Here is a 101,659-nt window from a genome sequence, read left to right on the forward strand (position 1 = left end):
AAAATCCCCGAGCCCCGGTCCGTTCGCAGCTACATGCGGAACCCGCGACCTCTGCAGATGGCAGGAACAGGACCCCATTTCCTGCAACACAACATCCTCCCGGGGCTCACGGTTCCATTACCGATCCCTCCGGAGCTCACGGTTCCATTGCCGATCCCTCCCGGAGCTCACGGTCCCGTTGCCGATCCCTCCCGGGGCTCACGGTTCCATTGCCGATCCCTCCCGGGGCTCACGGTTCCATTGCCGATCCCTCCCGGGGCTCACGGTTCCATTGCCGGTCCCTCCCGGAGCTCACGGTTCCATTGCCGATCCCTCCGGAGCTCACGGTTCCATTGCCGGTCCCTCCCGGAGCTCACGGTTCCATTGCCGATCCCTCCCGGAGCTCACGGTTCCATTGCCGGTCCCTCCCGGAGCTCACGGTTCCATTGCCGATCCCTCCCGGAGCTCACGGTTCCATTGCCGATCCCTCCCGGGGCTCACGGTTCCATTGCCGATCCCTCCCGGGGCTCACAGTTCCACTGTCGTTCCCTCCCGGTGTCGCTTTCCAGCAGCCCCGTGGCTCTGCCGGGCCGGGCCCTCCATCGGCGGCTCCTCTCGGCGGAGCTCCAGGGCGGGAGGTGGGAGCCACAAGCGCTTTGTGTGTTTTTTTGGTTTTTTTTGGTTGGTTGGTTGGTTTTTTTAACCTTTTCTGTATTTGTTTTCGGTGTTTTCCCCCTTTTTGCTACGTGCGGTCTTCAGAGGATTTTTTGTGTTGGTTTTCCCTTTCCGGGTTTCCCCCGCGGGTGTTTGGGGCTGTGCGGGGCCACAGATGCAGGTCCAACACATGCCTCTTGTAAAGATGGGAACTTAAAACCATCTCTCCCCTCTCCTGTGGAAATAGTCCACTTCTGCCCTCGCACGGGCATACATGCTAAAGCTGTCAAGTATTTTGAGTTTCCTGGTCTGTTCCCCCCTCCTGTTGTAAAAAAGCTAAATATTCATTATTCTAGAATTTCAAACTGTTTTAATTGACCTCTCCTCATTTACAGTTTCCCCAAAAATATCAGAAAGCTCAGTCATTCTCCTTGCTCAAAGTCTGCAAATGTGAAACAGCTGGTTCCAGCACAAGAGAACTGGGGCTGAGTGAGAGATCTGGCTTATCTTCTTACCCACACAGATTTTAGATCACACCTCCCTCTGATAGATACAGTCTCATCACAGAAGCACCAGTGTGAAGGAACAATCAGGGTGGCTTTAGGCTCCTAAATTCAGGAGATGCCTTACACTTGAGTGCGCTAATTGGACACCTTTCTATAAAGAATTAGTGTTTAAAATATATTTGTCCCTCCCCCCATCCCAAGGCATTTCTTAACAAGCACAACGGAGAAATGCAGAGAGACCTTATGTTGTTTGCTCCAGCCATGGCATGGCTGGAGGCTGCCACAGTCCTGACACAGGACTGGAAAATGGCTCAGTCTGGCACTGCAACATGGACAAATCACCACGCTAATAGAAAAAAGTTTCAACCTGAACTTCCAACAGACATGCAAGAAGATGCCAGCCTTGCATCTAAGGCAAAGCTGATGATCCAGATGATCCACGGCTCACTAACTGATGCTTGTGGACTCAGAGGCCCAATTACAACATGAACAAAGCCAAGGCACTTACTGTTCACACTGAGCACACCTACACCTGCACTAACAAGGGATTACTTTCAGGCTAGGCAATATACTAATTATCTGGTTTATCTCTAATCAAAAAAATGTAGTTTGCCAGCTTGGCAAGGTCAAGCTTTGTTTCTGTTTCACAGGCCCTTAAGGAGGTATACACAGTTTAATTTTCATAGAATAGGGGGACAAAAAGGCAGTACCCTGAATGTAGAATGATGCTGAAAATGATGCTCAGTCTTCAGGAAAACATATTCTTACATCTAAATTCTTTTCAGAAGTACAGAAGAAAAAGCTGATGTATTTCACCTGACCAAAAAAAAAAAAAAAAAAAGCCAGTTGCCCTTATTTGAGAAACAGGTTATGAAATGAGAAAGATTTTTCTAAAAAAGTAAAAGAAAAAAATGCATCAAAACAAGGACTGAAACTCCAAGATTTCAGTATGTATTTGTGGGGTACAGACTTTATGTGCAGAGGGTTCACAGTTATACCAACTACAGGCACAGGGAGTACAATAGTCAAGGCCAGAGCTGAAAGCTTAGAGAACTGAAACAGTAGTACCTGTAGGAGCAGGGACAAAAAGAATACCCAGCCTGATCCACTACCTAAGCCAGATTTTTCAGGTCCTGGAACTTAAGTTCTTGTTTGAATTAACTCTCTCTTGCTGATGCAGCTGCCCTTCAGTCTGTAGCTTTAATAACTCTGCTAAAACCTAAGCTTGAATTATTTCTTTCCTGTCAAGAGACTTAATTGCTTTATGAATTTACCAAGCTTCTAATCTTATACATTTTCTCTTAGAGCTTGACATGCCCTATTAGCCAGTTTCTGTTCCCTTTCTAACTAATTTAGCCTGATCAAGTTATCCTATGACAGAATCAAAAGCTACACAGCAACCATATGAAATGTTGAATGGAATTCAGAGATCCATAAGAACACAGAAGCCAAAATAACATTAGTTTAAGTACAAAGTGCATTTGCAAAGCAGACAGTAATCCTTTCCCTATTCCCTAACAGCATCAGAGGAAGCAGAAGTCAGTTCCACACAAGTTTGGTGTTTTTCACCCTACTGTAAATTTACAGCTGATGAGAATCTTCACCAGAGAAGTGAAATGCTGACTTGGCTCAGCCTCAGCTGTCACAAGAAGGTGGTATAAATAATACTAAGAGCATTGTCCTGTGCAGCACACTGCTGCCCCACTACTATCTGCTTCACAAAGAATAATAAAGATGGCACAAGAATCTCAAATAGTGAAATTAAGTTGGCTGAGACTTCAACAGAAAAATGAATCAGTACAAGAACAAGCACTTTCCACCAACAGAAAATGGGTCTTCATCAGATTAAAGTTTTATCTTTTTTTTTCTTTTTTTCCTGAAAGTTTATATTACACTGCATGTGTCAGAAATAATACCTTACTCATTGGTAGTTTTGGGAGCTATCCAGAGGATGGAACAATGCTGAGACCATTGCTGCAGAGTCCCAGGAGAGATGTACAGATCATACCCACAATGGCACAGGTCAAAGACTGAGCTCTCTTATTTTCTCCCTCACCCACTGACACCCTTCAGCCAGAAGCAGCTCACAGATGATGCTGCACCAGCCACGTTCCATAATCACCTCTAACAGATCTCCCCCCTGCAAAACTTGGCAACACAGACCACTGTGCTGGACAAGTTCTGGGTAGAGAATAATCAATCATCTCCAAATACTCTTAACACAAATCTCACAATGTCAGCTTCTACGTTACCACTAAGAATGATTGTGGTAATCGAAACTGCCTTTGCCAAAAGAACAAAGTTCTTTCCAACCATTTCTCCTTTATTCCTAGCAACGTCATGTAAAGAAAGCAGGATTTACACCACGTGAAGAACCTCTCATGGCCTACTGCTGGCATTTCCTTAACAAAAAGTTGCTGCACAAATTCATTAAATCCAAACAAATGAGCCCCTCTGATCATATCTTAGACATACCAACATGCTACACATTCCACAAAACTTCATCCCCTGAATGACCTTGGTGGTCACAGGGAATCACTGAAAATTCATTCTATGTGGGTCACTATTTTGCCATTTATTACTTGGGAAATAACACAGAAATTCAAGGTAAGAATAATTTTTACTACAGGAAACTACTTATGAGTGCAATTTACCTAGAACTATACCCACAGCATGTTGTATTTTATGGGGTTTGGGACTCACAGGCAGTTAGGACTGAGGCAGAAGAAACATGCCCTGACTCCCATCTACAATATCCTAAAGCAACAGCAGCTTCTTTCATAGGCTAAAGGACAGAGTTACATGCCAGTAATTCTGCACAAAGCACCCACAATGCCAATGCAATAAACAGAAATTCTTGTTCACTCCTAAAGAGGCTGCAAGCACTTTTGTCTGGGGGGACCAAGAAAATTTACCACCTGTGCCAAAGCTACAGAATGGCCTCTGCAAAAAATCAATGGCTTGAGATGAAAATACCTAAAACCCAACTTTAACACAAAACTCCACTCAGAACCTTTTTAATCCTGCTATTTAATGCACTAGATATTACAACTTAAATTTTTTTTTTAAAAAGGCATGAACACATTAAAAGTAACATCTGCAGTCAGTTGCCAGACCAGTCAGGGCTGGATCAAATTTCTATGCTTGCCTTATGGGTTAGATACATACAAGACTGCAGTGACTTCAGAAAATTCAGTGCATATCTCATTTCATGAACACAGGAAGAACACACACAGAGGGCTGCTACATTTAACCCCTTTATAAAAGGAAAAGCAGAATAAATGCACCTGGAGAGTGGGCACCTAGACTGACTCTCTTCAGGGCCTCCACAAGACTTGAGTGGCGTTTCATGGCATTTATCCATTTTACCCAAAACAACTGTTGCACATGTGGGGAAACCATCACACACTACGGCAGTAAGACTGGGCAAGAAGCAATATTTGCATGAAGTAGAGATTTACTACTATGATAACACTGGACCCCAAAGCCAGGTCACACACAAGAGGGAAACACATCAGGAAACATTTCTTTGAAAATAAGAGACCAGAGAGAGAGAACCTGGCTGCAGGTAAACATAAAACCCTACAATAAAGGCCTGTGGCTGAATGCACGGAAGTAATGCCATGTTTTCTGGTACAGGTGAAAATTCTCCAAGTTTCTCAAAGGAAATCTCCTCCCCCATCAGAACTCTAGCTCCATAATTGAGAGCAATGCACTTGCAAGTTTATTTGGAAAACAGAAAGCTCAGCATTGCTCAAAATCAAGACAATACTTTCAGGCCAGCAAAATTCATCTTATATCATGCCTGTCCATTCAACTAACTATTTTTGCAACTTTTAAACAAGAAAACTAATAGCAGCTGAAAAACTCTCAACTCAGCATCTGTATGAATAACCAGACAGCTCTTTATGGAGTGGTGGAAGGAGAATGAAAGTTTTCTACCAAAACTGAAATGATGACCCATTTGCAGGGATGCTTTTTTTAAAAATAATTTCTTTTCAAGGAGAATTGAAGTTACTGCAATATTCATATTATCCTCCACCAACCCTGACTCTCTCAATCCAAGTAAGAAGTGAGGGAGATAGGGACAGTTTGTGAAGCTCAGCAGTTAGTGGGTGAGACACGGGGTACAGTCCTGAGGGACCATTTCTTTTGGTAGTGCACGAAGTCTTTCACATGTTGGTGCTCATTCTGGATTGGCTGTTAGCTGGAGTGAGCTCCCCTTGGCTACCTTCCCTCGGAGGAGACTGCAACAAGACCAAACCACATCATAGTTAGTGATGTGTAAATATTCTGCAGCCTGTTCCCCCAGAGACAAAATAAGGCACTGGTGAAGCACAGCAGGATGGCAGCAGGGGGAGAGCACACCCCCAGATTAATTAATGATGGCTTTGTATTAACAACTTTTATAGCTCACAAAACTTCTCCTAAAAAAGTCAAACCAGAACTTTTAAGCCATTCTTATTTACTGTGTACAAGGTGCTGTTGATCCCAGACAGTGAATCCTATCTGGCATTTAGTAATCACAGGGACTAATATACGATAGAAATTAACACATTCTGTGCAGATGGCCTATCCTCCCTAAAGGATCCTTTTCAAACTGCATTCCAGAAGGAATACTCCTATCAATCAATGTGTTTTTTACTTCCTCTGCTGAAAAAATTGCTTCAAACAATCTTCACTGAGAAGGTAAAAGATACGTCTGTCAAGGACTGAACCAAAGAATTATTCAGAATTAACCCAACAATATAAACTTCAAAGGAGATTCCGAGCTGTAAAAGCAGGCTAATGTACTGGCTAGAAACACCTGTTCCTTATGTATTTGGTACTTACTATTGTAAGAATTTGTCCAATCAGGAACATGATAGATCCATTCCCTTCCAGAATCTTCAATTCACCAACTTTCACAGTTTTAGTTTAAAAAAAAATTAAAATCTTAACACTGCCTTTAAGCGCCTGTTTGGCACGCCCATACCTTGACATGTATCTGGTTGCGCAGGACTGCGGCTCGCAGGATCATTGCTTTGGCACGGCGCTGAAATTCTTTGCCCATTAGTAAAGACTTCTCAAAAGTTGTGCTGCGCTGATCTACATCTCGAGCATACAGAATCTGTAACCAACACAGAGAACTGTACATGGGAGCTGTGCCAGGGTTCCACAGCAGGAAAACAACTGAGGCATTATGGAGCCCGAGGTCACACACAGCTCATCCCTACTGAACGCACCAGGCCCAAGAGATTAACGCACCTTCCAAGTGTCTCAGGAATGGAGAATTTCTATGCTTAGTAAACCTGTTCAGTCTCTAAATGCCCTCACCTTACTGTGCGAGTCTATTCGGGCATTGATCAGTCCCTCCAAGATCAGCTGAGTGAGTTCATCTTCCAGAGCAGCCACTGTGGTGTTAAAAGCAGTGGCCATCTTGCGCATGTCTGCCGACACATAGGGGCTGAAGTACTAAGGAGAAGAAAATACTTAGTTGCCAAGAGCACTCCACCCTCTAAGAAACTAGGGGAAAAGCAATTGCAAAGAGATGGCCTAGCTCCCTGTTTATCCACCTCTGGGATGACAGGAACAATTACCTGGATAAGGGCACGATTTCGAATCTGGGTATAAAGTGTCCTGACATGAGGTGCAAGGTACATATCTAGAAGCAGGTTGTCCTATGCAAAACAATAAATCACATCAGAACATGAGAAGCAATCTAGAAAAATATATTATTCCTGTGTTATTTATGCGTATATACTTAAACCTTAAGAATATTACACTACAGCAAGACAATACAATAAAACAAGAATGAATAAAATAATTAGGAATAAGTTTTAAATGTTTATAATTTCTCTCTACTAATAAATTACTCCCAATTTCCATGCGCCACATCAGGAGACACAGAAGGGCTGAACATTTAGTATCTGCTTTGGACAATCACTGCTTCTCACAAAAGGCTAGGCAAAGGGAACTTTTAGGGTCTGCTCTGCACTGCTCTCCTACAACTCACCTTCATCTCATCCAGCATCTTCAGGCATGAAGCATATTTAGATTCATAAAACTTGAAGATGATGTCACGAACCTGTGGCTCCAGCTCCAAAAACAATTTGAAGGAGCTACAGATAAAGATGGCAGTGATCAGACATTGGAACCCACCACTTCAATACCCCATAACTCCATCACTCCCAAGTTGTAAGGTTAAAAACTCTCACTATCATCTGAAGATTGCAATTTACCCTCTAACAGACCAGACACCCCATTTTCAGCAGGGCTGGGAGCCTGGAACACAGAGAGATAGTGCACAGCATCAGAGCTGTGATGAAGGAAGATAAAAGACTTTTGACAAACCAAGTAGTAGAAGTGTTTGTCCACACAAAACAAAATAATGAATGTGAATAGGTCAAAATCAGGATACATCACCAGCAAACAAATGCCATACTGTAGTCTGTGCTGGCAGTTTTGTGTCCCTTTTCAAAGTACAGCCATCATTAAGTACAGCATGCCATAGATAAGTCAAACATGCCAATTTCTCAGAGAAACAACTTATTGTGAGCGTGGTAAATTTTAGGGATGTATACTTTTACTCAGCACACTCCCAATTCTCCATCACAGATGTTTAAACCTTGGGATCTCGCCCTACATATCAACCCACAAAAAAGGGTAACAACCCCTTTTCCACAGCAATTTAAGATTACAGCTTCTGTACATCTACCTCACAGGAATTCAGTGTCATTGCAATTCAATCTATGACACACAAATACCCACTTTCTTCCAAAGACCGTAATTCTCTTAATCTTCTGCATGTCATAGTTAGATTACACTCCAAGGTGTACTAAGTATTACTAAATTGTTTTAATGATTAACATACACCAGAAAAAGGGACAACACAAAGGCAAATGATCCTAACAGCCGCCTTTGACAGAGGGCTGTGTCCCTCAATTTAATATCTGATATGAACTACTGACAGAGACAGACAACAGATGCAGATGCTGGATTTAACCTGGGTTGGAACTGCTTCACTGTATCAAGCATCCTGGGTTGGAAACTTATACTAAGAACATTTTCAGCTGTGATTAACCATTGTGTTTTAGACAGTGAAACACCACTTAATGCTAAATCCAAACTAAAGCTCAGTGATTCTTTCTCTCCTGTATGAGAAATACTCCTGCCAGAATGCACTCTTAACAAAAGTCCCATGTTCCAAAAGATGTCCAGTACATACAAACAGCACTCAAGGCACCACTCACCTACTGGAGATAACATTTCGTTGCAGTTCCTGACGGTCAAATGTAGCAAGGGCACAGAGCCCACCATACACAGCCACATTGCTGGGAGATAACAGCTACAGACAGAGGGAGAGACAGAGAGTGAGCTTCACTGACTACCAAAATGGTGTAAGGGTGGCATTGAGTCTTCTACCCCAGGCCCTTCCTCCATGCAGTGACAAGATTAGTCTTTATCAAATGCAGTGGAAGCACTCAGGCTGCTCTCACCCACCATGTGTGGGGTGACAGGGCCAGAGAAGTAACACTGCTAAGAGAGCAGACACGTATTTCAGGAGGTTTTGGCTGATTGAGCAACATGGAATTATAAATCTCACAAGATTTATAAGAGTGATCTCACACATAAGAGTGATCTCATAAGATCACTCTTATGTGATCTAGAGTAGAACATTTAGAGAAGCCAAGAACAGAGACCTAAAACAAACAAACAAAACCAAAAAAAACCCCCAAAACAACCCAACAAAACAACACAACCCAACAAAAACAAACCCACAAAACAAAACCAACCAATCAGCACAATTCACAGCACCACCAAACTATACAGGAATGCTGCAAGAATAACTACAGTATCTGAATTATACAACCTAACACTTAGAAGAACTATATCCCCTCCAAGACTTGCACACAGCTCCCTCTTGATCCTCACCTCAGGGAAATCACAATGATCAAATGATGCCAACAAGAAGCACTTTGCTGCCTGTTTGTACTTCCGGGCAGCTAGTTCAGCCAAGCCTAGGAACCAGAAAAAGTTAGTCTTTTTTTATGACAATATACAAATTAGGGAAAATTGAAAAATCTGGGGAGTAGGAAAGGCGCCACATGGTTGCTAGTGCCTTCACTATTGAAGTAAAACAAGATCCTCAGGCTGTATCACGCATCCTTTGAACTACATTGACTCACACAGGTATCCTCTCTGAAGAAACTCAGGGAGAAGAAAGAGATGGCAAAAACCAGCAGTTCTATCTCACCAGCTTCATTAAATTTTGCATGTCTGGTGTGGAAATACAAAGTCTGTCAAATACGAGAGAAAAAATAAACCCAAGAGCCCTACGGACAGCTAACAGGTAGAAAGACAGGCAAACCATAGAGGAAGTTGAAGGACTCACTCACCTGCTGCACATTTCAGTTTGGTGAGAATTGCTTGTGTCTGGCTATCTCTTTCTCCTCTTTGCTAAAGCATAAAATAAAGCAATAGTGAGCAAGCAGTATGAAAGCTGTATTGCTTCCAACTGTCCCCAGGATATCTCACCCTGATAATTAACTTGCCAATCTCAATGGCAAGTTAACTTAATCTTATTCGTCTTGGGAAATATGGCAAAACTGAGGACAGACACCCCATTTTCGGAAAATGCATCCGTTTTTACCGTGAGTCAGATTTTGTACACATGTATCATGAGAGAAGTCATAAAGGGGGAAAGGAAAAAAATCACTTTACAGATTTTGAAAACAGAAAACAAAGGGAAAATGTATGCAATTTAAAGAGCAGGAGCTTACTTCTGCAATTTCTGGTGTAGACTCAGCCTTGCTTACGTAGCTCAGAACGTGAGACCAATTCTGGAGGTAGACACTGACCTGCAGAGAGCCAGAAACAGTGTGGGGCAGCCATGGATAAATAGTGCTCCTCAGATAAGCCACATGATTGTAGACACAAGAACCAAGTATGGGGGGCAATTTGCAGCAGGTATCACAAAGACACCAGGTACCTTTGCCTACAAATCCTCCTACCTTGATAACATTGAGACACATGTTGATGACATGTTTAGCACTGGTGCAGTAATCTCGGGCTCGTGAGTAACACTTCAGAGCATTGCTGAGGTCTCCACAGTCCAGGTAGTGATCACCTAAATCATCGTGGCCTCTCCTGGAGGATGGGAATTAAAACATCAATGAACTGGATGCTCAGAAAGGGACAAAGTCAGTTTTTTCTAAACATGTAAGTCAACACACTGACCTAAGGGCATATCCCATGTTAAATGCATGGAGGAGCAGAACGCTCTTCCTTGCTCCAGCAGAGCCTTCTGCATCTCACCTGATACTTTCCTTGATAGAGTTCCCTTTGTAATTTTTCAGGTCTGTATCAAGTTTCTCCAGTTTAAGAAGAGCTTTTTTGCGTGTAGCTTCAACCCAAGCTGTGTCAAGAGGAGGGGGTTCAATTCCACTCTCAGGGACAGCATCAGGTGTATTTTGCAGTTCTCTGAAAGGAAAATATTTGAATGAGGCTACTAGGCTGAAAACATTTCAAAACAGAGGTCTGCTAAGTGCCTGGCACTGTTACCCTAACAAACAGTACTGCATCCACAAAAAGACCAAAGATAAAATAACGGTAGTGGGGAAAAAAGAAACATATTGCTAAAATCTTCAGTGCAAACAATAACACAAACATCATCGATGTTTATGACCACTTCACAAAATTATCCTAATGATCGTAGGATGAACATACTGTCACACACATGGTAAAGACTCCCCATTCAAAAGAGACAAGAAATCATGAAATAAGCAGAGCAAGAAAAATAATGCAAAGACGGGAAGCGTGGATGGGTAAGCAAGATGTCAAAGGTTATCCTTAACAGCAAACCTGTTTTTAGAGGGGGAAGAAAGGAAAAAAACAAACCAAAAGAAGGCAAAGAGTTAGATTACATTTTAACTTATGAAAACAAAAGCATCTAGAACAGGTCTCCATAAAGAACCTCAGGAAAAACAAATACGTTCATTAATATTTGAGGCAGTTGAAAGGACTAAATTCACCTCAATATCTACCTGCAGCTTTTTAAAGCACAAAGATTTCAGAATGAGATAATGCCTTCTGTGCTCTATCTTTCAAAAAAGCATGAACACACATTTCACTGCTATTGAATTCTAAGGACAAAGACAATTTGTGTAAGGTACATGCTGGTATTACATGCAAAGTCCTCCACTGCGGCACATCACTCAACTGTCAGGAAAGCTCCCCAGGTTCCCATGGCCTCTTAGTACCTCGTGGCCTCAGACAGCTTTCTGTGGATTTCTTCATACACATCAACATTGAAAGTTCTCTGGACAAATGACAGAGCCATCTTGAGAGCTTCCACCCGCAGCTGTGGGCAGTGATCAGCAATGAACTGCAGCCGCTCGATTCGCATCAGCCCGCTGTAGCTGGACGCATACTGCTCCAAATCCTGCCAACAAAACCTGGCCTCAGAAGGTGAAAATGGACACACCAATTCAGGCTACTACACTGTCACCTGCACAGGTTCTCCTGCAGACCTGACCCTCTCAAGGAGGGTAACACCCCTCAAAAATCACTAAGATTAATCCATGTCTGCTTTCTTTAAACACTAGTAATTCCCTCAGAAATATGCTCTACACTACAATTTACCTTTTTAAAATTTCAGTTGTGATGCTTTTGGTTAAGACTAATCACCTTTAAGCTTTTTCAGAAGGGATTTTTTTCAAAATTCTTGAAGGAAGTGACTACACACAAAAAATATGCCCAACAGCCCTCAAGCAGTACATACCAGTGTGGGGTTCTCCACCACATAGTTGATATCAGGTGAATTTTGCTGATCTTCTTGTGGATCTACGTCAATCTGCATGGGCTCCACTGCACCCTAAAATAGCAAAACGCGGTCAAAAGTAGCTTATATTTGAGCAGGAAATAACTATGTTATTTGATCTATTAAGGACTTTCTTAAATACATGTTAAATTTTAAAAATGAAAAAGCACTCCTCAGTCTTTTGATATCCTTGGGATTTTTCTCTAGCAACACCAACAGTCAGCATGATGCTTGGTCTAACATGCTGCAAGCAAGCAGCATGGCTTAGCATTCACACAGAGCAATTTATTTGGGTTGGTAATGTATCACGCAAAAAAGTGAAGGGGTCAACAAATCTGATTCTACAAAGTATCTGAGCATTCATATGCATATGCATTCCATTTCCCTTCCTTGAGCAAGAGCAGGTGTTAACACTCAGCTCAAGAAGATCCAGAAGGCAAAATGTACCAAAAACTCACCACAACTTTTCAAAATTGTTTTAATGCTTAGAAGTAAGATCTTTTGGGGGAGAAAGAGGCAAAAACTGTTACATTTCTTTGGAGTATTAAAAATCATAAAGAACAGAACGCAGAATGACAATTTCAGAGTTTCCAACATAGCAAGGAACAATTTGTCTGCACTGCAGAGACCTGCCATTAGTTGAACTATCTTACTGTAGTTTTCAAGTCCAACTGCTCAGACAGAGCCTCTTATGGAGAAACAACAGAATTTTATTCTCCCAGTATATCCTGCACTTCTTTGAGCCAGAAGGACCCACACCAAAGCAGTGACTTCAGCACAGCTGCACTGTTACAGCCACTGCATGTATTCCAGGTAAGACCAGCTTACTATCCCATTCCACAAACTAACTGGTCTGCTGGCACAAAATTCTTTGTCCTCTCCTAGTGCTGAACAGTCCTGTTGCAAATTATCCATTTAAAGTGAAGAAAACTTAGCTGAATGTCTTCTTACACAATGCTGATTTTACACGTTATATAAGCTTGACTTAGTGTAAATTGCAAAAGTGGATCTCACAAAAGACAGACATGCCAATCACCTTGTCCCCATACACATCTGATCATTTCCATATTTTTACTGATTTTACAGTCTGTTAAGAAATCAAAGACTGAGGGTTTGGTATTTTTTTTTCGACTGGGTTGATTGTTTGGGGTTTTTTGTGAGCAGAAACAGGGCATATCCAGACTTCCTATCTAAAAATTACACTCACCCACAGTCTGGGGGTCTCATTCTTTCACAAACTGGTATATATCAAACCCGTATCTCAACACTGAAATCTCCCAAAACCGGAAGCAAAAGCAAGTGAAGCACAAAAATGTTTGTTTCCTAGTTTAACAACTTTTCCATGAAGAAAAGGGAGGGCACAAAGGAAATTTTGATTGCATCGATCGCCCCTCAGACAAACTATGCATAAAACCAGGTAAGTCACCATATGCTGAGACCATTACTTTTTCCACTTTCTACTTTCTGTCTTTTCTTACATCCCAAACACTAAGTGCCAAGGTTAGTTTGTTTAGGCTGCGTTTGCCAACCACAGTAAAAACTCAATTACACACTCCTTAGAAAGCAGCATTACAAAGGTAACTGTAATTCCAGCTGGTGGAACAGAACAATTTGTGCCTTGCTATGCTGAGAGGCTGCACTCTGCATTCCTCACTTAACTCCCAGACACGGAAAAAACACAAGTGGGCTGGAAATCCCAGCAGGACAAGCAAACTCAAAACATTTTCAAGCTCTTTGATTCAAGCTCAAAGATGCAAGGTTGCCTTAAAAACTACTCACAAAGTAAATAACATAACAACCACTCCCCAAGATTTCCTGAGCTCCAATGAGTACTCTGTTGAGGGTATCTCACCAGGCCTCAGACAAGCAGAAAAACTGGTGTCTGAGCTGAAGTCTTCAGCTGCACTCGGCAGGAATTGATCAGTTGCTGGAGGGTGTGCAGTACAGATATGCCACTAATCCAGGAGCTGAGTTGGATGCTGCACTGTCCCTCGTCCTCTCCTCACGTCCCAAAGCCCCGCGCCCTGACACAGAATTGTTACTGCTAAAACTTGCATAGGATAGCTTTCGCAGGTACCTAGTGTCACCGACCCACTCGGCGCTCCTGGAGCTCTCCCCTGCACTGCAGACTCTCAGTTCCTCCTCACTAGGCCATCTCACTGTACCCTCCGCCCCTACGCCAGCGCTGCCTACAGCAGGGACAACGCGGCAGATAAACACGGAGCCACCGCAGCGGCGGGGGACGCCAGGGGTGCCGGAGGAAGCTCGGCTGAGCATTGCTCCTCGCGAGCCGCGGCGGAAGCGACAAAGACCCGATAGAAGAGGAGCGAGGGCCCATGGCCAGCCGAGAGCCGCTGCCTTCCCGTGGAGTTCAGGGAGAAGGCCGCACGGCGCCCCCAGAGGCCTCGGTGGAGCGGGGGCCCCAGACCCGCCGTGGGAGGGACGCGGAGGGCGGCGGAGCGCGGCGAGGCCCGGCGGGCCGGGCCGGCGGGAGAGAGCTGCCCCATACCTGCAGGTTGAAGACCTGGACGGGCAGCGGCATCCTCCCTCACGCCGCCGCTTCCGGCCGCCCGCCTCTCACGCTCCGCTTCCGCTTCCGCTTCCGGGCCGCGCGTCGCAGCCAGGCCGCGGCCGACAGGTGAAGCTCTTAAAGGGGCCGCGGCCCCGCTCGGCCCCGCGGCGGCGGCGGCGCGACGACGTCCGGGCGCTCCCTCCGCGGGGCCGCCGCCACCTCGCAGAGTGTGGGGCCATGAGGTGGCCGTGCTCTGCCGCGGGGGCCCGCGGGGCTGCAACATGAACGGTCCTTGCCTGGGGCTGCGCAGGGCCGGGGTCCTCCTGTCCCTGGGCGCCGCCGCCCTCCTGCTGTTGCTGCTGCCGCGGGGGCAGCGCCCCGCCGTGCCCCGCCCGCCGCCCGCCGCCGGGCCCAGCGCGGCCCCGCCGCACCGCGCGGGCCCCGAGGGCTCTGCCGGAGCGCCGGGCGGCGGAGGCCTCGCGGGTAGCCCGCAGCTTGCGCGGAGGGGCCGCCTCGGGGCTGCCGGCAGCTCGGCCAGGGAGAGCCTAGAGCTGAAGGACATCTTTATTGCGGTGAAGACTACGAGGAAATACCATAAGAGCCGTCTGGACTTGCTCCTCCAAACGTGGATCTCCCAGGCGAGGGGACAGGTGAGAGCCTCCCCAGCCAGGAGCCTGGGCCCCGCGCTTTCCAGGGCAGCTGCTGCACTCTCAAGGAGTTTTTTCTTACTTGCGTTAAAAGCGACTTTCTTTGTAAGACTGTGGAAGGTCGTCTTATATAAACGGTTGGTATGAACGTGCTTCCAAGAGAGTTTGTTGATGATTAAGCCAATTACCTGCAGTATGGGATCGGTTGTCCAAGCAGACGTAGTTTGCTGATTTTTGTATGACTGTGGATAGTGCTTTCATGATACTGAAAGATTCCTGGTGATGATGCATCTGAGCTGACATTTTGGACTAAGTAGTTCAGCCGCCTAAATTTTCCTGAAGAACATAAAACTTGTTCCCTTGTTTCAGAATTTCAGTCCATTCAAGTATATTACTGGGATTTTGTCCAGCAGTTGGAACAGGACCGTTTTAACCAGCTGCCACTTCCCACCCTGACTTGCATTCTTTCTTCTTAAACTGCTTGAGAGCTGTGGATGATTCCTAGCCAGACAGAGGAGGTAGTACCAAAAAAGACCAAAATTCTTTCTATCTGGAAATCAGTTGTCTCTACCCTGAGACAAAGAGGGTAAAATACAGCCTGCTTTATTGAAATGACACTTGACACTCTTCTGGTTTGTAATGAAAAAACGTAACAAATGAGGCAGGAGTTGAAGTTGGTGGAGGTCTCTGCGCCCCTACTCCCTCTCCCATTCCAGTGGGTACTGTGAAACAAGCTACCAAGACAGGCGAAACATTCTGAATTCTGACTGAAAATGAGAAAATTTAAAATTAGAATCCGAATTTCTTAAATGTGGACACACTGTTTTTGTCTCCTACAGACATTTATATTCACAGACTGGGAGGATCGAGAGCTACGCCTGAAAGCAGGTGAGCTGTGTAGCAGCATAGGTGCATACTGTCTATTATAACTGAATTTTGTTTCTTTCATACTTTCTATAGAAGTCCGTGCTGTACAAGCAATTAAGGAAGTTAAGATGGAGAAAATAGATAAAATTTCTCTGTAATTGCCAACTGGACAAGGTGCCTGGAACTTCCAGAATACCAGGTTCATCTTTGCACCCCCTTTTTTCTTGTTAGAAAGCTTATGTTTATGTGGTTCTAAGTTATAGTAGGTATTTCCTTTGTGCACATGTCATTACACTGTTTATATACGCTCACTTGTCTTTATGCACTCAACAATATTATGACCTCTGCAGCTTACATGCCAGATGGATAACCTGTGAGCCCTGCCTGTCTTGCAGTTTCTTCTCCATGCATGCACCATGTGTACCTCAGATGTACAGTATTAGTGCCAAATGTGCTCTTCTTTTGTAGTCTTTTTTTGACTACACATGCTTCTCAAACCCAAAAGGGCTGATCTTTATTTTTCTAGGGGATCATATGATCAACACCAACTGTTCCGCTGTCCATACCCGGCAAGCTCTCTGCTGCAAGATGTCTGTGGAATATGATAAATTCCTGGAATCTGGGCAAAAGTAAGTGAAACACATTGTTCTGATTGACTTTGTTTCTTCCAGTTCTGTGCTTACAGGAAACTTGAATAACCATGTCTGTTCCAGTAAGGAATGCAGTATTAGCTAAAATGTAGGGATGAGTGCAGGAAAGGGAGCACAGCATGCAGTATTTATAAACAAGCATCATCTGGGAGGTGGAAAGGATTATAAATCTAAGGGGGTTATTAATTTCAGCCTCTTCACAGATTTAGCATATGTAGGTGCTTTCATCTTTCCTATCCTGTAATTTGGGACAATAAGAAATACTTTCTGCTCCAAGCCTGAAAGACTGTGACTCAGTTGTAAACCTATAACTCATTTCTTTGTCCCTATGACTTCTTGCTTTGTTTTGTTTGAAGATGGTTTTGCCATGTGGATGATGACAACTATGTGAACCCTCGGACTCTCCTACATCTCCTGTCTGCCTTCTCACACAGCCAGGATGTCTACGTGGGGCGACCGAGTCTGGACCATCCTATCGAAGCAGCTGACCATGTCCAAAGTGATGGATCAGTAAGCAAACTTTTTCAGTTTGTCTGAGAGACATACCAATCTTCTAAGCCTTTAAAACCTTGACAATTCGTAAGATTCCCCATAAACCCAAGTGATTTCATCTGCAAGAAGTGAACCTGGTGATGGTCATTTTTAGAGGCAGGATGCCAGGTTAAATGCACCTTCACTCTGATGTTGTATGCATAGGTATGCACAATGGAGTTTGTCTCCTGGATGGCTGTTTCTGTTCCTTTACTCATGTATGCCATGATCTCCCTCACACTGAGCTCAGTAGGGCCTCCTCACCTTGACTCTTACTTTTCCTTTGATGGCTTTGGGGGCAGTGTTCCTTGTTTTAATGCTTGGGAGTTTGGTTGGAAGTGCAAGGGGTTTTTTATTTATTTTGAGTGCAGTACACACACATCGTCATCACCTTGAACCAACCTCAGATGGGTAACCAAAGCTTTCTGGATAAAACAAAGCATTCCAAATACAAAGTGGTTACTAGGTTTCCAAGAGCCAGAAGCAAGCATATCTCCATCACAAGATACATGTGCTAAGGAAAAAGTCCTAACCAGGTCACCTGCACTTGCAGGTGTCTTTAAAGATATATCAATCCACTGGCCAGAAAGTCAGTTTTAAAGCAGCTTGTTAGGGAAGACTTTGCACAACAAAATAGTCTCCTTGGACATGGAGGCAACATATATATGGACCACCCTTGACATCCTCAGTAACACTGAGCTGGCTATGACCCTTGGTTAAAATGAGCAGGAGACAGATGGAATTGGGTAGAAGCGGGACTATCATTTTCCATTTAATGTGTGCTACCTCCCTTATGCTAATTTGATGGTTTACCTGCTGTCTGTTTCAAGTGTGTCATTTGAGAGAACAGCTAGCTGCACTTTGAGCAGCCTAAACAAATAGAGATTCACCCGTAGCCTTGTTCTGACTCAGATGTAGTGACGTGATATCAAATAGAACGTTGAGTTCCCTTCCCTGCCCAGCCAAATGCAAAAAGCTGATTATTGGTAACTGTTGTGTGTTTTTCCTTTTTGCTCTTCAGAAGACAACCGTGAAATTCTGGTTTGCCACAGGTGGAGCTGGGTTCTGTATCAGCCGAGGTCTTGCCCTGAAGATGAGTCCCTGGGCCAGGTAAGCACTGTTTCTAGCTGAGCTCCATCAATACATAGTTGGGAGGCTTTAAAACACATTTTAGCTTGTCTCCTATGCTCTCTGTCACAGCCTGGGCAATTTCATTAGTACTGCAGAAAGAGTGCGCCTTCCCGATGACTGCACTATTGGCTACATCATTGAAGGGCTGCTGGAGGTAAAGCTGCTACACAGCCCATTGTTCCATTCCCACCTGGAAAATCTGCAGAGACTGCAAGGCGAGTCTGTGCTGCAGCAGGTAGGGCTATGCCTCATGTCCTGTTCTTATAATAACACCTGTCTGATCAGGAAGAATACTCTGCGTAGACTTAGCGCTCTTCAGCAAAGAAGGATATCTACAGCCTCACTCAGAGCTGTGTCCTTCTTAGGTCCTTCATTTAGGTAAAAGGCACAGTTTCACCCTAGCCAACTAGGTCATGTAGCTGTCCCCTCCTTTGGGGACACATTCTGCTACATGAAGCCTAAATAGCGTGTTCCCCATCTCCTTCTGAATCCTGACTTTTGCATGTAGCAGTATTAGAAAGTGGAGAAGTTTGCTAAATAGTCTTCCTGCTTTTGCCTAACAAAGTTTGTCTTAATTCATGCTGTTCAAAAAGGCAGCTACAGTAAGTACTTCTTCAATAGCTAAGACCTAATTAAATGTTTGATCATTTTTAAGAATAATTTGTCTGAATCTCAAGGAACTTATAGTCGCATCCAAAAAATCAAGTTGTTTTTTAATTGTTGTGATACATTTTACCTCCCAGGCAGCAGATGGAGCCACAAGGCCATCCAGCAGTGTTGCCTGCATCACACTGCTTGGCACCATAAGTAAACAGGAGTATGGTTTTGCCCCTGCATGGTTATATTTTTTTTTGGCAGTTGTGTTAGGCAGCAGAAGTGTGTGCCTGGGGCCAAATTCCACCATGATGTAATCTTTTTAATGCTATTGAATCTGACTGTAGCATTAATATATTGTTTCACTGGTGATCACTGATTCCATGAGATGAAGACAGCTAACACAAAACCTGGGAAATGTACAGTTACAAAGAAAACATAAGTCTTCTTGTACCTGACACCTTAAAAATTCCTAATGCAGTGCTTGTGTGGAGGAACAGCCCTCATCTGGTGTTCCAAAGATCTAAATTTTGTTCCAGATTTGAAATAGGACAATCCTTTCCATGCCACTTACCATGCAAATATTTATATTTTCCCCCTGTGCTAAAATATTGCTATTGCAGACTTCAGGCATCTGGTGAGGATGAATGTGTCATTTAGTGAAGGTACAGACAGTAGCAGGATTAATGTCCTTACAAAGCTTACAAGTGAAACTCGTCATTCAGGCCAATGCAACTTCAGATCTTCTGTGTATTCTCCCACGTTACCCTTAGTGCCATTCAGTGCCAGCATTGCTTATTGTCAGAACTAACTGCTGTCCTCCAAATGTGATCCATGTTCAGATTAGACAGCATCTTTGGAGACTTTCTTGGTACCTCATTAATTACCCTGCTGTTTATACTCTGGTTTTCTGCATTAGTGTTAAAAATACTGAATACTTATGAATACTTATTTGTTTTGACAGGTAACCCTGAGTTACGGTGACCCTGAGAACAAGCACAATGTTGTGAGTGTGGGAGGAGTGTTCGGCCTTCAGCAAGATCCAACCCGGTTAGTGTTCACTTCTAAAACAAGATCTCTCTGCCTTGTTCATGTTTGTCACCTGTAAGATGATCAGGTCCACTAATGGGGTTATTTTCTCATGTCAGCTCTTGTTACTGTGCCAAAAGCAGGTAGACCCACCCTCTGCTCCATCAGACTGCTGCACATTCAATGCTAGTATGTTCCATGTATGGTGAATTCCAATCTAATGCTGTCTTTTTTTTTTTTTTTTTTAATATAGATTTAAATCTGTCCATTGTCTGCTTTATCCTGACACTATCTGGTGCCCTGCTAAGAAGATGTCGTAATTCTTGACCAGCCACTGACACCTGTGTTTTAGCTAGTTTGCTTAAGGAGTTGTGGAGTTTTTTGGTGGTTTTTTTCTTCTGGGAGACAACCAGTGGTATCTACAAAGGAGGCAGACAAACTCTGTTTAGAAAAGCAAAAAGGTGTGGTTTGTTCAGCTGCTGCTTTGGGCATTCCAGGAAGAATATTTGCTCTTTTGTTAGTGGCTCTTCATAAGATGACCACAGTCCTGTGTATAAGTCACTTTACACTTTCATCTGATGTCATGTGAACCTGTGCTTGGGCACATCTGAGGCAAATGCAGTACTGGGAGTGAGAGTGTTCTTACTACCATAAGGAGTTTTTAGAAACCACTGTTTTGAAGCTGGAGTGCTAGAGGAGACTGTAGTCCCCATGGTGACAAGAGAGGGGAAGTTTTCACTCATCTTTCTTGGGAACAGAATTACTTAAGAGCTTGTGGCCTGCCAGATTAAAACTCCAGTGGACCAGAATACAGAAATCCTGGAATCACTAGGGTAAACAAGTCTTGAAAGCCTTTGTCATGAGAAAACCCTGTGTGAGGGTAAGTTTACTCAGGACTGGATAAGTTGCTTACAATGTACATTCTCCCCTGTCATCCATGTGTACCTCCTGTGGAGGTAATTGTCATACCTGGCTCACATGCCAGCTGAATTGCAATGGTTGATGTTTATGATCTATTCCCTTAATATTTGATATTGAAGAAATATTTGCCTGACAAGATGGTAATTGTTCCTCCCACTTGGCCGGTAGTTGGTCACATGAGCTGGAGAAGCTTGTGCTGGCAAAACACACCCTGTTTCTGAAGCAGTGTGAGGGAGGAGGAATGCTAGATAGCTGCAATGCACCGAGGAGGGCTTTGATGGTGTCATTTGAGGACCTTTAATTGTATGACCATTAGCTGGTTACTCCAGCTTCTTCAGATAATCTTTTAATTACCATAAAATAAGATGAGTGTTCGGTTTTACTCCTTAATGTTTCAACAAATAGTTCATGCAGTCACTAAAAGGAGATTGCACACTCACAAGCAGAAATTCAGTGCTCTAGCAGTGTCTGCTGCTTTTTAAAGAAAGTAAACTTAGTTTTGAAAGTGGAAGGAATGCAGCTCAATACGTTTACTTTTTTGTTAGCCCAGACTTTGGCCATGTGCAAACCCTACCTGACCTGAAGAATACCATTAAAAATACCTTTGCGAAATCACTGTTTACTCTTATAAAAAATACTTGCTGGTTTAGTGCTAGAGTTCGAGGCAAAATTAAGGGAAGAATAATGGAAAGCCATTGTATGATCTGGAGCTGTGATTGCTGACTTGATTGTGGACCTAGCAGAAGTTTCAGGTTTCTAAACGGCTGTGCTCAGCCGTGCTGTGGGCTTCAGCTAGTTACTTAACTTCCTGGCAAATGCCTGTAGTGTATTCAAGTATGCCACTTAGCACAGATGTCAGCCTCCTGAAGTATACAGTTCTCTGCATTTTAACAAACCTTTCAGTGTTTACCTCAATACATTGTCCTCTTTGCATGATTTTAGGTAGCTCCACTAAGGAGCAAACAAGCTGACTGCTACTTACTATAGTCCTGCAGCTCATTCTCATATTTTTCCTTTCTATTATGTGTACTAAGGTACACATGAGGTATGGAAATAAGAAAGCTGCAGGGGACTGGATCAAAGCCCAGCTAGCACACTGACTGTTCCATAATGGGCTGTCAGTGTTACAGGTGTGCCTGTCACAGAAAACAGAGGAGGATTTGTGGAATAGTAGGTTCTACCTCTTTGTTAGGTGTTCTGCTAACTAGAATTGAGGCATCCTGTGATTGAATTATTTATCATTAATAGTTCTGGAGATTCCTGGTATCCATGTATTTTTTTTACAACACTTGTTAGATTCTTGGTTTTAACATCTTGTAGCAGAAAACCATGAAACTTCATGAGCTCTTGAGGTGATTTTGTCTTCAAGCACTGCTTCTGAACTCTCTGTTGGTACTTTTTCCCCTCTTCTACTGGAAGCAGCCTCTTGTAAGATGACACAGACCAAGCAAGGACTGGGCAGCAATTGTGGCAAATTGCAGTTTAAAAATTACTACACTTTATACTGATGGCAGTAAAATTAAACAGTAGAAGTTTCACACTGTGGTCACTGGTCACACTAGGTGTGCCAAAGAGGCAGTGCCCTCAAAGCTGGGAGTGTGTTTATGGAACTTAAAAATGACCATGTTCTCCTGCAAGGCAACAGGAAATTGTTCAGAGTGGTCAGGCTCATTCCAAGGTTTCTTGTGTGGAGAAATACAGTAAGCTGTGTGGATCTATCAGGATGCAGCTTTTTTATCAAACTACTTTGTCATACATAAAGTGATTCTATAAAATAAATATTTAAATATGTCGAAGGCTGTGTTTTGTCATATTTCTTCACATGTGCTCTGTATCAAAAATGTATCTGCTAATCCAGAAAACTGTGCCCTCCTGTCAGGCTGATGTGCTGCCAAGGGCCAAAAGGCAAATAAGCTCAAGGACGGGGATGTGGAGAACAGGGATGGATGAGAAGAATCCTTGCACCTGCTTCTCAACAGAGTACAGTCAACGAATTGAGGTATTGACGATTTTAGTTGTCATCTTCATCAGGAACCTCGAGGGGGCCGAGCTGGCAGGTCTTTTTCATCAGACTATAAAGCCTGGTTTTCTGTGGTCGCTCAAATGATACTTCAGTCAAGACTGAGAGCCACGAAACTTCACCTCTGCGTGCTTCTCTTGCTGGATGAGCCTGCAGAGGGCTTCGTGCTGCGTTCCCTCGGCGACGGGCAGCGCCCGGCCACGGGAGAGGGCAGAGATCGCGCTGCTCGCTCCCCTATGAAGCCGCCCCGCTCCCGGAGCCCGCCCCGGCCCCGGGCCCGCCCCGGCCACAGTCCAGCCGAAGCATGGAGAGGCTTCTCAGCTTCCGCGGCCGGCGGGCCCTGGTGACTGGGGCCGGCAAAGGTGACGGCGGGCGGAGGGCCGGGCCGGGGGTCGGGCCGGGGCGAGTCTGACGCCGTGTCCCCGCAGGGATCGGCCGCGCCGTGGCCGTGGCGCTGAGCAGGGCCGGGGCCCGCGTCACCGCGCTGAGCCGAACGGCGGCGGACCTGGAGAGCCTGACGCGGGAGGTACCGGACCCCCTCCTCCTGCCGCCCTTCCCCGCCCCAATGGCCCCGCAGCGGGCCCCCGGGCTCCATCGCGGCCCCCCGCCCACGGCGCCTGCCCTCGCCGCAGTGCCCGGGCATCGAGCCCCTCTGCCTGGACCTGGCGGACTGGGAGGCCGTGGAGGCGGCGCTGGGCGCGGCGGGGCCGTTCGAGCTGCTGGTGAACAACGCGGCGGTGGCGGAGCTGCAGCCGTTCCTGGAGGTGACGCGCTCGGCGCTGCAGCGGTGAGTTCCCGGCCCCAGCCCGCAAGGGACCGCAGCTCCACCGAGAGCCCTGGGGCCGACAATGCCCGCCAAGGCATTCTCAAGTCACAAAGCTGCGAACATCAAAAACGGTGGCAGAGCTTTCCAGAAAAGGATGTTTTTAGAGGGGAAGCAGCTGGGAAGAACAAAGACGGCAACTGGTATAGAGACACCAGACAGGCTGACCTGCAATGTTCAGTGCTGGTCGATTGTTACTGCATCTATCCTTTTTCTTTTACTGTCTTCTCATTCTTTATATCGTCACTTTTCACCCCTTAAACAGCAAAAGGAAACAAAGCAGTGGCTCTTGTATCCATTTCTAAGTAGCCAGAACCTGCAGTATCACTTCCAGAATGGTGGGGTGGACCTGCCATCCCCCTGGCATGAGGGGAGAGTGCCTTTGCTGCTCATCAAGCTCAGAGCTTCCTGTCTAGTTCCAGCTCCGTTAAATTGAAAGGCAGGTGTTGCTAAGACAATTCAGAAATAGACAACAAAGTCAGGTAAGGAAGCAAAAAGTGGTCATGGTGGGAAATTGAATTTGCTAAGTACAGTAACATGACATCTTTTTTTCCTCTGAAAAGCTCCAGTTTTGCTGTATGCTTTAGGATACAGGCTATCTTGAGTCCACATCCTTCTGAGAAAATGGGTAATGCTGTGTCCCTGTGTTAAAAATGGGTGCTGAGAATCTATAATAAAGGTTTGTGACTACAACATCAAATGTATGGATTCTACTAAGATCATTCTGAAGAACTGGCAGGTGGAAGTCTGACTAAGGAAGCACAATGTGTGAACAGAAGAAATGCTGCCTCTACCCACCTTAAAGCAGCTTTGCTTTATCAATCTGTATGAAGGGTTTACTTGACCTAAGAGTCATCTGCCCTGGCTGAGGCCCAGGGCTCTGTTTAAACTTTGACAGAGGAATTCCATTAGGCTGCATAAAAGCAGAGTCCTGTGCAAAATGTGCCTGATGCATGCCTGCATCTCCCCACACACTGCCAGGCTTGCAGCAAATGGACAGTTCTGGTTCATTGCTGAGATCCCAGCTGACCATTCTGGCTCTCCTGACAACTTGGCACTTCTGTCCATGTCCCAGAGTATCACCAGTGTTTCCAAGAGACAAGCAGCACTTATCCTCTGCTGCCTCCCAAAACAGCTCCCCAGGCACTCTAACTTAAATTTGACTTATTTATTTGTAGGTCTCTTGATGTGAATTTTGGGGCTGTGCTTCATGTTTCCCAGGTGAGGAAGAGTTATCACTACAGCTGCCTCCATGAATAGCAGTGACTAAATTGTTGCACATAGCAGGGGTATGTGTCCACTGTGGGGGTTAAAAAGACTGCAGTCCAAAGTCAATCTGACAACTACATGTACAACCCCTTCACACTCTTGCTTTGACTCTTCTAAGCAGGAAGCAGTGAGGACTTGCTTCCTCCAGATGTTTTTGGTTTTTTGGCCTACCATAATAGCCCAGCAAGATTCCTATGGGGTGAAATAATGATTTCTCTTGTTAGGATTCTGGCATTCTGGGTTTTTTTTCCTCTTCTCCCCCTTCCCAGATAGTTGCTCGGCAGATGATTGCACAGGGGGTGCCAGGGGCTATTGTGAATGTCTCCAGCCAGGCGTCGAAGCGTGCACTGAGGGATCATGCTGTTTACTGTAAGTGTGTGCAGCTTTAGCAGTGCCCCTCTCAGTTTTGACCAGCTGAAGACCCACAGTCACCAAGTGGCCGGCTGCCCATGTGTTCCAGACCAGGTGCTATGCATTTAAATACCTCCTCTTCTCTTCAAGGTTCCACAAAAAGTGCTTTGGATATGCTGAGCAAAGTAATGGCATTGGAACTGGGACCTCACAAGGTAAGAGTCTGAGAGAGAAAAGTGTGAAAGCTGAACATGAGCACAACCACAGCAGCTGAGTTTGACTGTTGCTCCTGGTCACAGATTAGAGTGAACACAGTGAACCCCACCGTGGTTATGACTGACATGGGGAGAATTAACTGGAGTGACCCTCAGAAATCTGCTGCCATGATTGATCGGATTCCCCTGGGAAAGTTTGCAGGTCAGTGATGTAGTCTGTCCCCAGGCTGTGCTCTCATGTTTTTCCAAGCCTTCCTTCTCACTAACAGTACAACCAGAAGTTGCTGATTTTTGGGTCAAGTCACAGTGCTGTTGAATGCCTTTTGGCTGAATTCCTGCAGTATTTTATCATGACAGGGTGAGAATCAACCCTCCTCTTGCTTTTTCTACAGCCTCATCTTGGGACAAGTGAAATGAACTTACTCTGTTGTTCATAAACCTGACTGAGTGGTTGCTGTAACCTAAGCACCATTTGATCACAAGGACACTTTGATGTCCAGCTCTCAGCCACACTGTCCCAGACACTTCATCAAGCACAGCTGAAAGGCAGAAACACTTTCTGGCTCTAATTACCTGTAGAGGTCAAAGGCAGACCTTCTTAGGTGCTTGTTTTTCTGGTACAATTTGAGGCAGGCATCAGCTATTCTCTGTGTTTGATTGCAGAAGTGGATGATGTGGTGAACAGCATTCTCTTCCTGCTGAGTGACAAGAGTGCTATGACAACTGGCAGCTCACTGATGATTGACGGGGGCTTTCTTGTCTCTTAAGATGATAGCCACATTTCGCACCTGGCCTCAGTTTTCGTATGAATACTGCCTAGATGTAAACTGGATAGAAAACAGTGACACAAGACTTCTTGCTGGAGGGGCAGCAGGGCTGAAGACTGTATTAGAAGTGAGGCAGAAAATCAGCTTTGCAAGGCTGCCGTATAATAAAGCTCACATACACCTTCATGGAGAATGTTTATTGCACCAAATAAGGTTTTATCTTGTCACTCTACATGATGATTAGAAATTGGACCTTTCTTCCAACCCTGTTCCCCCCCCTCCCCCCCAACCCTTCAGAAGCTCTCCCTGTTCCATCCAAATCCACAGAGTGTCTGCATTTTCAGTGGGAAGGGAAAGAAGTTAGCAGACTCCTCATTGCTTCCTTTGTTGTCTTTAGTAGGAAAAAAAAATAGAGGCAACAACGCCAGCCCTGCTCTGCAGAGACTGGATTCTGGGGGGAGGCCCTGCTAAAGACTAATGGGGGGGAGCAGCACCATGCTGTCCTAGGGTGTGCACACACAAAAAAGGCAAATGCATTGATTGCACAGAGCTGTTTCACTCACAGAGTTTGGCTAGTACCCAATAAAGCACCTAATGATTCATTTTTCAGCTTGTCATTTACTTTGACCCCTTCCAGGGCTGCTTATGATTTCTTTAACAGTCTCAGGAAACATTCTGCTAGAGCACCAGTTTGTTAACTGTTAGCCACAGCAGGCTGGGCAAGGAGACCCTACCACCCTCCCAGCTATTCTTGTCTTTCAGCACCATTGAAATCAGCTCCCTCCCCACTCCCACCAGGATGTTCACCACCTGTTTCACCTGCAGGCTGAAAACAGGTGTTTCCAGAATAGGATGGATGTCTCAGCCCTTTCCACTTGGAGTTCAGGAGAGCCAAAACAGCTTGTTGCCCGAAGGAGCTACCTTGCCTTCCCCGCTGTACCTCCCCTGGGGGCTGTATAGTCCCCAGCTGGTCTCCTGTCCCCACTGCCCCTTCACATCAACACTGACGTTAAATCAAAGAGACATTTAAAAAACACTGACTTCATACATGATGAAGGGCCCTACACATCCCAGCCCCCTTCAAAAACACCCAGCTTAATATGCAATCTGTCAGAGGATGACAGCATGCTGAGCCAATACCTAGGCCACAGCCCTCAAAACATGGTACACTTTTTGCCAGGCTTCTTCACAGGTGGTGGGCAGAGCACAGCCCGGATGGCTTCATCAAAGACTGTCTTCAAGCCCCTCTGCGTCAGGGCAGAGCATTCGAGGTACTTTACCGACCCTGGGGAAAGAGAGCTCCAGCTCGACCACTCCAGTTCTACCACCATACACAGTCCCTCACCCACTCACCAAGTTCAATGCCATGAACATCTGCCTGCTCATGAGACTCACCAATCTCCCGCGCCATGGCCAAGCCTTGGGGATAGGTGATGGGGGCCAGTTTCTTATCACGTAACCTTTCAATGGTGTCCTTATCATCCCTCAAGTCCAGCTTGGTGCCCACCAGGATAATAGGCGTATTTGGGCAATGGTGTCGGACCTCAGGATACCACTGAAACACAGAGGCATTATAAGAAAAGTAGTTATATGAATGGCCATAATCATGAGGATGCATTCTTACTATTGGGAATGAAGAGGTTCACTACTGAAATGGTGGCGATACCTGAACAGGATACTGCTGCCTACAGTTCTAATATGTTCTGCTAAAAGAGACTGGTGCAGATGTAAGACACAGAATCCTAACAGACAATGCCAGCCAATTCCGCACACAGTACTTCCCTTAACTGTACTTTAGCTTCTAAGACATCCCCTATCTTATAACACAGATTCAGAAAGGCAATAACTTAGCCAAAGAAGTAGCGGACAAAAAGCAGGCCCCACTTAAAACCTGCAGACAATGATTTTCCCTCATCAAAAAATTACTGTTGAAGTTTTGGCCTTGTAGGTGTGGTGCTGGGTGGGGCAGGGAGCATCACTGGTTCTTCCCTTCTACTGTTTCACCCAGGAGGAGAATACTTTACCTTAGCTCTGACATTCTCAAAGGAGGCTGGACTCACAAGGGAGAAGCAGATCAAGAAAACATCCTGTGTAAAAACAAGAGGGTCAGCTGTGCAGAAACAAACAGAGTGAAGGAAGGCTGCAGAGGGAGCCTGAGAAAGGACAATCTCCTCCCACAAGCAAGGACTGCTGTGGCTTTAAGAAATTCTTCCCCACTAAGGGTGTTAAACTAATTCAGAGAGGGGAGGAATGGACCTTGAGTGTATGATTACATCTTTCACAATGCTGGCTCTACATCTGTTAAGAGCTTGAGGCCTCAAACACGTTAACAGTGCTAAGAGCTCCATCAGCAGCACAGGGCTTAGGAACTGCTAAACCCAGAAACACTCCTAGGACAGCCCAATGGGGATCTGTTCTGCTGAGAGAAAATGGGAATATGGAATTCGCTATGCTGCACAGCAACCCTACAGCATTCCTTTTACTTGAGCCTCCCTGGGGCACCCATAACTTTTCAAAGACCATTACAAAGAAAAGACTAGAACAAGACGACCTCTTAGGAGAAAATCAGCTGTGATACTTCTTAAACAACCAGAATTATGGGTGTAGCTGCAGGATCTCAGAATTTCCTCAAAAGAAAGAAAAGTGCCTGTCCTTGGGAGCCCCCCTGTCTCTGAGAGGGACCAGTCACAAGCCAGTCCAAGCCCAGCACTCACCGTCTGTGGATAGGAAAGAGGCCGCAGTCGGTCATAGTCCTCTTGCCCTGCTGTATCCCAGAGGCCCAGGTTCACTGGCTTTCCATCTACCATCACATTGGCAGAATAATTATCAAACCTGCCAATGAGGAGTGCCCATCAGTGACAATTTTGTGGAGACCTTCACCTCTTTATAATTCATAGGGGCAGTGAATCAGGAAAGGATACTGCAGCACAGTTCCAGTGGGGACAATCTGCCTTCCTCACACACACAGCAACAGCACCAGCCTTACCTGTCAAGTTCACAGTCTGATTTGCAACAGCCACCTCCTCACATACAAACCAAACTTTTACACACACATGCATCCAGATCAAATGAAGCCTAAGGCCATTACTTACACGGTGGGAATGTATTCTCCAGGAAAGGCATTTGTGGTGTAACTGATCAGCAAGCAGGTCTTCCCTACAGCTCTGCAGAGGATAAGAGTGACAAGCATAAAGAAGGGTACAGCATGGAGCACTAAGGCAGTAAAACTCACCCTTCTCCTACAAAAACACATGGTTAGGTAAAAAGTTACCATGTGAGAAAGCAAGCCTGTTGCAGGCTGGAATTCCCCACCTGTGGCAGACATGGCCTGAACCCAAAATATGCACCTTGCTGCCTGAGCGCTTCCTAACGCTGCTCTCTGCCACTCCCTTTTCCCTACCTGTTCAGCCCTCAGCAACACATCAGCCAAAATACAGCTGCTCCATGAACCAAGAGAGGGAATAAATTAGGGTTGTGTACTGGGCTCAATAGCTGCATGGTAATTTAGCAAAATGGATAACCAGTGAGCTTAAAAAATATGCAACAATGCAGAACTCTGCAAGGTCCTCAGATACAGGAATTCAGTATCAATAAATACAAAAGGGAAAAAGTAAGTTTCCATAAACAAAAATGGACTTTAAAATTGATCACTGTCTGTTTGGAAAAAGATTAGTGAAGAAGGATAAAAATACTGGCTCAGGGCTTTGCTAAAGGTTGGTGGGATTGGTCAGCCCAGCAGTGGCAGCTGGCAAGGACCAGGCCAGGGCTCGCTGGCAATAGCATAAGCACATAGACTTTAACTAGTCCTGTAGATTTCCTAATGGAGAGCTTCACTGTAAGAACAGAAGAGTACCAGCAGTGTAAGCAATCTCTTTATCCTGGACAAAGTTGTGAATGGCAGACAACCTTCTAGAAAAAGACTGAGTGCCAGTGCCAGGGAAAGCTGGCTGTGAGGTGCCTGGGTGCAGCTGAATAGGAGCAGAAATGCATATCCTCTACTCAATTCTGCTACCAGAAGGATGTAAGAGAGGATGTCAGAAGAGAGGAAGAGAGTTGACAATTCCCTGTACACACCAGGATGACAGAAAGCACACAGAAGATGAACCACTATTACAACTTTTCCTCTGGATTAGGTCCCCTTGGTCTGAGAAGAGAGAAGTTTTGTCATGAACCACTACATTGACTGGTCCAACTTTCCTCCTCAACTGTGACTTCTCTTTCCCACCAAACAGGGATGCTTGTAATTCAAAAAAACCTATGTATCTATGTCTTTCCAATTTCTTTTAGTCTGCACTGTTGATTTGGTCTTAAGGCAAAACACAAGAGAGCAAACCTTCAGCTGAACTCCATTTCCAACATCCTGAGCTCCCAGTCATTCCTCTCCCTTCTGCAATAAGGCTATGCTTTCTCCTACTCCCTTCTTTAGCCCTCACAGGCCAGACCCTGGAAGACCTCATCGCAAATGTGTATTTGAGGGGGTGGCATGCACAAGAAAGGGGAAGTCTGCTTCCTCCCTAAGACCAGTTCACATTTAGGTCTGAATACCTCAGCTCTGTTCTTGCTGCAGTGAGCAAACTGGAATTGTGAGGAAAAATATGAGGATGAGCTAGGAAAGTTATAAAGCAGCATAAACCTAGTGCATGCCTGGATCTTGGAGGCAGATGTGTTCCCCAAAAAACGCATTTAGGAAGAGCCTAAAGGAAAAAGCAAAAAGCGTGACAAGGAGCATGTGGTGAAATCAGAGAGAGCTAAGCATTTCACCTCGGAACAATCAACAAAAGGACATACGAGACCTGCGAACATCAAGATTTTCGGGACGACTCTTGTCAGTAATAAAGCAGGTACAATGAAAAATAGCAAAATACCGGCACCTAAATAAAACAACAAGGAGGCAAACGTAAAACCCAAGAGAAGCCTGTGTTTGCTAGCCAGCAGCACCCAAGTTGATGAACTACGAAAGGAGCAGGGCCGGGTTGCGCGGGCGGCGGCAAGGCCCCAATCTCCCGCCGGGACTGAACGGCAGCTCGGCCCGCCAGCCCCGCTCCCGCCGGGCCCGGCCCCACCCGAGCCAGGCCCTGGTCGATCCAGGCCGGACCGAGCATCGCCGCCCGGCGCGGGGCCTCCCGCCGGCCGAGCAGCTCTCCGGGACGCAGGCCCGGGCCAGCCCTCCCTCCTTCCCTCGGCGCCGCCGGGCCCGTTCGGTGCGGGGCTGCGGGGGCCGGGGCGCGGCCGGAGCGGCCCCTCCAGCACTCACCCGTCGCCCACCACCACACACTTGATCGCCTGCATCTGCCCGCGATGGCGGCGCCGCGACTGCGCCGCAGTGAGCGCCCGCGGGGTGGGGCGGGGCCGAGCGGAGCGGCGCCGAGCCGAGCCGAGCCGAGCCGAGCCGAGCCGAGCCGAGCGCCGCGGGCACGGCCGAGGGTCCCGGCGGCCCCGCCCCGCCGCTCCGCCAGGGCCACACGCCGCCCCGCCTCGGCACCGGGGATGAGAAGCGGCGGCTCCGCCCCACGAAAGAAGCGGCGGGTGCTGCTCGGAGCCGGGCACTGCATTAGGGCCCACAGGCTCAAGGACAAAGCTTTAAAACCTCCTTACGTTGTAGCTGCACAGTTCACCGTGTTCTACCCAGAGCTGCTGAGGAACAAAGATGGAGTAGCCAAAATCCTTCAGGAAGATGGCTTTTGGCTTCCCCCAGCTCCCCATGGTACCCTACCAGGAACAGAGGTGCCCACAGTAGTGGCCCTGTCTGAAAACAACAGTTTGCTTTTCCCTTACCTGCGGGTCTGCAGTGCTGCCCAGCAGCCACAGACAGAGCAGCTATTGCCCCAGGCTCTCTTCGTTATGATAGGGAACAGCTTCCCAGCTTCTTTGCTTTTATCTTAGTCCAGAAGCAAAACCATATCCCCGTCTTATCCACCTATAACAGCCTTTTAGCTCCAGGGCAGGCTGACAGGATCTTCAGGAGAGGAACACAGCAAAAGGCCCCACCCTGCACATCAGCCAAACATCCAGTTTGCCACTGTCCAGTGTTAATGGCAAAATGCAAAAGTTCTTTATTAAGCAGAGCAAAACCCAATATAAAAAATCGTGAACACAAAGCAACCAGTTCACACAGAAGCTTTCATTTTCCAGGTGTCTTGTAAAATATATGCTCTAAGATAGGTTCCCACCCCAGACTCACAGGAAGAACTCCCTCAGGGTTCAATACGGGTGCCCTGACAACAGCTCCTGCTTTCTCCTATTCAGACTCTCTTAACCCTTCCCTTTCTCCAGGTCATGCAAGGACCTGTGCTGTCAGGAGAGGAACCACCTTTCCCCTTTGTGCTCTGAGAAGCAACTCCCTGGTGTCACACCAGAAGCAACTCTCCTCCCTCGGTTAAGGCCACAGCACTCCGTTCTAGGAGTTCTGAGAAGCCAGAAGAGTTTTGCCACTGGCCAGAGTGAAACTAAATCCTGTAACAATACTGGCCACAACATCTACAGCTAAGGGCTGCAGTTCACAGTGAAGCAGCACAGATGCTGACAGCCAATCACCCACTCACCCTTTCACCACTGCCAAAGCCCAGCTGTCCCACAAGGACATGGACAGAACTGCACCCAAAGCCCTTTGGTACAGCACTTGCTGTCTATTCTGAACGTGCACCTATTGCCACCAATAGAGCCAGAGCCACAGCAGAGAGGGTAAACAGGCCAGAGAGGGCCCCATCAGACTCTGCTTCTGTCTGTAAACACTGTGTAAAAAAAAGCACAGGTGGGTAATATCTGGTGTTTCCAGCAGTTTCAGGATCTCATTAGCAAGGCAAATTGGTACAGCCCACAGAGAACTGTAAACACTCCTGTCACTTTTTCTCATGTTTGTCTGTGAACAGTCCTGGCATCCAAACAAATGCTGCACCAGGACCCTGCCGGGAAACATACAAACTCCCCCAGTAACCACTAACCCCCTGCACCAACAGGCTGTGGCAGTGCAGGGGAGGGGGCTCCATATCGTGGATTCACACCCACAAGCCTGGACGGTTGTTTCCTCCTTTATGCCATCAGGAGGAAGATTTCTGAATAGCAGGAGTATTTGTCTGTTTCCAAGCCTTTGCATCACCACACTCTCATAAAACTGCCCCATTTAGGAAGGAGGAGTTGTACCTGAGTTGCTCACTCTTTCCCTGACAGCAGGTATTTGGATCCATTAAGCCATGCTCTCACTTCCTAGAACTGTGGGTTCCCAAGGGAGATCCCTGCACATATGCCATGATGGCATTCTGCAAGAAACTTGCTCGCTGGGCCTCCTCTTCCCTCATCCTGGAGATCTCAGCTTCCTTCATTCTCAGCTTCTCCAGCAGCAGAGAGATCTCACCCTCCTTGTCCAGCAGCGCTTCACGGTGGTTACTGGATAGGACTGTGAAGAAGAAGCATTAGTAAAGAACGTCAAGGAATCCCTAGAATAAATAAGAAAAGGCCAAAGGCAATGGAAGTGGTATGGTCAACAAGGACACAAGAGGAGCTGCATGAGACAACATGAGAGGTTTTGCAGAGACAGCGTGCACACTACACTGTGCAGGAAATCCAAACATTCCGTTTGCTGTGCAACTTTGGGTGGTCATCTGAGTCTTGGTCTCTACAAAATGAGGACAGGAATCCCTGTAAATACACATGGATGGAGAGCACAACTCATAGGTGTACACACAGGCAGGAAGCACTTGCTGTCACTACCTGTAAGCACAGCTCAGTTCCAGGCCCAATGCAGGGTAATTCAGTGTTACCATTTGAGAAGCATAAAAGCATCCATCACCTTTCAGCTGTCTTTCCAGAGCTGCAATCTTCTCTCTCAGCCCATCCTGGGCTGTGCGTTCAGCCTCCAGGTGCCCAATCTGCTCCTGTAATTCCACTTTCACCTTATTTAGCTCTGTCACTTTCTCCTCCTCCTTACTGTCCAGCTCCTGGCACACAAAGACAAATTCATGAACAACCACACAACTTTAGCAACTTGTTCTGGCCCTGTGGTGACTATCTCTACTCCAGTCCAAACTACCTGCTGAAGTTCATCCAGCCTCTTCCTGAGTCCATCAGCATACAGGCTCAACTGTTTGGCTTTGGCCTGGGCCTCAGCAACCATTTCTTTTTGCTTAAGGCAGCAGTTCTGAGCTTCATCCCTTGACTCAGTCATTAGCCGCAGCTTCTCTTCTAGGTGTTCTAATCGTTGCTGCTGTAAGACACAAAGGAAAATGAAAATTAAACAGTCCCACTTCATTCCTGTGAAGAGATTCTCCCCTTTATTCCTAATACAGTGAACCCTTTACTGAGTCAACTGACACTGACAAGCACAGGACACAGCCCTGCTCCTTGCACTCAGGAGTGACTCCAAGCTGCTTCCTCTTGCCAGGGAGGACACTGACAGAGACTGAAAACACTCAGCTGAGAAACACAGACAGGTCCTTGGCAGATGCACCAATACCACTGCCAGTGTTTACAACTAATGCTCCGCCTTCACTTCCTCCACACCTCAAATGGATCTCCATACCTCAAGTGGCAGCACCACTGCATGCAGCTAAGCAACTGCTAGGTCTCACACATCAGATTTGTATGTCTGTAACTCAGTGAAGACTTTTCTTCTGTGATGTTACAAGTAAGTAAATATTCTAGTAGTTTTTTGCGTATTTTCCTCATCCCTTGCTCTCTTTCACAGGATATTAACTTCATCGCCATTTTCACGGAGTTCAATACTACAGTGACTATTTATCTACAAGCAGCAGCCACCTGAAGAAATTTCTCAAGAGTTCAGAGAAACAGGACCACCCCATGAAAGCTGTCATTAAATTGAAGGATCAACACCTGGTCATTGTCTTCAGACATTGGCAACTTAAATCTGCCACAACAATATCCACATCAGTTCTGTTACTACTGAAGACAATTCAAATTAGACTTTTAGGGCTCCTTCTTTACAGACCCACATTTGTGGGTCAGTCAAACAGAGAGAGAAGTTATTTAGCCGTTCCCCAAGACTAAAATATAGACTAGGTAGCCAAAACACTTCCTTCCCACAGGGGCAGGCCCACAGACAGGTCGTGTCCTTACCTCCTCCAAGCGTGCCTGACTCCGGGCTTTTATCAACTCCTCCTCTGCTTGTCCTCGATCAGTTAGTGCAGCTGTTTTGACTTGGCTCAGCTCCTGCCACAGAAACATGGAAAATCATTCCAGACAGAGAAGCTGCATCACTGCAACACTGACCAGAAAACACTAGCAGCTTCCAGTCACAGGCTATAATATGTTCTCACTCAGAGGCTGCAAAAGCAAACAAAGATGACAAACCTTTCCTCACTTCAAGACCGTTATCTAAATTCAATGTGAATTTCACTTATATGAGAGCAAGTATTGGTTAAAGCTTTTCAAAACAAGGAAACAGGAAAGAGCAGTGGCTGATGTAGCTGGGGAAATAGATATGGATAAACATGCTACACTTGTGACAAAATTAGAAACTATGACATCAAATCTTAGTAAGACTCTAACCATGTTCAATGGAATCCTTGTATTTGTCCAATCTCAACGTACAAGCTTCTCCTTGGAATCGTCTTCCTTAGTCCAAAGCAGTAAAAATAACTTTAGCTGATATACTGCTGTTTTCTGTTCCTCCTTACAGCACAAGACAGTATTTAAAGGTCTGCAGTGGGAGACTCCACAAAGCTTTCCTGGCAGCTTTCTCTGTGCACTGCTGTATGAGCGTTCAAACATGCCTAGAGCACTTTTTCTCACCTCCTCCAGAGATGCCCTGATGGCCTCCAGACTCTGGATCCTGTTGTGCATGGAACGTTCACTGGCCTCCATGTGCTGTGTCATACGACCCACCTGCAAAGCAGTAGAAACCACTAAAGCAAGTGACAGAAAACCATTCCCATCTCCTGTCACAGCAAGCAGCAGGACTACTTACTTACTTGCCACAATAGTGAAGCATCCTGTCACTGACCACCCACCAGCAAAGAAAAATACTTTCCCAAAACTCAACTAGGAAACTGTAATACGAATAGAATCTACCCTCTTGAAACTGGGACTTTTTAGACAGAGATCCTTCCCAGGCCACAAGGAAGATACAGTCCAAGCTCTCATTGTCAAGTGAGACAACAGATTCATTTTCTAGTTGTAATGTTGGTGATCTTCCTGACCTGTGACTTTTCTTAGAAGATTTCAATATCTACACAGTACTCTTTTAGTACAATTTTATTTTGGAGAGATTTCAAACCTCAGTAAACACTGCAAAGAAAATTGGTTGTAGTCTGCTGGCCTGTCCACACTCAGACACAACCCCCTCTGAAACATAATAGAGAAGAAATAGCATGCTGAACCCTGTTAAAGGACTGCTTATTGTGTATAAGCAATTAAAGCATTAAAATGTATTTATTTCAGAAGCAGGAAAATATTTCTTATTTATAATTACCTCTGTGCACAGACCAACACAAAGGCCAGCCTCCCAGCCTCTCTTGTAGCATCACATATCACTCTGGCCCATGCTCTTGAAAGCTAGAAAATCTTACTAGCTGGTAGAAAGTCTTACAATCTCTTCAGTCAGGCTCTGCTTGAAGAAATGGCCCATTATTCCCACAATTAATCTGAGCCCACTAACTTTTTAATTTTTTTAAGAGCATCTGACAGCAAACAATGACCTCCAGTGGTGATGTATGTCAGGACCAAAGAAAGACTAAAACCAGGATGCTGCAGAAACCCCATCTTTACCTCTTTTATCCGAAGGGATTCCATATCTTCAAGGCTTTGTTTAAATCTTCTCCTCTCCATTTCCAGACGTTCTGCAGATTAAAAGCAGGTACATCACAATACTGGCATTCCTGCCACACAGCTGTATTCATACTTTTTCACAGTCTGCCAAAGCTGTTGACCCAGGACCAATGATCCCAACAAGAGGTGTCCATAAGATGTTTCTACTCCTCCACTCACCTTCAGCCTCCACAGCCCGCAGCTTCAGTTCTGCTGTTGTGTTGGTCAAGTCTTGTTTTACCTGGAAGAGCTGATCCTGCTGAACTTTGCACTTCCTTTCCAATTCATCTACCTACATAAGGAAATTACCACCACAAAACTTTATCTTTTCCTATTAGCAGAGAAAGTTGGCTGTACAGGACAGTGAAGAGACACCCAACCGAGGATCAAAGTAGAGGCCATATATATGGAGCAGATGTTATACATGTTTAAGTGTCACTTCTCAGACTTGGACTTGGTTTCCTACCTGGTTTCTCAGCAGCAGATTTTTCTCGCTGGCAGCAGACAAATCATGCAAAAGCCTGCCTTCCCGATCAGCACCTTCCTGCAAACAGAATCAAAATTAAAAACCTGTACTCCCCCTAGTTCTTGCACTACCAACCTATGCCAACCAACATCACACCCAGCTAAATTCAACCTACGCTGTAAACACCAGAGCTCCTCTTCATACCTGGCAACTATTTATCTAATTTATACAGAATTTTTGTCATGGTGGCTTTAGTTAAACCAGTCATGGTAAAAATCATGTTTCCCTATTGCATCCAGCATCCCCCAAATCTACACAAACCAGTTACGACCTATAGCTCTGCTCTCAAACATAAATAGTACTTATCCAGCTCACCTGCTTTTGTTGCTGGAGCTCCCTGAAGTGGGACTCAGCCACACAGTTTTGTTCCTGTTTCATGGCATTCAGCAGCTCTCCCAAGTTGCGCACCTTCTGCTCAGACAGAGCCAGGGCAGCTTCAGTCATCTGCAGCCTATAAAGAAAAGCACTTTATGGAGTCTTTTCCAAGGCAGACACTGCAGTAAGCTCTCTATGCCGTCTGGTACAAGGTGCTAATGTCTATCCTGCAGCAGATGAAATCAGGCTACCTAAATGAGGCATTTTTTTGCTTTTGGGAAAAGGACACTGCTGACCTTTCCACGGACCAGCATCTGTAACGACCTGGGACTTCTCAGGGCCCACTGTCCTGGTGCCCATTGCATTTGCCCTGCATTGTCTTCCAGGAGGCATTTTCCCTGCCCAGACCCATCCAGGATTTACCTGCTCCCACAGAACAAAGTTGGCTATTTTATATCACTGCAAAGCTGTTTAAAAATAGACAGGACTTTAAACGTGGGTAGCAGAGGCAATTTGCTTGTCCTGTCCAAGAGGGGTATGTCCACATCACTGCATGGCATAGTAACACTGCCTTTACCTGGCAGAACTAAACTAGGCAGGCTCAGCAGTGTTTGAAGTCAAACCATGGCCAAGTGCATACAGCTCTGCATAATCTAAGACTTCTTTTGTTTTTTCTTTTGTTCAGGAACACTTCTTTTGTTCCTCTTCCTCACTGTTCCCAAGCCAGGCTCCTCCATACCTGCAGTGGTTCCCAGAGAACACTGTCAGCTGGCAGGGGAAGCAGGTAGGAATTCCTACCAGGCTATAAACCATGCAAGGAACATGTCCCAGTCCCATCTGCACAATCCTTTTTCTTTCTTCCCATCTTCTGTAATTCACTTGCTTTTACGCCAATGCACTGTAATTTTACTTAAAAGCAGGCTAAGTATCTAGTGTGGCAAACTCAAAGGCTTGATCTGACTGTAATTTCTGGATATTACGGCAGAACTAACCAAAATAGTAATCCAGCTACCCTACAAGATTATCCCCCTTCTTAGAAGCTCTGCTCGGCACTGCTTATACAGCACAAACAGCAGGAAGACAAAGGTTTTCCTCCTCCATACTTGGATTTCAGTGAATTCATAATGGAGTACTGCTCATCCAATGCCTCCTGCAGCTGGCTGACTCGTGCTGCAGACATTCTACATTTGGGAGAGAAAAAAAAAAGGAAAAAAAAAAAAAGTGGGTAACTTCTGCCAGGAAATAAAAAGTGCTCAATTCTGTCATCAAAGAGCAGAAAACATTTAGAAATCTAACTCACTTCTCACTCCTGGCTCTTTCTTCTTTCTGCTTGTCTACAGTATCCATAAAATCCATGAACTGTAAGCAAGGCAAAATTCAGTGAGAAAATGAACTCCATCAGCTACAAACCTTCACATTTCTCATCCTTCTCTTCCCAGCAACAGCTGAAGACATGTAAAGCCACTCTACTGGAAAAAAAACTGGAAGCTTGATTGTTTTATTAGCACATTTGAATAAGGCCGTCAGCTATAGAGACTCTGCTTCAGGTGTATGATGGAAAAACAGATCTCTAGGTTTACACTATCTGAAAAACACCAAACTAATTGCAAAAGAAGAAATGAAAGCACAAATAACCAAAACTCCTCCAGAATCCAGAGTGAATATGTTCAGGAGGAATTCTTCCATACTCATACTGTCACTTGATTGCTAGGCAACTTAGCTCAGAGGATGGACTCACTGTACTAAACCATGCTGTGTGCCTGCCCATAAAAATGTACATGCAACTTCAGGTGCACAGTAATACTGTCACTGAGTGTCCTATGGGGACCTCAAGGGAAAGCAAAAGATTCCAGTTACCCCATGTGAACAGCCAATATCTGCTGACCTGCTTGTTCTTCTCATCCTTCAGACTCAAAACCTCCTTGCTGAGGATGTTCACTTGGCTCTGGGCCTCACTCAGGATAACCTCACGGTCTTGGTTGTGATCCAAGGCTTGTTCTGATGCAGAGAGAGCAGGAGAACATGCACAAGTTTCTAAAGCAACAGAATAGCAAGAATTGCTGGAAGAGACAGCACTCAGGATGACCACGGTTGTCCTTCTCAGGCTGGCCCATGTAGAGAGAGTCCCACCTTACATCATGAGGTGGGATAGGATCAAAGAGAGCCATGTGTGTGGTGTAAACAGCCTCAGGAAAGCTGTTAAACTCTGCTGTGGGCAGGACAATGTCACAGGATATGCTGTGTAAGCCACATCAAAACTTGGCTTATCAGAGGCAAACTATGAACAAAAGTCTTAAGTTCTCCCACATTCACATGGCACAGCTATCTCTAATAACTCGATGCAATTTATTTTTTTGCCTTTGCTGGTGACAGCAAAACTTCCAATTTGACTAGTCCTCATTAAAGGGCAAGAAGAGGTGACATATGAGAAAGGGAAGGAAAGAGGCTTAGCTCTCTTCTGGAGCACTAAGTGACCTATAATCCCCCAACTGCTGAACTGGGAAAGGAGTTAAGTGATTCATTACTGTACACGCATCATACTTACCCACAGCTTTCAGGATGTCACCAGGAACATTGTTCCCTGCCAGCTCAAGCCTCTTCAGGGTCTTGTTGCTGTGCAAGCAGTTCAGCAAAGCTCGGCCACCCAGAAGCCCAACGTTATTCCATCGCAAATCTGCACAGAAAGCAAACTTTCACCATGGTAGTCACATACCTACTGAAAAACCCAGGGCTCAAGAGAACTCATGCTCTTTATATATCTACAAGCATGGTTATCTAATCCCAGGTGGTCTTAGCACGAACACAGGTGACCCTCTTCAAGATGAATGACAGGGAGAGAAAGAGACGAAGCAGGAAAGGCAAGGCTATATCTTTAGTAAACTGGAGGAAGCCATGACAATTGAAATTCTACACAAGTATGCATCTCACATTTGGCTCTCACGAGCCTTACTTCCACAGACAGAATCTGTGGATGAGAAAGAATCAGCAACAAAAGCCACATTCTCCTGAAAGAAATTCCAGGAAAATTCCATATAAGGACAAAGCAAGTGTGAATTAAGAGCCTGTCATGAGGCAGGCCAAGAGCAACCACAAACAGGAATGAAAACATTTCCTCCTCCACTAAAGACTGTTCTGCTCCAAGTACACAATTTTTCATCTGCAGTTTTGGCTCCAGAAATTCCAGTTTCAGTTACCACTCTCCAAAGGCCATGGGGTTGTGACCCCTCCCTGCACAAAGCAAGCAAAGCACTTCAGATCGACAGGAATTGGGAATGATACCGACCACTTGGAAGAAATTGAGACAAGAGACATAAAGATACAGGTGTGTTTGCAAGCATGTATATGTGTGGGCAAAGAACTCTTACCCAGCTCCTGAAGACTGGTATTCTGTGTCAGTGCCATGGCCAGCTCTCCAGCCCCTTGATGGTTAATCTGGTTATTGCGCAGATCCAGACGCTGAAGAACGTTGTTTGCTCTCAGTCCTTGGCAGAAAAAGGAGAAGCCCTCCTCCCACATGCCGAGGCTGTTCCATTCTAAGGTTAAGCTACAGAAGGCAGACAGGATTGGTGTTTGTGGAGTGAATGGACAGCTGTGAGAACTTGAATGACACACGGATCACAGCACACCCGGTCAAACACCCAGCTCTGTGAGTTTTCAGTTTCAGCAAGCAGGATGCTGCCAGGGCCCAGCATCCTCCAACAGAGCACCTCCAGTTTTCATGCCTTTGCCTGTCCCACCCCTCACATGAAATTGCACCACTTGGCATTCCTCCTATCCCAACAAAAAACACCCTCAACCCATTTCAAATGTGCTCCATCCGGCAGGAAGAGCACAAAGATAGGCAGATACATTTTTTTTACCTCCTGATGGATTTGTTCTGCCTAAGAAGTTTTCCCAAAGCCTCAGCTCCCATGCTTCGCAGGTTATTTCCCTGAAACAGAAGCCCCAGGTGATCAGTAGGCTAAGCCTGTCCCAGTCCACCTAAACCACAAACACCACCAGATGCATCCCAGCTGTAATGCTAATTTCAGTTGGGCAAAGACAGTCCAATCAACATTTGTTCCATGTTTCAGTCAGTCAGCCTTCCACAAAATGACAAACCCTGGAGGAACAACGGATCTGTACTGCCCTTAGGAGGGCACCATGACTGAGAGCTTCCAAAAATCACAAAATAGCACAGGATCAGCATGGGCCACAATGGAACAGAAGAAGGCAATTCTAGATAAGCGTAACTACTTTACCACACTTCATTAAGAAGGGCTCTGTTAACAGTAGCACAAATGAAAAAGAAAGTTATGATGCAGTTTGTGACTGTAAATTCAAGGAAATAGCTGTATACCAGAGGAATACAGACAGAAAGTCACTCTCAGGAGAGAGACAATCACATCTGAAGGCAGATGCTTAGTTCAAAGCCCAGGGACATCAAAAGACAGGAACACAAGTAGAATAGCTAGTAACTTACTGATCAATACAGTAATCCCCAAAAAAAGCCTACATACACCTCATCTACCCAAGCAGCACATGACAAAAGATATACAGCAATAACCTCCTATCAAAATAGAGTAACTGAATAAAAATGGATAAACTGAAAAGTAACTTCAGAAAATTGTAACATGGTGTTAATGAGTCAAGGAATGAGTCACCTGAGAACACAAACCTTACAGAAGTATGCATCTTGTTGAACAATCCTGCACCAGGACTGTCCAGTTCTATTTCTGATTAAGCCTGTGCTCCTTTTTTCTTCTCCACCATAAAACACTCTTAATTGTATCCGAACAGACTCACCTTCAGATCCAAAGATTTGACTGTGGTGTTGGAGCAAAGACCATGCAACAAAAGTCTTACACCTGAACAGAAAAAAAGAGATGTTAATTTCATCTACAAAACCCTCTGCCTAAAGTGGCAGTGTATCATCCCAGCGTATCATCCTGTTAAACAGCCATCTTAGGAGACGTGGCTGCGAAAAACAAATTACTTGGTAAACTGGCACTGCTACTAGAAAGCGTGAGCACAAGCTTTCACGGGAGGAGACTTTATATATTTTCAGAAAGATACCCAGGTAGAGAGCTACCTGTCAGTTTGTGCCTCTACCCGACTCAGCCCTGAAAAAAGCCCACGTCTAGACCGGCTCTGCGAGCACTGATGTGCTGCCCACGGAGCCCCCTCACTGCCGCCCACTTCAACCGGCCGGCTTGTCCCGTCTGCCCACGGCCAACAAAAGCAGAACCACCCTCGCCGCCGGAGGGAGAACCGAGGGGTTTGTGACCCCCCCACACGGTCACGGACCGGGCACCTGCGCCGGCCTGAAATACGAGCGACTTCCCGGCCCACCGCCGCCGGAGGGAGAGCGGGCCCGCCGGCCCAGCCTGAGGGGGCAGCCGCCGCAGGCCCCGCGCGTACCTTCCTCGCTCAAGCCGCAGTCACCGAGCGCCAGCGCGGCGACGGGCGCAGCACCGGGCAGCAGCCGGCCCAGGGCGCCGCACGTCTGCAGCGAGAGGCTCTCCGCCGCTAGGTCCAGGCGGCCCCGCGCCCCGTCGAGCTCCCGCAGGCGGCGCAGCACGGCCTCCTGCGGGGCAGCGCCGGCAGCCGCGCACAGCCGCGCGTAGTCCTCCCCGAACTGCTCCATGGCCGCGGGCCGCCGGAACCACTCTGGGAGCGCTCGCGTTTCCCCCGGAACTGCTCGGGCCGCGCGCGCTCCCGCCCCGGGCGCGCGCACGGGGGCGGTGCCGGCAGCGCGCGGGCCATGGAGGAGCGGGGCGCCGGCGGCTTCAGGAAGGTGCGGCCGCTTCGGGCGCTGCCCCGAGGGCCCGGCGCGGCCCCAGCCCCGCTCATCTGTTCCTCTCTCCTGCAGGACACCGTGGATCGGCTTCTCCGCCTCCATTTCCGAGACGCGAGGACCCGAGGTACCGAGGCGGCGGCGGGCGGGTCCGGGCGGTTCGGGCCGAGCTCCCGCCTCCCCTGACCGCCCCGTCGTTGCAGTTAACGCTGACGCGCAGCTGCTGATGGCCGAGTTGCTGAAGGTCTTCGTCCGAGGTGAGCGCGCAGGGGCTCCCCAGCCTTAGAGCGATGGGGTCCCGACTCCTCCCCGAGCACCCGCCGATTTGCCGCTCCTCCCGTCCTGCTCCAGCTCTGCTGCTTCCCGCCCGGCTGCAGTCCTGACCCGGCTTCCCGGACTATCCGGGGCGCTGGGCCACCTTCCTCCCGCCCAGCACACCAGCCCGGCGTCCCGGATGAGACGCCCCAGGTGACAACTCCCAGACCCCTCTCACTGCCCTCCCCTTTCTTTCCCTTGCGCTGCAGAAGCAGCAGCACGGGCAGCTCGGCAGGCTCAGGCAGAGGACCTGGAGAAAGTGGATACTGAGCAGCTGGAGAAAGTGTTGCCGCAGCTGGTATGTAATTGTAGACCTGAACTGCGTGGGAGCAGGATAAGGATATGAGCTGAAACAGCCTAATCCTCATCCTTTTGGGAATTGTTTTGAGAACCCAGCCTTTGTCCTGACTTACTTGATGCTCTTTTCTTACAGCTTCTGGATTTCTAGAGGCTTCCTGAAGCACATGTCACCTCTCAGCAGACAGTCCCAACCTGACGCGTGCCACAGGCTCAGAAACACTGGGACAAACTGTCTCAACTTTTTCTTCCTCTGTTATTTTGCTTTTGTTCCCTCTCTCCTTTACAAGCACAACATAATCCAAAGCAACGATGCTGTCAGATACTATTTTTGAGAAGAGGCTGCCAGGGGCTTATTTTGTTCAGCTGAGTGCACAACTGCTTTCCGTCTTGCTGCCTTATTCCTGGTAACAAAGGCCTGTATTTCACAACATGGTAAGATGCTGCTGCTTTCTTAGCTAATGTGAGAAAGAGATGCATGGAAAGACTTAACGGCTGGAAATATCATCCAGCTTTCAGGCTCTCACTGCCTCAAGCAGGCAGCTGTAACAGCAACTCCAGGTGCAGCTTCAAGCCTTTCTGATGAATAGATCATTAACAGGAGCTTAGTCACAGGCTCTTGCCAAGAGTAGGTAACTGATCTTTATTTTATAAATAAACAGTGTCTGTCCCTCACTACCTTCCAGTATTTCTCCAGGGCTGTGACATCAAAGAATGCTTGAAACCTTTTAACCATTCAGTATTCTCCTCAGAGGCTGCTCCCCCTGCTATAAATTTGTTCTCACAAAGAAACATCAGTAAGTTAAAACCAAGTCTCCCTTTCTTGCGTAGGCTCTTTGCTGCAATTCATCATCAAAAGTCAAGTTGCTTCAAAGACTTGCAGTTTTCCCCTCACCCACCCTCTTCCCTAAATCTTTGTAGGACGAAAGGAAAAAAAGGACAAAATAACAAACAGCATGTGTGAGAATCCCACATCACGGGACAGCCTGGCCTCTCTGGCAGCAGGGGGGCCACTGTGAAATAAGAAACCTTACACATGTGGGCAGGACCCACACAACTCAAGTGGCCCTGCTGGGAAATGCATGGCTGCCTGCACAGAGCTGCTTCACTGCAGGATCAGCAACAGCGAGTACTCCTTTTCTCAGGAAGAGCTGTGACAGGCAGAGGCTCAGTAGGTCACTGTGCACTTTGAGCTAGGAGCTATCAGGGTCATCCAAGACACCAACCACTTGGAAACCTCACAAAAACTTCAATTTTAGTACACATTCTAGTGACAGTCCCAGCTTAAGCAGTCCTGCAGCTTCTCACCCAAATCAACTGTTCAGCTGTACAACACATGCAGTGAAGGAACTGACCTAGTTCAACCTTCAGCCCCACAACCATTGGTAAAAAAATAGAAAGAAAAAAAAGGCAAGTGATATGCCCTAAAACCCTGGGGATGAGTTCAGCTGTTATAGCAGAAGTTACACTGAAACAAAACCAGTTCATCAGGTACCTGCAGGTACTGTTCTTCAGCACAGCAGGAATCCTTGTAGCAAGTACCTTAGTGAAGAACCCCTCATTTTAAATGTGGATGTATCCTGTCCCCCTTAAAGAATTCAATCCTACTTCCTTGCCTTTTCCAGATTTCAGATCTTCATCTCTGCCTCCACTCTGACTCCTACTAAAACAGCAGTCCCAAAGTTGCTGCCCTAAAAAGGCTCAAGTTCCCTTCCCTGACACACAGAGAAGAGACCTGCCCATGTGGACATCCACAGTAAAACAGCAATTGAATAGCAGCAGCAGCTAAAAGTAACTCTTTGTATAGGGAAGGGGAAAAAGACCTCTCCGTTAGCTACTGATGGTAGCAATTTTTCATTCTTGTTGTTAAACTGGGTTTGATGCATAGCTAAGTTACACAAGGGACAAGCATGGGCAGAACTGCCTGAGGGAACACAGTCAGCAATGTAAAATCCCTATATTTAACCCCTGAAACTGCCCCAGAAACACTGATATTGCTGCTTATGTCCCTAAACTTGTTTTCCCATGTCAGGTACTTGCAGGGGATACTTGTGGTGCTAACCCTTTACAAAACCTGACATAATTTAAGCAGCTAAGCAAATCAGTTAAGCAGATTGTACTATTTGATGTCACCTGTGCTCTTCAAAAAATAAGGACTGGCACATCTGAAGGCACACTGCAACTTCTTCCCAGCCACACTGCTTCTGCATATTCTAATCCTAGAAACCAAAAACACCAGCACAAGTGTTTCACCACCAATCATTAGCAATGGGTCCTGGTTTCCCCACAGTATATCCTGCTTAAATTCAGCAAGGTGGCTCTAGCTACCTTGTTCCTCTGATTTGTGTGACAGGAATGAGCCTGACACACCCGAGCCAAGATACCAACAGTCCTATGCACATAGGCTCAGCCCACACTTAACCCACTATACAGTAATAAACTTCAAACATTATTTGACTGGTTTTTTGGTTTGCTGTGCTATGTCTGTTACAGCCTATCAAGTGGCAGAAGGGCTTGCTTTCCACAGGGAGGATTTAGTACAGGAGCTGCACACAGTGCTCTCACATTCTCACTGCCAGTGGCCACACACATTCCCTGTTTACGTTTGAGTGTCATATAAGAAATCAATCACCTTTTTTGCTAAAGCATTCTGCACTCCTGCTTTGAATCTCCTTCCTCTTCCACCTTTCTTTCCTTTCTTTCATGCCTCCCCCTCCCTCCAAGTTTCTTCAAAGCATCTGTGAGCATTTGGAAGTAATTAGACCTGAAGGGAAATGCTGGCCAGCCAGGGAGACAATGACAAGTGCCAGGAACCCAGGGTGCCCTTTCTAGCCACTCTGAAGTTCATTCAGATGGTACAAAGCTCCGTTTTGCTTTGTTGAAAAAAAAATGGGAGGAAGGGAATGAGGCATGACAGGCCTATTGAATAGAGAGCAGTTTCCTGTGAACTGACAGACACACCAAGGGCCAGGGCAAGAAGCTATCAAAGGGACCGACCAAAAGGGCCCCCGTGGCCACTCTGCTTTATTACATCTACAAATTGTGCAGATGCACATACAGTGCAGGGAGCAAACGAGGAAAATGGAAAACATGGTATTACTGTACCATGGCACCCCAGCTCTCCATGGATCACTGATCCATGGACAAGACTTCAAACAAAACCCAACACCATGACTGCCATGGCACTGCAGAGTTCATCTCCAGTGGAAGGGCAATTCTAATCAGTATTCATTCCCCCACGATGTCTGCAGGAGACAAAAATCTGGACCGGGCCTTTTCCCTGTACACTAACTGCAGTGCTGAGCACAGCTACCTGCTCTGGGAATACTCAGGCCACCAATCAGCTGTCATTTGAAAAGACCCTTTAACTGGGTGTTTTTTCCCTTGCTGTAACTAATTACTTTTTGTAATTATACACAGTGAAAATGAAACTAGAGCTTAGGGCAGAAACAAGCTGAACAGGCATTCCATGAACAGACACCTGTGTTGCTTGTTAACAAGATTCTGGCAACTGAACACAATCTAAGTGCAGCAGCCTGAGTGCTTCACAGGAAAGTTCATTCATCTGAACTCCTTTAAGTAACTTAAGTGCTTCCTCTTCATTCATTTTCCAGCCATCTATGTCCAGAATTATCAGCAGCACTAACCCTAATCACTAAGAGGCAGAGAGAGGTCTTGTTCTAGACACCAATTAACAATTAATTAAAGCTGAACCAGATTGTATCTTGCTGCTAGAATACAGGCAGCTAGACTCAGGTGATCTCTGAAGGTGGAATTGAGAGGATCTGAATTAAAAAATATGGGTAGAAATAAATTAAAAGTCCTTTGCAGAAAGTATATAGTAATCATGGCCCCCTTAATTATCTTTTCTTATTATTTGCATGCAAGAAACCTTAAATTTAACCTCTAACCTTGCTTCTGTAGTCACAAAGACCATGAACAGGCTCTCCACTCCTTCACCAGGTGCAACTGGTATCTCAAATAGCCATTCTCTTTTTATAACTAATGTTCATACAGTTTAGATCTCTCCAGGGCCACCAACAAATTTTAAACGTTCTTAGTAAGTTTGTGGAGGAAGGGGCACAGCTGACAGCTGCACAGTGATCCAGCAGCCCAGGATGCTTCATCTCTTTCCACCTACAAAATAAACATAGCACCGTTAAAACACTTAATATATAATTATCACTTACTAATTTCTCAATAACACAATCTAGTGGCTGAGGGTTCTGGTCACTGCTGTGCTCAGGAAGCATTGGGGACCACAAGAGAGCACTTGGGGAGATGAAATGGTAAATACATCACAACTTCTGGAGCAAGGAACTTCCTGTTATTCTAATAATCCTTCATGTTATTGACAGGCAGCTTAGAGCATATTATTAACCTTTCATAACAGCTGTTAAAAGCGAAACCTGCAGAGGTAAGTGAGATGATATTTTGTGCTTTATCCAGATAATCTTGGAAAAAAAAACTATTTCAAATGCAATGCTTCAAAACATACTAGAAATGGGAAACAGTGAAGATTCTGTTTCCCACTTCATCAGTATCTCAGCACCAATCTAAACCAGACCAGCCACAGCAGGGAAACACACTGACCCACTGTTGGCTGCCTTCACACCTTACCCTTTGCCTGCTGAAACTGATAGCCCTGCACTGTCTTCCAGAAACAAATACTAAAATTCTCATCCATGAAGTTAACATTTGGCATTATTAGCCAAGTCACTCCATATAAGAATTACTAGATTTGCTGCCATTAAGGGAGTACACTGAATGTCTCTCTTTCTTTTTTCCCCCATTTCTTTCTCTTCCTCTCCCCCCACTCCCCTTGTCTTTGCCACTGCATCAAAAAGGGAATATTGCCGATTGTTTAATTCAGGACATCTTTTTATAATTACTTCATATTCTGTATAAATTCTCATTTAAAATACACACATAAGCCATTTGTTCTGGGACTAAAAACAAGGTCACAGTTTTCTGATTAGGATAAAACAAGAAAAAAATCATAATGGACACTTGGTTGCAATCTGAATTATGGAAAACCCCTGGTTTGCAGTGAAGATTAAAAAAGGAAAACCAACTAAAAAATTCAAGTGTAAGTACTAAAACAGAGCACAGCACCAAAAGGAAAGTTGTGCCAGAGATTTAACAGATTACATGGGCTCTTGGGTATGTACAGTTGGTACCAACTGTACCAACTGCTGCCTATTAGTATTTGAACTACACTGGCAGAAATAAGAGCTCAGCACATGAAGTTCAGAACACAGTTAAAAATGCTACAAAAGCATATGGATTAGACATCAGATTTTCCAGTGTTCACAATCTGCATTCATATACTTCTCCAGTGAAGGCTGAGCTTCAAGTCACCAACAAATTTGTGACTGACATGCAGTGAACCAAATGTCCTGCAAGCAAAAGCTGACATCTGCAACAATACCATCAATATGCAACATGTTTGGCAGAGAGGAGGCTGTCTTTTGGGACAGTTCAGAACGAGCAGAGCTCTTCTATGATTCATTGATACCTGGAAGCTTCAGCCACTTGGGTATTTTCCCAGGGACCTTTCTAAACACTTGTGGAGCTCCCTGAGTGCTGGATGCTTCTGGCTGCTCAACAGTCTTTTTGTCACTTTCCACATCTGGTTCAGATAGGGGTGGAGCCACTGCTGCTAAAGTTGATGACGTAGAAGAAACTAATGATCTGGACAAACATTAGAGAAAGAAAATAAGCAAGTAGAATTAAGCTTCATTTTTCATAATAGCCCCCTGTATCACCATATTTAAACTTTTAAAGTTGGATTGAAATAGCTCTTCTTTATCCACAATAGAAGCACTAGTATTTACTTAAGTCACTGAAATCCTACTTTGCAAAGGACTCATAAAGCTATGAAGTCAAGTATGACAGTACAACTGTTTTCTAGAGAGAAGGAAGTCCTTGTATCTTCACATTTCTTTGCAGTAAGATGAGCTCATTTCATGCTTTCCATTCCTGAAATAATAAGGCATTTGCAACTCTGTTCAACCCCAACATACCTGCCTACTAATAAATCAGCTGCAGAAGGAGACACTGCAGAGCTCGCCAGGTCCGATTTCAGGTAACAAGCTGTTTAGAAATTAAACCAAATCACTTATTTGGTAACATAGATACATCAATCACCACAGTATCACATAGCTCTCACCTCAAAAAATACCAGCTGTATACTACAGTAAACCTACATCACCTTCCCCCAAAGGACACAGGACATTACAAACCATACCAGTTTCTTTTGTGACTCAGAGGTGTTCTATTTCATCATTCAAACCTCAAAACCTTCACATCTTTAAGTGCTCACTGCATCTCAGAAACTTTTCTGTGAAGCCAGAGCATACTTTGGTCTCTGGGAGAAACAGGGATTCTAAGCATAAACCAGAGATGCCAAAGAACCAAAGATTCAGATCTGTTCCACCATCTCTAGCCAGTCCACTACCACAGGAGCTCTGCAAAAGCATTTCATAGATATTTGTCCAGTTAACATTTTGAATGACAGGATTTTTTTAACAGAGTCATTCTTCTATCATTCTTGATCCATGGCAGACAATGCCTACTCCCCAGCCTATCAAATTCCATAAAAGAGGTGCAATGTCTCTATCTGTGCTCAAGCTAACTGATCAAACCAGATCTAAAGAGCTTTAGCCAGTCAGAATGTGGACATTCACCAGCATTCTCAAGGACTGCAGTTTCTTTTGACAGAACAACTCTGACAGTAAGGATGCAATACTGAGTCTACTACAGGAACTATACAGTGAGCTGAAGGAGAGAGGAAATGCACTCACCCCTGCACTCCTCTGATCCAAAATGAATGACAGCAGTTGGAAAAAGTTTAGCCTGCAGCAAAAGGGAAAAAGAAGGTATCACTATCTGTGGATACTTTCACAGTTCACTGGGAACATTAGAGGCAGGTTAGACAGCTACAGACAAATTCATGGAGTTCAAGCCAAGGTCACTAACCATCTGTATTTCAGAAAAACTTAAAATTTGTGCAGAGCACTGGCCACTCAGAGTAAGACATGAAGGAAAATTTTATGATTGGTTCTTCCTAACAGGCAATGAGACCTCTAAAGCAAGTGCTCACTGCAGGACACCAAGGGAAGAGAAATACACCTATGCCCTCCCAAAATCTATTCTAAATCATTTTATTATATTTACATCCTGTCTGTAGTTGAAATTTATCTAGTTTCACCACCTTTCCAGGATTAAGTATTTCCTTTTATAAATCCAATCTGAATTCCTAGTTCCTACTTATCAGAATAACTGTCATATTCAAACATTTTTTCTATCCAGTGGGTTTGGTGGTTATTTCTTTTTTTCTTTTATTTCAATGGAAGTTCCTGTAATTTGATTCTAAGGAATCACAAATGCACCTGCAGGTATAAAGGAGGGACCTACCTATGGAGGTTGCTCTGCCACCTACAGTGTCAGACCACATCTTCAAAAAACTCAGTGATACGTTACAAAGCACTACACCACCACATTTGGTGGTGCATCCAAGTGTTCCCAAGGGAAACACAGAGCAAGAGAGTCAAAGTTATCAAATTTCATGCTAAAAACAGACACTACTGCAAGCTCAGGCTTAGATTTTTAAAAGGGTATGATATGCAGAAGATTAATATGATATGACATAACCAACTGTACCAGAACAGATTCTGAGAAAATAATTGTTGTATTTATTACCTGTGTTATATGCCAGTGTAATACCACATAAAGAATAACTACCTGAAGCAATTCTGTTAAGCTTTTAGGAAGCCCTGCAATAACAGACAGGTACAGGTAAAGAAACCAAATCATCGTGCTGTAAAAAAGAGGCAAGTACTGCTACAACCAGAAACTGCGCAGCAAATGTTAAGTTATGGTCTATGTTTTCCCTAACACTAAACTTGTCCCACTAAATAAATAAATAACCAGATAAAAGCAAGTCACTGCCCCACATGGTATCACTCATTTGTAGTTGGGAACTGTGCGGGGCAGACTGACTGCTCTGAAGTTTTCTTGAGCCTCTGTTGCCACCATCAGCCCAAGCTGGATACTGGAATGATGGTCCTTGGACCCAATCCAGCACAGCAATTACCAGAACTCAACAGAACCCTAATCTTCACAGAGGAGGCTGAGGACTGCTGCCTAATATGGAGACTAATAAAATTGTATTAGCTGAAGGAAAAATGAAATAGCTTCACCTCTCCTCCTGTCTACAAGCTTCAGATGAGCATATGGTATTACACATTTTTTTGACATTAATCCAGAGGCCATAGGAGACTGTGTCATGCAGCACAGTCAACATCATGCTAGGCTGAAACAGGAGACATTTATCACTCTACTCCAAGACTCAACTCCTGCTAAAGCATCCAGGCAAATTCACATCCTTGAACTGACACTATAGCAAAAGAATTATTTATTAGGTCTTTTAACATTTCTTTCCTCAATCAACAGGGCCTAAGGTTGCCTGGTTGTGCTCCAGTTACAAAGACAGTTCACCATAAACTTTTTTAATTACAAAGTACCAGACATGGTTTAGAAACCCCAGAAAAAACTTTCACAAGAGCTTTGATGTTTCTACAGCATTCGTCTATTTAGGAAATGGGTGCCTTAAAAAGGGCCCCCCCAACATACATACACTCAAGCCCTTTTACACACAACATCCTTTTCATGCCAGCTGCAAGTTGGAAAATGAGGTTTTTGTAGTGTGTTAGTGTTGGAATTTTTTAATAACCTCCCCTCTCTTTTTTTTGCCTCCTGACCAATTATCTCGGTAAATAATTAACATTCTGAAGGAGATAAGTAAGCACAGAAACTCAGAACTCAAAGCCCTTTAGTTCAAAGCCCTGCCCTTTTCTCTTCATTTCCCTGCTGTTGCCACTGAAACTTCCTTGTCAATCAAGCTCTGGGCACACACATCAAAGCCTCATGTGGGAATGGCCCCAAGGGGTCAGAGAAAATTCATGGCAGGGCCTGTGTGAGGCACAAAGAGAGAAAGAGAGTGAGAAACAGACCAAGAGCTAGACAGACTCACTGGACCAACAAACACATAGACAGACTGTGCCCCAGTATAAACCTCTACCCTATTTACTCCCAGGTCGTCAAATAACCACAGTTCACAGTTTCAGGATCCACGTCCACAACCATTTCCCACTGCTGGCAAAACTTCAGTCCCAATGCCGCAGTTCAAAATCTTAATTGAAAGAAACTTAAAGGAGCTAGACAGTACAGAGAATGCAACATCCTTCCCATGGCTCCACTCCTTGCATCCCTATCCTTTCCTAGGGGTCAGCTGACATGGGGTCCCCTCTTTGTAAACCTCCATCCATTAAGTTATTTTTCTTCAATTCAAACAGACTATCGGCTCATGCACAGAAGCCTTGATTTAGCTTCCTTTGCAAGAAATTGTCCAGTACTACCCCAATCCCAGCACTTCCCAAGGGTGCAGCACAGAAGGCAGCCAGCTACCCCTCACCTGGGAATTCTCTAGCCAGTCAGTGGCAGGAGCTAATGCTGTCCCAGAGCTTTTTATAATCTGGAAGTATTTAAATCAGCAGCAATTTCACATTAAAAATAAAAGCAGGCCAGTAGAATGATCCCACTGTCCAAGGACTGTCTGAGCATAAAGATGAGGAGGTTTTAGGAGATTCTGTCCATGAAAACATACGATCCCAAAGTCAAAGCCTTTAGCATTCTCTAACACACCTAAGAATGTAATGATCAAACACAGGGCAGACCATCACCTGAAAACTGTATCCTCAAGTCAGCTATTCTAATGGTTGCAGTTGTTCTAATGCATCTGCCAATGTTTCTAGGAGAACATCTCTGCAGCTCACTGTGTACAGCCCTTGCAATAACATCTGTGAATCAGAACAGATTTTGAGAACTCTTAGAGTCACACTGAGCCTGCCAGATTGACCAAAATAATCAAAGAATATTCGAAGCAAGTAATTCAAAAAGCTCCACTCACTTATATGCAGATAATTACTACAATAGGACTAAGAAAACAGCCAGTTACTACACTCCAACACCCACCATTTCTCTTCCTTGCCGCTTTATTTCCAGCCAAAAAAACCTGCCATTCTGACTGGAGAAATAGATGCTATTAATCTATTGAACCATAACGTTAAAATCACACTGTGCAAAGCATATTTACAACATATAGTCAGATTCACTGCACCAACACCTAGAAATCCAGCTGAAAATGGTGTCCCATTGTGCAATTATATAGATGCAATATAAATAAAAATACTTTGAGGTTTTGGGTTGTTTTTAGTTTTGTGGGTTTCCATTTTTTTTTTGTTTCAGTTTTTTGGGGCTTTTCTTTTTTATACAGATGAAAAAACTGAGACCTGAAGAGATGACTTACTCAAGGTCACACAGGATGGCAGCAGTAACAATGAGAACCAAGCGTGCAAGTCTCCAAAGCCCCATCCAAGACCATAATCATAGGACAGTTTTCTTCTGAAGGGATTAGAAAGTCACTGAGGCAAGGAGAAAAGGAAGTCACTGTCCTGCCTATTACCCCCCTCATTCAGTAAGTATCATTCTAAATAACGAGCTCCTCAGATTTTAAAAAGATATAACACAGCTTCATCCATTTGCTTAGTTACAGTTGCAGAAGCTTAAATGAACACTTTCTATTTCAGAGATCTGAAGACCAGCCTGTTACTCATAAAGCCACATTTAGTCTGAAACTATGCAGCTGAGTTAACTCCGGTTTTACTCAGAGAGATAGCGAACAGTTACTTGGACACTGCGGTGGTGAGCGTGGTTTGTGACAGCATGGCATCCTGGCAGTGGAGTGGCACCACTGGGGCTGCTGCATCTCACATTCCACGATAAAAATATCCACTTTAGAACAACAGTCCCTTGTGAATCCAGCTGTGATACAGCAGAGAGATATTTCTGCTTTGTTTTTCTGCGTGTTTTAGTAACATCTTCTCTAGAACACGGGAAATATTTCAGGGAGAACCCTCCCCAAATAAGACCTCAACACTTCCTCTTTCTCAGACATACATATGCAAAAAAATCTTAGAGCAGAGCATTACAGATGATGTACATTATTCCTGGGAAGTCGTTCTCTTCCTTGACAGAGCAATGCTGTCAGACCAGGCAGAGGCTGCTGTTGAAGGGAACCTACAGTGCCAGAAGGAGCAGCATTCTTTCCGTTACACAATCCCAGAAGATCAGAGTGCCACAGGTCTGCTGTTAGACTGATGTTAGGAAGATGAATAAGAAAACAAGCACTTCAAAGGAACACGCACATGGAGGGAGAAACCCAAGCTACCAACATGAAATATTGCATAGTACACACACCCCAAACACATAAACTAGCTCTTGGAAAATTCAACTGGAAGACCGGTGGATCAAAAGTTTCTTCAGCAAGACTGCACAGCATTGCTGAAACAGAAATAAACACCGCAGTCATGGTGAAATAGGCAGATCAAGCGGTTCATGTTTATAACCTGAGAACAAAGCTGCCCAATGTGGACTTCAACTGCCAGAGGAGATGGATATTCTGTGGCCAACATGGAGGAAGTCTGATCCAGCTAGGCCAGGGGACTTTTAAAATTCATAAGGCAAAGATAAGATTTGAAAACACTTTGAAAACGGCCATTTTGAGACAGCTACTTATGACGGAATCCAAGTATAAAGGGCAATCAATTGAGACCTTGATAGCTGAGACCCAAAAAATCTGGCCTTCAAAACTGACAGAAGCAGTGAACATCTTGGGCAGGATTTCCACTCCAAACTCAGTTCTGCAGGAAGCCTGTCATTTGGACTGAAGAATCCAGCTGTCCTCAAAGCCAGCATCATGAGGCAAGCATGGACAGCCTCTGCAAGCATAAGTAACAGACCTCACCACAAAGAGAAGGTGAGATTGCTACCAAATGCAGTCAGATGATAAAATCCTGGATGCAGAAGACTAAGACTTTTAGGTGAATGCCATCCTCTGTGCTGGATGAATTTCAGTATTAATTGCAATTTTCTTTGCTAGTGAGTGCAATAACCACAAGGCCTGCCACAGGAAATGCCTCTGATGGACTGACTCTGATGAAGTAATTTTTTCTGAAATTGCATTCAGACTCTTGCCAAAAGAGAAGGCTTCGTACTGCCTGAGTTGTAGTCAGGTTCACTGAACAAGCATGCTCAAAGTGGCATTAACAAATTGGAGATGGAAAGAGAACCAAAGGCAAAGAAAGGAACAAACAGCTCATCTGGATTTCTGCCTCATGGTATGCAACAGAGGAAACACTCAGTGCACTCTAAGATCTGACTAGAAGACCTAAATATTTATGTGGAAGCCTGTGGATTCCTTTAGCTCCTTTTTAGACAGAGGATGGCCTCCTGCCCTCTCTGCTGCCTCGACTTTTCCAGTGACTGGTACTTCTACTTTCCGCTAAATCTTTCCTAGTATTAACACAGCAATCAATGATTTTTTTCCACTAACCCACCCTAGAAACCCACTACAAAACCGCCTAATTCTGGGAGGAGAAAGAAGCTAAGAAGTAACTCTGAAAATCTCAGACAGCCTAGAAAAAACACAAACAAGCCACTGGAGCTATAAGGAACCCAGAGCCAAGTGCTACAACAGGGAAGCCTGTGGTTGATCAGCTCTGGAGAGCAGAACATTATAAAACACTTCAAGGGACATGAGGAGAAGGCCGCCAGCAAAAACAGCAACAACAAAAAATCAAAGCAATGCCTTGAAGTCTTTATGGGTTCCAAAAACTCCACACTGCTGCCAATCTGTGTGTTCACTATACTGTAAATACACGCAGATTTTGGGAGAATTCACTTCAGACAGTTCTTTCAGTCCAAGTATCTTGCCAAACAAGTCAACAACATTTGTCTTTTTTCCTGGTTTCGCTAGCAGCGTAAAGGTTCTTCCTTCATTGTAAGTGATCAAATGTAATGAATGTGGTGCCAAACCTGTCAGCCTGAACGGAGGGAGAGGGTAGAAAGAGCAGAAATATTGGTAATGTGGTACTCCATCTGCAGTCATTTCTTTTATTGACTTCAGCACAAATTTCAGTAACTTATAAATATTTGAATGCTCAAACATGCTCACATTATTGCCTCAGACACCATCCATTTTTCCTTACCAACACCACCAACATAGTCTGTAGAGTGGAGAATAGCCTACTGCTAACTTAGGACCTGGGAGAACATGAAAATTAAAATGTTGAAAAAAATCCAGAATGGCTAGATACACTATGGTAGTACCTGCTTGGAAAAATCAAGAGTCAGGTTATATGCAGGCACCTCTGCAAGGGGAGCACAGCAGGCACCAAGCATCCCAAGAGGCCACAGCTAACCTGACAGACATGCAGCATTTGGGGCAAAAGAGGCAAATTTTGGCAGCTGCATGGTACAACCTGAACCCTTAAAGAGATGTATTACCACTAAAGACAAACCTCCTCCCGAATTTTTCACACATCCTCCAAACCCAACAAAGATACATCAAAACTCAAAAATCTTGAGCAATTAGTTGTACTGTTACTTTACCCAAGCTCTCTTTTTCCTATGATGTCCAGAAGAACTGCATACTCCTCAGCACTTCATCCACCTTCCCATCCTATGCACCACAACACTGTTATTCCAGAACAAGCTTTCTCACTACAGGGGTGCTGCATACTGCCAGGTCACCTTAGAGCAAAGCTCCTCCTTCTCCAACCCCAAAGCCACATTATTTTACAAAGTACCTTAACCATCTCCCTCCTATCTTTACAGAGCAGATTTGTCATTTCACCTCCTCCTTCCAGATCAGGGAACAGAAGGGGAGCTCTGACTAAAGTACAAGATGTTTCCCTTCCATGAACCACAAGATGAATGAAAAGGAAAAGGTCTTCACAACTCACAACCCCCTCCCCACAGAGCCTAGCCCCCCCCAGCACTGTCAGGCACTGCAGCCTGTTCTACAGCACTCAGTCTCACAGCCAGTGGGGACCCTTGGCCCACGCAAACCTCTTACCAGACTGAAGATTTCTCAGCTTAGAAGGCCACCCCCAGTGCTGCCCCTCCTACCCCAGCACCATAAACATTATCTCTTTTATTCCTGGTCCGGGCCAGGGTTATTTCTACTGAGTGACCAGAGACTCAGGCAGTGCAGCCTCATTCAGAGCAGATGCTTCTAAACATGGCAGCCAACAATGACACAGAGGGCACGCACACAACAGCTGGAGTGATTTCCACACCTGCTTTTGTCCAGAGAAGAAAGACCCTTCAGCCCCTTTCTTCCAGGCACCCAGACCCCAGCAGAGGGGAAAATTTACCCACGCAGGAAAATTATGGCATGGGGCCTGCACTAACATGGTGAAAGTTAAAGAGGAATAAGGATTTACATTGGTTAATGGCAGCAAAGCTCCTTCCAGAATCAGCCAGCCCGAACTGGGATAAGGCACCATCCTGGCAGGTCAGAGTTCTGTGGTCTTTGACACCAGTTTGGATAACCAGAACAGCATGACAAGCTCTCGTCAGGAATTGTTTTTTTCGTGTTTGATGCTTCATCCAAGTAAAATGTTTATAAACACACAGAATCATTCCTGCCATAACAGACCATGACCTGAAAGGGCTGAAGGGCCCCAAGCAAGGGACATAGGCTACACAGCCACTGACATTAAACACACTTCTCCCAAGGACAGAACAACCATAGACAGAGCAGAAGTCCATTCAATCCAGCCAGTACCCTAACAGTGAACAAAAACCAGATGAATAGAAGAGTATCCCTGCTTATAAGTGATTAGCTAGCAACGATGTTCAGCTTAGATGCCTCCTGAGAAGGTTTCTATATATTAAGACATACTTACTAAATATCTTCCTTGAACTTGTCCAAATTTTTCTCAGATCAGTACATACTTTTAGTATATAGTACCCTGTGACTAAGAATTCTATGCCTCAGTTTTCTGACACACAAACTATCTTCTTCCATCTATTCCAGCTCCTGCTTGCCTCACTTGATGCCACTCACTCACAGTCAAGAACAAGAACTCAATGCATTCCAGCTTCTCCTTGGCATGTTATTCCCTTTCCAGTCACATCTTTTACAGACTGACAAGTCCTAACCTACTCAGTCTTTCTCTGGAAAAAATACACAGGAAACATTGCAGATCTCTGATGAACCTCATTCCCCTTCTCTGCACCTTCACCAGATCCTTTTGAAGATGTGAGACCAGATCTGGATGTTATTCAGACAAACCCTGGTCCACACACAGTGATGTTCTCTATTTTGCTCTGAATACTTTGCTTTTGGAAGGAGTTTTTTTTCGATTTTACTGCTATTCAGTAATGAGCTGATGATTTTATCACCTTAAGTTTTTGCTCCAAAGCCATTATGATCAACATAAGAGCTCAATGGGCTGCACAGGAAGCTCAAATTATTTTCCCTGCACATCTTATTTACCTATGCTGAGCCAGCTGGGTAAGCCAAAAATGCAAAGTCATGCAACTGTGAACTAATGTAATAATAATCCCTTTGTAATGTTACAATCCCTAAAAAATATTCTAAGCATGAGATTATACTTTTTTTCCACATTTTGCAAGTAATTGTACTGACTATAGTTAAGATTAGATTTTAAAACTTTATTTTCCTTTAATTATACCCAAATTCTCAACATAACCACTAGTTTAATTTGACTATGGTGTGATTACATGTGGCAAGAATAAAAATGTATCTTAAATAAAGTTTGGATTCGACACCCTTCATCTTAGTTGGACATTATTTCTCTTTCATGGTGACAGAGAGGGTATGAGAAACAAGAAAAAATCCTTTCCTTAAACACTCCATTTTCAAAGAATTTTCCACTTTTGAGCATAGCATCTTGAACAGTCCCAGTTCTGTATCCAAGTCAAGGCTTTGCACCTTTGCCATGTGCCACAGCAAGCACTGCAGTCCATGGAAGGCCACCGTAGTCTGGAGATGTTTGACACTAAAATCAACCAGGTTCTTCACAAAGCTGTGATTTCTAATGAAGTCCCTAAGATTGGGCTGTAAGGCACCTCCAAGTCTCTAAAAAGCACTAATTTAACATGTTGTCATGTTTCATGGAGCTGCCACAAAGAATGAATTTCACAGTAAATGTCACAACTAGGAAACTGGGAAATTGCCACACATAAAACAAGCACCAGTAATGGTGCCAGGTACAGAACAAAGGCTTTAATGCAGCAAATTAAACAAAATTTCTGCCATAAGGTTTCTTATTTCAAAGACAACGAGATGTAATTATTCCTGTGATGTTTTACTAAAAAAGTCGTGTTTCAGGAGACATCCAGAGAAATATGAGACGTGCATTGAGGAAGCAAAAATAAAAGAACAGTACTGCAAGGCTGGGGAGGCAGGCAAGGCATAAATGGAGGTAAGCAGAGGATTTAGAACACTTTAGAAAACAGACCAAAGTTAACAAGGGAGACAAGAACCAGCATCAGAGGATCAACAGGAAGCAGATACAGATCTGAACATTCAATCATCTAAAAGCCTCTGCAGGTGTATTTCTTCCACATGGCCTGGTCAGGAAGTTGTGGAACATGAAAAATTCTGTTGCAAACAACTTCTGAGGCATGCTAATCACTCCCTAATTCACCATGCTGCCTGAAAAGTCCCTTTCCCTACCCCTCTCCCCACTCCCCTCAGGGGCAGCAAGAATTGTCACTGCCACTGCACAAGACTTTACTCTGAAGGATCTCTGGTGCATCAGCCTGGAATGGTCCATGCATTTCTGAATGACAGAACATTTTAACCAGTGTGAGTCTGGGGAAAGTCACTGGCAAAATCACTCCATCACTCCTAACATGTGTGATCTACACAGCCAATAGCCTCTGTTCAGGGACTTCAAGATCACCTTATCTGACACTTGCAAAAAATCTCCAGGAATCTGAAACTGAGAATCTGTAATTAAGCATTTTCAGAGAAAACTATACAAAAAGAATGCATATTCTTCACTGTACATTGACTCTCAAATAGTGATTTCAAAAAGGTCAGAATTTTGTCTAATATGGCCTCTAGCTCCTGCTGTAGAAATTGTAAACAGTTCCCTGTCCCCATCAAGTCTCATCACTTACCATCCTAGTCCAGCTACAGACAGAGCACGCTCAGCTCAGCTCTCACAATAACATTCCAGGTTAAATACAGCTCCAGCTATGTAGGGTACCCAGCGTGTACCAAACAATGTGAATCCCCACCCCTGCCCCCAGTGTGCCTCTGCCTATTGCTGCACAAGGTGGACCTCTTCTGGTGAAGAGCTTGTGCTCCTAAACACCTGGTTCCACTAGCCCTGGCTGAGCAAAAGCCTACAGGGATCACAGAATCATACAGCTGCTTTTAAAAGTAACTAAAGCCTGAGGCAAGGTTAAGGGGAGCACAAACCAGAGAGAATCAGAGCCCATGTGTGGGTCCTTACCTCAAACAGCGTCAGACTTTCATCGTTCAAGATGATTCTGGGAGGTGCAACAACTGAAGTTAAAAAACAAGTTATAAAACAGGACCACCTAGCAACCAGAACATCAAACACAGGTATGGGAGGCATCCCTGCTCTCTGAAGGGGTGACATGTTCGTATGCCCACAGATGCTGCTTTTTAGGCAGAAGCATAACATGACTAAGAGAGCAGGTTACACCTCCTTTGCACCGTGAAGCTGCATTTTAGGGAAGGCATCCCTTCCCAGGGCATATCTCAGGCATCAACATCCCACAGCTAGAAACAGGCTTTGTAAAGTAAGGCCAAATATTATCAACTGCACTCACACAAGTAAAATGGCAACTCTGCATCAGCAAGGTGGCTTCTTACAAAGTCTTTCAGAATGCCAACTGTGGAAAAAAAGAGAGAAAGGTTTGCTAAATTATATTTGGTTCTTCAAATGTTGGGCAAGAAGGCTAACTTGTAACAGCACAAATGCCCTCTAGAAGGTACAGAGATTGCCTTTTTCTCCAAAGTACACAGTTGCTATCACAAGTTTCTTGTAGAAAAAAACCAAACAAAACAAATCACTTTGACTTGGTGGTCCTTTGGAAAAATCTAAGGATGCCTACAAAACTATCAAAAAAGTTTGTGCAGGTAATTATGGCTGACAGCTAAAAATAAGAGGCTCTTTAGTAATAACAGTAAAAGCTACTTGGTGCATGGTCTAATCGCTTTTTGTGAACTGACAGAGGCATGAGGATACTCCCTCTCTTAGTACAGTTGGTAAAATTGGGTTTTTTCTCCTTCCTGCTTTTTGGGGTTTGTTTTGGATTGGGGAAGGGGGTGTTGTGTTTTCCCCAAAAATGTTTCATGCATTAACACGAGGAAGTCTTCAAATACATCCCAGTAACACATCATTTAGACATAAACAAGGGGATAGCAAGTGGGACAGCTTCCACACAAGGACAAGTATTTTGCCATCTCCCCCAGGTAGCCCTTAACTAACTTAACTAGCCCAAAGTCTCTTAGTCCATTCAGGGGCCCTACAACAACAGTGTAACTACCTATTGCTGCTTTTGCACAGCAGCTTTTCTTTGCCAGGCAACAAAAAGATCTGTTCAGACACACTCTCTGCTGTCACGGTGGGAGCCATGAGTTACAGCTGCACAGGATGAAGGGGTGATCAGTCTTACCAGTTTCAGTGGGATGGAAGAACCCCTGCAGAACATGGCGGTCTGGAAAACGAACTCTCAACACCACCTAGAGCAGAGACAAAGACGATTAGGACAGTGGTTTATCACTGCTCTGTAACACCTGTCCTTGGCTTAGAATCGGCAAGTTGGGATATTTTTTTGTTTTGGTTTGGTTTTTTAATGGGGAGACCTGAGGTATTTACAGGGATAGAAGAGCAACTTGGCTCACAGTGCTGTACAGCTTCTCAGGGAACGAGAAGCTGCCTGGGGGACACAAGAGCTCATCTGTCAAAGCACTACGATGTAAAAGGCAGCAGCACTTGCTCAGAGAGTAGGAGCTCCCTGTGCTAAATGATGCACAAACAGCAGACAGTCCCTCATGGACAGGTGCAGGCAGTTTATTGGCATCCTAACGTGTCCACAGCAGCAGGAATCCTCCTGACATACCTCCAGCTTGGTCAGAAAGCACTTAACTTGAGAACTGCACAATGATCATAGTTACAGAGTAAAATAAATCCAACTTGTAACATTTCAAACAGATACTAACAAAATGTCTACAGAGGCAGGCAGGAAGGCTCAGTCATACAGATTAATGTGTGCACAACAGAAGGGTTTTGAGACATCTGGAACAGAACAGAAAGAACTCTACTGCCAGTCCCTCAACCAGTGACATATTACCATATTACAGTACAGTGGTGTTCACATGGCACAACCCTTATGCAAGTCCCACAAACAATTAACAGGGATGGGATTTTGAAAAATCTCCCTATAAGTAGCTTAAGGGCCTGTGAATCGCAACTGAATCCCAAGGTCCTCAATCCCCAAGTCTGGACTAGCCAGAGGGACTGGAAAACGAACAAATACTACCTTTGGGTAACGCTCCAACTTCTCCTTCAGCTGGGACTCCTTCAAAGACTTTGTCATCAGTGGAGCTTCTTCCAGGCGTTTCCTACACACGTGGGAAGAAGGTAAGTTGTCTGTAATTTCACGATGTATTTTTACTTCATGAAGCTAGCAGAAGACCCAAGCAGGGCTGATGAGAACTGCTCAACTGTTCAGTGCATTTCTCACAGCATTTTCCCTACCTCCTGAAACTACTGAACATCAGCAAGAGTACTATAACATTACTTCTGCTGTACAAGTTTAAAAGTAAGTTGATGACAGCAGATGCAAGAAAAGATCCAAGGAGGACAGGAAAGTCTGCTTAGACTACTCAATATGAAAAGGACTTACTAATCCAAAAAAAGCAGAGACTAGGGTTGGACATGATTACTCCACACGGGCAGAAGAGCTACTGAACTTGAAAAACAATGCTGGCACAAAAAATTAGTAAGTATTAATTAGCAACAGGGGAAAAATATGAAAAGCTTCAGGTCATTAAAGAACTGGCATTGTAGATCATTATTAAAAGGAATAGTGGGTACAAAATAAAAGTCATCTTGTGTTTAAGATGAAACAATAAATGTAAGAAAGTAATTACATATTTGCCCATAAGTAAAGAAATTAGCTGACACCAAACATATCCCATACTCAGCTTTAGTATCTTTTCTTTGTATCCAAATAACTGATGTGTAACTTGCCTTTATTTTTATCCTTGGCTGTAAGGGGAAAGCATCAGCAAATTTGGAAATTGGGTATTTTTGGGGGATCTGTATTCCAGTAATCCCCAATCAAATTACTCTACGTTTGTACCACTAAATACTCCAGACCCACAAGCAGCAGAGCAATTTTCAGGCAATATTATGTGTACTCAGTGGCCTGTGGGAAAAGAATCAACGCTAAGTAAAAAGTTCAACTTGGACTTGGCTATACCATAAAGGAGACTGTTCCACAGTCTTGGAGAGTTATAGTAATGTTTAAAGGAATGCTTTGATCCACTTGAAACGAAATACATTCATGAAATTAATTTCCTTAAGGAACATACAGACAGCAAAATGCTGCTGTGACAGGAAGGCCAGTTTATCTTCATCTGAGTTTTTATTGAACTGAAGTTTGATGAAATAAAATCATGACTATTTGAAAGCAAGCTACCTTGAACAGTGCAATACATTGTTAGTCAGCTTCCTATAATTGCTCTATGTGTGTGTGTGAGTGCCTGCTCCAAACATTCTCAGGTCTTGACTTGTGGTTAAGTTGGTCTTTCTGATGAGGTCTAATAAAAGGTTAATTCTGTTACTTAGAATATAAGGTGTTCCTTACTGGCCAAAAATGCCATAAGCTCTGTGGATCACTGTCACTCTGCTCAACAACAGGACACAGCAAATCTCACTCACAGCAGAAAGGGAACTTGCCTCTCATTCTGCAGCTGTGCCAAACGTTTCCGTACATCATCCACTGTGACTTCAAAAAATTCATCAGGAAGCTCTTCTGGGCCACCAGGAAGTTGTTCCAGTAGGTCTAGGTGACATATAAGGGGCTCTCGTTCTACCAGCTACAGGAAAAAAAAGTGTACTTCAATTAGTTTTAAATGCATTGTTTTGCTTATCTTTTAAGGTTCCTGAAAAAGAGTAAAAGGACAGTATTTGCAAATACTGTCTTTTGATCTGTTCAGCTCTCTGAACTAAACCACTGCAGGGTTTCATTGCACACCTTTCAAAATTTTACCCTGGTTTCTGGTGTGCAGAAAGACCCCTTAAATAGTGAAACTTTTTGTTTTGCACTTACAAAGTAAGTACCTCACCTGAAGATCAGCCTTTGCTGCATCAGAGCACAGAGATGCAGAAGAGCAGTGCCCTGTAGGCATCAGCTGCAATAAAGGTACTTAATACATTTACTGGCAACTTCTCTACATACCAGAGCTGAGAGCAGGCACTCCAAGCTGCACACAGACACCCCTCTCACCTGCCCAGCAGGGCACAGAGAGCCTGGCTGCCTGCTCCCCCAGCCTCTGGAGCCCAGAGTTGGGTGTCATAATGGCAAACCTTCCAGTGCAACTGGGCCTAGCCTAGAACTGCAGTTGCAGTTATGAAAAAATCAAAACAAAACAAGCTAATACCAAGACTCACAACCCCCTAAAAATCTCAAATGGAAGCCACAACCACTAACATCAAGAGCATTTGCCATCTCTGCAGGCAGCAGGACTTTAATGGATCCCTCTCCAGGAAAGGTGATGGGCTGACTACTCTCTTGCCCAAAGCAGCAGCCGTGCCTGCATGTGAATACAAACCACAGCCAGAGTCAAGAATACAAGAGGCAGTTACACCTCCTGGCTCTCAAACAAGTCAAACTTTTTAAATTCCAAAACTGTTTAAAGGAACAAAGCTTGCAAACACAGAGAACAGCATACTGAAGGCTACAGGAGATGCAGGGAGGACACAGTTGGTGGCTGAAGAGGCTCGCAGGAACAAACATTTTTGGTAGTTAATCAAGCATTTCTTCCTAGTCAGCTGCCAGTTTAACAATGCCACAGGTTCTGTGAATGAACCCGTTTCCCATTTCTTCTCTCCCCATTCTCTCATACACTCTTTACAATGCTAATTAACACCCGGATGTCTTCCCTCCATCCACTCACCCCTCCCCCAGCTGCAAGTGCCAGGCATTGGCAACTTGGGAACAGGAGTCTTCTCCATTGTCTAAAGCATAACACAAATTACAAGGCAATGTTCACTCTACTTGTGGGCACTAAAGGGTAATTTGAGAAATTAAAAGATGGAGGTTGTGTGGGTGGGAGCTATGTCTACTTTTAGAAAGTTGAGCAGGGTCAGCCCTAACGAGTGGGTAAAGGAGCCTGAGTGCAGCTTTCCCCGGGCCCGGGCAGGGTGGGGGTGCCAGTGCTTCAGGAAGGACCCCAAGTGCCCAGGACCATCTGCAGGGAAGAAGCAGGCTGCACCATGATCCCAATCACTGCCCACTGATGCTCCAGTGAGTGCACATCAGAGGCCAGAGGAGAATTAATCAGGCCTCCCCAAGAACGTGTACTTTAATCTCCTCAAACAAGCTTGAGTTTCATTTCATTCTAAACACGTAGTGAAAGCAAACGTCTTCTGAAAAAGCCCAAACCCAAAAGACTGAGGAGGCATATCCTATGGCATGTGCTAGGATACAATGGAGAGAACTCTGAAGTCTGCATTAGCAAATCCTAAAGCTACCATTTTGTATTGGCTCTAACAAGAACTTTAGTTGATAGCAACAGCAGTGGGATTCCACAGGGAAAGGGCTTGCCCCTATCCAAATTATGGTCACAGCTAATGGCATCTGCCAAGGCATTGGCAATCATAAGATGGCACAAGGCAGACATATATTCCAGTCCTAAGTGTTCACTCCTCTTCCTTGTTGTGGGCTTCAACAATCCTAAAGCATGGACAGAATCCAAAAATGAACTTCCCACAATGATTACAAAAGAGACTCCAGGAGTACTAACTCACTTCCCAGCCCACTGCACACACAGTGTTTTCTGCAACTGTGATAAAACATAACTATCTCCTGTAACAATAAATAACCACCACACGATGTTCTCCTTTCCATTATGTAAATGGAGGAAAGCAAGCAGCGCATTTTGCTGTTCTACTTTTTCAAGGAGCCAAAGACACAAAGATGCTAAGCTTTGGCACCTTCCTTCTTCAAAGTCTATTCTTCTACCAAAGCTGAAACGTCAGGCACTTTTCACCATGAGGCTGAAGCCATATGTTCACAGAAAGATCTACATAAGTGCAGCCTGTGTGACAAAGTCAGGCGTCAGGAGGAATGTAGTTCACTCTGTAGTTCACTCTGTAGTTCACTCTGTAGTTCACTCTGTGGTCAGGGAAGCAGGTAAACTGAGGAAAACTCTTATGATTTAAGTGAAATAGTGGTCATTGTGCTTTCCACAGCAGCAAACTCTCCCCAGAGACCTACTTCCTCTCTACCACCTCTGGGAGCTCTAATCTCATGGTGAATCTGGTTTAAAGTTACCTTCTAATAATTAACATTCTGACATCAAAGTCAGCTTGCAGCTGTCTGTAAACCATCTTTAGCCCAAGAAACTAAAGGATGCCGGCACAGATTTTATCCAGCCTCTCTTCAGCTTCAAAAACCACACACAGGCAAAGCATTAATGGGAAGATTCTTTTACAAAAATGGACCTTTGATGTTTAAAAATAATTTGTTTTGTTTTGTTTTTTTTTTTTTTTTTTCCTCAGGACTGAAAAAGGACAAAAAGCAGATGCCATGTGGCTAGCCCTACTTGGCTGTTGCTGCTGGGAAGAGAGTAGAAGATGGCAGGAGTGGATGAGGGAACAAAATGTAATCAATCAGCAGCAAAAGTACCAGAGATCAAAGGGCTTGAAAGCAGCCGTCAAAATCACATGCTGTTTAACACAAGGACACAACTCCCCCAATAGAATCTGCAGCTGCTTCCAAAGCTGCTCTCAGAGTGGAAGGACGGCTGGCTCCAAGAAATGGTTCGAACTGGACTGCAATTCTGAGAAAGACATCAGTTCATGTGAGTCCTTCAGTCACTACCACCCAGACCATGCCCAAAAGCACAGCACCACATCAAGCTGTGAAGTCAGTGAAATGATGGAGTTCTGCCTCTCCCAGCACACAGAGAAGTGTGGGCAACAAGACTGGTGAAGGATACCACCACAAACCCCTGCACTTCTTCTCCCTTCCCAGACATAATGGAAACTCCTCCTTCCCAAATTCCTCAGACAAGAGTGCAACTGAAGCAAGCAACATATGAGACTGGACAAATCACCCAGACTACTGTTTAATTCCCCATGTTAAGGGTCTGTTTCAAAAGGTTAAATAACACTGATTAGACAGACCCAAACATGTTTCTAATATACTGAAATATTCACCACTGCAGGTTGGCATGGCCTTTTTCTACTACTTTGACAGTTCATAACTGCTCCAGAGTCCTTTCCAGGGTCTGGCATCTGTTCCTAAACAATTCAGAACTCATCAAAAATAGGCTGCAACCACAAAGAAGTCAACTAAGGTACAGTCTTTACATCAATGTGAAAGCATCCACAGTCTTGCTAAATTTCTCCTGAACTAAGCTCCCTAGGCATCCTTTCTTTCCACTTATAGCTTTCTATTGTTCAATCCTGGCAGGATCAGACCAGAGGAGATTCAAACCTCCAACTCTAGGAGGTACCAAAGAGTCGGAAACAACCAAGGGGATCTCTGAACATGAAAGTTGGCCCCAGTGATGAGCCAAAGGAGCAAGAAAAGAGCTGCTGAGAATCCAGAATGGGAAACTCTCAGTGCATAGTAACAAGGAGTAAATTATTAATTGAATGGCTCCTGTACTTCATGTTATGCTACTTGCCAGACATACCCAATCTTCCTGAAGGCATTCGCTCCTATACAGCTGCCCTACAGAAAACACACTTCAATCTCATTCCCAGGTCACTCTGGGATGGCATCACAGCACTTTTCAACCATCAGTTCTGGTATCACAACATGGGCTCAAGCACTTTTAATTTTAACAAACACAGTTTTATTTCAGAGACACCAGCAATGGTGAGATGTGCAATTTCTGTCTTTCTGGAAAATAGTTAGAGAGAGGTAGACTATTTAAAAAGCAAGATATTAAGACAAAAAACACTTCTATAAGCAGCAGAAATACAAAAGGAAAAGGATGGAAGGTTTCTGCTTCATCTGCAATACTAATAAAATTAAGTCATAGGACACAGGTAACAAAGTGGGCATCTATTCATGAAATCTGAGGCACTGAGGTGGAGGATCTTCTGGACTGTGATTTAATGCAGTTGCATTGCCTCTATTTGAACTATTCATAAAGGACACCTAGAGATTCAAAGTTTTGCCTACTTCTGGACAGCAAATTCTTAAACTCAAATCCTTCTTTCTTCCTACTTCCTTTCTGAACTCAGGCAGAACTATATGTCATCAAGGCACCTAATCCTGTAACATAGGGAAGAAGTCCCAAATCTGGAAACATCATTTTCCTCATGGGAGTGCATCCTCAGGCAAGTCAGGATTTAAAAAAAGTCTTTGTTGCCCAAACTGCAAACACATTTTCCCTTACCTGTTCTTGCTCCTTTCGCAGTTCTTGGCAGTTCTTAGACTTCTTTGGCTTAGAAGGGCCTCCAGGGCTGGAAGAAGTTGTTGGCAGCTTTGAAGATGGTACAGCTGTAGGAGAGCCCCCCAGATGCTCTCCATCTCCAAAAAAAGGGACAAATGGGGTAGGCTCAGGCTCTGGGGAATGCAATGGCTCCTCCAAGCTAGCAGGAGGATCTTTAATTGAGTCTTGCTTGTGTGTGCAGCTGTTTAAGGATACAGCCACATCCTTGTGCTCCAAGTCCTTTGGAAATGCGCTTGCTTGAGGTAGAGGCACATCCACTGCTTCTTCCATAGAGCCTTGGCTCACTGTTGGCTCATTACAAGGCACTGTGGCACCCACAACTTCCTCCCCACCAGATGAGCTGCATTTCTTCATGACAACTCTTAAAGAAGACACCAAAAGGAATAAAAATAAAATCATAATCCTAAGAGTACTGCTCTCCTTATTCTCAATGTGTCCAGGACACATAGACAACAGATGCCTCAAATACACTCTGATCTAACAACTTTCTTCTTCCAGATGCTTACAGAGAGCAAGCTCCAGTTACTGTGAAGTGTGAGGTAGAGGGTCAGGGGGTTGTGCAAAACAACAGAACAGGGTCCTGCTCCTCTGGAAGAAAACTGTCTTCCAGAGAAAAACAGCAGTCAGTTGTAAAGCATACCTTCTAATCACTCCTGCCTTCTGCATATGCTGCAAAGAGCTGGCAAGGCGATCAAAGAAAGGTTGCCCCTGCCCCAAACTCACCCCTGCCAAAAGCCAGCAGGGCCTGCAGAGGCTGGAAGTTAAGTGCCTGAGATCCAGAGCAGGGTAGAATGAAGTGGTAGCTGATTGCCCTCTCAGAGAGACTTTTAACTTTTAATTGTCTGTTCCACTCAAAGAAGAAAGAAAAAAAAAAAAAGAAAGGAAAAAAAAAAAGAAACAAACAAACAAGCTCTTTTAATCTGCACATGACTGGTCAGTGCCAGCATCTGCTGCTGTGCAAAGCACATCTGGGCAGCAGTTTGAGATAAACAGGCAGATGCAATAATTTCTGAGTGCTGCAATGTTTTACTTTGGCATCTTTTTCTGTGACTTCTTTTTTTCTTTGTCTTTCTTTTGGTACTTGAAACAAAATAAATTCACCATCAGAGTTTAAATGGAAAATAAAGAGGCAAAACTTTGCTTCTCCCAACCTGACAATGGCATTGCCTCCAATCAGGCCAAGTGATTTCAGTGTTGTCTTCTCCAGGGCATCTTTTCCTGACACCTGCAACAAAACCAGAGGAGAGTAATTATGGCCTCTGATTCCTCAGGAGAACATGTAAAGCTCTGTATAGAAAGAAGCCTGTATCCAAAGAAACACCACACGACATAAGATACAGGTGAAAACACACTTCTGCAGCTGGAAATCAGACCCGAATCCATCTGTATCAACCTGTACTGTTTTACCAAATTCAGAGCTTATTAAATCATCTCTAATGGAAGATGACCTACATATATTTTCATCCCATACACACATCCAAGTGGGATCCAACTACAGCAAAGCTACTTTTATGTCAGAAGTTAAACGACAGGCAACATCTCAGAGCTGCAAGACAGACGATTTCCTTACATACACCTCCTATTCATCTGTAATGACCTATTCCAGAATAAAGATGATCTGTCCACAGAGGTCAGTGGGAAGTAAAGAGGACAGCTAGGGAGAGTGAATTCCATAATATCCACATACAAAATATTTAACAAAACATTAATAGCAAAAGATCAAAACAGAGAAAAGCAAATATTTACGAAAATGAAAACACTGTTTCGACTCAAGCTTTAAAAGAAGTTGGAAAGAAAAACACAAATAGGTCATTGAGCTCATTTTATGGGCTCAGAGGTCTCAACGGCACAAGGTTACGCTCCAAGAGAGCTTTTTTCCATACAGACACGTCATGCTTTGAAAAGACCAACATTTTTCTACTTCCCCTCTCAAGAAAGTTCAAAGGAAACACTTTCCAGGCTGGAAAGCAGAGCTAAGTTTTCTTATGTTTTAGGGACATGAGACAGTTGAGAGGCCTTTGCTGCCTTACCTCATCTCGCATGTAAATACAGACTGGAGACAATTCACCATGCTGTTCCATCAACTCCCTGCAAGAAAAAGCAAAACACTGCAGCATCTGCAGAACAGCCGACCCCCTCCAAAACCAGTGCAGAGTAACAGTACAAAGTGAAATCAGCTGGCAACACTGTCATCCAGGTTTCTCCATGGAGTTCACAGGAGCACTACTAGACATTAGGTAAACAATTTTCAATGCATTCACTTTTTCTTAAACACAGCATAAAAGTGTAAAAACAAAGAAATAATTAAAGTAAATTCTCAAATTAGCTGATCTTAGTAGATAAATTTAGCTCATCGTTGTTCATGTGCCTCAATAACCAATCTGAAACATTACTTAGTTGTATTGGCTCTTTACTTTCCAAGTAAAAGCTTCATTATGGCTTAGACTGAACTTTCAGTGGGGAGAGATCCATTTCTTTTCACATATGCACAGCAACAAACAAAATTAAATCCCGCTCTAAAGCAGATCAGCTAAGAACAAGAAACTTGCCGTAGTATCATTTTTAAAAAAGAAAAGAGAAAGCAAATAAACAAAAACAAAGAGCATAAACTTTCAGTTTCTGGAGACCATAAAAAAAGTAAAGCCAAATGAAAGGCTGCCACTGTAGACAAAGTGAAAATCAACCCGTATATAAGCATTTCAGTGATGTAGGACACATATGAGCAATGATGCAAACTCCCAACAGCCCATCTGTAGAGGAAGACAGAAGTGAAGGACCCAGAGCACTGAGATGGGGAAAAAACAGTAAGATGCTACTCTTTCCATTTTCCTCTAGATAAGCAATTCTGAGACATTCCAGTAAAAGAGAAACTTTATTATATGTTCTCTTGATCAAATACAAAAGATAGACAGGGAAAGTACAATCACAGCCTATCACAGCAGGTCTCAGTTGTCATCCAGCAAAGATGATGTGATTTCAAAAGGGGAAAAAAAATGGATTGACACCTTCAGCAAGAAAACCTCAAATGTCTACAGAGAAGTAAAAGGCCTAAGAATTAACCAGTACATTATGCTGAAGCACTGGAATCAGTGAGAGCATTATATTCAACACCAGAAGAAGCTCTGTCACATTGGTCTCCACCTTCAGCAAAGTGAAACTCAAACTGAAATCAGACCAGAATGTGGTAAAACAAGAGGCCAAGGAGAATACTTTGCCTCTCATCTCAAGCATGCCACTCTAAAAGGTGACCAGGAAAATACTGTCCACCCTAAGACAGTGCTGGTATGGAAATACGGCTGAATTCTCAAAAGCATTTTTTCAGAAGTTTCAGACTCAGACAATTCAGCCTACCTCAGCCTGAGAAACTACAAAAGGTGAGAACATTGCCCAGGATATTCCCCAACTACACAATGAGAAGTGACAAGATTTATCTTTCTCCATAGACATCAGTAGCTCTTCTTAGCACATTCTGCCTCAAACTCCCTGTGCTTGCAGTTGCACCAGGAGATCCCTTGGTAAGGAGCTGTACGTACCCTCCGCACTGCAACAGTTGGTTTATCACGAAACACAGACAACAGCTGTAACTCCTCCTCCTGTGGTAAACCCCCTTGATCTTACTGCTCTCTACAGTCCAGTCACAGGAGGGTAGGTGAGGGGAAAACCACCTCTCTACAAAGCAGATAAGGAAATCCACCTGGAAGCCCAGGAGCATGACACATCCTTGCTCACCTCCTGAGGCCTCTGGAGCCAGTTCCTGAGGTCAGCTCAGCATTTTATGCCTGACTACATCAGTGTTTGGTACCCAACACCTAAGGAGCTTTGCAAATGACTGACTTACAGGGTTATGTGAACACTTCCACTTACCTGTCTCTTTGGCCACCAGATTCTAGTCCCTGCAGTTAATTTCACAGGAAAAACCAAAACCTGCAGGACCCTGGTGGCCTGAAAAAATTCCAGTAGTCTTCAGTGAAAATTACAAGTTTTGGAAAGGTATTTCTACTTCACATTACCCTGCACTGTTTGTAATTCCCCAGTAGCAATAATAACCACACTTTCTTCTAAATACATCTGCAAAACATTGATCAACTTGGCATTCAAGTGTCACAAAATTTAAGCAGAAACTCAGACTGCTTCTATCTAGTATATCACTTACACCTATACTTGTACATTCCCTACCTTGTGCCTAAATTTGCAAGCATCTGGGGCATGGAACAGGATACAACTCTAAGAACATTATGTCAGTGATCAACGCTTGCTGCATTGTGACTTTTCCTGGAAAGGAGTTTAATGAACAGAGACCCACCACTTAAAACAGTGTGCCTTCAGCATCGCACAGTTTAAACACTTCTATTTTGAGATGCAATATTACCAGAAACAAAGTTCTGGCAAGGAGTTATGTAGGAAAAGGATCCCTTAAGTAACAGTCAACATCTACTCGGTCAATCAAGCATCTGGTTCTGAAGTGATTGCACATTATGTGGTCTGTCTGTGCTGCAGCCACACTGACTGCTGCTCTCAGAAAAGCTGGGAACTTCACAAACAGATATGCAATACACCCAGCCAGCAGGGAAAGACCACCCTAGGACACGGGTAACATTTCCTGTTTTGGTAACAAGGAAATAACCTTTTGCACTTTAGAAACCTGCTTGCCCAGCAGAGGATCAGAGTCTGCAGAGCCAAACAGGTCTTACTGCTCTCAATGCAGCAATTCTGATCAATGCTCAGTTAAGTATCACCATGTTCACAGCTACTTAACAACAACAGCTTTGTCAGTATTATCTCAGTCTTTCTGTTACATCCAAAACGCTTGCTGGAGGAGCAGATTAGAGGAATATATATAGAATCACTGTATTACACCATATTTTAACACATACCTATTTAGCCCAGCATGAAGTGACAAAAGAAACTGAACTGGGAGGGAGTCAACCAGCCTATGAAGTGGAAAATGAAGGGAAATAACCACTAAATTCCATGAAAAATCATCAAGAACATTTAAACTTAGACTCAAAACTCAACTACAATGATATGTAAGTGAAACCAAAAGCCATTCAGGATCGAGAGTGCCACTGGAAAATTATGATACTCAATCTTTGAGTAATTCTCAAGAGCCAGAGAACATCAACAGTTTCTAGCTGAAGGACGTGAGGGACCAAATCTGTTAAGCACTAACCAAAACTGAGATGTTTAATTGTAGCAGCCTATAGCCATCTTGATCAAATGGTTAAAAGCTTACAACAGCACAGTGGTACAGGACAAGGCAGGTGAGAAGGAAACTCAGAGGTAGAGCAAATCCAAACAGGGCAAGCTACAAAACCAGTCCTGAGGGTTAGGTCTATCTTAGGAAAGTCAGCAGCTGAGAACTACTTCCAGACCAGTTGCAACATATTCCAAAGAGTTTACAGTACCAAGATTGTAAGACTGCTATTTCAGAACACTTCTCCCAGCCACCACAACAAATCCCATTGTGCAGGAAGTAAGAGGCACACCAGAGCATCCAGAATACTATATTCAAGTCTCAGATTATGAAAAACAGTTAACTCTCTGACTCAAGGTGAACAACTAAACCAACACTAGAATAGGGTTGCCTATTTATGATCCTGCAATTAGTTATTCTCTTTCAGAAACAAAAAGCACTATACAATGCTCTGCAGGAATCAAGAGATTAAGTTGCTCATACAAAAGAACATTGTCTTGTGACACAAAACCTAGGCTCCAACCTCCCTCACTCCTCTGGCAGCAGTACCTGAGGAAATTCCCAAAGCAAATGCCGGATGATGAAAGGCAGAAAAAAAAAAATCTTGTCTCAACTGGAGAATTGGAACAAAAGATCACCAGAGTGCCTTCAGCACACTATAGCAGGTTACTGCACTCAGACTTCTCCAGACAATCCAGGAAAGACACTCATCTCCACTGTATTTTCAATAGGTTTTGCTTCCAATTAAGATTAGCTGCATCCCCTGAGGAATCCTCAATAACGGTGAACAAAAGATAAAGGACTGATGAGACACAGAGAAACAGTACAGAATCACAGAAAAGGCAGACAGAACAGCCCAGGGAATAAAAGCTTGAATCTCAAGCTGCTGTCTGTCAGGAAAGGTGGATGACAAACATTTACAAGAAAAAAAGTCTTAGGGACAATGGAACACATCCTCACCAAGGACCAGTAGGAGAGGAAGCCAGTTCGACTTACAGAATCTGGTTTCATTCACCTTTCCAAAAAATGCTTTTCACTTCTATCCAAGCAACTCTTTGAAGAGTCTCCTAAAAATGCATAGAAAATATTGAAAGGATGACCCCATAGACATAGTGAAGAATCATGACTATCAAGGACGTCCCTGAGTGTCCAAAGCACAACTGTTCTATGGACAACACCCTATAAAGCTGCTGAAGCTGCAAGGCAGGCAAGAATGGGAGATAGAAACACAGGCTTCTTGCTCACAGGGCAGACAACACTGTGCCCTCAACCAGCCTCTGAAGCACAGACTCCACGCAAAGCTCCCCAGAGACTTATTTTTGTCTAACTCTTGGAAGCAGCAGGCTCCTCCTCCAGCTGCTGCTAATCCATTACATGCACCCACTGAGGCAAGCACACACATCAAACATACTGTCCTCTCTTTGATGTGCTGCTCTTCAGAAGGGGAACGGCAAGCAGATTAGATTCCTTCATGTAGTGATCTGACAGGGCCTGTAAACATCTTGTGCAAGGACTGCCGCACGCTGAGAGGAGGAGCAGCCCTACAATAGCTTCCAGACCTTCTTCAGACCCAATTAGCCAAGATGGATGCTGGAAACCCACGGGAAATTCCAGTGGATTTAGAATGCTTCCCCTCACGCACTTAGAGCGGCTGAGCATTCCAGGAAAACATCTCCAGTTGGAAAGTCCAAGGAAGGATTCAGCAAACATCAACAATTAGCTGACTAGTTAGTCAACTGCATCAAAACACATTCAACAGCAACTCGGCCCATTAAATCCATACAGATGGCTGTAGATCCAGCTTGTTCTGTGACTAAATCACATGCGGCACCTTTGCTGCTTGTTGAACTTAACCAAGATTGCAAAGTCCATCCAAACATCTGAACTCAGCTTCCAGAGGGCAGAAAAGAGCAGCTGTGTTCTGAACTGAAGTTATGAATACTTAGTACACTGCAGCAGTTAAAAGCTTAAGAAGAGCAATGTGCATATTAACTAGTAATATTACAATGACCTGCAACCAATAAAGCTACCTCGAAAGAGCAGAATTTTATGAAAAGCTCAAAATCTAAACCAAAGAAACAGTTAATTAGTATGTGAGAATGCCACACAAAGGTTGTAATTGTGAATTACTACTGACTCCAACTAGTCTAGCAGACCTGAACTGCAACAGGCACTCCTCTCCTCACAGAGAGCACAGAGGATATAGTACGAGACAAGAGGGGTCTTAAAACACTCAGGAAAATTACACCTGTGTTTTTTGTCCTACCTCTTTCCTCAATTAAAAGAAAGATAATTCTTTTATCTCTAGCATTTGCAGGAATACTGTTCCTTTACTTATGAATAAATGTCACATTGTAGACCTGGCCCATGATTAAAGCTTGAAGCTGTCACAGCTTCAAGACTTCCTCTTCCAAACCATGAAAAATAGAAAAGAAGTGCCTTTCTTTGAGAAAACTTTATTAGCTTGACATTTCAAAATGATACAGCCTTTTAAAATCAATGCTAAAGACAAGAGGTAGCACTCAATGTAGACTGGACTAAAACAGTGAGATTTCTAACCCATATAAACATTCAAAAAAATGCAGAACCAGAAATTCTTCCATTTAAACGGGATCTATTGAGTCTTTTGAAGATTCCACCTTAACCTGCTGAGAGCTCCAGATTTCTTTGAAGAACTTGCACAACAGAAAGCCTCAAAAGCAGCACCAACCCGTAAGAAAGAGCCCCCTGCATTATAGGGAACTGCAGCACAGAAATACTGGGCGTCAAGATCATCCAGGCTTGACACACACATCTCTAGCACTAACGTAACTTCAAACAGGTTTGTGTAAAAGAAAGGTGGCACAACATACCCCAGTATCTTCACAGCTTTAGCAGTTTGCTACAGTTTATGCCCTGAATCAGGAGTGGTACTCCTGGATTAAAAAAACAGTAATAAAACTATGGATTGTCAAACCTGAAAGAGCAATGAAAATGCAAACATCTCTGTTATAAAGGAGAAACTGCAATCAAATAAACACAAATTCTACCAATCTGAAGGATATAGCTGGATCACTGTAACAAGTAATTAGTGGCATGCAGAGATCCATCCAAATAAGTATCTTCTCACTGTATTGCTTACCTGATCTTTGCAAAATGGTTGAGAACTTCCCACAAAGTCTGTTGGCAGAGGAAGGTGTCTTGCAAACGGGAGCCATCATCTAGCTGTAATGCTATCCGAACCTATAAGAACACCACAATGAATTCATCTGAAATTTGAAAAAAAGTTTATTTTTCTTCAAAACTTTTAAAAATGTTTCAGTGCTTCTTGTTCATCTGTGCAGGCATTCTGGCCTGAATTCCTGTTTGTTGGGATAAATGGCTCCTGAGCATGGGGAAGGCCATCCTGGAATACTAACCAGCTTTCATGGGCCCCTCTCCCCTGCCGTACCTTGAACTGGACCATACTCAGAGAAAAGCCAATGCAAACATCCCAAATAATGTGCCACCAAGAGCAATGGAGGTGTTGTTTTATACTAGATGAAACTTTACAGTAAGGGTCTTCACAGCCACATAAAACAAATTCCAATAACTCAGACATGACTGATGCAGCTGCACCATATAAAACACCAACACAAAGCTCTGTCGATTTCAGCATCATTTTGCAGAACAACTTCCCTGGGACAAAACAGTTTACTTGCATATCCACACAGAGAAACAATTCACATAGTTCCTATCTATCCTAAGCAAGCAGTCCAAAGAAATTACATTTGTAACTTGCAACTCACTAATGCTTCCTAACCATCCCATTTTGACATACAATTTAAGAGAGAAGTAGCAAAAAATCTCAACAATAATTCTGGTCAGTATATCGAGTTCCTGAACACCTGCAGAAAAAGGCAAGGGCCAGCCAGTGGCCAATTTTAACAGGTGCTTTCCAACCTAGAATGAGAATATCCACATAAATTATCAGGTGCCACACAGACTTTAAGAGAATTGCTTGCCTACCTCTCCCCCACAATCAATCAAAGGAATTTCTAAAGTGAACATACGCTGGGGTCGGTTCTGAAAAAATTCAAACTCCTGATTGTCCCAAAGGAAAAGTTTAGCAGCTAACCAAGAGACAGAGAATGGCAGACCACTTCAGGTGTTATCGTCACCTTTTAGAGAATATTCAGCCTTTTTCAGAATGTCTAACTCTTAAGTTTCCCCAACTAGCTCACTTGTCTAAAGAAAAATCATATAAAGTCCTGTAGCCACTGGATAGAACCTGGTTTCACCAGTCAGCTTTAGTTTTCAGAAGTCCATAAAAACCAGCCTTAGTCCAGAGCCTGAGAAGGACATCAGCCCAAGACAGCCAAAGCCACTTTGTTTCATTCTGTGTTTTCATGTGTCCCTACTAACGCTCTCAGTGCAGCCTCCCACTGAGTGCAAGGTCTGTGTACAAGCACGAGGACAGGGGCTACAGAGAGATGGGAAAGAGACATCACACATTCCAGCAATCCACTGTGATTTCCATGGAGAAATATGTTTGTCATCTGCCTTGGCTCCCGCCAGTCCTCACAGGACTGCAAATGCTGATCTGCTGGAGACAGGAATTTCTCTACATAACGGAAACAGTGGCATCATTAATAATGAACTGACAGCACAATGTCGTTTCATCCCACCACTAACACAACCTCCTGGTTTCTCCTACATGGGAGACAAGCCTTAGATTACTCTCAGCTACAGCAGAGCGATGACAGCTGACATCACCATTCTGTAAGAATCCAGCCCAGAAATTCAGACTACCAGTTGCATCAGTTTTTGGGCAGCAGTTCAAAGCTAAACATCTCACGAAAGTCCTATTCAGTCCATTAGAAAAATCTCTTCAAAAACCCCAGGGGCTACATACAATAACAGAGACCAGTGCCAATTATCATCTAAGTTTACAAACATTTATACAAGAGGCTGACAACTTTAACACCAGAGCTGTACTGATGGTGCTCCTGCGTCACCTGCCATCACAAATGGAATTTGTTCCATTTTTCTCTAAAGAATGGTCTTACAGGAAACAATGTTTTCCACACGCAAAGGCAAATCCAAAAGCCTTCTATTTTTAAAACATCAAATTTGGTGAACAAACTCATGATTTATCAAAACCTGTATTCTGTCTCTAGGGTAATTGCTGTCACTACAGGAAAGCACACCTACTTCCACACACATAATCTAAACAGAACATACAATAACAAAAGACACAGAATCAAACTCATCCCAACATTACCACAGCTAGCTGGCATGACTGAGTCTGCATCTCAGCTGCCAAACATCCCAGTCACAATCACCTGGATGTTATAAAATTCCCTATTTTTTAACACATACTCCCTGTGGCAGGGAACTATCTTTAGTCAGTCATTCCGTACAAAGTCTTTTCTTACACTGTGAAAGCCTCCCAAGTAAAATCTGCTCAAGTTTGTGGGGCAGGGACTCTGTTGGACTCCACTCTTCACATGTGCATTTGCTGCATCTCCTCACCTTCATGACATAGCAACCAGCACTCCCAGGGAAGCCTCACTTCTGCAGATTGTTCTGCTGAACTGCAACTAAATAGTAACAACTTACACTTCTATTAGCTATTCTCTTTAGTGATCTGAAGTAATGATTCCATACTACAATCCCTCTCCTAACAGTGAACAATCCTTCTTGCCCTTTCTCACAATGTAACTTCAGGGAAAAAATTAAACCACTGTTTTCCTTCAGTACCTCCCAAACTGCATGCAAATGTCAGATATGGTCATCACTGCATCATTTCAAGAGTAATACTTTTGTCTGGAAGACAAACTCCATTCCACTGCAACATTTCACTGAAAATTCTAAGCAGATGCTACTGGTATGTGGTATTTTTTTAAGTAAAGACGTCATTTGAAGCACAAGCGTCTTTCTACCCCCAAATCAGAAAAAAGGAATTAGTGCCAAAACAAAGTACATGGAGGTTTTACAGACAAAAATATGAACTCCAGGGACCCCCAAAACTGTGACACAGTGAACTAAAGCAGAGACTCCAAAGCCTTCTCACACCACAAAGTTCACTTTTCAATGTACCAGTTTCTCTCTGTGACAGCTAGAGCAACTGCCTTTAACGAACACCACTAATACTGTTTGGCTGACAGACATTAAGAGATCAGCACCAACGGACCTGAAACTTACATGAAAATCGAGAAATTTCCTATGAGGAAGTTAACAAATAGTAAGATGACTGCTAGTGGTAGACAAATCTCCATTCCTAGGCTACTTAAATAAGACCACACATAATTTTTACAACATGAAGAGTTCACTCTCAGTAACACTTATCTACAGCTTGAAAAGTCAGGCCTATGGTCACAGGGATATGTATAAAAGATTTTTACACTCCTAAAAGTGGCTATAATTTCTAGAGAAAACAGTATCCATAAACCCTGTGCAAATAATACTAAATAGGGACATCTGGCCACTGATGAACACAGAACATGTCACAAAAGAATCTAACGCTGTGTGAACACACCATGAACACCAATGCTGGGAAAGCAGCAAAAGAGGATTCTGCAAGAATCTGAGATTTAGTGAAAATCCAGAGCTGGACAACAGCAACTGAAACAGAAATTAGGAAAGGGAACTGAATTAGTCGTCACTGATGTTTAACTTCTTAGCTATCCACTAAGCTATTTACTAGTTTTTCAGCTCCCCAAACCATCCCACTCTCCTCCAGCACAGCTGCTACCCAGTGTTCATGCAAACTAAGTAAAGACTTTCAGCTACTTAATTACCATTTTCGACTGCATTGCAGCCAGTCTTCAGCTGGTCTCTCACATAGGCATTGGCCATGCCGGCCTGTGCTCTTGACCATTAGATCTGATGGGATCATTTCAGCACAAGTGGTAACTGAACAAATAAGGTCACATTGCCTAAATGAACATACCGTGGTTCCAGCTCCTGCTCTGTTAGAGACTGGCACCATTTCCAGTTTGGCATTGTTGGGCAGCCTAGCAAATCTCCACTGCAAAGACAGGTCCAAAACATTCCTCTGAAATCTGAAGGAGAACAGAGCCTATGAGCAATACAAAGTCCAGATATTGTGCAAGAGAATTCCCAGGAGGCTGACTAGAAGCCATAGAAGATGATTCAATAATGAACAATTGATAATTATAAACGCATCATCAACAAAAGCTAACCGGCACATCAAAACAGCTGCAGTTTGTAGAGGCTGCAGAAAAGATACCCAAAACTATGTACTTCCTTTACAGGTTTCAAAAAGATAAACAGCAACCAACTACATAACCATGGTGAAGCCTGGTTAAATACCAATGTACCTTTTTTTTTTTCTTTTTTTTTTTTTTTTTTTTTTTTTTTTTTTTTCTTTTTGTGCTACTCAGATAAATGAGCTTTCAATTAAAACGCCACAAAAGCAGAGGGTCAAACCCCCAGGTAAGAGGAAAGACGGGCGTTGCTGGTCTGTGGCCTGGATGAGGTGCACGCGTGGGTGTCCCGTGGCAGCGACATGGGGCCTCGCCCTCTGTCCCAGCAGCGCAAGGAACATGGCACAGGGACATCGGGACGAACCGACCTGAACCGGGCTCAGTGTGTGCCCCGGCCCCTCGTACTCCCACCGCCCGCCGCGGGCTCCGCCGGGCGCTGGGCACCCCGGGGACGGGGCGCGGGCTCCGGCAGCGCCAGGCCCGGCGCGGAGAGCGGCCGCGGGCAGCCGGACCCGGGCCCGGCCTCACGGCGACACTCACTTCAGGCCGTACTCGCCAGGGCTGCCACCCTGCTTCCTGCAGACCTCCTCGAGGACCTGCGGAAAGAAGAGAGGCGTCACGGCCGGCCTGCGGCCCCGCCACCGTCTTGCCCTCAGCCCCCTCCCCGCAGCGGACCCACCTGGAGCAGGACCGTGCCGGGCCCCACCCGCACCGTGACCCGCCGCCCGCTGGGCGCCAACACCGACACCGCGGCGCCGCCCCCGCCCGCCGCCGCCATCTTTCCGTGCCGTGCCAGCCCCGCGCGGCCGGGGCGGAGCCGGCCCGGGGCCGTCCTGCTGCGGGCCCGCCCCGGCCGCACCGGAGGGGGATACGGCGGCGGCACTGCTCTGCCCCGGCCCGGCCCGGCGGCTGCGGAAACGAGCCGTCGCGGACGGGTCCCGGCCTGGCGGAGCCGGCCTGCGGAGGGACGGGCAGGCGGCTCTAAGGCCAACGCAGTTCGCTGGGCCGAGGGGGGCTGGCGGCGGCAGCCCTTGGACGGGGCAGACGGTGGGCGGCTCGGGCTGTTCCCCGGCGTTGGGCGGGGGCTACCGCCGGCCCTGCCCGCTGGGCCGGGGCGGGGGCGCCTCCGGAGCCACCGGAGCTCCGCGGGCAGCGGCAGGGGAGCCAGCCGCACGGCCCGCTGTGGCTGACGGCGCTTTGTGCTGTCCCTTGGGCTTCCAGTGTCGGGATCGGCCACCTTCTCCAGGGAAATAAAACATTTTGTCCTTGTACCGGGACCCTGCCCGGCAGCGCAGGCGGCGACCCCGAGCCCAGGGCCGGCCAGCTCGGGCATCCCCAGGTAGCGCTGGTGGCCAGAAATCCCTTGGGCTGAAGGATTCGTGTCTCTCTCCCAAGCAGTGATACCGAAAATCCCTGCTCGTACAGGGACGGTTCTCCCGGGCCAAGTAACAGCCCTGGCGAACGCCGCGTGTCACAGGGGAAAGGGGAGAGCATCCTTCCCAGCGCCACGAGAGTGCCCAGGCAGTGTCACAATCGGGGCGCCGTTGGTCAGACAAAGCACAGCATCCTGCTAACCCTGAAAGCCATGTTTTCTTTGGGGTAAAAAAAAATAATAAAGGAGAAAAAGGAAAAAGATGATTTGGAACCTCGTGGTCAGTGCTGCAAACTCAGATGGTCAGAAGAGATGGCTGCAGCCAAGGAACCTAAATTATCATGCATTTCACAACACACAATTTCCCAGAGACTTTATTTCATTTATGGGTTTCCCCTTCAGTCTCAGCATGGCCTCTGCATCAAAGGCACTCTCAGATTCGATGACAGTCTGTTTAGTTTGCTATCATAAAAACAAAACAACTCACTAGAAAAAAAAAAAAAAAAAAAGCCACCAAAACTTTTAGTTCGAGTAACCGCTGGAATTTATTTAGCCTAAGTTGTAACCACATGCCAAATAGTTTCTCTTTTTCTCCATTTCTTCTATATTTATCCTATATGTTAAGCTTAAGTCTCCACCTCTATCCCCAGCACCCACAAAAATGTCTGGTTTGTTTGGCTTGTAAAGGAAAAAGATCCTGTCAAGGAAGGACACTACCATAAAAGATAATGCTTGTGTTTACCATATCAGCAGTGTCAGAGAATGGAGAAAAATGGGAATTTTAATGATGGGGAGACTTACCCTGGTTTATGCATGTGGATGCCTAAGTCCACCCAATACCATAACTGTTCAGTGAGATGTAGAAATAGTAACAAAAGATGCCCAGGTGTAAAATGTTTAAAACAATGCTTAAAAAGGTCTTTACATTTTGTTTATTCCATTGGGCAGCATCATTGCCATCATATTTATAGAGCTACAGTGTTCAGAATATATAGTCTTCTACCTTTTCAATTGCCTTTTGCTGTAAATATACATGAAGAAGTGTGAGGACTTAAGGGCAAGGTTTTTTGAAAGCTGGCACACCTGTCCAAAAAAAGGGTGCAACAAATATCTGATATTCAAGTACTTCTTAGTCTTTAAAACAGAGAGAGATCCAAAGCTCTGCAACTATCTCACGCATAATGAAGATACCCCATTCTTCCACTAATTAATATTTTGCTGGAGGAGAAGAAGCAATTAAGATGACTTAGTTAACTGCAGTGGCTATTGCCCGCTCAGGCAGAGCAGCCATTCCAATTTGAAAGACACATTTTGGGTTTCATAGCCCAAAACACTGGTCTCATTTCTGGATGGGTGTAGCTCCTATTTGATGTCTGAAGCAGGCAGCTGTTTCCTTTTTTGCATCTGGAAGTAACATATCCCTTAAAGAAATGTTGCTCCTGTTAAAAAGACACCAATGTCATTTGAGCTGAACATTTCCAAATTGTGGGATTAGAGGTGATTCTGATTATTAATAGTATGTCATAATCACAAAGTTATTGTGAAGGGTCACATTTCATACCCAAAGCACTTCTCAAATATTTATCTGAAATTAGAAGCATCAGGAGAGAAATGGGGGAAGTGACTACAACCTGGAGTCCATTAAAATGCCACAAAGAAAGAGGAACTCATTTGGGAATGGCTGATAACACCCTTATATATTTGATTTCTGCCATTGTCAGGCTGGAGGATGCCTGCAAATCTACCAGGTGAGCCCCAGCCAAACATCATCCAAAAATTTGTCTTAAATTGCATTTCTTTGGTAATTACAGTGAACACGCTGCAGAATGACCTTCCCTAATCCCACTTTTCAGGCAGCTGGTGCTTTGCATCCAATATATAGCCCTGATACTGTCTTCATCTGCATTGTCACAGGCATACAGGGAGTAATGCATATTTGCTTCTTCATAAAGCTGCAAAACCTCACCTGCCTGAATTTTTTATGTCTTCTTTCAAAATGAACAGGAAATTAGCTGTGAACATCTAGAAATATGTAACAAACTCCAAAACATGATGCAGAACGAGCTGCTTATCACAGTAACAATAATTCTGGAGTGTTTCCTGCTGCCTGTACCAACATTGCTGACCACAGAGTGTCCTGGGGATGTTCAAGAGATGGTTCCTGCCAGAGCATCACCCAGCATGTCACATGTGTACCCAGGCTTTAGGAGGGCTCTGCTGCTCTCCTGGAGTTCTTTACAACCCCTGGCCTCAGGGTCAGAGGAGGCAGCAGTAGCATGACTGTACAAAAGCAGGATTCTGTTGGTGAATAGTGCTATATGGGGTAATTTACACACAACACAAGACCAAGCAATGAGCCAGGGAGCTTGGTCTGAGCCAGGGCTGCAGAGTGCCTCAGATCAGGAACGAGAGGTGGCTATGAAGGGGAACCATGCCTGTGGTAGGAGTCCTTACACAGGACCCAGGTGTAACCCTCTTGGTTCCTGGGTTTCCTTGGGAAATACCTGAAGGGCAAGTTCTGCCTTAATCCTGGAAGGGTATGAGGGAATTCAGAACTGTCTCATAAGTTTTTCTACAGCATAGTCCAATATACTGAACATATAGGGACATATCTTGGCACGTAGGCAAACACATTATGCAGGACATTTCATTTTCAAGGGTATTAAAATAAAACAGTGTCTCCCATAACATTATTCTCAATCATTAAAAGTCTCCTGCTTGCCTCCTATGTGCCTCACTCCCACAATAAAAATGCCAAATCTCCAGTGCTTGGAGCAGGACTCCAATTCTTTCAGCTTTCTCTGAGCTTCTTTTTGAACTGAGGCAAATTTATTCAATGTAGGGAGGGTCTTACCAAAAGATTAAAACTCAGAGAACCTCTCGTGCTGAAGTATTATAAAATTATCTAAAATCTGTGTCACTTTTATGTTCACTCAAGTTCGGTATGTCAAGGAGTTGAATGGTACCAGATTTAAATGTTTAGAAATCAGAAAGGCAGCTATACCAGACCTACAGCCTTACATTCTTCCTCATAGCCCCTTCCTCAGCCATGACAAGTAATACAATATTTTACTGAACTTTGGAAGGATAGCAGGAGTGCTCTGGACAAACTCTCTCCTGAGTGACCTGAACCAGAGGTCAGAAAGCTGAAGAGGGCTCAGTACAGCCAAGCCAGGCAAAATTTAAATTTCTTTGCTTCACTTCTTAGGACAAAGATCTGCAACTTTAACATGCATTCCTCTCTGCCATAAGATGCCTCCCTGGTGCATCATAATCAGTCATCCCTTAATGTGCCAGCTGGTTACCAAGCAAGGCATTACAGAGTGCAGGAACTCAGCCCTCTGTGGAGAGAGAGAGCAGGGACACCAGGAGGAATGCAAGCCTGGCAACGGGAGGCACAGCAGCCTTACTGTGAACGATGGAGTTCAGCAGTCTTATCCCTTCTGGTTTCTTGCTGTACCTAGTGGACTATGAAGTCCTGAAGTTGTTTATGCCATCTTTTCCAGGGATCCTGGAGCACTCTGAGGACTTACTGCTTCAGACTTTGCATTAACTGACCAGTTTCCAGATGAAGCTCTGCTCAGGCTGACTGATGAGTTCTGAAACTTTCCGTAACTAGTCTCAGTGATCCATTGCATGGACCTGGCACGGAAAGTGAGGAAGGGAGGTTTAGGCCAGTGTAAAGAAAGATACAATGATGCAGAAATGTGCTGGGACCAAAAACTTGTCAAGGGATGAATGTAGCGCACACCACTTGAGGAGGTGCACAGTCAATTGAGCAGCTTTTCTTGGCTTTAAAAATACTGTTGTCAGTATTAGCACTTAAATAAAACATTTGGGGGTAAAAATCTGAGTGAGAACAGAGCAAGAACTGAGAGTACATAAGAGTAACTGAAAGATAAAAAAACCAACATGGCAAGCAAACCAAAACCACATGCTACGTGTGTAGGAAACACAAAGCTGAGCCTACATTCAGAAAGTCCAAGCAACAGTATGGTAAAAAAATGTAGTGGCAGCAGTTGGACAGCCCTAATTCCAGCTTGACAAAAACAAAACAAACCAAAAAACAAAACCTTCCATGTGCTATTTTAAGATTACACTATTTTCATCTTTTCTGATCCCAGATAGATTATATTTCCCAGTAAAGACAATCTTCCTGCTCCATTCAGGAGGGCTGGTGAGGAGCGTGAGTTGTCCTATTTCGTATCTAAACGAATTATTCAAAGCGTAGCATTTTCTCTGTTTTTCCTCGGTTTTAAACTCCGAGGTCTGCGATAAGGCCATTTCCAGGGAAATTCCCCTTTCTCAGATGACAGGCACTCTGGTGACAACACGGCTTTTTCTCCAGGATTTTTCTCGCAATTCCTGGAAACGTCCGGGCCCCGGGGGAGAGCAGCCGGCGGTAAACCTCGCGGGCTGCGGAGAGCAACAGGGCGCAGCCTCTCCGGCGGGGAGACCCCGACCCCCGGGAAAGCCGCGCCGGCGGTCGGGGGCTGCGGGGGGCCGGAACCGCCGCCTCCGGCCTGCAGGGACTCCGGCACAACCCGGGGCCTCCACAACCCCTCCCGGTCCCGGCAGCAGCATCCTCCGGCCAGGGGCGACCCGCTGCCGGTCCCGGTCACCCGCGGAAGCCAAGCAGACCGGACGCCGACGTCCGGGAGCAAACGACCGCCTCCCGCCGCGCTCCGGGAGCCGCGGCCAGGCCGGAGCCGGCACCGCGGGCAGCCCCCGGGACGGCGTGCGGGATCCCGCACGAGAGCGCTCGGGGGCCGCGGGGCTGAGCTCCGCCGGTGAAGCGGCGGTGGCACGTCCCGGGGCGGGGCGGGCAGTGCCGCCGACGCGGAGCCGGGGAGGAGCTGCCGTCGGGGCTGTGGGGGGAGAGGGGCGGATCGGGGGGCGCGGCGCGGGCCTGGGGCGCCGCCACGGGGGCTGCCACGTGCGGGGTCTCGTTCTCGGGCGGCCCGACCGCCTCTCCCCCCCCGCCCCGGCCCCGGAGAGAGGCCGCCCCGGGCCCCCGCCGCCCTGCGGGCGAGGCTGTCGGGCGCCGCCGCCACCGCCGCGGTCCCGGCGCCGACAGGGGCGGCGATGGCGTCGCCGTCGAGCTCGGGGCGCGCCCCGACGGAGCGGCCCACCGTGCCGGTGCGGTGCGGCGCGGCGCAGACCCCCCGCTCCCTCCGCCTCGCTCCGAGGGGGCGGAGGGCAGGGCAGGGCGGGGGCTGGCCGGCTGCTGCCCCACGCGGCGCCCGGGCTGGCGGCGCCCCCGGCGCGCTCCCCGCGCACTCCGTGCCCCTCTGTCATGCTCGCCGCCTGGGAGCGGGCGGCGGGCTCCTGTGCCGGCAGCCGCGCCGCCGAGCCCGCGCCGCCCGCGCCGCCCGCGCTACCCTCTTCGCCCGCCGCCGACCCCCGTCCCCGCGGGTGGCGCGGCGGGGCGCGGCGGAGCGCGGGCGGCGCTGCCCGCCGCCGGGGACTGGCTGCTGCCGCGGCGGGCGGCGGGTGGCGGCGGGCGGCGATGGGCACGGCAGCGGTGCACCTCCTGCTGCTCCTGGGGCTGCTGCACGCCGGGCCCGGCGGCGAGGGACGGAAGGGCTGGCGGCGGCGAGGCCCGGCGGTCCGCGAGCGCGGCGAGGCGGCGGCGGCGGCGGCCGAGAGTTTCCCGCTGGACTTCACCGCCGTGGAGGGCAACATGGACAGCTTCATGGCGCAGGTCAAGAGCCTGGCGCAGTCGCTGTACCCCTGCTCGGCCCAGGCGCTGCCGCACGACCTGCGCCTGCACCTCCTGCACAACGCCTCGGTCACCTGCAACGACGGCAGCCCGGCCGGGTGAGTCCCCGCGCCGCGCCGGCCCCTCCGGGCGCCCCGGGGCTGCCCCGCGCGGCCGCCGCCGCTCCCCCCGGCCCCGAGGGCTGCGGCGCCACCGCGCGGCGGCGCGCGGCACCGGCGGCGACAGGTGCAGCGAGCGCCTCCCGGGCGGCGGCCCCGGCGCTTCCCCGGGCGGGAGCGGACGGCGTCGCCGCCTCGGCGTGGCCCCGGCCCGACCGGCACCGGAGCCTGGCGGCCGGGCCCGGCTCCCGCTTAGGCGCTGCCCCTTGTCTGTGCCCGCAGCTACTACCTGAAGGAGTCCAAAGGCAGTCGGCGGTGGCTGCTGTTCCTGGAAGGTGAGCGCCGGCGCCCCCGACTTCCGCACCGGCGGCCACGAGCGGGACGGCGACCCGAGGCTGCCCTCGGTGCCCCGGGCCCTTGAGGGCCGCCGTCCCTCGCCCGCGAGCCCCCGGCCCTTCGGGGCGGCTGACCCCTGTCCCCTCGCCAGGAGGGTGGTACTGCTTCAACAGGGAGAACTGCGACACCCGCTACGACACCATGCGGCGACTGATGAGCTCCCGGGAGTGGCCCGCGACCCGCGTCGGTGAGTCGCCCCCTCCACCCCGTGGGGCAGCCCCGAGGGACAGGGACTGGGACCGGGCTGAGGGAGCGCCCGCCGTCACCGCCCTGGGAGGTGACTGGTCGCTGGCCCGTGATGATCCCGTTCCGCGGGGACGGGCACAGGTATCGCCGGTCACCAGTGCTTCTCCCTTCGCTCTCTTCTCATGCTGCAGCTTCCTGGGTACCCAAACCTCCGTCACTCACACAGATCGTCTAAGTATATTGGAATATATCTGCTAGGATTTGTCTTTTGGGGAGGTACTTAAATAGGCATCACAGGTCTTCTCTGTACTACAAGAAGCCTCTAGACAGGCTTCGTCTGTAGCATGAATCAAATTCTGAACGTCAAATCTGCCTAAGGGCAAATTTAGAAATGTTCCTTCCACTTCCCTTGCCAATGTTTTTCATCATGGGTGTTTGTTTTCTGTGTGGTCAGAGGTCTTGCATGAGGCTCCTACGATTCCTCTGAAATCACAGACTGTCATCTGTATGTTTCTTGTTTCTTTGTGCCCATCTGCAGGAACTGGGATCCTGTCCTCTCAGCCAGAAGAAAATCCCCACTGGTGGAATGCAAACATGGTGTAAGGAGGGACAACGGAGGGAAATAGCTTTATACTTAAAGAGCATCTCCTGCATTTTGGGCTAGCAAGAGTGCTGCAGAGACAGCTTAAGACTAATACTTGGAAAAGGAAATTGTGTGTTTCCTCATTTGCTGCAGTTCAGCTCCCTAACACATAGGGCTGACAAAGCCGAGAAACTCAAGTTTAATCTCCTTGGAGTTGTGGGGTGATCTAATGAAGAAAAACTAGTGGTAGCTTAGAGAGCCTTCTCAAACAGCTGCGGTGGTGAATCCACCACAAGTGGTGGGCTGATAGTGTGTTACACATCTGACAATTTGAGAAGAATGTGGAGCAGCTCTCCTAGTTCAAAGAAGAGAAATGAGAAAGACCAGTTTATGCATGCATTTATACAGAAAGGATGTTAATTTGTCTTCTGCAAAACAGAGACATGGGAAGTTAATTCCTGCAAAAACCTCCAGTGAGTGCAGTCAGCATTTACACTGCACTGACTAGAGTCTTCTCATTTTTCGTGTGAAAAACTGAAGCATAGAGAGTTGCCCTGTGACAGAAGGGCAATTTCTGTGCCCTGTGCTGGCAGAATAGCTGAGAGTGAAGTCATGCTCCATAGTTCTGTCCACTGAGCTTAGTGGTTCAATTAGATTGATAAAAGACATGTTATTTATTGATTTAACTCAGTAAAACTATTAGTGTTCAGGAGAAATTCAAGACAATTACAGCTGTCACTTGGTGTGCAGTAAGGTAAGTTGTCAAACTGGACAGAAACTCTTCCCTTTTCTCCTTCCCAGGATTTAATTTTCTTCCAGTTAGGTGACCCCATCCTCACCCTGCTGTGCGTGTCAGAGGCACAGCAGGACTCACACAGCTCTCTCTTACAGATTCATCCCATATTGCTCAAGTGATGTTTGGAGCGGTGCCTCTTCCAAGTCTGAGAAAAGTGAGTGTTGCTGATGGGCCGTTGCTGCTCCAGACATCACACATTAAAGGATGTGGCCAGACTTCTGTGAAACCACGTGGACAAGAAACAGGCTTTTTCTTGCTGAAGGGCAGGAAAGAATATCAAGCTACTTCCAGATAAAACATCCTGATCTCTTTAGCTCAGGCTGTTTTGACATAGTTCAGAGCCACTGCTTGAAGAGATGTTACACTGATGCAGTATGCAAGGATTAGAGGACCAAAATTCTTTTTAGATGAATGTCCAGGTTCCAGCATGTAGAAAATTAATTGCTGTAGCTGAGGGAACATGAACTGTTGCATGTAACTTTATCATGGCTGACCTGAGTATCAGGACTGTGAATTTAGTGTCAGACTTTTATCAGGAGGATATTTGGCCTTGGGTAGGAGCCATCATGTGTCAAGCTAAAGCTGTCTGCAGTTTTCTTTGGAAAAAGCGTAGTTCATCTCAATACGTGCTGCATTGCCATCCGCTGTGATTCTGAGAGTGTCACAGTAAGGGACCTTTTCACTTCATCTCAGCTCTTTGGGGCTGTTCCTATGGAGCAGTTACACATCAGCAAGCACGGATTCTGGTGGTGCCAAGGAAGCAATGTCCTGGTACATGTAGCATCTTGTGAAGCATTGCTTCTCTGAACTGGCTTGATGAATTGGGAAAAAGGGGAAGGAGTAAGTTGGAGCTGAGATTCTGGGTGGTAGGAAGATGTGAGTTTGTTCCTCCAGCACCTTCCTTCTTGTTTTCCAAGTTTACTCATTTCTAAGCACTGTCATAGGAAGGTACTTGTATAATTGGTTCTCTTGTGGGGCAGAACATTTTGTATGGGGGGAGAGGGGAGAATCTCTTGTTAGGTGTATTTTGTATAGGTGGATAAAATGAACCTGAGTTTAGGTTTGTAATCCCTTTGGAAAGTTCTTAAGCATTTTCAGAGAGAAAGTAAAAGGTGGAGCCTGGGCAGGAAACAACTTTGTTGACACTGAGCTGTCTTCCAGATGAATATGCCTTCATGGGAGCACTGATCATACAGGAGGTTATAAAGGAGCTGCTGGAAAAAGGTCTGAGCACTGCAAAAGTATTGCTGCTAGCAGGGAGCAGGTAGGTATCCACAAGATTCTTTTTGTGAAGACAGGAGATTTCCACAGTAGAAAGCTGTTAAGGGAGGAGATCTCAGCAGTTCCTGAATATTTCTTCTAGGAGTACAGTAACACTTAACACAGCAAACCCTTTATCTCTGGTCAGTTTTCTAGTGTAAGTGGTACAAGAGTGAATGATACAATATTACTTCATCACCTTCTGGTCCACATCCACTTAAGAGAAAATCCAGAAAATAAGAAAGCTTTGTGTTCTTGTCTGCACCAAGAATTCTGGTTCCTGTTGGCCCACATCATAAGACACACGCCTCCTGTGAATTGATTCAGGACACCAAAATAAAACCCAAACTTGCCTCAAACAGGTGCTCTGGATCATTCTGTGTTGCACAAAGCTCTGGTACACTCGGTGTATTACCCAGGAGTGTAATAGAGAAGTTGCTAAGAGTGAATTTGTCTCACTTCAGATGCTTTTAGTTTTTGAGCAGCCGACCCCCTTGGAAATGATACAGAGCACATGTATCTTCCAGGAAAGAGAGTAGCAACAGGACTTTGTTTCTGAGCTACCAGATTATTTATTACTCAGCCCTGGCTGTATTTCTGAGTGTTGCAGAGCAGGAAAATAATGTGGTGTCTACGAAGCTCATGGTGAATGGTTGGGTAGCTCTGCTGTGGGTAGATGAAGGTGTTTATAGCATGTCACTGCTGAAGAAGGTGTGTCTGGTACCAAAGTCTGTCACACCTGTGTGTGCGCCTCATGACTGCAGTGTTGCTGTTGCTGTTGCAGTGCTGGAGGGACAGGAGTGCTCCTGAATGTGGATCGAGTGGCTGAGCAGCTGGAGGAAATGGGTTATCAAGGGATTCAGGTTCGAGGCTTGGCAGACTCTGGATGGTTCCTGGATAACAAACAGTATCGCAGGACTGACTGTATCGATACCATAACCTGTGCTCCAACAGAGGCCATCAGAAGAGGAATAAGGTACAGTCAGATGCTCTAAACTACACTGCTGTAAGAGGTCAGAGGTGGAAAAGATGTGTTCCTTCATTTTGATACTTAGGAGTTTTTATTGTCGACATCAATGTGTTTTAAATGATTCTATTGGAAAAGACAATGAAGTCTAAATGTGTGGAGGAATGTGTACAGTTGTAGGTGCTCTAAAATGTGTTGATGGGACAGTGCTGCTGAGAGAGCTGTTCTATCAGTTGAAATTCTAATCAGAACAGGAACTAGGATACGGAGAGGATACATTGTTGGGATTGCCCTGTGCCTCCCATTCTGTTATTGCTTTGTCTTCTAGATACTGGAATGGCATTGTTCCTGAACGCTGTAAGCTGCAGTTTAAAGAGGGAGAGGAATGGAATTGCTTTTTTGGATATAAGATTTACCCCACTCTTCGATGTAAGTACCAAAGCAGAGAGATCAAATGGATTTAGTGTTTCCTCTGTATCTGTCACTAACTTGGAGCAATCCCTTTTCCAAATTTTTTGTCTTTCTAGGCCCAGTCTTTGTTGTCCAGTGGCTCTTCGATGAGGCCCAGCTTACTGTAGACAATGTTCACCTAACTGGCCAGCCTGTTCAGGAAGGGCAGTGGCTCTACATCCAGAATTTGGGTAGAGAGCTGAGAAACACCTTGAAGGATGTGACGTAAGTGTTTCATTGAGAAAAACTCGGCACATTTGTTTCATTTTTGTGTAAAATTCCACCCTCTCCCTAGCCTGGAAGGTTTGATTCAGCAGGACTTACTTTGTCCTTCAAGACAATCCATGTTTCTTTTTTCCCTTTAGCGCGAGCTTTGCTCCTGCCTGTTTGTCCCACGAGATCATCACACGCAAGTAAGTGCTTGTGCAGATCCTGTGAGAGGTGAAGGCGGATGTGGCTTGGGAATGAGCCTGTCCTGGCAGCCTGACCCCTCTGATGTGATCTGTACGGTTTGTCCTTTCAGTCACTGGACTGACATCCAGGTGAAGGGGACATCATTACCCCGTGCCCTGCACTGTTGGGATCGGAGCCTCCATGAGAGCAACAAAAATGGGAAGGCTCCTCTGAAAGGCTGCCCAATTCACCTGATTGACAGCTGTCCATGGCCTCACTGCAACCCCTCATGCCCCACAATCAGGGACCAGTTCACAGGGCAGGAGATGAATGTGATCCAGTTCCTCATGCACATGGGTTTTGATGTTCAGAAGATGGCACAGCAGCAGGGCCTGGAGCCCAGTAAACTCCTGGGGATGCTCAGCAGTGGTAACTAGGGAGGGCTCATCAGAGGGGCAGAGATTAGATCAGGAGGAGAGAGACTGTCAGCCCTTCTCCCAAACTTTCTAATCTTCCTTAATGTTCCTGCAGGCAGATACATGCTCATACCCGTGGCATGCTCACACCTGTGCACTCACATGCTCCCACACTCTTGCACGCTTATGGTGTGTCAAGGAAAGAAAAAAAAAGGCAAGCAATAATTTCTTGATTACACTGTTTGGCTGGAACTTGTTCCCTCCCTCCAAACTCCAGGGCTGCGTTTCAGCTGGACACATCCTCTTCCTGTGTTACACAAGGCAATCAGATACAGGGAGTAGCAAAGCCATAAATAGCAGCGATGAGAACCTTCCCCAGATCTGGGACATCTTCCCTTGCCATGAGTTTTACATCATAAACTTGTTACAAGTGGTGAAAAGAAGCAAGCACTGGATTTCTTCTGTCCAACTAGAAGTGAAGGAATGATTACATTACTTCCTGGAGGTTAGCATCTCATGCTGAGTCACAGTATACAGACCCAGGACATGTGCTAGGGATGGACACTCTTGTACTCAATTTATTTGTATTATTTTATAAAATGACTTTTTAATTACTTTTTTAAACTAAGCAAGAAATATAAAGGATATTGTAACATATTTTTTTTAAATAACAAAAAAAACCTCTTGCTACTTTGGCAACGTGGACATATTTATTTTAATATGTAAAACGCTATTTATAAGGGCTGACCAGAGAACCATACCTATGTCTTTGTAAAGTTGTATATGCTGCTCATTTGGATGGGTTATCCTGATGGTCACTTGTGCCTGGGAGAGGGCTAAGGGTGGTGTTGTTTTGTATTAATTAGATTCCTGTGTTCCCCTTGCTGTGTGCCTTGTCATTGTTTCTCTGATGAAGAGGTTGTAATATAAGGTTTAAGTACAGAGACTTTCACCCAGCACCTGATGTTTGCAGACTTGGCCATGATTCCCCAGGTAGTCCAAGGCGTTGCGCTGTGAGGTGGAGGGAGATCTGGCTGTGCTGCAAAGGCCTCTCTTCCAGTGAGGGAAATGTTTGATCAGAGCATCAGAAGCATTTGGAGCAGAAAAGGCGGAGAACACAAGACAAGCACCAACATATTTCTCTTCTAATCGTTTGGGAACACACCCACCACAGCACAGAGAATCCCCTTTGATGGTAGTGGGAGGAGAGCAAGGGAGGGATCGAGAATGCAAGACTTGAGGCTGGAGAGGAGACGGTTCTTTGGGTGGGAGCACGTGGGCGGCTGGAGCAGAGCTTCACCCTGCGGCAGAGTGCGGGGGCGTGGGGAGACCTGCGCCGGGAGCAGAGCTGCACGTCCCCGCTGCACCTGGCCCTGCCACCAACCACGTGTGCCTGCACTTGTCTACGTGTGCACTGAGAACTGCCATCTGGTTTGGGGAAAATTCCCTCCTGTACTTTCAAGACAGACCTTGGCAGGTTAGAACAGTGGTGCTGCTTCTGAGATCCCTTGTTTCGGGTAAATAAACCCGAAAAATGAACCAGACTGTAGCCCTTTGGTTCCCTTTTCTTGGACTTAAGGAAAAGTTGGACAGGTTCACCATGCAGACCACCACAGTCAGCTGTCCTGCTGTGCACGGACACATTGGATTAGCACAGACTAAAGATAAAAACTAAAGAGAAAATTGTTGGTCATCCCAGTGAAACTGAAAAACAGGAAAACGTCAGTGATGAGTTTGGAGATAACTGATATCCTTTATGTTTTAATGACTTGGGTATAAAAGTAGGATTGTCCTGATTACATTTTTCATGTTTTCTGCTGTACAGAAGCCAGTGACAAAAGGGCAAGACTGGAAGAATTCTGTGCCATGTGTTTGCATCCTGTGATTTTTTTGACTAGATAAGGTTCTTTATTTCTGAGGGAAAAGTGGCCATGGTCTGTCTGGTGCACTGCTCCACCAGTGTGATTTCGGGGACCTTTGCCCTCTGCCAGCACTGACCCTGATGCTGAGGGCTCTCCAGAGGAACACCACTTCCCATGGGAAAGCAGAAGCTGAGCAGCAGGACCAGCTCTGCCTTGAGCCCCAGCGTCACTGATGGGGGGATGTGTCCCCAGGTGGGCCACGACACGGAGGGTCCCTGTGCTTTCTGCTGCCCCCAGACGGGTGGGAAGTGATGCACCAGAAAGTGCCACAAAGCAGAAAGTGACCCACTGCCATGGAGGCCTGGAAAACTGCTGGCCGTGAAGGATTAATAGAGAGTCAGGTAGGGCAAGATTTCGGGATGAGAACCTGTTCACCTAGAGTTCTTCACCTCTCCTGCTGCATTTCCTGGTTATTGTGATGTTAATTATGCAATTTCCACCCCAAATGAATGCAGGCTTTTGTACTTTTAGCACCACGGCCTTTCAAAGGAAAATGGAAGGGACTTGAGATGAATGAAAGAGACACTGAGGTTACAAGATGGTGACAAAGCCGAAGGTAGGAACATTTTATCATTATAGCCAAGAATTTCTACTGTTCACATGTGAGCCATTCCAGCAAATACATTTTTCTGCTTCCATACTGGGATGAGTACTGCAGGTGAGGAGTCAGCAGTGCTGCTGTGGGGTAAGGGAGGAAATTTTCTGCTATGTTGTGGTGAAAACATTCACCCATTACCATTCTGAAATTACATCAGAAATTTTGTTTGGGGCTTTCAGAGATATAATTAAGAGATTTCTGGGTAGAGATGAAGTCTAGGGGGCACTGTATACTAGGAATGGCTTACTGTGAAAGCTTTGATCTCACAGGAGGGAGAGTTTGACACTATTTATTCAAATCTGTGTTCCAAAAGGGAGCTAAGAATATCAAAGCAATTTTTAAAAAAACAATTGTATTCAGTTATTGCATTCAGAGATACAAGAAAAACTGGTTTCCACATAAAGTAAAAGAGAGACAGGGAAGAGTTTAAGGAAATGTTTAGGATGAGTGCTGTCAACCTTCACAGCCACAAGCTGTCACACAAAACACAGCAGGTAAATGTATCACTGCTACAGATCAACTGCAGCAAAGTGAGTCAGCTTTTATTCAGCCTCTGGCCTAAATCCTTTCTTTTATAGGATTTGTGCTGCCTTTGGGCTTGTACCCCCCACTCAGGGGCTCTTGGGTCTGCAGGACTGAGCTCTTGTTCCTGCAGCATGGCTGGATGACAGCCCACTGCCACAGCCAGACACCTCCCCTCAGCGTGGGGGGTGGTGTGGAGAACAGCAGCATTCCAGTGACCCCAGAGTTTCAAGAAGAACAGCAGAAGGATAATCAAGAGCCTTTGATGGAGCTCGCAGCTTCAGTGTTAAATAACACCCGCTCCCAACAGCTGAGTGGGGGCAGGACTCATTCCAGAACTATTAATAAAGCCCCTATTTATACTCCAGGTTCCTGTGAACGGTGCAGCAGAAAGCTACAGCTGCAGAGCTAAAATGGAATAAATGTCAACCTACAGGGAAAAGTACCGTCCTGTGGGAAGGGAGACAACCAAAGGACAGCACAGAGGCAGGTTTCAGACCTGAGAAAGCAGAGAGAGTGAACGGCAGCACCCTGAGCTTACAGCCAGTGGGCAGAGCCAGCCAGTCACCTCCCCGCAGCCGCAGGTCTGTGCAGAGAGCTGCCAGAGATGCAGCGTCAGAGGCAGCTCCCACTGATGCCAGCAGAGACCAGCGGGATTTGAGCTGCCACTCCACTGAGCTGGGACCAGGTGTGACTCAGGGCAAAGGTGCAAGATCCAGAAAGGACGTTTGAGGAGGCTTTGAATGCACTGTCTGCTGGACTGGAAAGATAATGGAGAGCACGGGAGGGCCGTATCTGAACACAGCTGCAGTGACTTCCCCTGTAGGAATAGCCCGGTTGCTGCAGATGACCTTTGGATGTACCACATTCAGCCTGGTTGCCCACCAAGGGGGGTTCAGTGCTGCCTACGGCACCTTCTGCATGTTTGTCTGGACCTTCTGCTTTGCCATCACTGTGTTCATCATCACCTGCGAGTTCACACACCTGCACAGCTGCCTGAGCCTCTCCTGGGGAAACTTCACTGCTGCTTTTGCCATGCTTGCCACCCTCATGTCCCTGACGGCTGCAGTGATCTACCCGCTCTACTTCGTCCAGGTGGGCTGTTACCCCATCGGCTGCGAGGTGAGAGATTTCCGCATCGCAGCCAGCGTCTTCGCGGGCCTTCTGTTTGTCACCTATGCCTCTGAAGTGTTCTTAACCAGGGCAAAACCGGGACAAGTCACCAGCTACATGGCCACTGTCTCCGGGCTCTTGAAAATTGTTCAGGCCTTTGTGGCCTGCATCATCTTTGGGGCACTGGTGAACGACAGCCAATATGGCAAGTACGTGGCGACACAGTGGTGTGTGGCCGTCTACAGCTTTTGCTTTGTGGTGACAGTGGTGGTAGTGGCCTTCAGTGTCACAGGTAAGACTGCCTTGCTGTGGTTCCCTTTTGAGCGTTCTGTGGTCATCTACACCTTTGGGGCTGTGCTGCTCTACGTGAGTGCTGCGGTCATCTGGCCAGTGTTCTGCTTTGACAGCAAGTACGGCTCCCCACGACGCCCTGGCCTCTGTGCCAAGGGCAAGTGCCCCTGGGACAGCCAGCTGGTGATTGCCATCTTCACCTATGTCAACCTGCTGCTCTATGTCGTGGACCTGGCATACTCCCAGCGCATCCGCTTTGTCTCACACCTCTGAATTGAGGGTCGGCCTCTGTGGGGGCATCTCAGTGCTGGGAACCACTGCAGATGCAGGGGGACGGGGCGAGGGGCACAGAGGTGCTGAGCAGGCATGCACACAACACCATCACCCAAACTTCAAGGTGAGGACTGACTACACTAACAAATTAGTGACCTGGAGCAGGTGGGCTGCAGCTGATGTGAGGGACAGCCCAACTCCCCCATGGTTCTGCCTCACCTGCCTGGTGCCAGCGTGAAGGAACGACACAGCTGCACGTGCATCTGCAGACAGCAGGAATGCTTGTAGCCACAGCAGTGGAGCTGCAGGCTACCAGGTTACTGAGCCAAATTATTAGGAAAGACACCAAGGATTTTGAAACTGTTAACCAAGTGACTTAACGGTAACCAAGTGACTACTCAGGAAGTGGAGAAGTAAAAGCTGCATGAAGAAACACCAGTTCAGGAGATGAAAATCAATCCCTTGGAGTTTGGGTTAGTTTGGACTGTGTTGTGAGACATGGAATGCCTACAAATGTGGGCAGTTCCAGTCTGGGTGTTTCTGAGAAGAACATCGTAGCCATAACAGTATTTTGAAGGTTGCCAGTCTTTTCCCTTCCTCTCCTTTGCTGACTAGCACAGAAAAGGAATATCCTTAAGGGCACACCTTGGAGGTGGCCTATTTAATTTAATATTCCCATTTAGCAAACACTGAGTCACTACAGAAATGAAACTTTGTAAAGTTGGGGCTTTACTGCTGAGAATCAGGTTGCAGAACAGAGCCAACCTCCAAAGTGACTGTGTGTGACCGGCCATCCTCACTTGAGCAGCACAGAAAACACCTTTGCACGTGCTCTGTCTTGATTCATGGGCCACCATTTCTTTACACTGGGGTCAAGGGGTTTTTTTCTGGTGGCTTGGAGATAAACTCTGGGGGCATGGGAAAGGGGAGGCAGAGACTAATTGATCTCACAGTGCTGCACAAGAGACCAAACCGGGCAGGGAGGGGGCATGGACAGGACAGGACAGAACATGTGTACAGTACCCCAGAGCAGCTCAGGCACAGGATTCCTGAGCAGGCTGCATCACTGAGGAGCCAAATTTCTCAGACCCATCCCTGACAAAACACCCACTTTAAAGTTCCACACTTCTCAGCTCAGATTTCATGCCCCATAGGAATCTTCATTTGTTCCAGGGAGAAGCCAGACTGTTCAAGTGCTTGTGCAGCATATGCAGACTTGAGTGCTTTGATTAGAATCTCCACTAGCTGCCTGTCAGAAGCAAGATTTATTTTTTAACCAAAACAAAATAAAGCTGAATGGCAGATGTACGCTTACATCTCCTGAGATTTGTGTGCTGTCAGCCTCCTCTCCACACATTCATTGTAGCAGACACGGCCCTTTCTGCATGAAAGCAGAGCTCACTTTATTCTGATGTACAAAGCCTGAACACAGGATCAAAAAAGAACAGACACAACACAGCAAGACCTCTGAGTGGATTCTTTGCAGCAGAATGACTCAGGAATAAGAAAGGAAACTTAGTTTTCATCAGCACTTTGTGTAGGGTTTGAAAAGCAAAGGGAAAACTTGTTGGAACAGATGATGTTGAATAATTCTGAGCAAGGACCAGCCCTTAGCAGTGGGGAGCATTAGCCAGGAAATGGGACAAGAATCAGGATCCAGCACAAAAGAACAGCCTTCCAAGGGATTTTTCTCTTCTGCAAGTCCCAGTGAAAGGCAGGAAATCTGGAAGAAGTTGTCCAAAAGGAGGCTGGAAGGGCAAGACCCAGGGCTATCTGCTACAGACATAAACCAGGAGCTTTAATTCTTGCCACCCAAACAAATTATGGATTATCCAAGTACAAAATGCTGACTTGGAAAAGGAAATCCACATGTGTTGGCAGTCAATTTATAGGAACCACTGTGTACAAAGGGACCTTGAGCATTCATGATGTATTCCTGTTAAACCTATCAATACGGACAAATTAAGCTGTGTCACAGTTGAAAATTACTTATTGTTATTAGATCACCAAAAACCAAACAAGTGCCTGTGAAGCACCATGGG

At 45.7% G+C, this 101,659-nt stretch overlaps 9 protein-coding genes across 16 annotated transcripts; 5 read left to right on the top strand and 4 right to left on the bottom strand.

Annotated features, from left to right (window-relative positions):
• Positions 1 to 980: 980 nt before the first annotated feature.
• Positions 981 to 14,533, bottom strand: GPS1 (G protein pathway suppressor 1). Of its 2 annotated transcripts, XM_066332231.1 has the most exons (15): positions 14,450 to 14,506; positions 14,018 to 14,129; positions 11,902 to 11,994; positions 11,381 to 11,562; positions 10,437 to 10,601; positions 10,133 to 10,268; positions 9,902 to 9,979; positions 9,518 to 9,578; positions 9,054 to 9,139; positions 8,372 to 8,466; positions 7,135 to 7,240; positions 6,719 to 6,799; positions 6,456 to 6,593; positions 6,115 to 6,249; positions 981 to 5,386 (listed from the first exon to the last, which is right to left on the bottom strand). In XM_066332231.1, exons 3-15 carry the CDS (start codon positions 11,977 to 11,979, stop codon positions 5,312 to 5,314), a joined length of 1,416 nt encoding a protein of 471 aa, XP_066188328.1. In that variant the 5' UTR covers positions 11,980 to 11,994; positions 14,018 to 14,129; positions 14,450 to 14,506; the 3' UTR covers positions 981 to 5,311. The 2 variants fall into 2 exon arrangements, with proteins under 2 accessions (XP_066188328.1, XP_066188326.1); XM_066332229.1 differs by lacking the exon at positions 14,018 to 14,129 and having other exon boundaries at positions 14,450 to 14,533.
• A 27-nt stretch (positions 14,534 to 14,560) lies between these two features.
• RFNG (RFNG O-fucosylpeptide 3-beta-N-acetylglucosaminyltransferase) lies at positions 14,561 to 22,618 on the top strand. Its single transcript, XM_066332240.1, has 8 exons — positions 14,561 to 15,102; positions 15,939 to 15,987; positions 16,493 to 16,595; positions 16,973 to 17,126; positions 18,169 to 18,257; positions 18,348 to 18,513; positions 19,837 to 19,922; positions 20,155 to 22,618. The coding sequence occupies exons 1-8, from the start codon at positions 14,734 to 14,736 to the stop codon at positions 20,219 to 20,221; spliced, it is 1,083 nt and encodes a 360-aa protein (XP_066188337.1). The 5' UTR covers positions 14,561 to 14,733; the 3' UTR covers positions 20,222 to 22,618.
• A 304-nt stretch (positions 22,619 to 22,922) lies between these two features.
• DCXR (dicarbonyl and L-xylulose reductase) lies at positions 22,923 to 26,453 on the top strand. The gene is made up of 8 exons (XM_066332247.1): positions 22,923 to 23,204; positions 23,271 to 23,368; positions 23,475 to 23,629; positions 24,844 to 24,886; positions 25,204 to 25,303; positions 25,436 to 25,500; positions 25,585 to 25,702; positions 26,164 to 26,453. The coding sequence occupies exons 1-8, from the start codon at positions 23,147 to 23,149 to the stop codon at positions 26,265 to 26,267; spliced, it is 741 nt and encodes a 246-aa protein (XP_066188344.1). The 5' UTR covers positions 22,923 to 23,146; the 3' UTR covers positions 26,268 to 26,453.
• On the bottom strand, positions 26,444 to 33,540 carry RAC3 (Rac family small GTPase 3). 5 transcript variants are annotated; one of them, XM_066332252.1, is made up of 7 exons: positions 31,522 to 31,626; positions 31,061 to 31,138; positions 29,360 to 29,431; positions 28,982 to 29,099; positions 28,292 to 28,354; positions 27,663 to 27,822; positions 26,444 to 27,552 (listed from the first exon to the last, which is right to left on the bottom strand). In XM_066332252.1, the coding sequence occupies exons 1-7, from the start codon at positions 31,554 to 31,556 to the stop codon at positions 27,422 to 27,424; spliced, it is 657 nt and encodes a 218-aa protein (XP_066188349.1). In that variant the 5' UTR covers positions 31,557 to 31,626; the 3' UTR covers positions 26,444 to 27,421. The 5 variants fall into 5 exon arrangements, with proteins under 5 accessions (XP_066188349.1, XP_066188350.1, XP_066188351.1 ...); XM_066332253.1 differs by lacking the exons at positions 31,061 to 31,138; positions 31,522 to 31,626 and adding an exon at positions 33,408 to 33,540; XM_066332254.1 differs by lacking the exon at positions 31,061 to 31,138 and having other exon boundaries at positions 31,522 to 31,648.
• On the bottom strand, positions 32,297 to 43,533 carry LRRC45 (leucine rich repeat containing 45). 2 transcript variants are annotated; one of them, XM_066332223.1, is made up of 17 exons: positions 43,267 to 43,533; positions 42,652 to 42,713; positions 41,727 to 41,797; positions 41,232 to 41,410; positions 40,412 to 40,540; positions 39,752 to 39,864; positions 39,167 to 39,225; positions 38,970 to 39,047; positions 37,867 to 38,002; positions 37,492 to 37,569; positions 37,206 to 37,317; positions 36,987 to 37,057; positions 36,012 to 36,104; positions 35,337 to 35,429; positions 34,294 to 34,467; positions 34,054 to 34,201; positions 32,297 to 33,660 (listed from the first exon to the last, which is right to left on the bottom strand). In XM_066332223.1, the coding sequence occupies exons 1-17, from the start codon at positions 43,490 to 43,492 to the stop codon at positions 33,464 to 33,466; spliced, it is 2,019 nt and encodes a 672-aa protein (XP_066188320.1). In that variant the 5' UTR covers positions 43,493 to 43,533; the 3' UTR covers positions 32,297 to 33,463. The 2 variants fall into 2 exon arrangements, with proteins under 2 accessions (XP_066188320.1, XP_066188321.1); XM_066332224.1 differs by lacking the exons at positions 41,727 to 41,797; positions 43,267 to 43,533 and having other exon boundaries at positions 42,652 to 42,690.
• Positions 43,534 to 43,587: 54 nt separating this feature from the next.
• On the top strand, positions 43,588 to 46,706 carry CENPX (centromere protein X). 2 transcript variants are annotated; one of them, XR_010745018.1, is made up of 6 exons: positions 43,588 to 43,642; positions 43,718 to 43,769; positions 43,846 to 43,899; positions 44,167 to 44,255; positions 44,391 to 44,689; positions 45,880 to 46,706. XR_010745018.1 is itself a non-coding variant. In XM_066332259.1 (5 exons), the coding sequence occupies exons 1-5, from the start codon at positions 43,610 to 43,612 to the stop codon at positions 44,403 to 44,405; spliced, it is 243 nt and encodes an 80-aa protein (XP_066188356.1). In that variant the 5' UTR covers positions 43,588 to 43,609; the 3' UTR covers positions 44,406 to 44,929. The 2 variants fall into 2 exon arrangements, 1 of the variants encoding a protein (XP_066188356.1); XM_066332259.1 differs by lacking the exon at positions 45,880 to 46,706 and having other exon boundaries at positions 44,391 to 44,929.
• ASPSCR1 (ASPSCR1 tether for SLC2A4, UBX domain containing) lies at positions 44,874 to 83,055 on the bottom strand. The gene is made up of 16 exons (XM_066332227.1): positions 82,939 to 83,055; positions 82,800 to 82,855; positions 81,983 to 82,094; positions 78,191 to 78,291; positions 71,906 to 71,963; positions 71,027 to 71,100; positions 69,819 to 70,236; positions 65,140 to 65,279; positions 63,716 to 63,797; positions 62,849 to 62,915; positions 62,000 to 62,062; positions 61,657 to 61,709; positions 51,061 to 51,112; positions 50,281 to 50,350; positions 49,773 to 49,948; positions 44,874 to 48,391 (listed from the first exon to the last, which is right to left on the bottom strand). The coding sequence occupies exons 1-16, from the start codon at positions 83,035 to 83,037 to the stop codon at positions 48,378 to 48,380; spliced, it is 1,635 nt and encodes a 544-aa protein (XP_066188324.1). The 5' UTR covers positions 83,038 to 83,055; the 3' UTR covers positions 44,874 to 48,377.
• A 6,070-nt stretch (positions 83,056 to 89,125) lies between these two features.
• Positions 89,126 to 95,854, top strand: NOTUM (notum, palmitoleoyl-protein carboxylesterase). The gene is made up of 11 exons (XM_066332226.1): positions 89,126 to 89,451; positions 89,734 to 89,786; positions 89,939 to 90,034; positions 90,572 to 90,632; positions 91,508 to 91,566; positions 92,574 to 92,676; positions 93,457 to 93,648; positions 93,968 to 94,068; positions 94,167 to 94,314; positions 94,455 to 94,502; positions 94,613 to 95,854. The coding sequence occupies exons 1-11, from the start codon at positions 89,141 to 89,143 to the stop codon at positions 94,917 to 94,919; spliced, it is 1,479 nt and encodes a 492-aa protein (XP_066188323.1). The 5' UTR covers positions 89,126 to 89,140; the 3' UTR covers positions 94,920 to 95,854.
• Positions 95,855 to 98,312: 2,458 nt separating this feature from the next.
• Positions 98,313 to 100,931, top strand: MYADML2 (myeloid associated differentiation marker like 2). The gene has a single exon (XM_066332176.1). It carries the CDS (start codon positions 98,712 to 98,714, stop codon positions 99,615 to 99,617), a length of 906 nt encoding a protein of 301 aa, XP_066188273.1. The 5' UTR covers positions 98,313 to 98,711; the 3' UTR covers positions 99,618 to 100,931.
• The last annotated feature ends 728 nt before the right edge of the window (positions 100,932 to 101,659 follow it).

This window comes from Sylvia atricapilla, chromosome 18 (genome assembly GCF_009819655.1).
Source record: "Sylvia atricapilla isolate bSylAtr1 chromosome 18, bSylAtr1.pri, whole genome shotgun sequence".
Taxonomy (NCBI): Eukaryota; Metazoa; Chordata; class Aves; order Passeriformes; family Sylviidae; genus Sylvia; species Sylvia atricapilla.

Bases quoted from the DNA above. Each gene is read 5' to 3' on its own strand.
- GPS1 (XM_066332229.1), bottom strand. From the start codon at position 14,482: ATGCCGCTGCCCGTCCAGGTCTTCAACCTGCAG. The intron at 11,563-11,901 runs GTATGTACTGCT...TTTTGTTGGCAG, and splicing joins TGGTGGAGAACCCCACACTG to GATTTGGAGCAGTATGCGTC. The intron at 6,594-6,718 runs GTAATTGTTCCT...TCTTCTCCTTAG, and splicing joins GAAATCGTGCCCTTATCCAG to TACTTCAGCCCCTATGTGTC.
- RFNG (XM_066332240.1), top strand. From the start codon at position 14,734: ATGAACGGTCCTTGCCTGGGGCTGCGCAGGGCCGGGGTCCTCCTGTCC. The intron at 17,127-18,168 runs GTAAGCAAACTT...TTTGCTCTTCAG, and splicing joins ATGTCCAAAGTGATGGATCA to AAGACAACCGTGAAATTCTG. The intron at 18,258-18,347 runs GTAAGCACTGTT...TCTCTGTCACAG, and splicing joins AAGATGAGTCCCTGGGCCAG to CCTGGGCAATTTCATTAGTA.
- DCXR (XM_066332247.1), top strand. From the start codon at position 23,147: ATGGAGAGGCTTCTCAGCTTCCGCGGCCGGCGGGCCCTGGTGACTGGG. The intron at 23,205-23,270 runs GTGACGGCGGGC...GTGTCCCCGCAG, and splicing joins GGTGACTGGGGCCGGCAAAG to GGATCGGCCGCGCCGTGGCC. The intron at 23,369-23,474 runs GTACCGGACCCC...CCCTCGCCGCAG, and splicing joins TGGAGAGCCTGACGCGGGAG to TGCCCGGGCATCGAGCCCCT.
- RAC3 (XM_066332252.1), bottom strand. From the start codon at position 31,556: ATGCAGGCGATCAAGTGTGTGGTGGTGGGCGACGG. The intron at 31,139-31,521 runs GTGAGTGCTGGA...TGTTTTATTTAG, and splicing joins TGTGTGGTGGTGGGCGACGG to GTGCCGGTATTTTGCTATTT. The intron at 27,823-28,291 runs GTAAAGTATTCT...TCTGTGTTTCAG, and splicing joins TTGAGAATGTCAGAGCTAAG to TGGTATCCTGAGGTCCGACA.
- LRRC45 (XM_066332223.1), bottom strand. From the start codon at position 43,492: ATGGAGCAGTTCGGGGAGGACTACGCGCGGCTGTGCGCGGCTGCCGGC. The intron at 39,226-39,751 runs GTCAGCAGATAT...CCTTGCTTACAG, and splicing joins AGGATGAGAAGAACAAGCAG to TTCATGGATTTTATGGATAC. The intron at 33,661-34,053 runs GTGATGGATGCT...TCTTCTTCACAG, and splicing joins TCTGGAAAGACAGCTGAAAG to TCCTATCCAGTAACCACCGT.
- CENPX (XM_066332259.1), top strand. From the start codon at position 43,610: ATGGAGGAGCGGGGCGCCGGCGGCTTCAGGAAG. The intron at 43,643-43,717 runs GTGCGGCCGCTT...TCTCTCCTGCAG, and splicing joins GCGCCGGCGGCTTCAGGAAG to GACACCGTGGATCGGCTTCT. The intron at 43,770-43,845 runs GTACCGAGGCGG...CCGTCGTTGCAG, and splicing joins CCGAGACGCGAGGACCCGAG to TTAACGCTGACGCGCAGCTG.
- ASPSCR1 (XM_066332227.1), bottom strand. From the start codon at position 83,037: ATGGCGGCGGCGGGCGGGGGCGGCGCCGCGGTGTCGGTGTTGGCGCCC. The intron at 62,063-62,848 runs GTAAGACTGATC...TTTTTTCCACAG, and splicing joins CTTCCATCCCACTGAAACTG to TTGGCATTCTGAAAGACTTT. The intron at 50,351-51,060 runs GTGAGTGCATTT...ATTTCTAAACAG, and splicing joins TGGATCAGAGGAGTGCAGGG to CTTGTTACCTGAAATCGGAC.
- NOTUM (XM_066332226.1), top strand. From the start codon at position 89,141: ATGGGCACGGCAGCGGTGCACCTCCTGCTGCTCCTGGGGCTGCTGCAC. The intron at 89,452-89,733 runs GTGAGTCCCCGC...CTGTGCCCGCAG, and splicing joins AACGACGGCAGCCCGGCCGG to CTACTACCTGAAGGAGTCCA. The intron at 90,035-90,571 runs GTGAGTCGCCCC...GCCCATCTGCAG, and splicing joins GTGGCCCGCGACCCGCGTCG to GAACTGGGATCCTGTCCTCT.
- MYADML2 (XM_066332176.1), top strand. From the start codon at position 98,712: ATGGAGAGCACGGGAGGGCCGTATCTGAACACAGCTGCAGTGACTTCC.